Source organism: Urtica dioica, chromosome 5 (genome assembly GCF_054948205.1).
Source record: "Urtica dioica subsp. dioica isolate 48M chromosome 5, U.dioica_male_clone48M_v1_H2, whole genome shotgun sequence".
Taxonomy (NCBI): Eukaryota; Viridiplantae; Streptophyta; class Magnoliopsida; order Rosales; family Urticaceae; genus Urtica; species Urtica dioica.
In genome coordinates this window covers 40,401,597-40,545,775 of record NC_142760.1, presented here as the reverse complement: position 1 = coordinate 40,545,775, position 144,179 = coordinate 40,401,597, and the positions used below count along the sequence as shown (strand labels likewise).

Here is a 144,179-nt window from a genome sequence, read left to right as displayed (position 1 = left end):
GACATGAGCAGCGCCTACGACCGCATGGAATAGCGTTTCATGTGGAAAGTGCCAAGGGCATTTGGATTTTCAGAAAAAAATCATGTCCTTGGTCAATGAATCATGCCCGATCGAGACAATTGTCCCATCATGTGGCCTCCGTCAAGGAGACCCATTATCACCGTACCTCTTCATCCTCGCCGCCGAGGTACTCTCGAGACTCCTTCTCAAAGAGGAACGGGAAGGGCAACTACATGGAGTTCAAATAGGCCGAGGTGCAGCGGCGGCCATCTCGCACCTCATGTTTGCCGATGACACGGTGCTATTTTGTCCGGCGAAATCGGAAGAAGTCAAACCCATTCCAAGATGCTTAGACACTTACCAACGATGGTCCGGCCAAACCATTAACCCCCCTCAAGTCCGGAATTTTCTTCTCGAAGAATTGTGATACGACGGTTAGAGTCTCTCTTGGGCAGCTCCTAAGCATGCCCACTTGCACCGGAGATGCCATATACTTGGGGGAACCCTCTTTTCCTCGGGAGGAATAAATCCGGGGAAGCTTTCAACATATCAAGAAGCGACTTACCGATCGCTTAGAGGGATGGATGGCGAGATCTATGTCACCTATGGCAAGAACCACTCTTGCCAAGTCGGTGGCTCTTGGTATTCCGTCATGCGTGATGTCGGGACACATATTCTTTTTAGAGCTCTCTCGAAGCATGGACTCCATGATCAGCCGGTTGTGGTGGATCGGAGGTTGCAATCGGTGGCACTATCTTGCACTCATCGGGTGGGACCGGATTTCCAACCTGTTAGACATGGTGGGCTAGGATTACGGTGATTTGAATACATCAATCAAGCCTTCCTAAGCAAGTTGGGATGTGGACTAGAGGCAAAATCGTAGAAGTTGTGGGCTTGCTGTCTCACGACCAAGTATTGTCAACGAGAACCTTTCCTTCGGTGCGATCCGAAGCCACATCACTCCACAACATGGCGAGAAATCTTGGGGCGTAGAGACCTCATCAAGCAGGGAAGTTGCAACAGCCCGGGTGAGTCACTAATTCATGTCTTCTTCGTTTTCCCCTTGGCCCGAGGGTTGTGGTTCGCGACAACAGACGGGTTGAGCTGGCAGATAGGACCGTAGACTGGGATAACTGATCATCTCATCGGCAGCTTCCTAGAACCGACAGCGAGACCAAGGAAACCACAGAATTGGGCGCTCACGGCGGTGATCATCATGAAGACGATCTGGTGGAACCGTAACCAGCGGAATTTGGGCCTCTCCAGTCCCTCAATTCCACTCTGGAGGCTGAGATGAAAGGCGGGACAGAATTGGGTGGTAATCTGCGTGCCGAGCGGGTTATCTTCGAAGGTGACAACAAGCTTCTTATGGACTCCCTTAGCAAGGGACTAACGTGTCCACAATGGACTCTTTCTAGTGTTTTTTTTTCGTATCTTAGATGTTATTTTCAGTTTTAGTGAAGTTGTTTTTAGGTGGATCCCGCGTGAAAGGAACATTATAGCGGATCGTTTGTGTTCGTGGGCGAGTCAATCTCTGTGGTCGGGTTCGTTGTCCCTTGAGGAAGCTCCTCTCCCTTTGTGAGGAGCATTTTCGCCACTTCTGATGGCATTGCTTAATCAAAGTTCCTCCTTTAAAAAAAAATAATGTAAATGGTACTAGAACAAAAGTCCATAAATGGTTTTAAAAAAGAAAAAAAAAAATTAGTGGTACAAAAAATACGAGAAACAAGGTCCAGCAGAATTCAATATGGCTAGCACAATAGATCGGTTGATCATTGAATCCCTTGCATATAATTTATGCAGACTGTATGACCATCGAACATTCATTTGTACCATTTGCCCTAAATAGCCTAACAATCTTCCCCCGATTTTCCTAAAAAAAAATCTTCCCCCGACATATTGTGATTATTGTATACTATTAGCGTCGGAAATGAGCATCAGAGTTACAGCAACGACAGAGATATTGGCCAAGTTTTATTAATAGAATCTTTGTATTGATATTGTTTTTTTGAATTGGTGGAACGTAATTAATGAATGTTTTTTTTATTTAGTTAGGATACTGTTCTTGATCAAATTATGAAAATAAAATTATTGACAAGGCAGCATAAAAATAAAATTATAAATAAAAAATTCAGAAATAAAAGTAATAAAGCCATATTAAAGCTAATAATATACTCGTAACAAACATTTTTGTAATTGAATAAGACGACAAAAATATGTCTTCTTAAACAAAAGTCCTTGTCAGCATTTTTTTTAAGTCATGAAAAAAATGTCTTCATAAATGTGTCCACGTCACGAGTTTTTAGTCTACGTGGACAATTATTTGAAGCCGTTTTTTTTAGAGATTTGAAGTCTTTTTCCTTGAAGATACGGAGATGTTTTTTAAAAGACTTAAAAAATACGAACTTCTTAAATCACTCACATAGAAGTCGTTTTTTTAATAGAAAATTAAGAAAATAGTCAATTTAAACGTTTGACATTGCTAAATAGCCAACGCTTGATAAATATTAGGTAAATAATGACGTGACCTAATATATGAAGGTAACTATTTATCTAAGTTTTACGTCTGTAAGTACATGAAAATGGTTATTTATCGAAGATTTACCAAACGTTGACTATTGAGCAATGTCAAACATTTAAGTTGGCTATTTTCCTAATGGACCATTTTTTTAATGTCACGAAATATTTTTTTAAGTCACATTTGGGATGTCTTAAAATGTAATATTTGTAGTAGAGAGGCAACAGTGGAGCGTGGTGAGGCACCGATGCAATAGTTCGACGGGATAAGTCAGCAGCGGTTGTCGAGTGGATGATGGTGTTATATATGGCTTGGGTCATCAGCGGCGGTGCAGCGTTGCTCTCAGGCGATGGCGGTGCCTCACTCATTGGCGACGGGGCAGTACGACATGAATCATCGGCGACTGCGATGTGCTGTACGGTGGTGGTGTGACGTGATTCGTCCTCTTTGTTAGTGGAGATTTAAGATGACTTCGCATATATATATATATATATATATATATATATATATATATATATATATATATATATATGTGTGTGTGTGTGTGTGTGTGGGGGTTGGGTGAAGCCATTATGGATGCCGAAATCTCGTGGTCATCTTCCTCCTATAATATCGGTGGTGGTTTTCGTCGTTTTCTATCAAATTCAAACGGTGTGATTTGATTTTAAATTTGGTTTTTTTTTTTGGAGTGTTTCTTACATTTTATTTTATGACTGCGCGCGTTTTGTTTGGTTTGATTTGTTTTGGAGGCGGATTAGCTGTCGTCCACTATCCAGGTGTGAGTTTCCTGTCAAGTTTTTATCAATATAGGCCGAAGAGTCATTTTTTTCATGATTATCGAACCAAGGTTATATGGATCCATCAATGGATATTTTGAAAGACCAGCCTTATGTCTTGAATTTTATTGTGTTTGTTCTTCCTTTTGTCGAAAGCATGTACAAAACGTGTGATCACTTAAACTTGATGTTATAATCACTCTCATATGAGTATATGGTTGTTTCTTACTAAGATGTTATTTTCATGTATCTATGAGCGTTTTACCCTCTTTTTAATAAAATTTTTGAACATTTTCAAAAATAAAAATTTAAGAATACGTGTGGGAACTTTCATCGCTGTTATCTTTTAAGAAAATAAAAAACAAATCAAACTAAAGTAGTGCGGAACTTGATAGAAGTAATGTTATTCTTATGCTGTAATAAAGTTAAATGAGAAAGGTAAACCTAAATATAAATCTGGAAATTAAGTAATTTTACACAATCAAAACATAAGGGTACTGTCTAACATAATTTAGAAATGTCGAGTTTTAATTTTGCACAATCAAAAGATTAAAAGGCAAATGTATTATTTTGCAGTTCACCTTTTACATGATTTTCAATTTCAATAAGACAATTATCTCATATTATTTTTCATTCATTCCTATCTTCGATTGTTTGTCAATGATGGCTCGTTAGTGTTTATAAAAAAATCCAACCCTTGGTGTCGATGAATGGGCAATTTGTTTTACACTCTTAGACACAAAGCATAAAATGAAATTCTGTTTCTTATTTTTATTTTGACCTGACATAGAAGATAGATCTTGCCTCAAGGAGATTCCTAATCGCCGCGTAAATAATATCCTTACTAATATTATTATAAGGAAGACAAATGAAAATCTGCTTCTGTTCTTTATTAGTTATAAGTTATAACTTATAAGGTGACATACACATAATGGTTTCGTGTTAGATAGTTTAGGTTTTATTAAGATAAGTACATTATATTATATTGTTAGGACAAAAGCATGAATCACACTCACTATCTACAATTCAACTCATGATCAGAGCACATTTGGTGGTATGTCAAAAGAAAACCATCCCTTTTGCTTCACTTTTGATTTTCTTATTCCAGGCTCCGACTTGGATAAAAAAAAAAAAAAAAACAAAAATATCAGAGGATATTTATTAAAGAAAAAAAAAATTGGTTTGCAGATATATTTATTTAGAAAATAAAAGATTGGTCATTGGCTCTGAATATTTAGTAGGTATTCAACTCAACGTAACTTGAGAAATTACTCAATTTGCCACCAATTTCATAATATTTTCCAAATTTCCACTAAAAAACTAATTTGGTCTAAAATACCACAATTTATGTCAACAATGTTGAAATTTATTTTTACTCTTCACTATTAGATGTCAACATTGTTGACATATCGATGATATTTTGGGTCAAATTAATCTTTTGGTAGAAAGTGGGAAAATGTTATGTCATTGATGACAAATGGGACAATTGTGACTACAGATATTTATTAAAAAGAGTAGAAACATTTACGAGGGAGCTAATAGAAAACAATCTTATGTCACATACATATTGTTATTGCTATAGAGGAATTATTCATAACTCCAATAAAGACTAATCGGTAGACGATGCTTAGAATTAAAGGTACATGGCCGGTATTACTATTTCAATCCTCGTCACGAACACATATTTGTTAATATTTTAATGATCAACAATGGAAGGTGAAGTCAACTTTGATCACTTATTGATCGAATTCATAAAAATATAAATAAACCAATCTAAAACAAGAAAAGATACCGTATTTGTTGTTTACTTACACATGCTTGTGTGTCATCATGGTTCTTAATTAACCGTACACAAATATTATACGCTAGCCTTCGTATATTCATCATTATTTAACGGAAATTCATATAGGGATAAATTACAGTATTGCCCCCTCAACTCTATGGTGATTAACGATTGACCACCTGATAAATGAAAACGTACATCAGTGGACTTGAAATCCTACAATGTAACCATTAGCTCCTTCTGTTAACTCTTATCGACGGAAATCGTTACTTTTCTCGTGTTTTAAGCACGTGATGTGTGAATTTATTAGAATACCCTTATTCGAATGATTTATATAAAATTGGGGAAACAAAATTAGGGAAAGAACAGACAAAATAAATTCGCGTGCTAGGGTTCCCAAAATCAATCAAGAGGCGCGATTTCAATAGAGGAAAATGGATGGGAGTCAGTCTTGGAGCAGCGAAACGTTGAATCGTTCTCAGCCCGGTACAAACGATGAAGCTCAGTCCTCTGGCGAAGATCGTCGACGACCTAGTTGTCCGTGCGGACTGCCAAGCATCCAACGCACTTCGTGGACCGATGAGAATCCCGGGCGTCGATTTTTTGGGTGTTCTCGATATAAGGTATGTTATTTATGTTGAATGAATGTGTTGATCTTCTCTATTCATGGATTGGTTTGTGTTTATCTTCTCAATTCATGGAGTTTTAAATTTCGCAGAAATGGATATGTAATGGGTGTGGGTTTTTAGAGTGGATCGATCCTCGGATGTGTCAGAGATCAGTTCAAGTGATTCCCGGATTACTGAGGAAGAGAAACAAATTAGAGCAGGAACTCGGGAATGGGAAAGAATTTGATGTTGCTGATGGACTTAACAATGTGGGGGAATCAATGGCGAATTGGGGCAAAATAGAAGCCGAAATCAAGAAGATGAAAGTTATGTTACTCATCATAGTTGCACTACTGGTGTATGTCATTCTGTTTAAGTAAGGCTATGTTGCCCCTAGGAATTGTACAACTGTTTTATATTGTATGTTTTTTTTTTTGTTTTTGGTGCTGAATGAATCAGAAATGGAAATTTGAAGCAGATATGTTTACATACGTAATAGGTTTGTTTGTTGAAGTGTAATATACTGAAATGGCAAGTAAGATATCGGTCACTCAATTTGAAACGGGAAGTACAAGATCAAATTAGAGAAAACATTGACATTAAGTGTACCTAATTAAATCAACATAATAGCCTTTCACACATATTCAAAAGGTCTATTAAGTATCAAAATATACCATACATAAAATAGTCATCAAGACCACAAAATAGTCATCAAGACCACAAAATAGTCATCAAAACCACAAAATAGTCATCAAAAGTTTACTAGACCACAAAATCTGCACACCAAAACAGACTTTTAGAATAGGACTCTTGGCAGCACTCCTGATCCTTGTCTTGGCCCCATTGTCGTGCGAATTCTCGGGCTCCTCTGCACAAACATAATGTATACAAATCACCACATAATAACATGGTCCAGAAAAAGTTAATGTTAACTTACCCTAAGGGTTTGGGAGGGCTGACTCGATTGACTTGGAGCCTGTGTGGGTTGACCCTGACTTGAAGCCTGTGTGGGTTGACTCTGACTTTGGCTAGGGTGGTGTGGTTGACTCTGACTTTGGCTTGGGTTGTTTGATTGACTCTTTTGACGTCTCTGTGAAAACATGTAATAAACATTTGGATTAGGGACCATTTATTAAACAAGTTAAGGTATAAATCTCACCAGTTCTTCCTGTTTTCTTCTGAAACAAGTTAAGGTGTTATGCCCCCCCTTGCCGCACTGTGAACATGAAATCGTCACGTATTTTCTGGAAATTCTAGTTGCACCACGTGGGATAACCTCATCATGTTCCACACGCCTCAAATTTTTTGGCCTTCCTGGCTCGGCTCTGTCAGGTGGTCTTGACAAGGGTGTTTTACATGTCTTTGGCCATTGCTCTATTGGATTCATTGGAAATATTTGGTACTTGTAGGTGGCCAGAAATGTCTCCTTCTTGTAACATTCTGCGACATAGTCAACAGGGTCATCGTGCTTATGCCATATGCAAGCAATTGCATGGCTGCAAGGTATACCTGTATGACACAGTACACACATGAACAAAAACATTATCATATACGTGAAGTCTCAACAAGAACAAGTAAATGATCAAATACCTGATAGATCCCACCGTTTACAAGAACAAGTCTTGTTTCTCAAGTTAACCGCGTGCATCCCACCATACATGTTTTTAACTTGGTAGTCATGTCCACCGGACCATTGTGCAATGTATGAAGATGAATTCTCTTTATTTTTTTCCAATATTTTAGAAATTCTGGGACCTATACAACCATGCCAATTTGCCACAGCCAATCTTTGCTTTGTGAATCGTTGTAGGAGATACATTCTTATGATTTCAAGCATTGATAGTATTGGTTTTTGTCTTGCCATCAAAATAGCCCTAAATCACATAAATGTCAATCATTAACAGAGACTTGGTCAATCATTCTTATGTATTGGTAATAAATTCAAGGTATAAAATTCAACCTTACCTTGTCCCATTGAAGCATTCACACATGTTATTCAGTAACATGTCACATTTCAGTGTGGTTCTGAACCCGCTTCTGGCCCAGTGACTTGTACCTTTATCAACCAGCCACTCAAACGCCTTGACATCCTCGGCTTTTATGAACTCCATCTCGGCATTAAATCTGTCTACTGAGTAAGCCATAGCCGCTGCCATCATCTTTGTCTTCAAATACTGACCCTTGAACACCTATGACAAATAGAATATACAACCGGCATTTTAGTATCACATAATCACAATATAAAGTCTTTAAATCAGATGAAATTATTAAGTATACCTTGGTGAAGTTACTTTGGAGATGTCTGGCACAATGTCGATGTTCTGCCATTACTGAACCTTCTTCCCATATTCCAGTCAAAGCCTCTTTTAGACCTTTCTGCTTGTCGGTAATAAAAGTTCAGTGGTACCCATTTTCTATGCTCAGGTCAATCTGTAGCCACTTTAAAAACCAAGTCCATGTTGCCTTCCCTTCGGATTCCACAACTGCGAATGCAATTGGGAACATGCCATTATTAGCATCAACCCCTACTGCACTAAGTAGTTGGCCTGTATGATGCCCTTTGATGTGGCACCCATCCAGACCAATGATAGGTCTACACGATCTGAAACCAGCTTTGCACGCCTCATAGCATATATACAATCTCTTGAACAAGAATTTACCTTCAGAGTCAACTTCTGTCTCAAATTCAACTGTGGATCCGGGGTTTGACCTCTTAATCTCTGCACCATAATCCCACAAAACCGCGTATTGCTGCTCGTAAGTCCCTTGAATAGCTAGCTCAGCAGCTTTTCTTGTTCTATACGCCTTCATTCTCGAGCACTCCAATACAAAATCTTTTTGTACGCGACTCATGAAATTAGCGGCGGACCAAGTCTCATTATCTTGAAACTCTTGACAGTATGTCTTCGCCAACCAAGCCGATGTTGCAAACCTGTTCTTATTTGTCCGGGCACATGTATGCTCACCACAGTATGTCTTGATCATCCATGTTGATGACTTCCCTACCACAGATGCAAAACAGACCCACTTACATTTAGGGTCCCTACACTCTACACGTACTCTGTTAGGGTCATTCTTTTTGAAGAACACTTCTTTCCCACTCCTAATTGAGTACTCTTTAATTGATTCCTTAAATACCTTACCATTCGGGAACAATAAACCAAGCTTGAATTCTGGTTTTTGCATGTCAGTGTCGGGTCTGAATTCAGGAAATTTTGGCAACTTCTTCTTCACAAAGTCACGTGGCATCTTTTGTTCGTCGTCGTCACTTGATGAAACGTTACCCCCACCAAACTCGTCTTCATACTCACTGTCTTCATCGTCCCTAACTTCTTTAGCTTTCCCTTTATTCTGCTTCAATACATCAAGGCCAAGGTCAATAGCATCTACAACAACATCATCGTCACTCCGTTCGTATCCACTTTCTTGCTCACGGCCTTCATCATCATCAACCTGGTCTTCATCGTCTTCTTGAGAATCAATTTGCTCTTCATCAACCTGCTCTTCATCGTCTTCTTGAGCATTCACTTGCTCTTCACGATCTTCTTGAGCATGGGCCAGCTCTTCACGGGCTTCTTGAGCATGGGCCTGCTCTTCACGGGCTTCTTCAGCATGGGCCTGCTCTTCACGGGCTTCTTCAGCATGGGCATGCTCTTCACGGGCTTCTTCAGCATGGGCCGGCTCATTTTCTGTAGGTTTTGGTACCGGGTGCTCGCAGTAGAGGTCAATTACTCTTGTTGCCTCCATTAACACCCCAATACTTCTAAGCAAATCATCATCTGTGTCAACGTACTCCATCTTTTTTTCACCTTCTGCAGGTAAGAAATAAAATGCTCCAGCATCGTATCCTAAGTATTTCTTCAACATACCATTTATTATCACAATTGACATCCTATCCAAGTCACAGTATTCAAAGTACGAGACTTCCCCATCAACATATACCATCTCTTAATCCATAGTGCCACCGTGATGAACTTTAAAAGTAAATAGGGTCGACGAAGGATCTGAAAGACAAAGATTCCAAGAATCATTTAAGAACAACCATTTAATAGTCTCGAGAATAATAATTTAATGTTCCATTCAGAGATTGATTACGACCGGGGACCACTACCACCACAAAAAAAAAACCCTAACTCGGGACCACAACCACCACATAACCCAGACAAAACCCAGACAAAACCCAGACAAAACATAAAGTTTGGGACCACCAACAACTATTATAAAATACAAAATCGGCAAAAGCAATAACCATGGGACCACCATTACATATAAAACCTTACCATAATCGACTCTTCTCCTTTCATTCTCTTCAGTCGACGCGCTCTCCACTTTTTTCTTCACCGCCGTTTTAAGCTTCGTTTTTGCCTTGGATTTCGGGGCTCGGGTTTTCTTCTTCGCCGGGGATTTCATCTCCACGATTTGAATTTTTGTTCTGATAAAATGAAGAAGTTTTCGGGGGGTTTTTTTTTCATTCATTATTATATCCTTAATTACTCATTATTCAGTAAAATTACAAAACTACCCATGACATATTTTTCAAGAGACGAGTTCCGTCGATAAGAGTTACCAGAAGGAGCAAATGGTTACATTGTAGGATTTCAAGTCCACTGATGTACGTTTTCATTTATCAGGGGGCAAATCGTTAATCACCATAGAGTTGAGGGGGCAATACTGTAATTTATCCATCATATAGCTAAAATTCTTATAGCTGCTCTACAAGCTCTAATTCATTATCCACAGATTTGCGCGCAAAAAAAAAAAAAAAAGATCAGGTGAGAAGATTAGGAACTCAGTTATCCCATCCTTTTTTAGTATCTCATTTGGTCAATCAAAATAAATCATGTCACTATTTTATTTAATTATTAATTTATATTTATTTAAAAATAAATTAAAATAATAAAATTAAATTAACATTTTACTTTGAAAATTAGCGATAGCTAATATGTTCGAAGCACATAACATATTCCATTTCAGATACGAATATACTAATATATTAGTAAAAAGACCCAAAAAAAAAAAATTGTGGTTGGTGGGTCGGTTTTCTTTCCAAATTGGTTGCTATATCTATACCACCCTTAGGCCCCTCACCAACCCACAAAAATAAGAGATAAGACAAAAAAAATAAAGGCCGAATTACACAAATAAAACGGTAAAAAGAAAAAAAAAAACAAAAAACAAAAAACAAAGTAAAAACAAAACAATAAATAGTAAAAAAAAAAATCAAATAAAACTGTAGCAACAAGGAATATAAAGTAGTAATATATACGGAAAAAAAATAAATATACATATATATAGTTAACGATGCCAACTTTCCTAACCAAATGTCTCCAAACCAATACATATTGTTCGTTGAAATTAATCGTTAAGATAGCATTTTTGAAACATCTTTTGTGAAATCATTTTTTCAAGTTTTAAATATTCATTTATCTTGATGTACATTTTTTTTTTTCAATTTTGTTTATAGCTTCATTTATAAGAAAAATGATCCCAAATAAATTTATGTAATTTGAAAATACACTATTTTTGAAAGGAATTAAAACCGCTTTTGAAAATGTTGAACTTAAAACAACACTATTTCTGTAATTTTCCCATACGCATACACATGCATGTTAGATGGGTTATTCTGACAAGTTAATTCACTTTTAATACATATATATATATATATATATATATATATATATATATATACATTTAATGTTTAAAATTAAATCAGATTACAATGGCATGTCAAATTAATTATCTATAATATTGTATATCTTTATTTTTTTGGATAAATAAAATATTGTATATTTTTTGAATTGTACTTATTTTTCTTTAAAAAAAAAAATTGTACTTATTTATCTTAGAGCAAACTTATAAGATTGTCCTTATAAAACAACTTGTGTTGGTTTTCTTTTCTTGTGGAAAAGAATTTTCTGATCCATAAATACCGAAAAATTTCGTTCTAATTTTCGTGCCTTAAAAAAAAAAAACATAGAGCCTGCTAGTACTTATATACGTGAAACTACAATCGAATAAGAATGTTCTTTGTTTCTTTACGGCCAATTCATAGAATGCATACATTTCTGAGTTAAACACTTGTTTATATCCACTCTAAAGCCAAGATTCTGATGAAAAAAACGCAAAAGGGAAAGTAAACTTTGATCAACCAAAAATTGCAAAAATGGTAACACATCGAAGTATGATAGTAGTTCTCATAGTTCTTTCATTCTTAAATACTCACTTATTGCAAAGCAAAAAAAATAAACTATCTTAAATACCTATATAATAATAAAACTCATCTATTTTATTTCATTATCTACAAGTAGACAATAGAATTTTTTTTCTTCTTCTTTATTAACTCCAAGCGCGTCTCTCCCGTCTATAACTTTGCCTGTAGAATAAAAAAAAAAAGTAAAATCAGATCAATATATATTATAACAAAACCAATTACTAAACTTGAATGAAAAAAAAATGAGCTCTTGTTTCATTGTATTTGTTTTCACCTGAGAGTATATGAAAGTGCCTAGGATGGCAATGGCGGCTCCGAGAGCATTGACGGGCTGGATGGGCGTACGGAAGATAATAATGGACGAAACGATGACCGAGATTCGCTTCATCGTGTTTCCAACGCTGAACGTCAATGGTGAGATCTCATCGAGCGACATATACGATACCTGGTTGTACAGGTGATAAAACACGCTCTGCGCCGCAACCCACCTACACTCAAAACACAGTCATAAATATAAAAATATCATACAAACTCGATTCAATTAAATTAGAAAAATTGAATGTTAACTTAAATGTCACCGAGAATAGTAGTCTTAACATATATTTTTTTGGTAAATTGACAGCAATAATAATGTCACGAAATCAACCCAGTTTATGACTGATTTGGTACTAAATGTGTCAATATTTAGGTTTTGGTTGATTTTTGGTAAGTGATAAGCAATTGTATTATTATTGTCAATTTCCTATTTTTTCCTAACGTTTTTTTTAGCAAATGGTAATCAACTAGAAAATGAATTATATATAGCAATTTCGCAACTATATATATTTCAATGTAAACGAGACTGAGGCGAAGCGTAAAGCCTAAAAAAATAACACGAATTATAGATTGCAAAAATGATAGTTGTGTAGAAATAGTCTTTACCAGATCAATTGGGGTCCAATCTGAGAAATACCCTTTTCCCAACCAGCGATCCACAGCTTGGGTCCCTCGACGGCAATGGCAAACGGCGTGAGAATCGCGAGAGACAAAATCGAGAGACACGCGTAGTAGTTCATCCCGCTCACAGATGTTCCTTTCATTCCCTTCTTCGAGAATATGTTCCTGAAAACGAACGCCACGTTCGAAATCATCGCCCCCATAAACCCTGAAAACCCACCCATCAAAAAAAATCACAAAAACAACTCATATATAGTATTTATATATTAAAAAAAAAGTACGATCGCATGAATTGAGTCGAATTACCGATCATGTTGAAGTTGAGCTCAGTCAAGGCGGCGAGAGAGCAACCACCGATGATGGGGATGAGGGACAAGTAGACGGTGGACGGGAACGTTTCACCGAGCAAAAATCTCGAGACCAAAACGCTGAAAGCTGGCTCTCCGCTCTTTATGATGTGAGTGAACGAAACCGCCACCTTTGACATGCTCACCGTGGCCGCCACGTGTCCGATCGTGTGTGCCACCGCAACCTTCAATTGAAATCGACCACAATCAAAGTTTTAGAATTTAGACTCAAAACTTAGTGTTCTTGATCATAAGGAACTACGGTCTAAAACAATTGACACTTTGTATGACTGTAATTCATCCAACAATCTGCTACGTTTGAGCACAAAAATATAAATTGACTAGTTCTCCCAGGAAAAAAGAAAAACCCATGATATTTTTGTAAAACAATGACGGTGAGAAAACAACTCAGAATCTAAATTTAAATCAACCAAAAAGATCTAGACGTAATGGTTTTGGACTCCTTGATCATAAAAAAAAAAAAAAAAAATTGACATTCTGTGTCACAGGTTTTGTACACAAACTATCATTCTGAAATCCAAATTCTCAGACTTGTTGTAACAAAAAAAAATAAAGACTAGTCGTCTAAGATAAAAACCTAAATTGGATAGAGAGAACCAAAAAAAAAAAAAACCCTAACATCAATTAATAAAAAGAAAAGAAAAGAAAAGAAAAGAAAAACATAACAAGTCAAAAACTTCACTATCAATTGAATTTGTTTTTTTCTCTCAGGATTCAGGAACAAAACAAAAGCGGAGAAACTTACAGGGAACAGAGCCTTCCAAAAATCAAGATCCGTCTTCGGAGCCTCGGCGATCCTGAGAGTCCACGAGACGAGCATGATCAGAGAGCCACAAGCGAGCGACAGAGTCGAGGTCAGCCATGGAAACGGGTACGCGTTCAAGACCTTCTTGTTGTAGATGTTGAACACCACGTTCAGACCCCACCACATCGCGAAGTAGATTCCGATCTTCACCTTCTTCTTCGCCTCCGACGCCGGAGCTATCGCCTCCGGCGAGGATCCGATCGGCTCGGATCTCTCCGCCTCGTAGGCCTCGCATTTGAACGGCGAGCTCTTGGTGCTCTTGGAGACCAGGGACGAAGAGACATGCAAGGGCTTTCGGAGAGAGATTGAGGATGGTTTCTTGTGAGGTTTGAGGATCGGAAGAGAGCGGATTGGGGACGGAGAGAGTGGTCGGAGTTTTGGCCGGAGAGTTGAGATGTCGGCCGTGACGAACTGCTTGGCTGAGCAAATCATGGTGTGGTGTTTGTGACGAACAAAAAAATTGTTCTGAAAAAGCAGAAGAAAGAAAGTTGTGATTTTGTTTGGTGGGTTTTTTTCTCTGAGAGAGGCAATAAACCCAAAAAGTGAGTAGAGAGAGAGAGAGAGAGAGAGAGATCAAAGGTTTAATTAATCCGATTTTATAATTTTATTTTTTCAGAAGCAAAGGCGAAAAGTAGGATTTGAAAAATATATATATATTTTTTAAAGGAATTATAGCGAGTACCAAAGCAAATAATGAAATGAAAGAAGATTTGGTAGATTATGATCTAGGCGGTTCTGAGAGAAAAAAAAAAAAAAAAAAAGTTTGGCAGCGAATAAATAATATTTATTGAGATATTTGTACATAGGAAATTGAATGAACAAAAATAAATAAATAAAAATCAAAGTGAAAAGTTGGTGGCTTTGTTGTGGTGAGAGGACTTGCAAATGGAAATTTTCAAAGAGAGAGTGATTATGCAATGTGAATTTTTGGTAATTATTTGTTGCGTTTTGTTGTTTGTGGCTTTCTGAAATCTCAGCCCAGTACTACATGTGTCAACTGTCATGTTCACGACTCAGGAATCATGTGAGCTATGTTGCATAAATTTTGTATTTTATTTTATTTTATCTCATATTACATTACATTGTGTCAATTGATAGTAAAACGTAGTGTATTTGAAAATGGCCAATTATAATATTCTTAATGAGTTTGTCAAAAAATAAAATAAATTAATGGGTATGGCTCTTTAACTTAGTTTGGCTTTTTTTTTTTAAACATTTATTTTATCGAACCTTGGTTTGGCTCTTGGTTAGCGTTAGACGTGATGTATACTATGTACACATAATTCATCCATAATTTTATAAGAAAAATTAGTCATTGTAATCTAGCCAACGTTTCGTCCAAATTTTCACTCTATCCAAAAATAATGACATATCTTAATTATGTAAGATGTTAATTACTATAATATCCTCTACTAGAATTTGGCTTAAAAAACTTGTAACCCACGTTTGATCATTCAAAATTTTCGAAGTTAATACACGTGTATATATTTCGAATTTAAAAAAAAATCTATATTTGGCAAAGTTGGTTATTGAGCGTTTATTTCTTTAATGAACATTATAGCCGTGTAAGCAAATATAGTGTAAATGTTTGTAAATTTTTATTAATCTCCGCTGCTTTGTTAACTTCTGTTAATAATGGTAAATTTACATATGTGCAGGTAGAGCCGATTTCTTTTCTTTCCTTTAATACGCATTTAATACGGTCTTTTGTTTTCCAAATTTATTTTCAAATTTTGAACGGGTCGTGAGTAATTACGTGTATTCATTATCCTGTTTGACTTATTCAATCAATAAATATTTCATTTCCCTTTTAATTACATCACCGAATCTCCTATTATGAATTCAAAAATCTGAAATTAAATTGCTGTATACAATATAAATACGTGTATATATTTCGAATTTTAAAAAAAATTCTATATTTGGCAAAGTTGGTTATTGAGCTTTTATTTCTTTAATGAACATTATAGCCATGTAAGCAAATACAGTGTAAATGTTTGTAAATTTTTGTTAATCTCCGCTGCTTTGTTAATTTCTGTTAATTATGGTAAATTTACATATGTACAGGTAGAGCCAATTTCTTTCCTTTCCTTTAATACGCAGTTAATGCAGTCTTTTTGTTTTCCAAATTTATTTTCAAATTTTGAACGGATCATGAGTAATTACGTGTATTCATTATCCTGTTTGACTTATTCAATCAATAAATATTTCCTTTACCTTTTAATTACATCACCGAATCTCCTATTATGAATTCAAAAATCTGAAATTAAATTGCTGTATACAATATAAATCGGTCAAACGTGGGCTAGTGCTTTGATCACGTAAGTATAAGAAAAAGGGTAAATTAGGTATTTTATAGCCGTAAATTTCATTAAATGGCTAGATTGCAAAATTTACCAAACGTGGGTTAGATTTCAAAAACCATGTTTCAAAATGGTTACGTTGCTAGTTTGCCCAATTTATAATGCCAATCGGATTAATTGTATCCAATGATTGAAATTCTGCAAATTCTGGTTGAAAACCGGACAGGAAATCGTTTTTTTTAGAGTATCGATATTGGTATGTATAAAATCGGAATTTTTTTTGGATTTCGAGAAAACTATTCCTATTTTCGACGTTTTCGGCGGAATCCTTCCACTTTCCGGTTGTCTATAGGCAAATTCTAACACATTCTAACAGAAACTTACTGGTAAGTGATCAAATACATGCAATTCTTAAAATATGATGATATTTAGTATTCTTTACAAAATTTGTTGTTATTTTATGATGATTTAGTTTAAATTCTTAGTTTCTAACTTCATTATTGTGTTTAATTGGAGTTTGTATCCCATTTTTTTTTTCAATTTTTGTTACATCCGAAAATAGGGTTTAGATTTGAATGTGTTTTTTAGTTTTTATTTTTGTTAAATTAGTTGTAGAATATGAAATTTTATGTATAATTAGTTGTTTTAATATGAATATTATCATTATTTTGATTTTGTACTTTGTATTGAACTGTGTCATTAAGTTTGTGTTGGATTTTTGTTTAACTATTATTGTAGACTTTTTCCATTTTTATCTTATGTTATATATGATTTTTTTAGAAATAAATATTTATTAACTACATTTCTCTCGTTAAGTATACGGTATTTGATGGTATTCCTCAACAGTAGCGGTATTTTCAACGGTACAGTTTTCCTTTTCATTTTTCTGAATTTCATGATATTCATCTGGCTTACCTTCGGATACCAGTAAAATCTAAATCCCGAAACGGTAATGGTAACGGTAACAGTATTTCGATATCCAAGTGTTTTAAACAGATAAAAAAATATTTTATATTTATAATGCCAACCGGATTAATTTATAAGAACGGTTAAGGTAGAAGAAAAGTAAAAACACAATAAAATAAGATGAAATATGGATTAGCGTTATGAAAAACCTATATTACTGAACGGTTTGTATTCATGTTTTAGTTTTGTTTGCTGCTTTGCTTCTACGAAGTTTATTCTATATACATCCTTCCTTGAGTTTCTAGTACATTTCGATAAGAAGAACAACGTATTCACATCCCATCCTCGTATAAAAGCATATTTCGAATTTTGTGAATCCATGTGGCGTAAGAGAAGTTTGATTAGTTGATCTATTTTTCCATTATTAATTGATATTTTATATGTTTGATATTATTCTCTTTTTTATATAGCTTATTTAGGGTAATAATAATGTAATTCACCATATTCAATGGTTCAATTCATAAGCGCTTTAATCTTTAACTGTAACGACTCTATTTATTTAAGCAACTAAATTTGACTAGTTGTTAGCTTGATGATGATGATAATAATGGTAAAATATGGACCGCTTGCCACGTGATGAAATGTGTCATGACTAATTTAAAGTTGACCATCAAGAGCAGCCTAATATTAATCAAAGGTTAGAGAGAATTCAACAATAAAATGTCTCGAGGTCTCTTTTTACCTCGAGGGCTAGTCATAAATCATACACAAGTCGATGTTAATATTGACTTAATCAGGTCGACATTATAGATTGAACCAACTTTGGACAGTTCAAGACGTTCATACGTCCTAAATGCATGAAATTTAAGTGGATTAAATATGTATTGACTTGATGGTTGATATATGTTCGAATAGTTCGAATACTTAGCCGTCCTCGCCCAACCGCTATAAAAGACTTGATTAGGGTAATTTAGAATCAATATTTCTTACCACGCATGCATGTTTTGTATATAAAGTGGTATAGCTAAATAGTCAATTTAAAGTCATAAATTTGCAAAATAGTCAAAGTTTGTCTTAATTTAGTAAAATAACAAAAATGTGATATAATCTGGTTTCAAATTTTTTTTTACCCCAAGATTAATTTTTTTGAAAGTGAGAAATTGTTTAATAATAGCCAAGATTAATTTTTTTGAAAGTGAGAAATTGTTTAATAATAGTAAACAATTTTAATCTCGACAGTCAAATTTTTTTTTTTTAAAACGTAAATTTAACTACTTTGCTGAAAAGTTGAAACTTTGATTATTTTGCTAATCAATAAATTTTAACAGATTGTTTTGTACCATTTTTCCTTGTTGTTAATAGCCATTTCCAAATTTATGCCTAGGTCTCTCCATGTTTGATTTTACACTGCCCTTTTCCTTTTCCTATGCATGTCGTGATTGGTTGCGCTTTGGATTTTAGATCTCTCGTCTCGTGTGAGTACATATTGCCCGTGTTTGCGGAAGTCCCCGACAATGGAAAATGATGTCGTTGATCATGTATATTTAAGATTCCATTATATCTATGATTCAAATTTCCACCTTATTTACAACGGGAAAATGGTTCTTATAATGAAATTTATTTGATCTTTCTTGAAATAGGTTAGATAATGAGATAATGTTTACCTTAAATAAGGAATTATTTTCATTAAATATTACTAGTGACATGTAGATGAATCTATCACAAATGTTACTGGGACGATGCAAAATCAATAAAAAAAAAAAATTCAGACTGATCCAAAATCAAAATTTAGTGCTACACTACATAAAAAAAAAAGGTTTTGGTTAATCAATACAGTTTATATATCAAGCTAAATTGGTTATCGGTTTAGAATTTTTATAAAATCGGTTATCAATTATTCAACCATATGGTGCGACATGTCGTATCGAATATAATGGCGGGAAGATTATCCGGTGCGACAAATCACCTGTCAATTTCTTGTTTTGAGAGCAAAATAGATTGGACATGCATTAGGTGCGACATGTCGCACCGGATAGTGTCGCATCTAATATGGACACTTTTATGTGTGACTTTTGGGGCATTAGGTGCGACAATCGTCGCACCGGATGCCTCTATTTGTTCTAGTGCATGTTTACCGGTTAATTAACTCTCCATTAAATTAGTTATTAAATTTTTTTTTTGTATGTACTATAGTTAAACTAATAACATGACAAAAAGGGGGTTATAACCCATCAATAGTCATGGTGGCTTCACGGGATGGAACTTAACGGAAGGATGGAATTCCAGGTCATGCTTGTGCCTCATGGAATTCCGTGTTCCACGTGACTGACGGAAGTGGCAGGGGCGGAAGATTGCTTAATGGAAGTGGAATTTCAGTTAAGTTTAATGGAATTCCATATTTCCATTTACTTTCATTAAGTAATTAAAAATAAATAAATAATCAAATTTAAATGGTAAATGAAATGGACTAAACTGTTAAAAATTTAAAAAAAGGTACAAATATGTAAATTAATTTTTTCCTTTGCCATAAGTGAGGCCTATGAATAAAACCTCCATGGTAATGTCCACGTTTTAAAAAAAAAACTACTTTAATATGTTTTTATTTTGATATGAAATTTGATATGTAATGTTTTTATTTTGTTTGTAACAAATAAGTTATTAATAAACACGAAAAAACATTAGTTTATACAGTGACTAATGTAAGATTTTATAATTTATTTTGATATTTTAGTTTTTATTCACTTTTGATGTGAGATTTCTAATACATTAGGAGAAAAAACACTTTTAGAGAAGAAAAAAAAACATTTCTAATATACTATATATTTAAAAAGTTATTAATAAAGATGAAATTCAATTTACATATTAGTACATTCTTTTAAAATTTTAACAGTTTAGTCTCTTTCATTTACCAACTCTAAATTTGATTTTTTATTTTTTTTTAATTCTTTATTGGAAATTAATGGAAATATGGATTTCCATTAAGCTTAACGGAAATTCCATTTCCAATAAATAATTGAAGGCACCAAAATTGGAAATGGAAATACCATTTCCAATAAGCAATGGAAGGTAGCTTATTGGAAATAGAATTTCCATTTCCTTCCAATAGGCAGAATGAATCAATAGTCTGTTGTTAATTATTTTTGTATGACTTATGTTGTTATGTTTGTAATTGTTGTTATAAGTATTTATTTTCCTGGTTTGTGTGTGTTACCTTTGTGTCCTTTTTAACAATTGTATTTTTGTTGTAAGTAATAATATGCTATTTGATTTATTGTTAATCAATTGTACATTGTTTCTAAGAACTAATGTAAATTTTGGAGGTTGAGGACGATTTTTTAAAATTGGTTTTAAAATTGAATACAAATTTTAAATTTTGATTTTGAAAATTGAATACTGATTTTATATAAGCGGATAGCTGAACATTTGAATAATAGAGTTTTATTATAATTAGGCTAAATCAATTCCATCAGTGGTCTGAAATTTAAAAACTAAAAAAATAGATTAAGTAATTAAAAATAACTAAAGTCAAACCGTATATAACCAATCTTAGCCTAGGTGCTCCTACCACTGAACTATAAAAATTTTGTACAGGAAAAAATTCATTCATTAATCACCATGAGTAATAATGTGTAGCCTGAATATTAATCACAGGCGATATTCGTTCATTGCTTACATAATGTCACATGTTGATGATTGTTTGTGGAACCCAATTGAGTATCCTTTCTTCAACTTGCATTATATATTTGTACTATATTATATAATTACATAATTGTTATTTTTTTTTAATAAATAGCTGCTTAAAGATTGATAAAAGTCAAATGCTTAGATAACAAAATTAACGCAAAGAAAATTCAAAAACTTCTACAAGAAGAAGATGGAATGTGGATCACAAACAATCATAAATACAACAAATTAATATGTTAGTTATCCGTCTATGCAGGTAACCAATCATTATCAAATTATTACACGAAATAGAAACGTTGATATTTGCTTATTACAGATTGTGATTTTAGGAATTTTTCCGAGAGATCAATGCTCAAAGATGAAATTCATATCTTATATTTGTGATTCAGAACTGAAAAAAAATAATTTAAAACCATTTCTATCGAACAGTAAAAAAATCAAATCTTATAAGTTTGAATTATTAAAACATAATCAAAACAGAAAGTAAAACATAAAGAAAAAAAAATTATCTTTTATTAGGTGAAGAGTTCTCCATTGATCGAAATCATCAAAGTATTTTTACCTCAGAAAAAGAGGCTACGTTGAAGATTGAAAAACCTAAATTTTGATTTTTGGGAGAGAGATGACATAATTGTTATATATGGTGGGATCATCACATTATTCACAATAGGTGACTTAACGGTGTACCTTTAAAGAAGATACCCCACCCTTTATATTTAACACTTATATAGATATCCCAACAAATATACAAGGCACACGCTGACAAAAAGGGAAACTTTTTAACTTTACAAATTATCACTCACAAGAGCCACTTTATATATGATTGGCAAAACTTATGCCGACGGGTGTGAGAAAATATCCAAATAGCCACTCCAATAAAAAAACGACAATATACTTATAAAACGACATCAGATGCTAAGATTGACGCAGAATCAACTAAAAACGACATTAGTAGGAGACGAGATGGTTTTAGACAAAACACCCTATATTTTTATTTTTTTAGTGGCTGACATTTAGACCCAGTTTCAAGTTTACTTTCAAACTAATGTTGCTTTTTAATGTAATATTATTATAAATAAGAGAATTTATACATAAAATTATATGCCTATCCTTTTATACGTAGAAGAAACTAATACAATTTTTTTTTTCATTTTATATTGCGGACATACTTTAAATACAATATTTTGGTTTCTTTTTATAAGACTAGTTTCATCCATGCGCTAAGCGCGAGAGAGAATAAGAGTAAAAAAAAAAAAAATAGGTGCGACAAAGAAAAAAGAGAGAAAAAAAAGCTTAAAAAAAGTAAAAAAAAAAAAAAAGAAAACAAAAAAGATAAAGAGCCAAACAAGAAATGATATAAAATGGTATAAAAGCTGGAAAACTTTTTACTATTTACTATTTACTATTTATGTAATGGATGTGGAACATCCTCCTTTCTTCGGCAACAATTTATTTTTATTTCAAAATAGTAATATATATGCAACTATTGATTGGGAAGTCGTGCATATAGCATACCTGAATTTTCAACGTTAAAATTATAGTCTAACTAATTAAAAAATTAAGAAAATAGTCTAAATTAAAATATGAGGCATAAAGCATACTATTAAAATGTAGACATGAATATGATTAGTTCTTTAATTATTTAAATTATTTGGCTATCATTTTAATTGAGAGTATATATTTAGCTATTTCATACAGTTTCAGAGAATAAAAACAATGCCAAAAAGCCGTCTCTAAGTCAAAGTTTATGTTGTCATTATTCCAATATACAAATTTTTGCTGCCTACATAAATTTGGAGACATTTAAAGTGTCAATTTTGACAAATAATAATATTTCTGAATTTTTTGGGTTCTATATTGCAATTTTTTTAATTTAAGAGATTATTATTTATTTAGTATTATAGAAATTGATGGTCAACTATACAGCTCTTTCTAAAAAAAAATTATATACGGTTCCCTAAAAAATAAAAATGATTACAATAATAACTATAGATTAATTACTAAATTTATCATTACTATATCATAACTAAACATATATATCAAAAGGACAAATGGTTTTTTTTTTTTTTTTTTTTTTTCATTTTGGATACTTTATTACGTGGTTATGGATTTCTTGGTTTTATTTTAATGGGAGGCGGATAATCCCCTTTCTAGTTTGGGTTTCTTGTTTGATTTTAGTTTATACATACAAAAAAATTATCTTCTTCATAATAATCGGAGTTCGCGGTTGAGTAGATATTTTCACCAATCATTATGGGCATTTTGAAAGAGTCTTATATGTGCTCAAAGTCTAATACGCTTTTTGTTCTTCTTCTTGTCGGTAGCATGTACAAGACGATTTCTTATCTATATTAAGTATTGAATTCACTCAAACTTAAATTTATGGCGTGCGTTATAAGTTATTGCTCTCCAGTAATCAAGAGTATTTTATCATATATCTAATAGAAATTACGTAAAAAAATAGAAATAATTTCGTATCACGAAATTTTAAAAATTTTGACTTGTCGACTTTCCACAATATATTTTGCTTAAAATTTGGCTATCCACTGCTAGTTTCTCTAGATAATGGAACACATGTACATGTGGTTTTTTTGTTTGTTTTGTTTTGTTTTGTTGTGTTTGGAATTTTGCGTGCATTTAGGCTTTAATGTGAATTGTATGTGACAATGACATACTTGCCAATCTCTCCCAATAATATAGGCTGATAAACAATGAACAGTAATTATAAGAGAACCACTACTATAAACTGTGGATATATAACAGAGTTTTTACAACGGTACAAATAACCGTTGTAGAAAGTCGACTTATTCTATAACGGTATAGTTGTACCGTTGTAAAAAATGTCCAAAACCGAGTACCGTTGTACAATCTTGCTATAGCGATGAGTAAATCTTGCCGCAGCGAGATGAATATGTTTATTCCATAATTTTATACAATGGTACAACTGTCCCGTTATGTAAATTTGGACAATCTCGCTGCAACGAGGTCAAAATCTCGCTGCAGTGAGACTTCCACAATGGTACAATTGTACCGTTGCGAAAATATCATAAAATTAGGTCATGTATTTCTTTTCTATATTAATTCTCTCCGCTCTCTCTTTCTTACTGGTCACACATTATTCCCTCTCCGTACTCCTTCCGGTTCCAGCCACCTGCCCTTGCCGTCGCACCTCATCGACGTTGTTCGTTTTCATTATGTCTTCATCGCTCTACATCGACGGTGCTGTCCTTGTCCAGCCCTATCAAGGTTAGGGTTTTTTTTTTCGTTACATTTTTTAAAAAGGTTCTAACAAAACTTTTATGGCCACTTGACGGTTGTTTCTTGCCCTTTGCCGCCCTCTCCTGCAAAGGTAAGCCCTTATTCTCTCTCTCTCTCTCTCTCTCTCTCTCTCTCTCTCTCTCTCTCTCTCTCTCTTTGCCTCTGTCTCTCTTTCTCTTAGTCTATGTATATATATTTATCTACTTTCTCGGACTCTCCATTTTACTATCACAGTCTCCTCTCTTCCCTCCTCTTTTATTCTTACACCTTCAAATTTCACAAAGAAACTCTGGGGTTTAAAGTATTTTTTTGGGTTTTTTGTACTTAAGGTCTATTCGTGTATCAGTGGAATGGAAAATGGCTTAAATGTATGTGGTGTTCTTCTTCGTCTTGAGGTAACATCGAAATTTTTAGGTTTGAATTTCGTTCTATGTTGCTAGTTACGAAATTTCACTTTGTAGTTGAGGATTTTCAGGCTTAGAGTTCCAGAATTTCTGTCATTGATTATGTTTGAATTGCTTCAGAATATTATTGATATATTGTTGAGATTGCGTTGATGGTTTGAGCTTAAATTGAATATGACATTGTTTAGAGTTACAAGTTTTCCTAGAAAGATAGAGAAGCGCGCGTTGAGACCGCTTGTGAGAAATGAGCGATAAACACTATTGTTATGCCGTCTTTTTCTTATGGTAAAAACGACGCCTCAATTGCAAAAACGACGTTACAATATAAAAGGACAATTTAGTCAAATGCCAAAAATATGCATGACTAAAAACAAGCGAATTTTCAACAAGCCAAGCGCCAAGCACCAAGCACCAAGCGCCAACCAAGCGCCAACCAAGCATCAACCAAGCGCCAACCAAGCATCAACCAAGCGCCAATCAAGCATCAACCAAGCGCCAACCAAGTATCAACCAAGCATCAAGCACCGGTTTCTTTTCCTATAAATAGTTCACTCATTCTCAACTCAAAGGGACAACGGAAGAGAATCCTCCGAACTAAAAAAAAACTCTCTAAACCCCAGAGACTCTCAACCCCAGAATTCACTCAGCCAAATACTCTCCCAACTCAAGAGGACTCCGAACTCAGAACTCATTCCGAACTAAAGGAGAAAAAGGTCCCAGATTCACACCAAACTCAAAATACACTAAACCCCAAAAAATTCCACTCTCAACTCTGGAATAGAGTCTGAACCGAGAATCCCCTGAACTACGTCATGACCTGATCCCGCAAAGCGGGTACGTAGGCAGCTCACGAAGAGCACAGTCACGCCCCCCAGGCGAGCTCAACCTCCAGGTAGAGACGACCCCCAGGCGAGCTCGACCCCCCCCTGGCGAGCTCCCTCCAGGCAGGGGCGACCTCCAGGCGAGCTCGACCCCCCAGGCGAGCTCCCTCCAAGCAGGGCGACCTCCAGGCAAGCTCGACCTCCAGGCAGGGCGACCTCCAGGCGAGCTCGACCTCCAGGCCAGACTCGACCTCCAGGCCAGACTCGACCTCCAGGCGAGCTTGACCCCCCCAGGCGAGCTCCCTCCAGGCAGGGCGACCTCCAGGCGAGCTCGACCTCCAGGCAGGGCGACCTCCAGGCGAGCTCGACCTCCAGGCCAGACTCGACCTCCAGGCGAGCTCGACCCCCCAGGCGAGCTCAACCTCCAGGCAAGGGCGATCTTCAGGCGAACTCGACCCCCAGGCGAGCTCGACCTCCAGACGAGCTCGACCTCCAGACGAGCTCGACCACCAGGCGAGCTAGACCCCCGGGCGAGCTCGACCTCCAGGCGAGCTCGACCTCCAGATGAGCTCGACCTCCAGGCGAGCTCGACCACCAGGCGAGCTAGACCCCCAGACGAGCTCGACCTTCAGACGAGCTCGACCACCAGGCGAGCTAGACCCCCAGGCGAGCTCGACCTCCAGACGAGCTCGACCTCCAGGCGAGCTCGACCACCAGACGAGCTCGACCCCCAGGCGAGCTCGACCTCCGGGCGAGCTCAACCTCCCAGCGAGCTCGACCTCCAGACGAGCTCAACCTCCAGACGAGCTCCTTCCAGGCAGGGCGACCTCCAGACGAGCTCGACCTCCAGACGAGCTCGACCACCAGGCGAGCTAGACCCCCAGGCGAGCTCGACCTCTAGACGAGCTCGACCTCCAGGCGAGCTCGACCACCAGACGAGCTCGACCCCCAGGCGAGCTCGACCTCCGGGCGAGCTCAACCTCCCAGCGAGCTCGACCCCCCCATGCGAGCTCGACCCCCAGGCAAGCTCGACCCTCCAGTCGAGCTCAACCTCCAGACGAGCTCGACCCTCCAAGCGAGCTCGACCTCCAGCCAGGTTCGACCCTCTAGGCGAGCTCGACCTCCAGCCAGGTTCGACCCCCAGGCGAGCTCAACCTCCAGACGAGCTCGACCCCCCAGGCGAGCTCAACCTCCAGACGAGCTCGACCATCCAGGCGAGCTCGACCTCCAGGCCAGGAATCAAAGACGAAGAACGCATTCCCGACGAAGAAGAAGGCAAAGCATTGTTTCCCTCTTTACGATTCTAAGATCCTCTGAAGCTCCTGGACGCTTTGGGCTTTGCCCCGAACTTCCTTGAGCCCTTTGGACTCTCGAAAAGTAATTTGGGCCGATCCAATACTAGGCACGTGACTATTCCAGGCACGTCACGTGTCCTCAAATGTTAAATCCAAAAAACGGCTTAACAACTATGACCATCTCAACGACTCAATCGGCATCATTGATGTGAGATTGTATTTTTATGTTTTGATTTCTTGCCGTTTTAATCCGTGTTTATTCGTTTAAAGGAAATGTATCAGAGGGAGTTCCATTCGTACGACATTTTCGTTGAGGAGTTCAGGACCACCGCTCTTACCCAATCAGATCTGGTTGGGCTTGGCCTGTGAACCAGAGTTGGTGAGCCCGAAAGCATGGAGCGACGAGAGCGGTGTCGAGCAGAGCCTGTGGGGGATGAGCGGCGTGAAAGCTACTCAAATTTTGAGTATTTTTACAATGGTACTCGTAATGTTGTAGAATTTTTTACAATGGAGACTTATACAACTATACAAAACCGTTGTAGAAGCTTCCTACAACAGTTCTGTTCCGTTGTAAAGCCTAATTTTGTAATAGTGAATTACAACCTAGACCCAAGCTTAGCAAAACCAAGTACCCATAGATTATGTTTAAGATCCAAAATAAAAAAAGAAAATATTTTGAATCCATATTTTGAAAGTGAGCTACCTTAAAGATTATTAGTTAGTCCTCAAAGAAGAAGAATTGCCTTGCAAGTATAGTCTTCTCTCGAAAATCGAGGTTCTTCCTTTTCAAGAGCACGAGTCTTAATTCTAGGCAAACAATATTATGAAGAAATTTAGAATTTTTTTATTTCCGATAATTTTCATGGAACCATAATTGCGTTCAAATGGTTCACGCAGAACTTGAATTTTTGATACTCTCCAGTGCTACTTGTTGATGTTAGACTTTGGCCTTTATTAATATTGTACTAATGGGCCGAAGTATCAATTTAGTCCATTCCTAGAGAGTAATCTAAAAGCACGGATGAATGGCCCACGACAAAATCGTCGAGCTGAACCATTTGAGTCTTAACTTGGTACATGTAGACAATAGTTAGATCCAGCTTTTCTCTAATCAGCCTACCCCAACGCTCCTCGAGCTAAGTCAGTATTATATCGGTTCGATCTGACGAGTACTCCTTACACTGCTAGCTGACGGCGCAGATGCCGAAGACCATTCAAAGTACAATCTCCCCTACCGCTCCTCCAAGAACAGGTCAAACATACGACGTGACAAGCAAAAGGAAGACCGATTATGAAGCGCAACGTGTCTCTGAAGAATCAAAGCTCGTCGAACATCCGCAAGGGCTATAGTTACAAGATTCAAAGTCATAATTTGTCACTCACTTTTTTCTATGTGCACATACTTTCAACCCGATTATTTAAGAGTTATTTTCAGCTATTATTTACTTTTACATTATAAATCAATAAAAGGCTCCACACCAAATTTCTCTTATTTGTCTTCTATTTAATTATTCCATTTTGATTGTTTTCATATTTCAGAGTTGGTTTGATCTCGTTATAGTATCCGAGGCCCATTATCAAAATTCAAATCGATTGTTCTTTGTGAATTGAGACTGGTTTGAAGTGATTTCTCATGTCAACACTATTCATCAAAATATTTTATTTTATTTTTTAATATATTTTTGGATTAATTTTTATTTTATTATTATTTTAGTTATGTGATAACATCGAAAATTACCGGAAGGAGGTTTCATGCCGGTTTGGTCGTGATTCTTAATGATCGGAAACCTTCTTTCCTTTTAAGGTGGTTCACATATATTATTTCCTTTTTTTATTGATACCTTTTTTTATTGATACCTTTTTTTTTAATGGGCAAGGAATAGTCCTTTTTTATTAGGAATTAAGTACCAACTTCATGCAGGGGTATAGCTTCCTCTATAAATTTTCGGTTTATATTCAAAGAAACTTTATTTATTACTAGGTTCGGAGATATACCATTAGTGGCCGTATTTGTCTTGTTGTTATGTACATAGTCTAAATAATAACATTCATGCAAATAAACATAGAAATATACAGTTTTATTCAAAACATACATTGACATATTCAAAACTTTACTCTAGAATACGTTGACTTGTTTCTACTAGAAGATATAGTAACGTATGTTCAAATAAAAATCCTAACTAATATCCTAGGTGGCCATTTAATAAAAAGAAATATTCATACTTTTTTTTCCTTCCATAAATATATCGGCTAGCCTCTGATATTCATTTCTCTTTCAACAAACACATTGAAATTATCACCACCACGAAATAAATAAAATCTATAAAAACTCACTAGCTAACACAAGTTACTTTCACAAATCCTAAACACCAAAAGAAAATAAGGAAGGGAAAAATGGCTCAAGTTTACTTAGCCTTTTATGCTACACTACTAGTATACACCTTAATCTTCCAAAGGTTCCATTCATCTTATTCTAGTCCAATTGGGCTTTCCATGAAAATGATCATGATAGACTCCCCCGATTCGCCTTTGTACCCCGGAAATCTGACCCAAATACAAAGGCTAGAGAGAATGGTGGAATTCACTCAAGCTAGGGCACACTACTTGAAGATCTCAACGTCGTCAAGTAGTAATGTGACGTATGATAAAAGTGTAGTCATTGAGCCCCAAGATGCAGTAATGGCTTTGTTCCGTCAACGATACTTCTACGTGGCTCAATTACTGATTGGTAATCCACCTCTGGATGTGTATCTTGTGATGGACACTGGGGGTTCCCTAGTTTGGACTCAGTGCTTGCCTTGCATCGCGTGTTACAAACAAACCAGCCGTGTCTACGCTCCAAGTTATTCAACTACTTATCAGAAGCTTCCTTGTAGTCACCCATTGTGCAACGGTACGATAAACCCTAATTTTCTCTCTATTTTACTATCACTATGGATACTATTTTATTTTCTATTTTTAATTTTTTTTTATGTTATGTCTCTAATTTGTGCAATGAAATGTATGTATACAAAGGTAAGATGAGAGGTGGCATACGCCCCCTTAAAATTTTAAAATTAAAATTCGTATCTAGGGACGGACCCACGTTGGTCTTAGGGGGTGGCCAACTTGGGAAAATTCCATAAATATCTTGTAAATATTAGTAATTTTTTAAATGACTCAAATTTATAAAATTTCATAATTACCTAAATGGTTTTTATTTTCAAATATTTATGCATATATTTTATAAAACTGCAAACTAATAAAATTATAACATAAAGATAAAATTATAAATATTGTGCTATTTTCATAAAAAAAAAAAAGAAGCTATTTTGACAAACTAGGTAATCTCAAAAAACGTTTCACATTATAGTAGCTCGAGTAATTTCCACACTTTTAGATATGTAAATTTTTAGTGACATGTAATACTTATTTGTCAACAAGATGTGTGTAATTTTTTTTTTCTTTTCTTCATTCTTTTGCTTTACAATTTTTGTTCAACCAATTTTTTTTTTTTTGTCTACGTGCCTAATTTTCTTCTATTTTTTTTTCTTTCTACCAACTGTGTGTGTATGGGGTTTTAGAATCAGTTCCATAGAATTATTTTTGTCTCTTCTTTACCTCCATACGTCTTTTGTAATTTTTTTTTTATGAATCTAGTTTAAATATTTTTATAAAATATTTTATACAATTTTATTTATTTTCTGCCAACCCCGACTTCATTTCCCGCCCCTGTTCGTATCCATAATGTTTACCAATTTTACATACTTCGTTTAAAATTGTATGTCTTTTTTTTTTTAAATATGCCGCTTGAATAATTTTGTTTTCTTACACAACCCTAATTGCAAATCTTGGCTCCCCTATATATATATATATCTATATATATATCATATATATATATATAGATATATATATATATATATATATATATATATATATATAAAAATTATGGTTTGGGGAATTTCAACAATAGATTCAATTTCACAAAAAATTCCTTTCCAAGGATGTTATTCATTAACTCTCAATTTTTTCCATTCTTGCATTTGACTAGAATGTATCTTAATCTTATCCAAACTAGCTAGACATTTCACCAATGTTTTATTTTCTTCTAATTATATAACTATAACATGTGTACAAGGTCCTCAAGCACCATACACATGCGTCAACAACCAGTGTGTGTACAGCGTGACTTATGGCCGGGCAGAGTCCGGTCCCACGGAAGGCATTGCCTCCTTGGAGACCTTCCGGTTCATGCTCAACAATGGGGCCCACATGACCATCGACAATATAGTATTCGGCTGCTCGAAGAGAAACGTAAACTTCCCCTTCGCCGACACCCCGATATCCGGAATCATGGGCCTCAGTTGGGCCCCCGACTCACTCGCTACCCAATTGGCGCAGTACGTCCATGGACGCTTCTCTTACTGCCTCATCCCTTTCCACATGGATCCCATGACACCAAGTACCCTCACGTTCGGGGACGCTATCCCGGCCCCTAGGGGCGACATGCTTGCCACCCGGTTCGTCTCTCCTCCACCTGGATTCCATAGCCATAACTTCTATCTAAACCTGCTCGATATCAGCGTCGGCCAGGAAAGATTAGGGTTTCCACCCGGAACCTTTGGACACAGTCCGGATGGGAGACAAGGCGGTTTCTTCATCGATTCGGGGGCGGGTCTCTCTATCCTTACCAACACCGGGGTAAACCCTTACGAGCAAGTCCTCTCGGCCTTCGAGAGGTACTACGACGCAAAGGGCCTCAAGAAGACGACGATGGGTGCGCTTCGGCTATGCTACAAGTATCACGAGGGGTTCAACGAATTTGCAACGATGACGTACCATTTCGAAGGGGCTGACCATGTTGTTGATGGCATGTTTGTGGGTCTCTTTGGGAATATTGATGGGCTATTTTTCTGTGTGGCTTTGCTTCCGGGGAATGGGATGTCAGTCCTAGGGGCAGTACATCAACAAAATACTAGATTTATCTATGATAGTAGCGCTACTATGCTTAGATTTTATAGGGAAGTTTGCGCGTGATGCTTATTTATATTTTTGTTTATCATTAGTAGAAAATAATTACAATAATATATGTTATTTTTCGGGATGTTATGGGTAACATTTGAGACGAAAGGGCAGGGGCCCTTGAGATTATTTTTTTTTTTACATATACAAATTGCGAGTGTGGGGTGTTTAACCAAAGTAATGGCACTTGCTCCTAAGCGAGCAAAATGAAGATATGACAAAAACTTCTGATTGCAGCTTCATACAAGCATAATAGTATCGATTTATTGTGTTTGAATCGCAAAATTATGACATACACAAATATTTAATTATGGAATCTAAAATGCTTCGTTTTTCAAGTATGTATTTCCTTATAGTCTCCAATTCTTGAGTATATTGAGAAAATATCTCAAGAACATGATGACGAGTTCCAAAAATGATTAAAAAAAACCAAGGCTAAGCAAACAAGTGTAGAAAAGTCATTTGATTATGATTTTCTAACAAATGTGCTCGAGGATTACACCTTTTACGTATAAGGAGGCAGTTGGGTACCTATTGAAAGAAGTCATAGGAAATGAAATTGACTCTTTCATGCAAAATCACACGAAGGAGTTGGTTAATCTTCCTTCCGGAAGTAAAATACTTGGTTTGAAGTTTATCTTCACGAGAAAGATGAAAGTAGATGATAGAGAATTGATAAGTACAAGATGAGACTTGTTATTAAATGCATATTGATTACTTTGATACTTATTCTCATGTAACAAGAATAACATCTATTCGAATGATAATTTGATTTATTGCTACGTTATGCAATCTTGAAATTCCTCAAATGGATGTAAAAATTGATTTTTCTTAGTTGAGAATTTCAGGGACGAGATTTATATGGATCAATATGAGGGTTGGTTTTTTCAAAATCGAAGATAAGTTAGATGATAAATTGATACTCAAAGTATGTTGAAAAATACCAAAATAGTGTAAAGGAATATGGATGTGATGTGGTGGTTTGTGTACAAATTCTTACTACCAATTTTTTATTTTATTGTTTTATAAATAAAATAAAATCTTTGTATTAATTTGTGTTTAAACATGTAGTTGAATACTTGGGCTGAATATTTTTAAACAGTCCAAAGTGTGTAGCCGCATCTTCATGGCTTTGCAAAAACAGTTTTGAGCATTAGAATACTTGTAACATATGTGCAAAATGCACAGTACTATGTGGTCTAACGTTAATGCTTATTGTTTAAACCGTTGTTGGTCTTACCTATAAAAGTAGGTTTGAGTTCTATTCCAAACACACCCAAAACTATAAAGTTTCAAAGCTTTCTCTCCCACTCCGAAATTATTTGTTCGAGCTGTGTGGTGCAAAGTCCGTCTTGTCTATCGTTGTATCATGAAAAATGGTTTTTACCCATCACCCGTAAGAGAATAATATTACTTTGACTGTCTAACGGTCCTCAATGTATTTAATAGTATTTTATAATCTTTGTGTACTTTTATTTTGATTTAATAGTATTTTATATACAAATTATCTAATTGTTTTTCCGCACAAAATTATTTTGTAATATTTATTAAACAATGTGTACGAAATTTTGTCTAACGTTACTAAAAACATGACATATTTGGTAATTTCTCCTAACAAATAAGACTAATTCGTCTTAGTTGGGAGATATAGATACAAAATGTATTCTAACCCTTCTTACATACAGCATTCATGGCCGTAGTTGTCTTGTTATATATGTACAATGTATATGTACAAGTACAAATAGAGCTATACAGTTTTATAAATTACCATTCCTAAATAGTATGAAATAGGAAATATACTTATAGCTCAATAGAACTTAAGCTTTTGCAAAATAGTCATAGTTTGTCAACTATAAACAAACTAGCCCAAGTAAGATTAATCTAGGCTGGATTAAATTTAATCCCAACAAACTATAAAGACAGAATGTAAGCTTTATGAAGATTATATTAAAATTAATCGAGGCAGGATTAAATTTAATGAAAACCTATACTCTCAATTGACTATTTTGCTATACCTAATGAAACTACGGCTATTTTGCAAAAGTCATACTTTGAATTGGCCACTTCATACCATATTGATTTAGTCAAACGTCTAGAATGTCTTGTTTTAATTTTCTTAAGAGAATACATTGTGAAGGAATTGCACATTATGGCCATTTTTTTTATTCAAACCACAGTAACAGAACAGAACCTCAACTAGAGGCAGAAATATCAGCAGCAATACAATGAGAAAGCCACTGTGGACAATAAGACAACTCAACATCGTCAGTTAAGCCATCACGCCGGAACTTAGCCACCTCGTGAGCTGCAGTGTTACACTTCCGGGGGGTCCACAACAGCCCGTCCCGCAGAGGTAATCGCCTGAGTTCGGAGATAATGTCCGAGGGTCTGCTCGCCGCGGATTAACTGCGTCGCCCGGAGGCAGTCGGACTCGATCACCGAAACCCGCCAACCTCGCTTCCTTGCAAACCGGAGGCCTTCACAAATCGCGTAACATTCCGCGGACAGCGCGGAATCGACCCACTGAATCCCCTTAGCCACCACGCCCACCACACCTCCGCTGTGGTCACGGATCACCCCTCCAACCGTCGTGAGCACCACGCCATCCGACCACGCCGCGTCGACATTGAGCTTCAACTCGCCGCTACACGGTCTCGTCCACCCCTTAGCCTCGACCTCGGTTCTCCGCTCGGCCTGCTCCAGCGACGAAGAGCAGGTCTTGAAACTCTCGATCCAGCCAGCCACCTCGTTGACCCACGTCTCCGGCGTTTTCGTGGCGTTCTCAAAGAGACGCGAATTCCGGTCCGACCACGCTGCCCAGACCAACCCACAGAAGAGCTCAAAATGCTCTCCCGAGAGAGCCGAGGCTGCCCGGAAACAAATCTCCTTGAAGGAGAGATTCCCCGTCTTGCCGACCCACCTCCTCAACAACGAGGCCCGCCAAAGAGCTTGTGCCCGCTCGCAGCCCCACACGGCATGTAACGCGCTCTCCGAGCTCGCCCCACAATGCTCACAAAAAGGAAGACATTTGACCCCCCGCTTCCGCAAATTTCCCATGGACGGGATAGCTTCGAACCACACATGCCAAACAAATGCTTGATCTTCGGCGGAATCAGGGAGGCCCACAACTTAGTCCACCATTGAGCCTCCTCCCCACTAGAGCACGAGGCGTTCCCTTTGATCTCCGATCTTGCCAAACGATACCCGGAACGAACCGAGTAGGTGCCGTTATCCTCGAAATGCCACACCAACCTATCCGCTCCGCCTTCCCTACTAATGGGGATACGTCGAACTGCCGTCACATCAAAAGGGGAGAGAAAAGCCTCCAATAACCCATGATTCCAACCTTCCGGGGAGAAGAAATCCGCCACCCGCCAAGGATAGAGATCATCCGGCTCGGAGGAAGTGAGAGAAAGAGAGCCCCGGCTCTCGGAATCCATGGGCAACCGAAGGCCCTCAAATTTCCCTCGCCCACTTGCCATCTCAACCCCTTGCGGAGTAACTCCAATGCCCAACAAAGACTCTTCCCAAGGTGAGAGAAATGGCCCTTACTTCGAAGCTCGAGCACCGACGAATTCGGGAAGTATTTAGCCTTGAGGACCCGTGTCATCAAACACTCCGGGAAACGGATCATACGCCACACTTGACGGCCAACAAGCGCCCGACTAAAGTCACCGAGATCTTTGAAGCCCAGCCCGCCCTCACCCTTAGGCCTCGCAATGAGCTCCCATCGTTTCCAATGAATTTTCCGCTTGTCCTCCGACCCCCCCCCCCCCCCCCCCCCCTCCCCACCAAAACCGGGCAATGAGTCGATGGAGCTCATCGATGATGGTGATCGGAAGCTTGAAAAGACTCATCGAGTAGGCCGGAATTGCTTGAACCACCGCTTTGATAAGCACCTCTCGACCCCCCGCCGAAAAGACTTTCGCCCTCCAAGATTGGAGTTGCTTTTGGACCCGATTCATGATGTTGCTAAAAAGCAAGACTTTCCTTCTACCGACCCGAACCGGGAGTCCTAGGTAGCTCTCAAGCTCCGATGTGAGAGGAATACCGAGCCACCGAGAAACCATCTCCGCCTCTTCCTCTCCCACATTCCGAGAGATACAAAACGTAGACTTCTCAAGATTCACCGTTTGCCCCGACCCCCGCTCATACACTTCCAACACGTATCGCAAAGCCCGATAATTCTTTTCAGTTGCCTCACAAAAGAGGAGACTATCATCGGCAAACAGGAGGTGAGAAATCCGAGGAGCCCCCGAGCAACAAGCGAAACCTCTCAAAAGGCCCAACCTCTCTTGGCCTCGGATGAGGGCGGAGAACCCCTCCGCACACAAGAGAAAGAGATAGGGTGAGAGAGGGCACCCTTGGCGAAGCCCCCTTTTCGGAACAATTTTCCCTCCCACCCGACCATTAATGACCACCGAGAACGAGGGAGTAGAGATACACTCCATGACCACCGCAACAATTTTAGGCCCAAATCCCACTCTCTTCATCATAGCCTCAACAAAGCCCCACTCCACTCTATCATATGCCTTGCTCATGTCAAGTTTTATTGCCGCCACCCCACGTTTCCCGCTAGTTTTTCTCCTCAACGAGTGGAGAAGCTCAAAAGCGATCGCTACATTGTCCGAGATAAGCCGGTTGGGAACAAAGGCACTTTGGACCTCGGAAATAATCGTCGGGAGGGTCACCTTTTAAAGACAATTAATATTCATTTTTTTCTTTTATTATTTATACATTATTACCACTGCCATATATGCAACCTAAAAACCCTATAAAAACTCTCACTATCTAGGCTACTACTTCCAGCAAATCCTGAAACTCCTAAAAAAGTGAAGGGAAAAATCTCTAAAGCTTATCTAGCCTTTTTTGCTACATTATTATATACGTTAAGGTTCCATTCACCTTATTCTAGTCCCGTTGGGTTTTCCATGAAAATGATCATGGTAGGCTCTCCCGAATTGCCATTGTACCCAGGAAATATGACCCAAATGCAGAGGCTAGACAGAATGATAAAATTCACTCAAGCTAGGGCTCACTACTTGAAGATCATAACATCGTCAATTATTAATGTGACATCAAATAAAAGTGATGTAATTGAACCCCAAGATGCATTAAATGGCTTTGTTCCGACAAAGATACTCCTACTTGGCTCAATTACTGATAGGCAATCCGCCTTTGGAGGTGTATCTTGTGATGGACATGGGCGGTGCCCTAGTTTGGACTCAGTGCTTACCTTGCATCTCGTGTTACAAACACACCAACCATGTCTACGCTACAAGCCATTCGACTACTTACCTAAAGCTTCTTTGTAGTCACCCATTGTGTAACGGTACGATAAACCCTAATTCTCTCTCTATTTCTCTATGTATACTATTTTTCTATATTATATTTTATGTTATGCCACTTACAAATTTAGATTTGAAAAACAAAATCATATGAGCTCTGGAAGGTAAAACCAGAGGCCAGAGGGGCATTTGTCCCCTTGAACTTTTCAAAATTAAAATATATCCCTATAATTTTTCATATCAAGCGTACAACTATATGATTTTAGATTTTGTTTTCTCAAACACCTCTAATTTACAAGTAGTGTATATATATATATATATACAAAAAAATTAGAAAAATAGCCAACTTAAATGTTTGATATTGCTAAATAGCCAACGTTTGGTAAATCTTAGGTAAATAGTCATAAATGATGACGTGACTATATATGGCAGTGATTATTTACTTAAGATTTACGTTTGTAAATATATGAAATAGCAGACTATTTACCTAATATTTACCAAACGTTGGCTATTTAGCAATATCAAACGTTTAAGTTGACTATTTTCCTAATGAACCCATAAATATATATAATTCTCTCTCTATATATATAATTCTTATGTCATGTTTTTGTGATTAATATATAGATATATAAATACTAATCGGTGGATTGTGAAATTTAAACAAATATATTAATTTCATAAAAAAGTTCCTTCCCATGGATGTTATCATTAACTCTCTTTTTATTTCTTTCCTATTTTTGCATTTCACTCCAGTCTATCTACACATCTTATCCAAGCTAACTAGACATTTCTCCATTGGTCTTTTTTTTTTCCTTTCCCAATTTGTCTTTGAAACACATGTGTAAAAGGTCCTGGAGCTCCATACACATGCGTCAACCAATGCGTATACAGCATGCCATACGACGGGGGAGAGGGTCCAGGGAAGGCATTGCCTCCGTGGAGACCTTTCGGTTCATGCTCAAGAGCGGGGCTCACATGACCATCGGCAATAGTACTCGGTTCATGGGCCTCAGCTGGCCCCCCGGCTCACTAGCCACCTAGTTGGCACCGTATGTCCACATATGCTTCTCTTACTGCCTCGTCCCCTTCCACATGGATCCCATGACACCGAGTACCCTCACGTTTGGGGACACTATCCCGGCCCCCAGGGATGCCGTGCTTGCCACCCGGCATTTTCATAAAGCTAAGGGTACAAATCCGACATTTCTAAAAACCAAAGATATAAAATAATCATTTCAATTAAACCCTAGGAATATAAACATCATTTCCCTTTTTTAAATACAAGTCATGAGCATTCTCTACTCATTCTTTATTATCTAACTTGATGGTGTCTGGTCCTAGTGGCCTAGTGACTTAAGCTCACCCAGTCCTTGCTCGCTTGCGGACATAGTAGGTGACGTGGTTCTCTCATGAACATGAATAACTATGATAATACTCATAAAGAGAAAGAGAAGGGCGAAGCTTGTATTTTGAATCTTAGTATGAACATTACACAATCAAAGTATTTATATTTGCTGAATGATATGACTGAGTTTGTTAACACTCACCCAATCATGTGAGCGTGTGTAGTCAGAACTTACGTAAGCTACCCTAAGATACGTAGAGACTCTAATATAAGCCTTAACTTATATGTTTTTGAGCAATATAAAATAAAATTAGAAGTGGCCTTTTAGAAGCAACTTTTGTCGCTTTTAATTTTGCTTTGAAATGACTTCTAGAAGAGACCTTTGGGTAGTTAGAAGCAACTTTTGTCGCTTCAAAAGCCTGTTTTTTTTAGTGAAAAAAGAACACTTTGCCTAACAGCCCCCCTCAAGCTACGTTTGTGATAATCAAGGTTAGCTTGGAGCACAAGTCTTTAAATTTTGTAACAACGCCTTGGTAAACGCATCTGTTAGCTTGATATCCAAGGGAACATAGAGGATGTTAAGAGCCTTCAATAAAACCTTATCTCTGACAAAGTGCACATCTATTTTAATGTGTTTTGTTCTAGCATATGGTAAACTAGATTTGAAGCTAACGAAAAGGGGTTACCTTGTTATCACACAATGTCACCACCTTTTGATCATTCTTCAATTCTAGATCACTCATCAAACTATGTACTCGAGTTACTTCTTACGTAGGTTTAGACAACGCTATATATTCTTCTTCACAGCTTGAGCGAGCCACTACTTTTTTGCTTTATAGTGCACCAGCTCACCAAGCACCCACTAAAAAAAAAATTTCGATGTGGTTGACCTTCGATTCATCAGAGCTTGCCTAATCAACATAAGTGTATATATCAAAGTGTGTCAAACCTGCTAGAACTTTTTCTTGATGAGAAAGCAATGCCCTTATCTAGTGAGCCCATGAGATACCAGAGTACATGCTTGCATGCACTCCCGTGATCAGTTCTCGGTGCCTTCAAGATTTGACTTAGCTTGTACACTAGATAAGCTATGTCATGTCGAGATAAAGTAAGATACTGCAATGCTCCAACAATACTTATAAACAATTGTAGATTGTCATATATACTATATGCCTTCAGAAGATAGCTTCTTGTTTTGACACATTGGTACAACGCTTGAGTGAGCAGAAGCCATGGTTGTCTTGGATATCAGATCAAACATGTATCTTCTTAATGTGAGACAATACACCTAGGACCTTCACTCTTGAATGCCTCAAACCCAAGAAAGAAGCTCACTTGACCAAGGCCTTTGAGTGAAAATTGTAGATTTAGAGATTTGATGATCTGACAAAGATGAGCTTGATCACCGCATGTAATGAGTATATCATCCATATACACCAAAATGAGAACAAGGCTCGAGCCATGAAACTTTTAGACGAAAGAGTTGTCTAATGTGCTGCGATATTTGGAGCGAATCATAGTTTCTGAGTGAACTAATGGCTGACCCGCTATTGATACCTTGAGGTTAAAACCATGATAATACTCAGAGAGAGAGAGAGAGAGAGAGAGAGAGAGAGAGAGAGAGAGAGAGAGAGAGAGAGAGAGAGAGAGAGAGAGAGAGAGAGAGAGAGAGAGAGAGAGAGAGAGAGATTTTATTGTGAATCTTAGTCTGAACATCACACAAGGAGTATTTATATCTACTCAATGATACGATTGAGTTTGTTACATTAATCAGCCAATCATGTGAGTGTGTGCTGACTCATTACTTATTCCAATTCGAGTAACCAACACTAATACAATTAGATACTCTAATGCAACATTCATAAAAATACAACTTGGCCTAAAAAACTCAAGGAAGCTCTATCCCCTATCCCTTGTATTAACTTGGTAATTTCTTAAAGCTATAAATATTGAACTAAAAGTTGAACTTATTAAAAATAAACTACGAGCACAAAACTTGATATCCACGCGAAACTCTCCAAAAAGTAATTTTTGCGATAGTATTACGTCGTAATCAGGACACGTCATCAACAACTAGACTAAGTTAGCACTTTACCAACATGTAAGACTGTACTTTCATCAGTGACAAGCTCGTAACATTGAATAAGATCGACACTAAGATAAGTCCCGTAGATGTGTTTACAAAAGGTGGTTCTGCTCACCAAGTTTGAAGAATCAGATTAGATTGGTCAAGGAATTAAGACTTGCAAATAGGACTCGAGAACAAACGAAGAAGATGATCCACTGAATAATACTCTAAAACATCAAGAAGGTGATGACTTAGCAAGGCTTTGGCAACCGACGTTTGTGAAAGCTGTGCCTCATCGTCAACAACTAGACTAAGTTGGGTTAGAGTTTTTTTTTGCTAGGATTTGGTAACCGTGTATAGGTCTCTATAGAAACATATCATGGATTAGATATAGAGTGATCCAATCTGTAGACATGAAAGCATAAAAAGGGTGAAAGAGTAATCATGATTAATGTTGTGAGCGTTATCTCTCTTCTTGGTCTCCGAAAAACACCGAGAGAAAGATGGTTTGTGAGGTTTAGGAATCTGAGTTGAAGCTTGAAGCCAAATCCAAGATGATCTGATCTGATCGTTGTATTTATACTCTTATTGAAGACAGTGGATTATAAAAATAGGGCTCTCTCGATGTCTCTCTGACTTGGATTAGGGCTGTTTTAAGCTGAAACCAAAATTAAATTGCTTGTGTTCTGTTCATGGCGCCTAGTATTAGAAATAGCTTCATGCGCAAATTGTTTCTGGTTTGTGTTTTGGATTTTTTATTATTATTTGAATTCTTGTTAGTTCCAGTGGCCATATAATCATATGAAACATTAGAAATTTTCAAATAGATAACGTTTCATTAATTTTTTATAAATAATTACGTAAATCTATCTAAACTATCAAAATGATAAAAAAAGCAGAGTAAATTTCTAGTATATATGTGTAAATAACGTTGGCTAAGTCATATTTTATGCTATTTATGAATATTTTGGCTATTTACAAAAAAAATTACTAAATGTTGGCTAAAATGCAAACACTTATGTTTATGTGGTTTATACTGTTAAATACCTTGACATCGGTTAAGGGTTCCCTTAGATCAGTCGTTTAAACTGTGGCTCATAAAAATTCTATAGTTTTAGTTCATAAATACTGGTGATTATAGCTGTTAATGATCGGGCTAAACTCAAAACATGTACACCCAATAAAACCCCCAAAAGCCCAGGCTGAAAGTCAATTATCAATTTACCTTCATAATTATTAAACCCGTAAAAACCAAGGCCCAACATAAACCCAACGGAATGAGGTCCAGGCCGAATGACACTATTAAAAACATTATTTGGATATTTTTTTCCTTCTTCATAATTATCAATTTTATTACACTTTGTTAATTTTAACACCAAAGAAGGTACACCATTAATCCCCATGTGTAGCAGGATCAGACAGAAAATTGCAGACGTTATACATGTTTGTAAATAAGAGAAAAAAAAAAAAGTATACTTACGCTTTTTATTCTTGACACATAAAAATGATTCCTTTTCACATAGTTAATTACCTTCTTCTTAATTGAGTGGGTATAATTTCCTTTATTTATTTCTCGTCCAAAATCTGAATTTGAAATATAGTGCGTTAATGTTACTGAATAATCTGACTCATAAAAACGTGATTACGTGGCGTTACTCGGAGAAATAACAACTAACGTATCTAACTTTCCAACAACTCCTAAAATACATTAATGACCGTAGCTGTAATGTATAAAATTTACTTTCAACAATCAACCAAAATAAAAACAAATTTTTACGGTTATTCTAAAAAACCATACCCATTTTTAAAAATACCACAAAACACGTACACCAAAAACTCTATAAAAATAGACTAGCAAAGCTAGTAAATATGACAAGTCTTCTACTAAAGAATATAGAAAAAAAAAAATGTCTCAACTCGTAGCCAATTCTGCGATACTAGTATTCACATTACTCTTGCAAGCATTCCATTCCACATATTCTAACCCTACCGGATTTTCCATGAAAATGATAATGAGAGACTCTCCGGGATCGCCTTTGTACCCCGGAAATCTGACCGAATTGCAAAGAATAGAGAGACTGGTCGAATACTCAAAAGCTAGGGTTCGGTACTTGGAGGCTCTATCTACTTCTAATATTAGTGCCGTCGATCCTCAAAACGAGGCAGTCATGGCCTTATTTAGGATAGGATTCCTGTACTTTGTATCTTTTCTGATGGGGAATCCACCGAAGAACATATACCTCCTCATGGACACAGGCTCTTTCCCAACATGGACTCAGTGCTTGCCTTGCTCCGAGTGTTACCCACAAACCGTCCCTATCTACGATTCGAGCGCTTCGTCTACATTTGCAAAGCTTCCTTGTAGTTCTCCTTTCTGCAGCGGTAACGACACTAACCCTAACTCAAATTCCCTCTTTATTTCTCTACACCATATACACGTACGGGTTAAATTTAAAAAAAAAAAAAAAATACTAGTTCGGGGTTAAGAGATTCTAAATTTTTCCCTATATATTAGCCACCGATATTATTTTTTTCACATTAATAATTTGAATAAATTAGTTTTCATGCATCATATTAATTAGGACGTTATATATCGCCAACTAGTCAATTCTTTAAATTAGCCAAATCTCCGATAACAATAAATATTTTTTTTGACAATGTGAATTAATCCAGTGTCAATTGTTTCAAAGGAATATATTACTTGTGTGATTTTCGCTATTATTAGTTACTCATTTTCGCTATTAAAAAAAAAAAATTTCAAGGCCCCGGAGCGCCGTTTAAGTGCGTCGGAAACGAATGCAAGTTTGGCATAAGCTACGTGGGCGGGCAGTCCACCGAAGGCGACGTGGCAACGGAGACGATCCGATGCCTCCGCCGCGACGGAAGAGAGAACATCGCTCACGGCTTTGTCTTCGGCTGCGCAAGGAGGGCCGTGGGCTTCAAAGTATTTGAGAACTCGCCGGTAAGCGGAATAATGGGCGTGAGCTTTGCCCCGGAGTCGATTGTTTCCCAGCTCGACGGACTCGTGAACCGTCGCTTCTCGTACTGCCTCGGAATGTTTTCTGATCAGATCACCCTCAGCTTCGGAGACGCCGTCCCGACCCCGCCGGCCAATGCGTTGGTCACCCCGATTTTCCGCCATCCCGGCCCTAATATGAACTATATCTACCTAGACCTGCGTGACATCAGCGTGGAGTCGAGGAGACTCGGGTTTCCTCCGGGGACGTTCGGAATCTCCGGCCACTCGGACGGCTTCATCATTGACTCGGGGACAGCTGTCACCCTTCTAGCCGAGACCGGGATAAACCCGTTCCACCACGTGATCACGGCCTTCCGAGAGTTCTACGACTCGAAGGAGGGTCTCGTGCGGACCGAGGTCTCGGAGATGGGGCTGTGCTATAGTTACCCGGATGGGTTCGAAGAGTTGTTGTCAATGACGTACCATTTCGCCGGGGCTGATTTGTACGTCGACGGCGTGGATGTACATTTTCACGGGAATATGAATGGCAAGTATTTCTGTGTGGGTGTAATGGGTGGGGCGAAGAACTCTATCCTTGGGGCTGTGCATCAACAAAACACTAGGTTTATTTTTGATGGTCACGTGGATAGGCTTCAGTTTTATAGCGATGTTTGTAGTTAAATCCTTTTTTTAGTATTAAACTATTATGAAAGATTAATATGTTGTTTGTATTCATCTCTTTTTATTTATTTATTCTTTATTGCCACAACAGAATCACTCACGAATTGAATGTGTGCTTTTTGTATCATCATCACTTGGCTTTGACCATGGTTATACCGTGTTGTCAATGTTGATTGGCTAATTTGTGGTTTGAAAAAACTGTTCTAAGGTGTTCTGTATCATGTCCTACCATCTTGGGAAAACGTATTGGCTTGATAGTCACATTTTGCAAGATTTGATTTAGGATGTATTTTATGCAAGCGTTGTTTTGGAAGAGATTCCTTCCGAAATTATCTTCACCGAATGAACTAGTTGAGTTCCTTTTTAAAACCCTAGCAAAAGCATTGTGATATTTGGCTCCTATACTATACAATTGATATTTCTCACTTTGAGAGAACATATTAGAAATCACACATTAAAAAAAGATGAGAACTAACAAGATTTCATAAAAAAAACGTGAATTATTCTCTTTTATTATGGTCAATTGATTTTGAAATGAAACTCGTATACTTTCATACAATGAAAATCCACATAGATTAATACGTGAGTCAACGTTATAAGTTGCCACTGTATGTTGTGTCAAGATATTTTTTTCTTCTTCAAGATACTGATAATTTTATTATGCAAAATATCGATAATAGCTCCGTGCCTATAAAGTCAATTAGAGAAGAGATGATCAAAATATCATTCATTTAAAAAATTGGATTACGTTTTGTTGCGATTTTTCCGTACGCAAGTGCACGTAGTCGTTCAAGTAGTAAAGTTCGTAAGTACGAGTCGATCTCACGAGAAAAATGTTTAATTAAATTGACAAGATTACTAGCATGAATTGAACTCGATGATTTGAAGATTGTGATAGTTATTTAAAACAAACGAAAATTAAAAGCAATTAAAATACGATGGTTCACGATAATGAGAAAGCAAGAACTATAACTTCACAAGTTATTCCTATGGTTTGGATTCCGATTTTTAGCACAAAACATACGAAGACTTGGTCAAGGAATTAAGACTTGCAAATAGGACTAGAGAACATACGAAGAAGATGATCCACTAAATAATACTCTAAAGCATCAAGAAGGTGATGACTTAGCAAGGCTTTGGCAATCGACGTTTGTGAAAGCTGTGCCTCGTCGTCAACAACTAGACTAAGTTGGGTTAGAGTTTTTTTTTTTTTTGCTAGGATTTGGTAACCGTGTATAGGTCTCTATAGAAACACATCATGGATTAGATATAGAGTGATCCAATCTGTAGACATGAAAGCATAAAAAGGGGAAAACACCATTCCAGGGTGATTTTTTTTACCGTCGTGTAAACTTACAACGACGATCATTTTCTAATTAAAACTATTTTCTAATTAGCGAGCAATTATCGAACATAACACCCGTATAACTATGCTGGGTAACTATCGAATCAGGAAGGTGGTCAATGTGAGCTGACCCAATATTCCCAATATTTTACAAATAATATAAATCGGTGAGCCATGCTACCGCAAGGTAGAGTAATTATGATTGTTGTGAGCGTTATAGAGATCAAGAAGAGAGGGTATTGATCTCCGAAAAACAGCGAGAGAAAGATAGTTTGTGAGGTTTAGGAATCTGAGTTGAAGCTTGAAGCCAAATCCAAGATGATCTGATCATTGTATTTATACTCTTATTGAAGATAGTGGATTATAAAAATAGGACTCTCTCGATGTCTCTCTGACTTGGATTAGGGCTGTTTTAAGCTGAAACCAAAATTAAATTGCTTGTGTTCTGTTCATGGGGCTAGTATTAGAAATAGCTTCATGCGCAAATTGTTTCTGGTTTGTGTTTTGATTTTTTATTATTATTTGAATTCTTGTCAGTTCCAGTGGCCATATAACTATATGAAACGTTAGAAATTTTCAAATAGACGACGTTTCATTAGTTTTTGGTAAATAGTTACGTAAATCTATCTACGCTATCAAAATGATAAAAAAAGAGAGTAAATTTCTAGTATATATGTGTAAATAACGTTGGCTACGTCATATTTTATGCCATTTATGAATATTTTGGTTATTTACAAAAAAAATTACTAAACGTTGACTAAAACGCAAACACTTATGTTTATGTGGCTTATATTGCTAAATACCTTGGCATCGGTTAAGGGTTCCCTTAGATCAGTCGTTTATACTGTGGCTCATAAGAATCCTATAGTTTTAGTTCATAAATACTGGTGATTATAGCTGTTAATGATCGAACTAAACTCAAAACATGTACACCCAATAAAACCACTAAAAGCCCAGGCCGAAAGTCTGGGCCTGACCCAAAACCCGTAAAAACCAAGGCCCAACAGAAACCCAACTGGATGAGGTGGTATTTGCATCTTATGTCACAAATTGGCAATCCAATTGCAAATAAGTCACACCAAAAAATTTTGGAAAATTTTAGGGGAAGATGAAGTGATTTTTAATGAGGTATTGTAAAAATTCAGAAGACATGCAGTAACTAATAAAAAGATTAAATGATGAGAGAGAGTAATTTGAAATTTGCACATGTGACACAAATGTAAATACGTGACACAAATGCAATTTTGACAACTTTGTGACACAAATGCAAAAAACCGATGAATTTGTGATATTGACGCAAATTTCCCCTGAATGAGGTCCAGGCCGAATGACACTATATTAAAAACATTATTTGTATATTTTTTTCTTCTTCATAATTATCAATTTTATTACACTTTGTTAATTTGAACCCCAAAGAAGGTACACCATTAATCCCCATGTGTAGCAGGATCAGACAGAAAATTACAGACGTTATACAAGTTTGTTAATAAGAGAAAAAAAAAAGTATACTTACACCAAGATTTTTTGTTTTTTATTCTTGACACATAAAAATAATTCCTTTTCACGTAGTTAATTATCTTCTTCTTAATTGAGTGTATAATTTCCTTTATTTATTTCTCGTCCAAAATCTGAATTTGAAGTATAGTGCGTTAATGATACTGAATAATCTGACTCATAAAAACGAGATTACGTGGAAGTACTCGGAGAAATAACAACCAACGTATTTAACTTTCCAACTCCTCCTAAAATACATTAATGACCGTAGCTGTAGTGTATAAAATTTACTTTCAACAAATCAACCAAAATAAAAACAAATTTTTACGGTTATTCTAAAAAAACATACCCATTTTTAAGATTATAGTCATAATTAGTAAATATATGAAACAGCACCATAAATTTATTCCAATCCTAATATTAATGGGAAATTATATTAATGCATTAAGAAAAAAATATCAAAACCTTATTTTCCTTTTTAATTACTGTATTTCTACCACAAAACACGAACACCAAAAACTCTATAAATATAGACTAGCAAAGCTAGTCAATATCACAAATCTTCTACTAAAGAATATAGAAAAAAAAAAAAAATGTCTCAACTCCTATCCAATTCTGCGATACTAGTATTCACATTACTCTTGCAAGCATTCCACTCCAGTTGTTCTAACACTACCGGATTTTCCATGAAAATGATAATGAGAGACTCTCCGGGATCGCCTTTGTACCCCGGAAATCTGACCGAATTGCAAAGAATAGAGAGACTGGTCGAATTCTCAAAAGCTAGGGTTCGGTACTTGGAGGCTCTATCTACTTCTAATATTAGTGCCGTCGATCCTCAAAACGAGGAAGTCATGGCCTTATTTAGGTTAGGATTCCTGTACTTTGTATCTTTTCTGATGGGGAATCCACCGAAGAACATATACCTCCTCATGGACACAGGCTCTTTCCCAACATGGACTCAGTGCTTGCCTTGCTCCGAGTGTTACCCACAAACCGTCCCTATCTACGATTCGACCGCTTCGTCTACATTTGCAAAGCTTCCTTGTAGTTCCCCTCTCTGCAGCGGTAACGATACTAAACCCTAACTCGAATTCCCTCTTTATTTCTCTACACCATATACACGGGTTAAATTAAAAAAAAAAAAAAAAAAAAAAAAAAAACTAGTTCGGGGTCAAGAGATTGTAAATTTTTCAATTTTTTTTTTCTTCCTGTATATGTCATCTATTACCTCTTAGTTTTTCCCTATATATTAGCCACCAATATTATTTTTCACATTGATAATTTGAGTAATTAGTTTCCATGCATCATATTAATTAATTAGGACGTTATATATCGCCAACTAGTCAATTCTTTAAATTACCTCTTAGTTTTTCCCTATATATTAGCCACCAATATTATTTTTCACATTGATAATTTGAGTAATTTGTTTCCATGCATCATATTAATTAGGACGTTATATATCACCAACTAGTCAATTCTCTTTAAATTAGCCAAATCTCCAATAACAATAACCATATTTTAATAAATATTTTTTTTGACAATGTGATTATAAAATTTAATCCAGTGTCAATTGTTTCAAAGGAATATATATTAATTGTATGATTTTCGCTATTATTAGTTACTCATTTAAAAAAAAAAAAAAAAAAAAAAAACATGTTCAAGGCCCCGGAGCGCCGTTTAGGTGCGTCAGAAACGAATGCAAGTTCAGCATAATCTACGTGAGCGGGCAGTCCGCCGAAGGCGACGTGGCGACGGAGACGATACGATGCTTCGGCCGCGACGGAAGATCAGAGATCGTCGCTCCCGGCTTTGTCTTCGGCTGCGCGAGGAGGGCCGCGGGCTTCAACGTACTTGAGAACTCGCCGGTAAGCGGAATAATGGGCGTGAGCTTTGCCCCGGAGTCGATTGTTTCCCAGCTCGACGGACTCGCGAACCGTCGCTTCTCGTACTGCCTCTTCCCCTTAAGCCTCGGAATGCATGCTCAGAGCACCCTCAGCTTCGGAGACGCCGTCCCGACCCCGCCGGCCAACGCGTTTGTCACCCCGATTCTCCGCCATCCCGGCCCGCATATGAACTATATCTACCTAGACCTGCGTGACATCAGCGTGGGGTCGAGGAGACTCGGGTTTCCTCCGGGGACGTTCGGAATCTCCGGCGACTCGGACGGCTTCATCATTGACTCGGGGACAGCTGTCACCCTTCTAGCCGAGTCCGGGATAAACCCGTTCCACCACGTGATCACGGCCTTCCAAGATTTCTACGACTCGAAGAAGGGTCTCGTGCGGACCGAGGTCTCGGACATGGGGCTGTGCTATACTCACCCGGATGGGTTCGACGAGTTCTTGTCGATGACGTACCATTTCGCCGGGGCTGATTTGTACGTCGACGGCGAGGATGTGAATTTTCACGGGGATAGTAATGGCAAGTATTTCTGTGTGGCTGTAATGGGTGGGGGGAAGAACTCTCTCCTTGGGGCTATGCATCAACAAAACACTAGGTTTGTTTTTGATGGTCACATGAATAAGCTTCAGTTTTATATGGATGTTTGTATTTAAATCCTTTTTTAAGTATTAAACTGTTATGAAAGATTAATATGTTGTTTCAGTATTTATCTCTTTTTTATGTATTTATTCTTTATTGCCACAACAGAACCACATGTACACGAATGTGTGCTTTGTTTTGTATCACTTGGCTTTGACCATGGTTGTACCGTTGTCAATGTTGATTGGCTAATTTGTGGTTTGAAAAAACTGTTCTAAGGTGTTCTGTATCATGTCCTACCATCTTGGAAAAACATATTGGCTTGCTAGTCACATTTGGCAAGATTTGATTTAGGATGTATTTTATGCAAGCGTTGTTTTTGGAAGAGATTCCTTCCGAAATTATCTACACCGAATGAACTAGTTGAAATCTTTTTTAAAGCCCTAGCAAAAGCATTGTGATATTTCGCTCCTATAAAATTGATATTTCTCTCAGAGCCCGTTCCGGTCCAACCTTTAGAATTCAACCCAAAATTAGCGAGAACAGCATCTCGAAAGAGCATTGAAAAAAGATTGAGAACTAACCAGATTTCATAAAAATCGTGAATTAATCTCTTTTTATTGGACTTTGAAGTTTGAACTTATTATGGTAGTGTATTATGTGTGTTTGTAATTGAAACTTATTATCTATGTTTAGAAACTTGTACGTGTACGAAACTGATTTTTTATATTTGAAATTGTGCAACATTATTTTCATCGCAATTTTCGTGTTTTACCACAATTTTTGTCGGTTACTGCAATTTCCGTCAACATTATTCTTACAAATTTTCACATTATTTGCGCCGCAATTTTCATCAGGCACCATAATTTCCGTTATTTTTTGGACCATCAGCACAAAATCGACAACGGCATTTCAAACTTTGGTTTCAACAGAAACCCAATGGCACTGGCCCCGGAGGGATGACACTTAAATATTAAAAAAAAAACACACATTATTTGGGAATTGTTTTCATCAAATTATCAATTTGATTACAATTCTGTGAATTTTACCCCAAAGAAGGTACCCCATTAAAACCCCAAATGTAGCAGGATGAGACAGAAAATCTTAAGACTTTATAAGTTTGTATATAAGAAAAAAAATAACAGTACTTATGTCCAAGATTTTTTTTTTTTTTTGCTATACATTTCTTAGATTCACCGATGCGTGATTATTGTCGCATACCTAATCCGGGAGAAATACTACAAATATTTTTCAGATTTTCAATAATTTGTACATGTTCCGTTACTGGTCATAGGTGTAAAAACAGTCTAGCGTTATTTAAACAAACCAAAAACCAACAGATATATACGATTTTATATATAATTAAAAAAAAACCCTTCACTTTTGCATATGAAATTCCTTCAATTATTAAATACCTTAGACGGGCGCTATAGACATTCAAATCCCTAGAATATTGATTGGGATATGATATAATTAATGTCTTATGCGGTCATTAAAAAATAAAACCTCTTCTTATTTGTCTGGTCACATTTACATTATTACTACACACACACACAAAACAATAAAGCATTCCAAACACTCTATAAATATGCACTAATCATGTATACTAATACAAATATTCCAACAACAACAGACATTGAAAAAAAATGCCTCAATCTTTCCTGGCCAATTATGCTATACTCGTTTTCACGTTATTCTTCAAAGCATTCCAGTCCACTTATTCTAACCCTACCGGATTTTCCATGGAAATGATAATGAGAGACTCTCCTGGATCGCCTTTGTACCCCGGAAATCTAACCCAATTGCAAAAGATAGAGAGACTGGTCAAATTCTCCAAAGATAGGGCTCAGTACTTGGAGGCTTTGAGTTCTTCGAATATTAATGTCGTTGAGCCTCAAAACGAGGGAGTAATGGCTTTGGATCTGACAGGATTTTTGTACTTTGTATTTTTTATGATGGGGAATCCAATTACGAAAATGTACCTCGTCATGGACACTGGCTCTTCCGCCACGTGGACTCAATGCTTGCCTTGTTCTGAGTGTTACCCACAAACCGTCCCAATCTACAATTCGAGTGCCTCGTCTACTTTTGCGAAGCTTCCTTGTAGCTCCCCTTTTTGCAGTGGTAACGACAATAACCCTAACCCTCTCCAAATATTTTTTTATTATTTTTTCCTTGAAAAGATAGACACAACTTTATTCGTTCACCGGTTCATTTTTTTTTTCTTTCTTGGATTGGGAGAAATCAATATATAGACTGATACTGAATTTCAAAAAAAAGGTTCCTGTTTCCTGATTAAGTCGTCTTTACCGCATTCACCAATAAAAACGAAAATCTTTTTTTCTCTCTCCAAAATAAATCTTTTATTTGACGTGCACAATGTCTTATAGTGCCATTACGCTATACAAAAATGTTAATTTGAACGTTTTCTTAAGTGGACAAAGCTATACATGCATTGCTCAATTATACGGAGCTCATTGCTCAAGTACTTACTCGATCTAGGACATTCGCATAAATGCATCAAATTGATTACTGTTTTTTTTTTTTTTTTTTGACATGTCCAAGGCCCTGAAGCGCCGTTCGAGTGCGTCGAAAACGAATGCAAGTTCAGCATCAGCTACCAGAGTGGGCAGTCCACCGAGGGCGACGTGGCCACGGAGACGATCCGCTTCCTCTACAGAGACGACACAGTCAACGTTGTGAACGACTTTATCTTTGGCTGCGCGCGTGAGACCACGGGCTTCAGACTGCTCGAGGAAACCGCGGTAGGAGGTATAATGGGCTTAAGCTGGGACGCCGAGGGGATAATGTCCCAGCTCGGCTACCTCGCGAATCGTCGCTTCTCGTATTGCCTCTTCCCCGTAGACGGCGAACCCAACAGCAAGAGCACCCTCAGCTTCGGAGACGCCGTCCCGACCCCTCCGGGGAACGCGATGGTTACTCCGATTCTGCGCCATCCCGAACCGTTAATCTCTTACTATTTCCTAGACCTACGCGACATCAGCGTCGGGTCGAGGAGATTAGGGTTTCCGCCGGGGACGTTCGGAATCTCGGGTGACTCGGGCGGCTTCATCATCGACTCGGGGACCGCTCTCACCCACTTAGCCGAAATCCGGGGCAACCCTTACCTCCAGGTGACCTCGGCCTTCGCAGACTACTATAAAGGGAAGGGTTTCGAGAAAATCACGGTCTCGGGCATGGAGTTGTGCTACCTTAATCCGGATGGGTTCGCTGACTTCGCGTCAATGACGTACCATTTTGCTGCGGCTGATTTGTACGTCGACGGCCGTTCTGTGTGTGTTCACGGGGACATTGATGGCAAGTTTTTCTGCGTGGGTGTTCTTCCTGGTGGTAGTAGCTCCATTCTTGGGGCTTTGCATCAACAAAACACTAGGTTTACTTTTGATGGTCATAGTAATACTCTTCAATTTTATAGCGATGTATGTACTTAAATCAATGTTTTAAATTTGGTTTTTGTGATAATATTAAGCTGCCATTCATTGTTGAGTGCTATTCCCTAAAATTAAAATAAAATAGACTCTACGGATCTCAAACAAAGAAACTAACCGATCATAACAGGATCGAAATACCGTTACCGTAGGTTCAGAATAAACTGATAACCACTAGTATCCGAAAAGAATACCGTGAAAAACAAAAAAAGAAAAAAAAAACTATACCGTTGAGAATATCGTTATCGTCGAGGAATACCGTCAAATACCATGACCGTGAGAGCCCAATGAATGAAATTCTATCTTTCGTCTATATATATGATATATAATTTTTTTATTTTTTGATATCATTTTCCCAAGTCTCTTTTCATATATAAAAAGAAATCTTGATTCATATATTTTTTATTTATTTGTTGTGTTTGTTTAATTTGAATTTAAGTTTAGATTAATAAGAAAATATTTATTTTTAATTTATATTTTTAATATTTAATTGTTGAATGTTTTATCGACAACCGTAATTTTTGAGGTTTTTTTTCTTTCATATTATTTTCATCGCGATTTCTATTGACCACCGAAAAAGGGAATTAACAACATATTTTGTAGTCGTTGGTTTCTATAAGTAGTAGCATTTAACACTGATCATTAAAATTGGCAAGATAGTCAAACTGGAAAGTTATTATTTCCACAAAACAAATTTTTAGAATTGATTTTAACTACAAACGTCGTTATAAAACTGAAGCCTATTGGTGTGACCATCAAAGATAAACCTAGTGTTATGTTGATGCACAGCCCCAAGGATGGACTCGTTACCACCAGGCAGAATCCCCAAGCAGAAAAACCTGCCATCATCACTGTCTCCGTGCAAACTCACAGACCTTCCGTCGATAACCAAATCAGCCCCGGCGAAGTGGTAAGTCAACGACGCGAACTCGTTAAACCCGTTCGGGTAATCGTAACAACATTCCAAGCCCGAGACCGTGATCCTCACGAGACCCGGCTTCGCGTCGTAGTAGTCTTGGAACGCCGTGATGACTTGGAGGTAAGGGTTTCCCCGAATCTCGGCTAAATAGGTGAGAGCGGTCCCCGAGTCGATGATGAAGCCGCCCAACTCGCCCGACATTCGAAACGTCCCCGGCGGAAGCCCTAATCTCCTCGACCCGACGCTGATGTCACGCAGGTCTAGGTAAAAATACTGGTCGGTCTCAAAGTCGGGGTGGGTGAGGAACGGGGTGGTCAGCGCGTTCCTCGGTGGGGCCGGAACGGCGTCCCCGAAGCTGAGGGTGCTCTGCTTGTCTTCTCTGCTGTCGAAGGGGAAGAGGCAGTATGAGAAGCGGCGGTTCGCGATGTTGCCGAACTGAGTCACTATCGACTCGGGGCCGAAGCTCAGGCCCATTATGCCGCCCAAGGCCGTGTTCTCGAACAATCTGTGGCCCGTGGACCTACGAGAGCACCCGAAGATGACGCCGCTTGTGATCTGCGTTCCTTGGTCGCTGCCGTGGTAGCGGATCGTCTCTGTTGCCACGTCGCCCTCGGCGGACTGCCCGCCCTCGTATCTCACTTCGAACTTGCATTCGTTTTGGTCGCAGTGGAACGGAGCTCTGGGGCCTTGGACATGTTTATAACAAATGAGTAATTAAAATTGTCAATTAATTAGTTTCAAATGATTATTTCGTACAATTTTATTAATAAGTGATTTGGAGAACATAATGTCGACTATTTTGCTGAAAAAACTTAAAAATTTGACTAATGTTACTCATAATTTAGTTTCAAAAGACTAGTTTGTACAATTTTTTCTAATTAATATGATGAACGGAAAACATTTTTTATTATTTAAGCGGGGAAAATATTTATTTAAGTAATGTGATGCACGGAAAACAATCATTTTATTCAATTACGGAAAATGTTATTTTTAAAACAAATTATTAGGCGATTAGGGGACTTTTTAGTCACGTTAATAAAACGATTAATTAAGCTTTTTATACAGACTTTAAAAAAACAAATTAACATCGGCGTGTCTCTAACACATGGCACTCCAGGACATTTTATAAATGATTTATTAGGGAGAGAAAAAGTTTTGAAGAAGACATAGTCAGAAAAAAGGAATCTTTCTGGGGGAAATCCATATTCTATCTTGAAATCTCTTAATCTTCATCCCGCGTATGTTTTTTTGGAGAGAGAGAGAGAGAGAGAGAGAGAGAGAGAGAGAGAGAGAGAGAGAGAGAGAGAGATTTACATGTTGACATACATAAATAAATTTGGAATCAGGGTTAGGGTTAGTATTGTTACCGCTGCATAAAGGGGAACTACAAGGAAGCTTTGCAAATGTTGAGGAGGCACTTGAATTGTAGATTGGGACGGCTTGTTGGTAACACTCGGAACAAGGCAAGCACTGAGTCCACATTGAGGAAGAGCCAGTGTCCATGATGAGGTGAATTTCCGTCGGTGGGTTCCCCATAAGAAACGTTACGATGTACCCGAATTTGAAACGATAAAAATCCATCTCCGCCTCGTTTTGAGGATCAATAGAACTAGCATTTGAAGATGTTGAAGCCTCCAAGTACTGAGCCCTAGCTTTTGAGAATTTGACCAATCTCTCTATTCTTTGCAATTGGGTAAGATTTCCGGGGTACAAAGGCGATCCGGGAGAGTCTCTCATGATCATTTTCATGGAAAATCCGGTAGGGTTAGAATATGTGGAATGGAATGCTTGCAAGACGAACGTTAGTACTAGTATAGCTAAATTGGTTAGGAATTGAGACATTTTTTCCATTTTATTTAACAGAATATTTGTGATATTACTAACTTTGCTAGTGAATTTATATAGAGTTTTTGCTGAATTTGCGAAAGGAAGATATAAAATGGTTTTAATTTTGTTCTTAATTAAATGGCTGTATAATACATTAATTATTTTGGATAATATCCCAAAAAATATTCTCAAGGCTTTGAATAAATTTATGGCGCTCTTCAAGGTATTTACTAATTGATAAGACTATTATTTGAAGGTATATGATTTTTTTTTAAAACGGTACATTTTATTTTTATTTTTGTAAACTGTTAAGAGGTAGACTTTTACATTTCAGCTACGGTCATTAATGCAATATATAAGAGTTGTTGGAAATTTAAAGACGTTGGTTGTTAATTCTCCAGGATCAGTAATGCAATAATCACGTTTCTTTGAAGTCAATTTATTTAGTAACGTATATATGATCAGCATTTTCCTCTTCGTCTCGTTGTCGCTGATATATGGTTTCATTGATGATATATATTTATACAGCAATGACTCTATACATATTTTAATGTCTTATATTATGATAGGGATTTGTTGTGTATATAGTAAAGATAGGGATTTTACTTGCGTATGCAACATAACAGGAATTTCCCACGGAGAAGAGGCAGACAGAAAAACTTGCCATTATCGTCCCGTGAAGACTCACAGACCTTCCGTCGATTAATAGAGGGAAAATAACATATGTATACTCTGTGTTTTAATTAAATGTCAAGTTTAACTTTTGATTTTAAAAAATTTCGAGTTCATACTCTCTGTTTAAGTAAAATGACAAAATTAATTTCGAGAAAATCACGGTCTCAGGCATGGATTTGTGCTACCTTAACCCGGATGGGTTTACTGACTTCGTGTCAATGACATACCATTTTGCTGCGGCTGATTTGTACGTCGACGGCCGTTCTGTGTGTGTTCACGGGGACATTGATGGCAAGTTTTTCTGCGTGGGTGGGTGTTCTTCCTGGTGGTAGTAGCTCCATTCTTGGGGCTTTGCATCAACAAAACACTAGGTTTACTTTTGATGGTCATAGTGATACTCTTCAATTTTATAGCGATGTATGTACTTAAATCAAAGTTTAAAATTTGGATTTTGTGATAATATTAAGCTGCCATTCATTGTTGAGTGCTATTCCCTAAAATTAAAATAAAATAGACTCTAGGGATCTTAAACAAAGAAACTAACCGATCATGACACAAGAGCCAACCCTACCAAATTTTTATTTTGAAGTCATAAGTTGATGGTTAAAAACTTGTCAAAACATATACACATGACTACATAATAAATTATCATCTGAAACATGTGCTAGATGTTAGAGGTGTAGAGCCTAATCGGCACCGAGGTAACGAGCTGAATACTGAAGACCTTACGAGCATGATTTGCGGATCGTAGAGAGCAGAACTCACTGGGCGAAAATTATATTGTAAGAGTTATTAGTCAGGGATATTTTAATAATTTAAGGTCTGTCTATTAGCTCGAACATTTTCCCTATAAATACCATATGCGCCGATGTTCTTTGTAGAGCGCAAAAGAGTTGTAAATACATTTTCTCATGAATTTGAGTGTACTGAGAATCTGCAGCGGTAAAGTGGATGTAACTTTCGCATTGAAAGTGAATCACTATAAATCTGTGTGTGTTATATTTGATCTTTGCGATTATTCTGTTTTGTTTATTTTAGGTCGAATTTGTGTGTCGAATACTAACACTAGATGATTAACGTCGATAAGAATCGAACAAAATATTCTGTTCATCGTAACCGAAATTTTTTATGTTTCGAAGAATGGACACAAAATCAACCATACATATTTATATCAATTGATGTCACTACAAAAAAATAAGGGGAATCAACAACATCTTTTGTAGTCGTTGGTTCCGATAATTGTAGTAGCCTTTAACACGAATCATTAAAATTGGCAAAATAGTCAAACTGGAAAGTTATTATTTCCACAAAAACAAATTTTTAGAATTGATTTTAACTACAAACATCATTATAAAACTGAAGCCTATTGTTGTGACCATCGAAGATAAACCTAATGTTATGTTGATGCACAGCCCCAAGGATGGAGTCGTCACCCCCAGGCAGAATCCCCACGCAGAAAAACTTGCCATCATTAGTGTCTCCGTGCAAACTCACAGACCTTCCGTCGATAACCAAATCAGCTCCGGCGAAATGGTAAGTCATCGACGCGAACTCGCTAAACCCGTCCGGGTAATCGTAACAACACTCCATGCCCGAGACCGTGACCCTCACGAGACCGTGCTTCGCGTCGTAGTAGTCTTGGAACGCCGTGATGACTTGGAGGTAAGGGTTTCCCCAGATCTCGGCTAAATGGGTGAGAGCGGTCCCCGAGTCGATGATGAAGCCGCCCAACTCGCCCGACATTCCAAACGTCCCCGGCGGAAGCCCTAATCTCCTCGACCCGACGCCTGATGTCACGCAGGTCTAGGTAAAAATACTGGTCGTTCTCAAAGTCGGGGTGGGTGAGGAACGGGGTGGCCAGCGCGTTCCTCGGCGGGGCCGGAACGGCGTCCCCGAAGCTGAGGGTGCTCTGCTCGTCTTCTCCGCTGTCGAAGGGGAAGAGGCAGTACGAGAAGCGACGGTTCGCGAGGTCTCCGAGCTGGGACACGATTGACTCCGGGCCGAAGCTCACGCCCATTATGCCGCCCACGGCCGTGTTCTCGAACAATCTGTGGCCCGTGGACCTACGAGAGCAGCCGAAGGCGACGCCGTACGCGATCTGGATTCCTCGGTTGCCGCCGTGGTAGTGGATCATCTCCGTTGCCACGTCGCCCTCGGCGGATTGCCCGCTCTCGTAGTTCTCGACGAACTTGCATTCGTTTCTGTCGCAGTGGAACGGCGCTCTGGGGCCTTGGACATGTTCATAAAAATTGTCAACTAATTAGTTTCGAATAATTATTTTGTACAATTTTATTAATGAGTGTATTGGAGAACATAATCCGACTATTTTGCTGAAAACTTCAAAAATTTGATAATGTTACTAATAATTTAGTTTCAAAAGACTAATTTGTACAATTTTTCCTAATTAACATGATGAACGGAAAACAATCTTTTTAGTCAATTATGGAAAATGTTATTTTTAATGCAAATTATAACGCGATTAGGGGAGTTTTTAGTCACGTTAATGAAATGATTAATTAAGCTGTTTATACAGACTTCAAAAAAAACAAATTAACATCGGCGTGTCTCTAACACATGGCACTCCTGGACATTTTATAAATGATATATTAAGGAGAGAAAAAGTTTTAAAGACATAGTCAGAAAAAGAAAGGAATCTTTTTTGGGAAATTCATATTCTATCTTGAAATCTCTTAAAGAGAGAGAGAGAGAGAGAGAGAGAGAGAGAGAGAGAGATATTTACATGTTGACATAGGTAAATAAATTAAGAATCAGGGTTATGGTTAGTATTGTTACCGCTGCATAAAGGGGAACTACAAGGAAGCTTAGCAAATGTTGAGGAGGCACTTGAATTGTAGATTGGGACGGCTTGTTGGTAACACTCGGAACAAGGCAAGCACTGAGTCCACATTGAGGAAGAGCCAGTGTCCATGATGAGGTGAATTTCCGTCGGTGGGTTCCCCATAAGAAACGTTACGAGGTACGCGGTTTTGAAACGATAAAAATCCATCTCCGCTTCGTTTTGAGGATCAACGGAACTAGTATTCGAAGATGTTGAAGCCTCCAAGGACCGAGCCCTAGCTTTTGAGAGTTTGACCAATCTCTCTATTCTTTGCAATTTGGTCAGATTTCCGGGGTACAAAGGCGATCCCGGAGAGTCTCTCATGATCATTTTCATGGAAAATCCGGTAGGGTTAGAATATGTGGAATGGAATGCTTGCAAGACGAGCGTTAGTACTAGTATAGCTAAATTGGCTAGGAATTGAGACATTTTTTCCATTTTATTTAGTAGAATATTTGTGATAATACTAACTTTGCTAGTGAATTTATATAGAGTTTTTGGTGTGAGTGTTTTGTGGTGTAAATAATATTATATGTGTTTGTTGAATTTGCGAAAGGAAGATATAAAATGGTTTTAATTTTGTTCTTAATTAAATGGCTGTATAATACATTAATTATTTTGGATAATATTCCAACAAATATTTTGAATAAATTTATGGCGCTCTTCAAGGTATTTACTAATTGATAAGACTATTATTTGAAGGTATATGATTTTTTTAAAACGGTACATTTTATTTTTATTTTTGTAAACTGTTAAGAGCTAGACTTTTACATTTCAGCTACGGTCACTAATGCAATATATAAGAGTTGTTGGAAATTTAAAGACATTGGTTGTTAATTCTCCAGGATCAGTAATGCAATAATCACGTTTCTTTGAAGTCAATTTATTTAGTAACGTATATATGATCAGCATTTTCCTCTTCGTCTCGTTGCCTCTGATATGGTTTCATTGATGACATATATTTATATAGCAATGGCTCTATACATATTTTAATGTCTTATATTACGATAGGGATTTGTTGTGTATATAATATAGATAGGGATTTTAATTGCGTATGCCATATTACAGAACAAAAATTTCCCAAGGCCGAACTGTTCGACTATTTAGGGACTCGAACTGTTTGATAGTTGCGTATGCCAATTGATCGCGTTCGAGTCTGTCTCTAACCAAGAATCGTCCTTCACGTTCCTCGAGGTCATCTGAAAGTAAGAGAAAAACGAAGAACTATAAAAGGGAAACATGAGCCCCATGAGGAAAATCATACATATTTACTTTGGTATAAAGAATTCAATTCGTCACTGTACATCAAGAGCACTTTCCACACGTACAATTAGCCCTAAAGCTGTCGAGCTCTACCCGAATAGCCTCAGTTTAGTATAGTAAACGCCTAGAGATTTCTATTCATGTAGCTTCAGTTTAGTATAGTAAACGCCTAAACCTAGTGTTTTGTTGATTCACAGCCCCAAGGACGGAGCTCCTACTCTCACGGAGAAGAGCCCGACAGAATGTGAAAGTATCATGGGGTTTCATCTCAAAACCAATTGGTAATGAGAGGAGTAATCCATAACCTTTATAAACTCTTGTTAGTTCCCATTCACTTTCAATGTGGGATTCCTAACACGCCCCCTCAAGATGGCGGCTCTTTGCGTTCGCTCATCTTGGGCCGAATCCCAACGATTGGATCGGATACCCGTTTGGGCTTAATGAGCTCTGATACCATGTGAAAGTATCATGGAGTTCCATCTCAAAACCAATTTGTGAAAGTATCATGGGGTTCCATCTCAAAACCAATTGGTAATGAAAGGAGTAACCCATGACCTTTATAACCTCTTGTTAGTTCTCATTCACTTTCAATGTGGGATTCCTAACACGCCCCCTCAAGATGGCGGCTCTTTGCGTTCGTTCATCTTGGGCCGAATCCCAACGATTGGATCGGATACCCGTTTGGGCTTAATGGGCTCTGATACCATGTGAAAGTATCATAGGGTTCCATCTCAAAACCAATTGGTAATGAGAGGAGTAACCCATGACCTTTATAAACTCTTGTTAGTTCCCATTCACTTTCAATGTGGGATTCCTAACACGCCCCCTCAAGATGGCGGCTCTTTGCGTTCGCTCATCTTGGGCCGAATCCCAACGATTGGATCGGATACCTGTTTGAGCTTAATGGGCTCTGATACCATGTGAAAGTATCATGGGGTTCCATCTCAAAACCAATTGGTTTTGAGATGGAACCCCATGATACTTTCACACAGAAAAAACTTGCCATTATGGTCCCCGTACGTGAAGACTCACAGACCTTCCATCGATTAATAAATCAGCCCCAGCGAAATGGAAAGTCATTGACGCGAACTCGTCAAAACTATTTGGGTAATGGTAGCACGAATCCATTGCCGAGACCTCGATCTTCACGAGACATTTCGAGTCATAGTGGCTTCTCACTACAACAAAAACTGGCAACAGCCGCGACAAAAGTCGTGGCTGTTGCTATGAAAGTCGTGGCTGTTGGTGCTACAGCCGCGACAACAGCCACGACAAAAGTCGTGGCTGTTGCCCCGTTGCTGTTGACCAATAGCCACGACTTGTCGTGGCTAAAATTAGTGTCTTAAGGCCGCCATCACATGGTTGTAGGGGATTTCGGCTAGTTTTTCATGGTGAGAGCGGTCCCCGAGTCGATGATGAAACCGCCCGAGTTCCCGGTCGCCACATCATATTAATCACTCATTGTCTACCTTACGCTGATACCGAACCCACCGTGCACAGCCACATCGCCCTCGATAGTCTGCCCACAGATGTACCTCGTGCCAAACTTACATTCATTTCCGACGCAATTGAACGGGGCTCCCGGGCCTTGGACATGTTTATAGAAAGAAAATGAGTGATTAATATGATGCATGGATAAAAATTTGATGTGACTCGAATGTATATTATTATGTGATTTGGGGACGTTTCTTCGTTCTTACATTCGTACAATATAGTAATAAAGTACAATTGATTACATTAAGTAAAAATTATGAATAAATCCTTTAATATTAAGGTATTGAACTCACACCATGACACACCTCACTTAAAAGAGATAGTGCCATCCAAACTAGGTTCTTAAGGTATAGAGTTATGCCGAACAAAAAAGAAAAGAGAGGGAAAAGCTAACAGGATAAGATGACAGAGTATGAAAAAAATGTATCACTCGGGAAATTCATAATCTATCTTTGTGTAGCGGTAATAACCCTAATCCGACTTCTCTATTAATTTGTCTATGTGTCAACATCTCTCTCTCTCTCTCTCTCTCTCTCTCTCTCTCTCTCTCTCTCTCTCTCTCTCTTTTATAGTATTTAGACTTTAGACACAAACTTTTTTTTTTCTTCATAAAATTAAGAGAATAGCGTTTTATATTGCTAAATAGATCACTACTACAAATTTAATTTTCTGATCCGGAAGGGTAGGTGCGACATATCGCATCTAAAAGTCACACCTAAGCTCATATTAGGTACGACATATCGCACTAAATACCCATCCAGATATCGTTTGATAAATTTTAGGTAAATAGTCACTTTCAGACGTAAATCTTAGGTAAATAACAAATTTGATATATAAAAGTGGCTATTTACCTAAGATTTACATCTGAAAGTGGCTATTTGCCTAAGATTTACCACACGTTGTCTATTTAGTAATGACAAACTTTAAGTTGGCTATTTTTCTAATGGATCACTTTTTTTTGGCTTGGAATTTTGACACAAACTTTATTTGTTCAACAATTATTGAATTCGGATTAGGGTTATTAACCGTTAACCCAGTCCGTTATAAATTTTTTAATTTTTTTTTTAAATTAGATACTTTTCTATTGCTGAATTGTTTGTTTTGTAACTATGAATTTTAACTTGCTTTAGTGTTCCACTTTAATTTATATTTTGACTCTAAATCGTAGTTTATAATTTATATATAGATTTATTTAGTGGTTGATTTTTTATTTGTTATTTATTTTTATTTGTGAACCGCTTTGTAGATAGCAACGGATTGTGGGTGTCACTCAGAACAAGGCAAGCATTGAGTCCACATAATGGAAGAGTCGGTGTCCATGATCACATTTTCGTCGGTATTCCATGAAAGAAATGAATATGTGGTGCTTGTTGAATTTGTGACAGGGAATGAAGATGATAGTAAATGATTTCCTTCATTAGATTGCAATGAACAATTACCTTGTGTATTTATAGAGATCCGACAATCCTAACTAACTCTAACTAACTTTAGCTTCCTTAGCTTGCACGCAAGGTGCTGGTTGAGTTGTCTTGATTTTGCTGAGCTGGCAGTGTAGCTCCAATACCCCCCCTTCAAACTCAACGTGCTTGCATCAAAAACTTTGAGTCTGGATCGCATTAACTCGAATGCATTGCTTGAGATGGCCTTTGTTAAGATGTCAGTTGTTTGATCAGCAGATGGAATGTGTTGGACCTTTATCTGCTTGGCTTGAACTTTTTTACGCACGAAGTACAAATTAAGTTCCAGGTGCTTTGTTCTTGCATGAAGGACTGGATTTGCTGCCAAGTGAACTGCACTGAGATTGTCGCACCATAGAACTGGCTCTCTTGAAGACTACTTGACTTGAAGTTCAGACTTGAGATGTTGAGTCCATGTAACTTCAAAGACAAGTGATGCCAAACTTCTATATTCAACTTCAGCAGATGAACGAGAGACTATGCTTTGTTTCTTGGGCTGCCAAGAGATTGGAGAGTCCTCCAAGAAATTAACAGAATCCTGATATTGATCGCCTATTTATGACATCAGAGGCCCAGCCTGCGTCACAAAATCCAGTGAGATTTAGTGGTCCTTTGTTGAGCTGGCGAGATAGATGAGTGCCACAGTTGACTGTACCACTTAGGTACCTCGGAATCCTCTTCACTGCTTTCCAATGATCTTCAAGCGGCTCATGCATGAATTGACAGACTTTGTTGACACTAAAATCCAGTTCTGGCCTTGTTATTGTCAGATATTGTAGTGCACCAACTATGCTTCTGTACTGTTGAGGATCTTCAAAGGGCTGATTTCCATAGTTGAGAAACTTCTGACCAGTTGTAAGTGGAGCTCGTGTTGATCTGGCATTTTGCATCTGTGCTTTGCAGAGAAAATCTTTGTTGTACTTAGATTGGCTGAGGAAGAGACTGTTGGAATTGATCTAGGGTTTAAGAAAAAGTTTAACGCTTCAGTAAGCGGCGGAATTTTAAAAAATTTATTTTTCAAGTAAAACAGTTTTTACTAACCTAGACAAAGAGCAAACACATGTAAATAAAACTAATATGAGCATAATAAATTTACTAACCTCTTTAGAAGCTTGAACGTTGATGAGCCTTCGGAAGGTTGAAAACGTTCATCTCCCTCGTTGCACGTCTCTCTTCCTTTCCTCGCTAACTCGAGTAACCACGAAAGTTTCTATCACTAAATCACTCAAGATAAAAAGGAATTAGTGTGTGGGCACTTTTAAACACTACGACTTAAGAACGAGTCTTGAAGTCGAAGAGCTAAACACTAGGTCAAATGAGGACCTAGGTGCCAAAACTATAAAACGAAATTGAATAGAGAGAGAGAAGAGGGGCGGCCAAGTCTAGAGAGAGAAGCTCTCAATCTCTAAAACTTTGGATGAATGAAATGTGTGGAATGAGGCTCCTATTTATAGGAGAGGCCTCACCTTCAATAAGGCAGTTTCCTCTTCTATAGAATATCACATATTCATGAGCCAATTTTCCCTTTTCCTTCATGAGGTACACGGCCAAGACTTGCCAAGCAAGTCATTGGATTTGTTTCCACTTTTATTTGCTTCTCCCTTGACTCCTCTTGGGCGCCCACATTGATTTCCTCTTAGGGGAAATTTGTTTCCTCTTTTTCTTTTGGAAAAATATTCTAGAAGGCGCCCACATTCATGCACAAAATATTCTCTCTTTCTTTGGGTATGTTGGGCGCCTATTTCAATTCTAGAAGGGGCTTCTAGAAGCTCCTTCATTTGTTCATGACAACATGAAAAAGGCCCATTAAGAATTTTCAATAAAATTCTTATGAAATGAAATTAATCCACAAGGCCCAATAAGACTAATATTGACCGAGTGAAACATGTCATTAAATGAGCTTGTCAAAAAATTTATTGACATTCATTTCATCCTACGTCTAAAAAGACAAAAATGCCCTTTTGACAATTTTCGTAAAACTTGTCTCGTTTTTGTTTTGACTTAGCTTCTAGTTTAATTATTACTACTTGATGTGATTCGTGACAGTGACCTCATGGATCCAAATGAACAAAGCTTGAGCTAAACACTTGGACTCAAAAGTTCACAAACCTTTTCCAAGTTTAACTTAATGTCAACTGACTCCACTAAAGAGTTGACACTGAAAATCTCTCGGTTCAAATGAATTTATTTTCTACTCAAGAATTCAACCTAATTATAATGAGTGGATCCACATAATATTATCAGTGTTTACCCTTCAAGAATATCATTAGCTAGTCGGGATTTACAAAATTACCATTTTACCCTTCTAGCTGTTATTTCCTCAACTCCTTTGTCGCTTGTGAATAAGTTAGAAACAATGTATTGACGAGGAGCTAACAAGTCACATTGTTTCATCCAAAAGAGTCAAGACTCAATTTGGACACTGGCCAGTTCATTTATTCACATTCCAAGGAACAAAGCATGAGGTGATATGCATTGCATTTCAGCAATCTTGTACATGAATTCCATATCTATGAGAACTTCACAAAGTCACTCATGACATCTTCATAACTTAGTACTTCACCAATAGGTCCTGTTCGGAATCACATAGTGAGTCCGAACTCTGATTTTCTTAAATGAGAATACGTAAGCTATGAAATAGCATGTCTCATTTCAGGATTAAGGTAAGCACGATGCAATTCATACGTAGTGACTTCGAGACATAAGAGGTTAAATGGTTTGTTCTTATCTTGTCTCTAGAAGTGCACTGGTCAATTCAGTACCTTCGGAAGATACCTAGAAGAACTATAGAGTCTCTAACTCTCAATGCCTCATAACCAGACATCATAGATTCTTCTAACAATCATACTGAGGTCAATAGTCCTTTGACCCTTAGATTGCGAATGTATCGTTTTAAGCAAACTACGAAGAGTTTGTTCATGCAAATCTACATTTGTCTCTTCGTAAGTTGTTAAGTTTGTTTATGGACTAAAGACTAATGTTTTATCATAAAGCTTCAAACAGACAAGGAGGAATGAATGAACGTTTCAACTTTTTATTAATGAATAAGCAATTACAAGCAAGAGTCTTCATGAGACTTTATTACATCAAATGTACAAAATAAAGACTACAACTCTTCTTGTGGGCACCATTGACAACAGAGACATGTTTCAGTCTTTTTGACTTCAATCCCAAGGAAGTAGTTGACTTCTCCCAAGTCTTTAAGAGAGAATTTTGCATCAAGCTGCTCTATTAGTCGTTGGGCTTCTTTTTCATCATTACCTGTTATCAGAATATCATCTACATAGACTAAGACCAGAATAGTCAATGAAGTTGTATTCAGGATAAACAGGGAAGTATATGACTTTGAGGGACTGAAATCGAGTGATTGGAGAGCTGTTTGTAGCTTTTCAAACTAGGCTCTTGGAGCTCGTTTTAGTCAATAGAGTGACTTGATTAGTCTGCACATTTCCTTTGGTTTTGTGCTGTCTTCAAACCCATACGGCTGTGCCATGTAGACCTCTTCATGTAAGTCTCCATTAAGGAAGGCATTGTTTACATCAACTTGATGCACTAGCCACTTCATGTTGACATCATGATTGTAGAACGCTTTGCTACAGGACTGACAATCTCACTCTAATCAAATCCAACAACTTGATTAAAGCCTTTTGCCACAAGTCTGGCTTTGTGTTTGAGTATTGAGCCATCAGGATTCTCTTTTAGTCTGAAAACCCATTTGCAGCCGATTGGCTTTATGTTGCCAGTGAGTTCCACTAGTTTCTAGGTATAGTTTGGCATCGGTGCTTTATATTCTTGGACAATAGCAGCATTCCACTCTGACTATTGTAGAGCATCTTTTGCAGTGTCTGGCTCTCTTGTGCTGATGAATGCTCTAGGTTTGAATACTATATTCTTTGATCTTGTGACCATCTCATGCCTGTTTGTTGTTGTTTGTAGAGCTGGACTGGAAGGTAAGGCTTGATCACTGTCATTGATGTTGACATTTTCAAAGGGTAGTGTGATCTCTGTCCTCCCAGACTGTATTGAGTTGTTGTCTGCTGAAGGTTGTGCATCAGGTTTATTGTTGTCTGATGATGCTTGAGGTGGAATGACTGCTTGAAACCTGTACTTCAACAACTTCAGGAGAGGGATTAGCTTCACGTTGGTTACTTGTTTCAGTCTCATTTTTTCTTGTATTTTGAATCAGATTCAGGCTAGGTTGGATGACTTTGAGAGCTTGGCTAGACTGGACAAGGTGAAGTGATTGGGTGGATTTTGGTTTGTGTTTGGAAAAGGAAAATTGGGATTCATCAAAAATAACATTTCTGCTTATGTAAACTCTTCCACACTTACTTAGACACTTGTAACCTTTGTGGCTTAGACTGTAACCAATGAAAGTACATGGTCTAGATTTGAAATCAAATTTGTGGGTGTTATAGGGTCTCATATCAGGATAGCACAAACAGCCAAAGGTTTTGAGATTCAAGTATTGAGGATTTCTTTTGAATAGGACTGTTAAAGGGACTTGAAACTGATTTGTGGAACAAGGTAGTCTGTTTGTTATGAACATTGCAGTTCTAATTGCCTCATCCCAGAAGTTAAAGGGCATGGATGCACTAGCTAATAGAGCAAGACCTGTTTCAACTATATGTATGTGTTTTCTTTCAGCCAATCTATTTTGCTCATGGACATGAGGACAAGAAATTCTGTGAATGATTCCTAGGGAGCTGAGTGTTTTAGTAAAGGCTTTGAATTCTCCCCCCATCACTTTGAATGGTCTTGATTTTGTGTCCTAGCTATAGTTCTACTTGTGTTTTGAGATGATTGTAGGACTGTAGGGCTTCTGATTTGACTCTTAGAAGACATATCCAGGTATATTAAGAGTATGCATCTGTAAAATGAATATAGTATTTATACCCATTTGTTGAGAGTGTGAGAGAGGAGCCCCAAATATTTGTATAGATGAGTTCTAGTGGTTCAGTGAAAATAGTTGTGGAATTTGGAAAATGGGCTTTGTGCAGTTTGTCAAGACAACAAGAGGAACATACAAAATTTGTAGTTTTATTGCAGACATTTGAATTACAAGATCTTAGTACAAGTTTGATGACCTTCTCTGAGGCATGGCCAAGTCTGTTGTGCCATATACTAAAATCTGGTTTAGTTGAAGCTACATTACAACTAGGATAGAAATTGGTGTAGTACTTTGACACTTTACTGATTTGAGGGGCTCTTTGTGGTTGCTGGGCTTGACTTGACTCTGACTTTGTGTGTTGATTGAGACTTGACTTTTTATGAAGACATATAACCCTCCCTTGAGTTGATCTCTCATCAGAACAATGTTATTGATTATATCTTTCACATAACAAGTGTATAGCCTGAACTCAAAGAAAAGATTATTGTCACCAGCAAATTTTGACAGGCTAAGCAGATTTTTGGTTATTTTGGGCACATGAAGCAGATTATTCAGGGACAAAGACCTATTAGGATAAAATTGAGACTGAAAAGTAGAATTGCCAATATGAGCTGTAGAGAGTCCCTTACCATCTCCCATATGGACCTGGTCCGTGCCATAGAATTCTGACCCTGCCATTAGATTCCCCTTCTATGACATGATGTGATTTGTTGCTCCTGAGTCTGGAAACCATTCTGTGTTGTCAGAGGATTGAAACCATGTAGGATCGTTGATGTTGTCTGTTGTGGCTGTCATGGAGTAGAGGCCTTAGCTTGATGTCCATTGTCTGATCTGGTGTGGCTTGGAGATGAGCCACATTGCCATGGATTTGAGCCCCAGATTGGGGTTGACTTGGGCCTGTGAACGTCTGATCAAATCTGTAGTAGCATTGAGTGACTATGTGTCCAAGTTTTCCACAGAGTTGACACTAGACCTTGTTGTTGCTGTGCCAAGAACCTCGGCCATTGATGACTCCACGTCCGCATCCTCGTGCTTGTGGATGACCTCTTCCACTGCTATGCCCTCGACTGAAGGAATTTGTGACATGATTGTTGGAGTAGCCTTGACGTTGATGTTGCTGTGAGAATTGTTGAGGCCCGTAGTTGTTGAAAGGACGATGAAAGCTTGATCTTGCATAGTTGGCCATGATCTGATTTGAGCTTTGATCAAACTCATTAGTCTTTTTCTCCATCAATACTTCATGGGACAGCAGCAAGGCTTCAAGATCTGTGACTGTGTATGGCTCTACTCTCAGATTAATCGAAGTTACAAGCATCTCATAATATGAGGGCAAACCATTCAAGATTGCATCAATGTGTTCTTTTTCCTCGACTTTGTGACCAACCAGAGTGAGAAGATCTACACAATTACGAATCTTTAGCAGAAATTCGTTAATTGATAGATCACCTTTCTTTGTGTGTTGTAGAGATCGTTTTGTATCGCGAGAATAAATAGAGAGAATTTCATAAACTAGTATAAATAGAGATATAATCCAATATTTTTCAATAAAGCAATATAAAAAGTTCTCTTTTCTACGAAGAAATTATATCTCTCTACTTTATACCTAAACCTCCAAACTTTCAAATATTTTCTCTAAACACCAAAAATATTTAAATACTTTCTCTACCTACCCAAAACTTCCTTCCAACATTGGCTAGGAATTGAGACATTTTTTTTCTAGTTTATCTAGCAGAATATTTGTCATTTTTGTAGCCTTAATTGGTAGTGAATTTTTTTAGACTTTTTTTAGAGCATGTTTTGTGGTGGAAATAATAAATATGCGATTTTTAAATTTACAAATGAAAATAAAAAGGTTTGAAATATTTTTTCTTAATGAAGTTACTTCGTAATACATTAATTATATTATACTTATTCCCATCAATATTCGAAGGATTTAGAAATATTTATGGCGCTGTTTAAGGTATTTACTAAATGATAAGACTATGATTTGAAGGTAATGTTTTTTAAAACGGTAGATTTTACTTTTATTTTAGTTAACTTTTAAAAGGTAGACTTTATACAATACACAGCTATGGTCATTAATGCAATATTTAAGAGCTGTTGTAAATTCAAAGACATTGGTTTTTATTTCTCCACGATCAGTAATGCCTTCGAAGTCAATATATTTAGTGATGTATATGTACTACATACAATCAGCATTTTCCCTCTTCGCTTTGCAGTTCTGGTGTAATCTCGTTTTCGCTGATATGGTTTCAGTGATGATATATATAGCAATGACTCTATCATTGCAAACATTTTCATGTCTTATACTATGATTTGTTGTGTTAATAGTATAAATAGCGATTTTATTCGAGAAGTGGGCAGAGTAAGTAAGTATCCGTAATTGTGATATACAAAGTCCAGCTTTTAAGAGTCAAACCAAACACCAATAAATACGTAGACGTAAATTTTAAAATCCTATTCCTTTCGATTGTTTAGATACCTTATACAGCACTATAACTAATCCCTAGAATATCGATTGGGAAATGATATAATTAATGTCTGATTATTTGGAAGAATAAAAAAATGAAACCTTTTTATTTTTTTTCCTTTTAACACCCAACGAACGGATTTACATTAGTACCACATAAAAATGAGAATACAAAGAACTCTATAAATGTTCACTAGCAAAGCTAGAACATTTTACAAAATCTTCCAACATCAAATATTGGAAAAAATGCGTCAATTTTTCCTAGCCAATTATGTTATACTATTATTCATGGTAATCTTTCAATCATTCGATTCCTCATATTCTGACCCTACCGGATTTTCACTAAAAATGATCATGAGAGACTCTCCTGAATCGCCTCTATACCCCGGAAATATGACCGAATTGCAAGGTCTAGAGAGACTAGTTGAATATACTCAAGCAAGGTTAGAGTACTTGGCGATCTCAAGTTCTTTTAATAACAGTGTCGTCGAACCTCAAAATGACGCAATGATGAACTTATTACGTCAACAGTTCCTTTTCCTTGTCAAATTTGCGATCGGGAATCCGGGGAAGGTGGTGTACCTAGGTATGGACACCGGCGGATCACTAGTATGGACTCAGTGCCAGCCTTGTACTCGGTGTTACCCACAATCCGTCCCTATCTATAATTCGAGTGCTTCATCAACTTATAGGAAGCTTCCTTGTGATCACTCTTTTTGTTCCGGTAACAATACTAACCCTGGTTATCTTTTTTTTCTTCTCCCTATTCTATACTAGTATTCACGTTGTACATGAAACTGAAATAGAAAATAAAAAAATGGATAACATTAATTAATCATTTCTTTAAAAGGTTTGTAGAAGCAATACTCCTACATGGCTCTGCCATTGTATACAAGTCTTCAAGTGGCTTTCGGAAGATAAAATATAGTTAATGTAACCCTAATTTTTTTGAGAAATTGCCTCAAATACAGAAGTTTTTTTTTTTTTTTTTTCAATTTCCCACCATAACGTTATTAATTTGACCAAAATTACTAGTAAACTACTTATAAAAATATAGTTTTACCCTCAGCATGATATCAACAATTAACATATATTATTGACATTTGTGAGTTTGGGTTCTCTGTTTGTTGATATAGATGTCAACAATCGACATATATTGTGGATATCTAAGTCAACAATTGATATAAATTGTTGACGTCAATTATTGAGGGTAAAATTGTATGTATACAAGTTGCTTAGTAGTATTTTCGGCCAAATTAAATTTTTGGTAAAAAAATTAGAAAAAAACTTATTAAATGTGGTAGTTAAGGCAATTTCTCAATTTTTTTTTTTCTTCTGAGCATCACATTTACCATTAATTTTTTTTTCAAAAATGTAGAAATTCCTGGAGCGCCATTCAGATGCATCAACAACGAATGTGTGTACAAGACTGGATACCTCAGCGGGGAGGGCACGGAGGGTGTTGGCTCGATGGACACCATATGGTATCGCCTCCCAAACGACAAAGTCGGAAGCCTCCCCGACTTTGTCTTTGGCTGCTCGAAGAGCTCCACGGGCTTCAAGTTCGCCAACACCATGGTAGGCGGCATCATGGGCTTGAGCTGGGCCCCACAGTCGTTGGCGTCCCAGATCGCGAGGACAGTCATCCGCTTCTCCTACTGCCTCGTTCCCTTCCACCTCCCACTCACGACCTCGACCACCCTAACGTTCGGGGACACTGTCCCGACCCCGCCGGGCAACGCGTTGGCCACGCCGTTCGTGTCCCGGCACAAACCGGGAGACAACTACTTCTTCCCAACGGACGTGTACTTTTACCTAAACCTAATTGACATCAGCGTGGGGTCGGAAAGGCTAGGGCTTCCGCCGGGGACGTTCGGTTTCTCGGGGCTAGCCGATGGAGGCTTTTTCATCGACTCGGGCGCGGGCTTTACGGTCCTCTCCCGGGCCGGTGAGAACCCTTACGGAAGAGTAATTGATGCCTTTGAGAGACGCTACGTAGCGATCGGCCTGAGGAAGGTTAAGCTCAGCGGCCAGCTTGAGATGTGCTATGAGATCCCTGATGGGTTCGACATGTTTGTGCCGATGACTTACCATTTCGAAGGGGCGGATTATGTTGTTGATGGTAGGTTGACGGGGTTTGTCACGGAAGCTAAATATTTTTGTGTTGCTGTGATTCCGGGGTCCTCCATGTCCATCCTGGGCGCTGTGCATCAGCAAAACACTAGGTTTATTTATGATGGTAACGCTGCTATGCTTAAATTTTATAGCGAACAATGTAGTTAAACAATTTTAAATATTTCATAATAATTCCGTTTCTTGAGCTTGTTAAAATATTGCGGTGAAAGATACATACAGCAATTGGTTTATGTTATCTCTCTTTTTTTTTCTTTTTCTTTTTTTTTATACATGGGATGATGTAAAACATTTTGAGAATTATTGGTTTTCTTAACATGGCAAAGTACCTACACTTAGAATAATATGTGAAACTATTCGGGTTAATACATGGAGATTTGAGATAATATATTTCCACAAATAATATATAGACTTCGTGACTTCGTATTTTGTATAGGGTCAAGCGGCTATATAGCCAAATAGAACTTAAATTTTTGTAAAATAGTCATAGTTTGTCAACTATAAGCAAACTAGTCGAAGTGAGATTAATCTAAGTTGGATTAAATTTAATCCCACGAACTATAAAGACAGAATGTAAGCTTTATGAAGGCTGGATTAAAATTAATCGAGGCAGGATTAAAAGTCGTAGTACTCTCAATTGGCTATTTTGCTATACCTAATGAAATTATGGCTATTTTGCAAAAGTTATAGTTTAAATTGGCTATTTCATAACATTTTTCCTTTTGTATATACCATTTACGAAAATAAAAAAATTTGAGAGAGGAACAATTTTACTACAGTTCGGACCAAACATTCTCATACGTGCTGTTTAGAGAGTAATTTCATTAATAAAATTCAATAAACAAAAAATTATAAAACTTACAAGCAGCCACACTTTTTCCGTTCTTTGTTGGATTTTTCTTTCAGAAAATTAGGAAAATAGCCAAGTTAAACTTTTGACATTGCTAAATAGCCAACGATTGGTAAATTTTAGGCAAATAACCATAAATAATGATGTGACCTAATATATGGAGGTGACTATTTATCTAATATTTACGTCTGTAAATACACGAAAATGACTATTTACCAAACGTTGACTATTGAGAAATATCAAACGTTTAAGTTGACTATTTTCCTAATGGACCATTTTTTTTTTTTATATTTCTAGCTTTTTTTTTTTTCCATTTTCATGCAGCGAAATTTAAAGTGAGACGAAACTGGACTACGATTGTCGATGCGATGCACGAATACCCAATCGAAGAACTTTCTTCCACCTATTGATTCTCTCATGAATATTAGATCTTGGGCATTAACTCGGTCCTCAGAAAAACAATCAAATTTGGGAAAAACTCTCAAGTTTCAATTTTTTTCATTCTCTCTAATCTGATAATGAGACATACAAGTTGTGCTTATATAGTGCATCAACAAAATCCCTAATACAAAAAAAAAAAAAAAAAAAAAAAGGAAACTAACCCACTCACACTTTCGAAATTACTGTTTAGTCAACCTTCAGAAAAAATTAAAATTAGGTAAATAGCTACAAACTTGACATATTTACACGTATTTACACATTTTTAATATTTTTTGTTGTTGTAGTTAAGCTTTTTGAACGTGTAGATAATGACTTATGATTATTTATCAAAAACTTACTAAAGATTGGCTAAATAACAAATCAAATATATAATAAGGCTATATATTTAATGGACTCATAAAAAAGTACATCTATTTTTTCCTAAATTAAAAGACAACAAAATAAACAAAACGAAAAGGAATATAAAAACAAATAAAAACAACAAAAACGAAGAACAACACTTAATCCGTTGAAATTGGGTCCATCAGTCACCTCCACTCCCCATTCCGCTGCAGGCCCGGCCGAAGGGGGGGGGGGGGGGGGGGGGGGGTTGCGAGTGGGGCATAGGCCCAAGGCCCCCTCCAGAAAAAGGCCCCAATCTCAGTGATTTTTTTTTTTTTTTTTATGTTGCTAAATTAAATGGGCTGTGATGTTTCCAACTAATAAAGCCCGTAACATTTTTTTGGTTTGTGTAGTCTTGGCCAATAAAGTCCAACCCAAATTTCAAGACACAAAATAGCATTAAACATGCTATTATAACGTCATTATAACATCTGAAAACCCAAAAGAATGTCTTTTTTTATTTATTTTTGATTATTGACTGTTGAAACTGTATTTTGCTTCCTTATTTATACGGTTATACACTTATACTCACTTAATTCAATTGATTTATAGAAAGTCCACAAAAAACTGATTATAATTATAAAAAAAAAAAAAAAAAAAAACCGTCAACATAATTCATAGAAAAAAAAGTTAGTACATACGCATCATGAACAAACTATTTTCATGTGTTACCTTTCTTCATTTTTTTTTAATTTGTTTTGTTATTTTATTTTATAAGTCATCATTAGTGTGATTCATTTTTTCAATTCTTAGCAATAATAAACTAATTAGCCTTAAATATCTCGACTAGGAAATATATATTGGGATATAAATTTTAAAATACAATATAGTTAGAAAGCTTTGAAAATCACAAAAATTTCAAATAAAATAGAAATAGGAATCAAAATTATTAAAAGGCCCATTTTTACCTATCGCCCAAGGCCCCCAAATTCATTGAGCCGCCTCTGTTCCGCTGGCAAGAATATAAGATACATCGAAGGAATGCGTTGAATGATCGCCAAGAATTTCATCCGCTTCTCATACTGCCTCGTTCCCTTCCACCTCCCACTCACGGCCTCGACCACCCTAACGTTCGGGGACTCTGTCCCGACCCCGCCGGACAACTTACTCTTCCCTACGAACAACTATATTTACCTAAAACCTAACCGACATCAGCGTGGGGTCGGAAAAGGCTAGGGCTTCCGCCGGGGACGTTCAGTTTCTCGGGGCAAGCCGATGGAGGCTTTTTGCATCGACTCGGGCGCGGGCTACACCGTCCTCTCCCGGGCCGGTGAGAACCCTTACGCGAGAGTACTCGATGCCTTTGAGAGACGCTATGCAGCGATTGGCGGCCTGAGGAAGTTTAGGGTCAAACAGCTTACCATTTCGAGATCCCCGATGGGTTCGACAAGTTTGTGCCGATGACTTACCATTTCGAAGGGGCTGATTATGTTATTGATGGTAGGTTGATGGGGTTTGTCACGGAAGCTAAATAGTACGCATCAGCAAAACACTAGGTTTATTTATGATGGTAATGCTGATATGCTTAAATTTTATAGCCAACAATGTAGTTAAACAATTTTGAATATTTCATAATAATTCCGTGTTAAAATGGGATGATGTAAAACATTTTGAGAATTATTTGTTTTCTTAACGTGGCTAAGTACCTATACACTTAGAATAATATGTGAAACGATTCGGGTTATAAATACATGCAGATTCTAGATAATATATTACCACAAATAATATATAGACTTCGTGACTTCATATTTTGTATAGACCATTTACGAAAATAAAAAAAAATTGAGAGAAGCAATTTTACTACATTTCGGACCAAACATTGTCATACCCACGTGCTGTTTAGAGATTAATATCATTAATAAAATTCAATAAAAAAAAAATTACAAAACTTACAAGCAACCACACTTTTTCCGTTCTCTGGCTAAATGACAATACGTAAATATAAATATAGCTTTATATCTAATGGACCCTTATTAATAAAGGCGACGCATTAGAGTAAATATACTCTTGCCACAGAAGCAAGTACACGTAAGTAAAACAACAGTGAAAGGTAAAAGAGAAATAAATGTAATAAAATGACAAGTCAGATATATTCATAACGTCTACATAATTTCTATCAAGCTGTAAAATCCTGTTTTCTGGGACTTCTCTCAGAAAAGGGAAAAGTTTGCGAAAACGGAAAATGAATACATATAGATGAAAAAGCTATTTTTAAAAGAATTCGCCCAATGCAGTGGGATCAGGCAATAAATCGCATATTTTAATTGTTTTATTCTTATAACAGAATGAAATCGTATATTTTAATTGTATACATCTGCTTCAAATTACGTATATGACCGAAATAGAGATCTTCTTATAAAATTTATTTGGAAATGTCCGAAACAAATAAAAAAAGATTTTATCCAACGTTTTTTTTAAATATATTGTTTGAATTGTTTGAAATTTCCCAATAGATTAGCCTCGTTTTCATATTTTTTACGAATAAAGATTATTCATGTTTTTTTTCTTTCTTTTCTGGAGTTACCTATTTAATGCACGGAGTTTAGTATCCTATATATATGTAACGTCTCTGAGTTGCAAATATAGTAGTTACAATATAAATTAACTTAAATTCACAGGAGCGTGGTTATCGCATGACTAAAAATGTATTTTAATTTTCAATAACTTTTACTTATTCCATTAGTGACCGTAGTTGTGATGTAGCTTTTCAACGTCAAGCCAAACACGGAAACATCAATAAGAATACACATTTGCAAATCATATTCAATACCTTATGCAGCGCAGTAAATTATTTTCAAATCCCTAGATTATCGATTGGGCAATTATATAATTAATATCTTATGCGGTTATTTTAAAAAAAAAAAAATCAGAATTTTTTTTTTCTCCTTTAACATCCAACGAACGCAATTACAATATTACCGCATAAAAAAAGCATTCCAAAAACTCTATAAATCTTCACTAGCGAAGCTAGCTAGCACATTTTTATTCCAACAAAAAATGTTAAAAATGTTTCATTCTTTCCTAGCCAATTATGCTATACTAGTATTCACGTTATTCTTCCAATCATTCCATCCCACATATTCTGACCCTACCCGATTTTCACTAAAAATGATAATGAGAGACTCCCCTGAATCACCTTTATACCCCGGAAATCTGACCGAATTGCAAAGTCTAGAAAAACTGGTTGAATATACTCAAGAAAGGTTAGAGTACCTGGAGATCTCAAATTCTATTAATAACAGTGTCGTTAAACCCCAAAACGACGCAATTATGTACTTATTACGTCGAAGATTCCTTTACATTGTCGAAATCGGGCTCGGGAATCCGCCGAAATTGGTGTACCTAGGTATGGACACCGGCGGATCACTATTTTGGACTCAATGCCAGCCTTGTACTCTGTGTTACCCACAATCCGTCCCTCTCTATGATTCGAGCACTTCATCAACTTATAGGAAGCTTCCTTGTGATCACCCTTTTTGTTCCGGTAACAATACTAATCCTAACCCTAGTTATATCTTTATTTAACTATATGCTATACTAATATTCACGTTTTACTTCACACCCTTCTTCTCTCTCTCACACACGGTTATTTCTTATGTCACTTTGGTTAAACGAGCGCACATAAGCTTTTTTTTTTTCCCCAGCAATAAATTAGTCAAACTATGATAGACACAGGAAGGGAATTACTAGAAAGAGCATTCGTTCCATGATTTGGTGAATTACAGAAAGATGTAAGGAAATTGATTTACCAAATTACCGAGTTTCCCTCTTTTTCCCTACTGTCATATATTTACCTCTTAAGGTTTTAATCTTAAATTTCTATTTTATCCCAACCATTTTTTTTTTTTTCAATTCTTCCCAAAATTAAGAGAGATCAGCTCATTGGAATGGGAGAATTAGTAAAATAGATCACATTGATTAGTTAAAAACAATGTCAGAGCGAGAATTTGAACTATAAAAGGGGGGCGTATTTTATAAAAATATAATTTTTAAAAAATTCAGGGCGTAAAAATTTCTTTCTCAAGTGGAAATACAAAAGACCATACATTTCTATGCTATAAAACAAATAAAAACAATACACACACACACACACACACACACACACACACACACACACACACGGTCTCTACCAGACTCCGTCAGCGTATACAAGGTCTTCAATTGCCTGCCCAAAAATAAAACATAGTTTGATGTTAACCAAGTTGTCGTTTTTTTGCTCATCACATTAATTACTCTTCTTTTTTTTTTTTTTTTTTTAACTTGTACAAGCTGCCGGAGCCCCATTCCAATGCGTCAACAACCAATGTGTGTACACCGTTGCATACCTCAGCGGGGAACGCACGGCGGGCGTGGCCTCGATTGAGACCATATGGCATCACGGTCGAACCAAGCAACTCGAAAGCACGCCTGGCATTATCTTTGGGTGCTCGAGGAGCTCTACGGGCTTCAAGTTCGCGAACAGCATGATAGGCGGAATCATGGGCTTGAGTTGGGCCGCGCACTCGTTGGCGTCCCAGATCTCCACGATTAATTTCATCCGCTTCTCATACTGCCTCGTTCCCTTCCATCTCCCGGTCACGGAATCGACCACCCTAACATTCGGGGACTCCGTCCCGACCCCGCCGGGCAACGCGTTGGCTACCCCGTTCGTGCCCCGGCACAACCCGGGAGACAACTTATTCTTCCCTAAGAACAACTACTTTTACCTCAACCTGGTTGACATCACCGTGGGGTCGGAAAGGCTAGGGCTTCCGCCGTGGACGTTCTGGTTCTCGGGACAGACCGATGGAGGCTTCATGATCGACTCGGGGGCGGCTTTCACCGTCCTTTCCCAGGCTGGTGCGAACCCTTACGCGAAATTACGTGATGCCTTTGAGAGACGCTATGCAGCGCTTGGCCTGAAGAAGGTTAGGCTCACCAACCAGCTTGAGATGTGCTACGAGATCCCTAATGGGTTCAACATGTTTGTGCCGATGACGTACCATTTCGAACGGGCTAATTATGTTATTGATGGTAAGTTGACGGGGTTTGCCGTGGAAGATAAATATTTTTGTGTCGCTGTGATTGCGGGGTCTTCCAAGTCCATCCTGGGGGCTGTGCATCAGCAAAACACTAGGTTTATTTATGACGGTAACGCTGCTATGCTTAAATTTTATAGCGAACAATGTAGTTAAATCACTTTAATTATTTCATAATAATGCCGGTTCTTAAGCTTTTTAAAATATTGTGGTGAAAGATAAATATGTCATTTCCTTTATATTTTTATTAATTATATTTCGTTTAATCACGCATTTGAAATGGGATAATGTAAAACGTTTTGAGATACCCCCAAGCATTTGGATTGGGTAACACTATCTTTTTCTTCCTCCTGCGTGATGAGGATTCCACGGAATGAACTAAAGAAAAATTGCGCTTATACACTCTTAAGATTGTACAAACTAGGGTTATTGGTGTATGAAATTACTTAACGTAATTAAGATGCTAATTCAACTAGTGGGTGTAAATACTTGTTAAATTGATTATTTTTTTAGCATTTTTAATCAAGGTGATAAACAAGAGAATTGGTAACCCTATTCAGCTATAAACAACCTACTCAGGGGGGATTGAGACGTCCGGGTGAAAACAATCCACTATATCAATCAATCAAACGAATAATAATATTAAGTTTGATGACTCCCTCACAAACACCTCCGTCTTTGACTCTATACAACGGATGAAAATTTGAGCTCCCCTCAGATTCGAGACTCCGTCTCTATGTTTCACCAAATCTTCTCCCGAAAATTATCAAGCACGTCAATGCAAACACACACTTATAAATTCAGATCAAGGCAGTGATCATATATTTGTGAGCACCAATAACTAGTTTTTGATGAAGATCTTCAAGGCAGAGAGACTAGCTAGCTTAAGGTTTAAGGCAGCGTGAATTTACTTAACAAAGAGTGAATGACCTAATTTGACTCAAAAGAGTAGATCAATCCACAAAATCTCTCCCGAATCTCACAGAATCGGAAACAAAATATCCGATATATTCTTAACTGAAAACTGGGAAGTGTCCAGTTATATTTGCGCGGGAGGACAATGCAGCACAAGTAACCCTAGTATTGAACATCTTTTTGCAATTTCGCTCGAACAACTTTAACAAAATTGCTTTGGCCAATGAGATGCAATCTGATAAAAATTGATTTTCCCAATATCTTTTCTCTTTTGACCAATGGCATACAAAATTCGACCCATAAATCTGCTCACTGCCCTATATGAATAGTTGTGAGCCAATTTTTATGGCAATGCTATAGACCAGAGAAAATTTGGTGGTCATATCTGTAGAGGTCAAGTTCTGATCTACCCAACCAGTCATCTCTTTTCTGATCACAACAAGAACAATGTTATCAAAGTCTTGTTCCCCTGAAAATCTTTCACTGGATCTATCCCGTAGAAGGCATTGATATATCAGCAAAGAAGGACATTTATATTTTTAGCAGATACGCCCACTTGAAATTCAAATTCTGGCGGTGCCCATGATCATGCTAATATCTTTTTTCAATTATTTAGACGTGTAATAGGAGCAGTCTTAATAACAATAAAAAAAAGTTCTATTAAATCACAACATTATTTATTAAAAAATATGAACACTAACGATTGAATCATAAATATTTAATTATAAGTTACGGTCCACTAATTACATAACCATATTTTAGCAAACTATTCTTTAAATAGTTATAAAATTAAAGTCACTAAAAATTGAAACCATCTGTTGTTGGTCAGTATTACCCTCGTCAGAAACAAAAACAAATGTATACATATATAGATAAATAAGGGAAAGATTAATTAAATATTATATATTATGTATGTTTTACATTAAGATGCTCTTTGCTTCTATTCTATTCATATTAAATTCGGAATTAAGATCTGTATAATTCATACATCTACGTACAAATCTCTAAACACAATATGTTAGTTCGAGTTTTAGGGAGAAATAATTGAATAGAAAGTATAAGAATCAAAATTCCAAATTCCAAAAAAAATGTCCAGTAATAATCAAAATCCAATTATTACAAATAGTTGATGTAGTGGTGTTAGGATGAAGAAGAAGAAGAAAAGCAATATGATAAACAACGTTATCATACTAATAGATCCCAAAGAACAGGATGATATAGTTTACCAGTACAAGATGAAAATGCAAGAGTAGATAACAATACAAAATAAGAGAACATGATCATATCTTATTTAGGTCATAAAGCATATAGAGTTGGTGATACAAAAGGTGATGTTCCAAAGGTACCCTAACTCTCTGACCATATGATACTTTGAATGAACTCTCTTCACACACGAAAAAGACAAACACAGGAAGTGGGTCCCATCCCCTCCCACATATATTATGATTACGATAACATAAGAGGATGGGATTACATAGGTAACATTTGTTGAGCAATGTGGTTTGGTAGCGTACACCTTCCGTAACCGTCGTTAGAAGAGCACATAGCGGGGTAGCAACATGCAGGAGTCAAGAGGTTGCAGCCATGGCCTGGTGGGTAACAGTCCGTTTGGCGCTGACACGTGCCACCAATTCCAGAGCCAGAGCAATACAGCCCTTCGCAGCATATCTTGAGCTGCGTCAAGGTGCAGTACTCATTCAGGATCCTGCACCGGTTCGGAGTCGGAGTAGTGAACTTGTAGCCGCGCTCACAACTCGCCGATCCCATTACCATTGCCACTATAACCGCAGCTCTTATTATCATCATCATCATCTTCATTTTCTTTTTCCTTTTTCTAAAATGTTTACTTTCTTGTTTGTACGTTTTTCTTCTCGTTCATGCATCTCTATATATAGGAGAATTATTATTTCCATACCTACTCACATTTCGCATTGTTGTATAGCTAACGTTTCGTAAATCTGAAATAAATAGCTACGTTCAGGCACGAAGCCAGATGTATATGAGGAGGGGCTATATCCCCTTTCAATTTTTTTTTTTGCACTTTTTACCCACTTTTTATTTTATTTTTACAATTTTTTACCCTTAAAATTTATAAATTAACCATCCTGAATTTTTTTTTTACAAATTAGCCCCCCCTAAAGTGAAATCCTGACTTCGTTCTTGGTTACGTCATCGTTATGACTATTTACCTAAGATTTAAGAAACATTGGACATATAATAATTCCAAATATTTTGATTTGATAGTTATCTAATTTTTTGAAATAATAATAATTTATGCACCGCATACCATTATTGCAGGCCTTTAGAGCACGTCAAACAAAACTTTTGAAGGCCATTGCCTTTATATTATTTTATGCAAATCATGTTACATGCTTGTTCTTTCATCAATTATTGCATCTATTATGCTCTCTCTCTCTCTCTCTCTCTCTCTCTCTCTCTCTCTCTCTCTCTCTCTCTCTCTCTCTCTCTCTCTCTCTCTCTCTCTCCGATAAGCCATAGGCTCTCTCTCTGAAAAGGCCAAGGGTTAAAATCTCGCGCGAGATGGGGGTATCTCGCGCGAGATCTCGCAAAAATGAAAGTTGCGAGAAGGGTATGAGTTTATCTCGCGAGTTGTTGCATTTCTCGCGAAATCTCGCGCTATTTTTCGCATCTCTCTCAATCTCGCGAGATATCTTCATTTTTCGTCCGTCATATGTTCATTTTTGCTCAAATCTCGCCATTTTCCGCAATTTTTCGCGGGATAAGTGTTCGGGTGTTATTTTAATGTTTTTTAGTTGATTTTTGAATGGATTTTCCACCCGATTTAGACTTTAGATGTTGATTTTTGAATGGTTTTTAATGAAATTATGATGTACGAAGAAGAAGACATAGATTTGATCTTTGAGTATTAGTTCACTTGATTTTATATGGATTTTTTTATAATCCGAATTTAGGTAGTTATTTGAATAATTACATGATATTGTTAATGTTGATGTTGTTTTAAAATGAGTTTTTTTTATCCGAAATTTAATTATATATTTTGTTGATTTAGATGTAATTTGTAATTAATTTGATCTAAATGTGTATTGATTTGTACTCTATTAAAATTGTATATGTGAAATGTTGAAAATTTTATTTTAAAATTTAATTTTTTGTGTATCCTAAATTTAAATAAAATTTAATTAAAAAATTGTTGAAATACCCCGCGAGATACTCTTTTTTAGACGGTATATCCCGCGGAATGTAGTTTATCACACGGTACGAGATATCCCGAACGTTCATCAAATATCACGGAATACCACGGTACGAGACGAGATACCCCAAAATTAAAAGTGCGATACGACCGCGAGATGCGAGATTTTAATCCATGGAAAAGGCAGACGTTCCTACTCTCTTACCCAGGTCTCCATTCTCCGTACAATACGAATAAAAAAATGGGCTGGTGGAATTAGCCTTATTAATTTAGCGGTACGTAAAAGATTATAAAGTTCGTGAGGGACCTCGAAGATAGAATGAAGAATTATACAACACTAGTCCTAGTCAACTAAAGCTTGCTATATATAATACTACATTGACGCTCACTATTTTAGCGTGGTAAATAAAAAAATATTTAATGTGTACGCAATAGAATTAGCTTCATATTACTTTTCTCCTATTATTTTTATTCTGTCTCTCTCTCTCTCTCTATCATTTTATAAATATTTCCAGTCCATATATACTCAATACTCCATATTTGGAATCAGTTTGATATGAAATGAGATTTATTAGTATCTAACCCCTATTAAGAGGGGAGATTAAAATAGTAACCAAATTATCAATTTATTTTAAAAGATAGTCAACATTGATTAAAGTATCAAAAATACCTTTCTCTCTCACACCCAAACACCCAAACATTACACCGAAACACCACATCCACACCCAAACACCACACCACAATCTTCCTCTGCGATCTACCGGATCTTCGCCGGAGACTCGCCGTCGCCGGCGCCAAAGAAGGAGCTCTGGACTCGATCGCCACCGTCTCGTGTCCCATCTGGAGAAGCTCGCACCGGTTCTCCTTACCGGTGGTTCCAAGGTTGATTCCGACGTGGTTAGCGCTCGGGTCGTCGAATTCGCAGTTAAATCGCGTGTCAAACTCAAAGGCGGCGGAGACGGGGCCAGCGCACGCGGCGGTGGAGGTTCGATTTCAGATTCTAGAGTTTTCCATTTGACAGCTAATCTGATTAACTGCCACAGTTAATCTGATTAACTGTGACAAACTTCTTTCAAAAACGATTTCGAACATCTGCGAGTCTCGCGATTGCGCCGATCCGGCCGTTCGAAGGTCGTAAGTTCAGTTATGCATATTAACTGTGATAGTTAATCATATTTACTGGAAATGTTAATTCGATTAACTGTGACGATCCTCCTGTGGAAACAATCTCGAACATCAGCGAGTCCTGCGGCTACACAGATCCGACCGTTTGAAGGTAAGGTTGAGATTTCGCCGTTTGAAACTTTGATGAAAACTCGGATTCTGGCGCCAGAGACGGTGGAGATGAAAGTTAATAAGATTTACTATTTTTCTTGTTACCGTTAATATTATTTACTCTGACAATTAATAATAACAATTCTTAAGGGTATTATTGGAATATTGGAATGTTATTATAACAATTGGTTACTTTCCTAAATATGTTAATAGTTGAGCTATAATTTTAAAATAAGGGAGCTATTTGAGCTAGATACCTAACACGCCCATATGAAATCACACTATTTTCGTGGATTTTGGGAACCAGAATTCTTTGTTTTTATACTCAAATCATGACATAAAATTTCACACTAAAAATTCCTTAAAAAACAAAAATTCACACTATAAAAATAGTATTCTCTATCATTATATTATTAACATTAATTCATATATGTATCAATCTATGTTTCAATAAATCATTATAATTTTTAAATATCAATTTATTGGTTAGAAATTTTATATTTCTTGTATGACAATATTTAAAAAAATTAAAATGTAAAAAATTGAAAAATCATAAAATTCTGAAATAAATATTACAATACCTAAAAAAATATATTACATAAATATAATTCTAAAAAATATGTATTGTAGATATAGATTACATTATACTATTCATTGCACGAGTGCTCGATGAATGGATCACGCGCTTTGTAATATATGTTTAACTTTTTATTATTTTAATTGAAGTTTGTTTTAATGTGTTCATTTAGTCAATTCATATGTTAGTTATGATTTTTTTTATGACAAATTATATTGTTAAATAACTCTCTTTCACTTTTATATCTAGATTAAATATCTACATGCAAATTGATAAATAGATTGCGTGACCATACTACGCCATCTAAAAAACTATACATATATTTAACTATTAGGAGTACTCATCTGTGTTGGAGATTGTTACCAATACTCATATTTATCAAATAAATTCAAATCAGAATCTGTATAAGTTACAAAATTCAATGAACAATATTTTAATACTAGTTTGATTTAGAAAGAAATTAATAGGTGAGGCAAATGTAAGAAAGTATGAAACTCAAAATTACATATTAAAATAACTTTCATAATATATCATAATAATACATTTCATAATATAAAAATAATATATCACATTTTTTTACTGCTTGAGTACTATTTAGTAGATTCTTTATATAATACCGCCCTTAATTATATATTTATAAAATGAAATAAAGTTGCATAGATGCTATCTTTCTCTTCTATTATTATCTATATGATTATTGCCACTCTGGATACAATTCTATATATAATTAATTAATAAATAAATTGAGACGCTGTCTTGGAGCTTCTGCAACTTGTATGATTGTATCTCAATAATTGCTTGAGCACCAACTACACTGATTGAGTGTACAGGCGCTTATTATTTTATTTTTTTTCTTTTCTTTTTCTTTTTTTTTTTTGAATCGGTCCTCATCTTATTGCTGATTATATATTTAGGCCCCGTTTGGTTATGTTTTCTATCTCTGTTTTCTGATTCTAAATTCTAGAAAATAATTTTAGAAAAACTGTTTGATTATAAATTCAGAAAACAGATTTAGAATCATGTTTCTGTTTTCTTTGAAATTTGTTTAGAAAATAGAAAACAATGAAAAATTGTTTTCTATTTTATCTCTATACAATTGAATGGAAAACATAACCAAACAACATTTAAAATATTCTGAAACGTAATTCTAAATCTGTTTTTAAAATTTAAAAATTAGAATCAGAAAACAGAATTTAAAAACAGAAAACAAGTTTAGAAAACTAAATCAAACGGCCCCTTATCCTTTTAGGAATTATTGCTTATTATATATTTATTCTTTTAGGAATTATTGCTGATTATATTTATTATACTCGTTAATGTATTGGGTATAAATTTGCATTTTTAACTGTTATATCTTTGTCTGATATTATTATCTTTATAGTGATATTTATACCAATAATATTATTTGTGAGTCAATTATCAAAAATCAACTCAAAAGAAATTCTGATAAATCTATTACTAAATGAGTGTAAAAGAATGCAATACCATTAAGGAAATTTCTATGAGAATTTCATGATCAATCAATCCCGAAATTCAATATTTCGTAACCAATCGATCATGAAATTCTAAGATTTTGTGATCCAGTCACAAAATTTCAAGATCTTGTCATTAATCGGTCATGATATTTCAAAATTTCATGATTGATTGATTACGAAATTGGAGAAATATTTTTAAAAAATTTATATTTTGGTAGTAACTTTGCAACACTGCGTATAATTGCGTTTGTATATTTAGATTAATTGACCTGGTTATAAGGTTGTTCTCTCCCTAGAAATATCTATCATGTATACCATACACATAATAGACGTTATTAATAGAGGGACACTGTTGGTCAAAGATGTGCGTTGGTGTATGCTTTATCTACGTGTCTTAGTGCGGCTGATGTGTACGCTTTATGTGTCTGAGTCATCACTAGTACTTGTCATTGGCTGAGTTAATTCTAAGATTTTGTGATCCAGTCACAAAATTTCAAGATCTTGTCATTAATCGGTCATGATATTTCAAAATTTCATGATTGATTGATTACGAAATTGGAGAAATATTTTTAAAAAATTTATATTTTGGTAGTAACTTTGCAACACTGCGTATAATTGCGTTTGTATATTTAGATTAATTGACCTGGTTATAAGGTTGTTCTCTCCCTAGAAATATCTATCATGTATACCATACACATAGTTGACGATATTAATAGAGGGACACTGTTGGTCAAAGATGTGCGTTGGTGTATGCTTTATCTACGTGTCTTAGTGCGGCTGATGTGTACGCTTTATGTGTCTGAGTCATCACTAGTACTTGTCATTGGCTGAGTTTGAATTCTCAGTCACATCATAAGGGTAGCAATACAATCTTCACCGTTTTCTCTCTAGTTATCGAGTATTAGCATGGTATCAGAGCTCTAGGACTCAGTCTCAGAGTTTCAATGGCGGCTCAGCTAGCAATTCACGGGGGCGCGATGTTTTTTCAAGCCGCACCAAACTTCGTACCATATCACAATCCACTTCCGATGCATCTTGATCGGATCAATTATGTTCTATGGCACTCACAAGTACTTCCGACAGTCAGAGCTCACGGACTCGATTCGGTTCTTGAAGGCAAAGCGCACATTCCAGTTCAGTTCATCGAAGTTCAACTTGACTTGAATCAACCTCCGATTCGATGTCCAAATCCAGAGTTTCGCCGTGATGAAATCATGGAGACGATGACCTTGATTGTAACGAGAACTTGCTTGCGCCAAGAGACAAAGTTGTTATGATCAAGCTTCGACGCGATCGGATGAGAAAAGGAGACAGGTGAGCGCGGTTGATCGTTGTGGTCATGGTTTGATTTGCCGACGCCACTGGAACGAGCTCCGATGCTAGAATTCATTCTCTGATACAATGTGAAAATATCATGTGGTTTCATCTCAAAACCAATTGGCAATGAGAACAGTAACACATGACCTTTATAAATCTTGTTAGTTCTCATTCTCTTTTCCATGTGAGATTCCTAACAATACGCTACTACATTTATAAAAAAAAAAAAAAAAAAAAAAAAAAAAAATTATAGTGTTAGAAATTTACCTGATTGCATGTATTTTAGTCTCTATCTTTGTAGGAAGATTGCTACCCGATGGTGTAATGTACAGCTTTGTAACTCTATTACTCGATATTCTCAGTGGAAACCATATTCCTCCGAGCCAAGTTTAGACATAACTAAGCATAACACATTTATATAATAAACGGAACGGTGTTGGCTACATGCTTTAGCTATAAATTCAGATCCTAACAAAATCTTCCTTCGAAGGACCAATTTTTGGGTAATGACATAATATTGCTGGTATCTTTGGCTTAACGCTTTTCGTCTCGAAGTTTTTAGTGTTTGTCGTTCGATTCGATGTCAGGTGTCTTCCATCTGTGAACAATTTTGTTGGATTTTGTTTATTGTTTCAATCTTGATAATGTGCCTGTATGCGCTAGCTTTCGTGTGCTTGTGAGGCTTTCTATTCATCTTTAGATGTGACTCAAAGCTCGGGAGAATCGTAATGCAATGATTTCAAGGGATCGTGGACACCATAAGGCTATTCAGAAAGAAGTTTGAGGTATGTAATATTATTACGTAAACAAAAATTTCATAGGAATTTTTGAACCGTTTGAATGGTTATCGATGAAAGGCTTGATTTACTACGACTTTTTATCGTTATATTTTTTTATTTATAGGTCCTCATGATCCTCGTTGATCATCACATATTTAGTAAGATTATGAAACAATAAATTTTCCTCTTAGTAATTTTCACCAACTACACATTGGATATCGGATTATGGGCTCGTTAAGATTGGCTCTCAGGGGTTAAATGTCTCGGTTTATTGAGGAACCAAATGGTTCTTCTAATATGAAAAGTGGTAACAATTGAAGTCTATTGTTCTAGCTTCTTTTTTTTATATATATAATTCTTTATTTCATTATATTGTTTTTTTGGAAAAATATCTAACAATGACAGTGCGCACAAAACTTGTCTTGAGATATTTGAGTTTTTTTTTTTTTTGCAGTTACCAAAGTTTGAATATTGCGACTTGGAACACCGACCAAGATTGATCAGTGAAAAGTCTTCCTATAAAACTTGATATCGTGTCAAAGTTTAGGTTAAAGTATTTTTTTTCATTCTATATATTGATTTTGCATATTGTTTAGATTGAAGACGCGATAATCTAATACATAAGTTTATGGCAAGAATGTAGAATCAAACACTCCATAGTTGAAGAACGTTTCCGGCTCAATCACGACGAGAGGTCAAGGCAAACAATGTGTAAAAGCTTTTGGTGTCATTTGAATAAAACAATTATCCTCACGAATTTGGCATGCTTATTTTACAAGACATTCTAACAAAATGAAAACTCTTTATTTTATATCTTTCTCTATCTTTTTCACTCGATTAACACTCGACTGATTTATAAGACTGATTTATTAGTGACACTTGTTTTTTACTAATGGTTGGAATTTTTTTTTTTTGGGATTATTCCTAAAGTATGATCTCCCCATTAATTTTGGACCAAAATTCATTAAGTCCAAATTAATCCAAATCTATGACCCCATAAATTGGGCAATTACATTTTTAACCTTCTTTCTCTCTTTACCCAAAAAAAAAAAAAAAAATCAAATCAACAGAGGAATACCACCTCCAGGACGAGCGTCGTTCTGTGACTCATCGGCGTCGGATCCAAACATCTCAATCCACGACCCAATCGTCCTCTCCACCGCTTTGAAGATCCCCCGACGCTCGAGAATTTTGAAAACTACCTTCATTACTCGCTGGAGACTTCCCTCTCGGCCACGCTACATCGCCGGAGTTCAGACGACGCTGAGAGTTCCGGCAGAAGACCTCAACGTCGAGGCCAATGTCAATAAATCTTCAAAGGAATTTTCCAGAATTATTGAAGATTTATTGACATTGATGTCAATAAAAATTCATATTTATTGACATCAATGTAAATAAATCTTCAACGAAAACCCATATATTTCTTGATAAATATCTGGATTTTCGTTGAAGATTTATTGACATTGATGTCAATAAATATGCATTTTTATTGACATTAATGTCAATAAATCTTCAATGATTCTGGAAAATTCCTTTGAAGATGTATTGACATTGGCCTCGGCGTCGAGGTCTTCCGCTGGAACTCTCAGCGTCGTCTGAACTCCGATGATGCAGCGCGACCGAGAGGGAAGTCTCCGGCGAGTAATGAAGGTGGTTTCAAAATTCTCTAGCGTCGGAGGATCTTCAGAGCGGCGGAGAGGACGATTGGGTCGTGGATTGAGATGCTTGGATCCGACACCGATGAGTCACAGAACGACGCTCTTCCTGGAGGTGGTATTCCTCTGTTGATTTTGGTTTTTTTTTCGTTGATTTGGGTAAAGAGAGAAAAAAAGGGTTAAAAATGTAATTGTCCAATTTATGGGGTCATAGATTTGGATTAATTTGAACTTAATGGATTTTGGTCCAAAATTAATGGGGAGATCGTATTTTAGGAATAATCCCTTTTTTTTTTTTGACAAATAAAGTTTCTATGTAAAGTGGACCTCGCCAACACATTTTTATTGAAGCTACTCTTACCCCATAATGAGTAGCGTTTAAAAAAAACTTGACTGATTATAAGACTGGCATGTCGACGTGTTTATGAAACAATCTTTGTTTGGAATGTGTTACTGACTCATAGATATCATATAGATAGAGCACTTTATAGACGATTGCTCTAGCGGGAGTTCAGTTTCAAGGAGTTAAAGTGTAGAAGTTATAATATATTCTATATATAATATAAACTTATAGTGACATTTTTATGCAAACAAAAATTTAAATTATGTAATCTTAATAACACTTTATAACATGATTTTTCCTAGTATATAACCATGCATATAGTTGACGATATTAACAGAGTGACACAATACAAAGTACTAATTATGTGATAAAATATGTCACGCTACTTATTATTAAAGTCTTTCGGAGCTCCTAAAATGTTACAACGAATCAAGACGTGCATGCGAGCTTTGCATGTGATGTGAAAGCCTTTTTTTGTCCCAGTGACGTCACTCATAAATTGTTCTTGAACAATTGTCACTATTCGAGAACGCTGGTTTCACTTTATGTCTGCCAGCCTTGGAAAAATGTCATGTCCTTCATTTTTTATCAATGGTTGGGTGCGTTACAAATCTACCCCGCGTGCCAATCATAAATTGTTGGAGACTCGGTGCACTGCCACTTTTCGATCAATGGTTGCCTAATACACTTTACTGTACGGGCTGACCTTCATGTGCTTATAACCAACCCTGTGAGACTCGGATCACTGCTTTTTTTCGATCAGTGATTGGCTAGTACACTGACACAACCTACGATGTTTGACATTTGTTTATTTTTTGTTTTATTTAATCAAACAAGCAATCACACAAAACAAAAGTAATAAAAAAAAACACAAAATTGATAATTATGTTAGGAGATAAAACGCCTACTCGGGATGACTGATACGTCTAGTTGTGATATGCAATTTCATAATACTCAATCAAAGGTATTTCACAATTTCATAATAGTCATCAAAGGTACAAAGACTTAGGTTCGCACACTTTCTCTCAAATTCATTTATTCTATTATCCTCGAATTAGAGATTCCCACACAATATCATCTCCCGAAGATTGACTAAACAAATCAATGCAACACGCACTCACAAATTATGTACAATTAATAAAGTACACAGTTGCATGCAATTCCGTGAACCAGTTGTCGAGGACGATCTCCAAGGCGGAGAGATTGGTTCAAGAATAAGCATAAAAGTGAAAAGTGAAAGACTTAATTTCAACCCTCTAGAAGAGTTTTATTAGGTCTGCACTAAATTTTTTGAGAATCTGTAAAATCGGAAACAAGATATCTGATCTTAACTATCAAAAAATCTCAAAATTAAAAAAGCAATAATTTTAGTTCCATTCGCGCGAGAAGATATGTGATTTAAGTAATCCGAGACCTTGAACAATTTGTTGCAAACAATTTTGAATACACTGACTCGACTGCGGTTTAAGAAGCCCTTAGCTAGATGAGAAGACAGTGGCATCGAGTTGGGAGTAGTTTGGTAGTACTTCAAGCTCTCCAAAGCGATATCAAAATTCGTTCTTTACTTGGTCATGTTATCGGGTGTAAAATACTTCTCGCTCATTTTAGTCAAGTGTCTACCTTTTTATTAAGTGTAAATCGAATAGAGTTGCCAATTGTATCACAGGGTGCTCTTGGTCCTCACCAGTAAGCATTTCTTCACAGCACTATATTCCTGTTGACGTTGAAGCTGCCATTACAGCAGATCTTTTAAATAAAAAAAAATAAAAAAATCAAAGCTTTCATTAGTAGTGTGCCTATTTTAAGTTAGAATATAATATAGTGTAATTAACGCAATAATCAATATACCCCCTTGAACGATAATTTATAAAACGTATGTAATAAAAAATATTACTTGAATTTATCTTCTGCATTTACATATGGTCAAACATAATAAAGTAATGATCTAATTCAATAAAGCTATAATCTTTCCTCAAATACAGCAAGTATATTATACAGGTTAATTCTCCGGAGTAACATGAGAATTTTGTCAAAGCAATAATCGTAACCAGAGATTCGCTTATGATTTTTTTTTTTTTGGTAATAAAAAATAAAAATAAAAATATTAATTTAAACTTTTCGAAAAATGGCAGCTTATTATCATCATCACAAAACAAATTTTTAAAAATTGATTTAAGTACAAACGTCGCTATAAAACTGAAGCGTATTCCTGTGACCATCAAAAGTAAACCTAGTGTTTTGTTGATGCACAGCCCCAAGGATAGAGCTCCGACCCCCACGGTTAATAGCCACACAGAAAAACTTGCCATTATTTTCCCCGTGAAAACTCACAGATCTTCCGTCGATGAATAAATCAGCCCCGGCAAAATGGAACGTCATCGACGCGAACTCATCGAACCCATCCGCGTAACGGTAGCACAAATCCATCGTCGAGACAACAGTCCTCACGAGAAGCTTCGAGTCGTAGTACTTCTCGAAGGCCGCCATAACTTCGTTGTAGGGGATTTCGGCCAGCCGCGTGACAGCTGTCCCCGAGTCTACGACGAAGCCGCCCGAGTTCTCGGAGATTCCAAACGTCCCCGGCGGAAACCCTAATCTGTTCGACCCCACGGTGATGTCACGCAGGTCAACGTAAAAATAGTAGTTCTCCCGATTGGGATGGCGGAGAAGCGGTGTCACGAGAGCGTTCCCCGGCGGGTTCGGGACGGCGTCTCCGAAGCTGAGGAAGCTCTGAGCGTTTTCTCCGGAGCTTATGGGGAAGAGGCAGTAGGAGAAGCGACGGTTCTCGAGGTCGCCGACGAGATGGGACAAAATCGATTCCGGGGCAAAGCTCACGCCCATTATACCTCCCACGGCCGTGTTCTCGAACACTTGGAAGCCCGCGGTGACACGCGCGCAGCCGAAGACAACGCCTCTGACCCTGTTGATTGTTCGGTCCCTGCGGATGCAGCGGACCGTTTCTGTGGCCACTTCGCCCTCGGTGCTCTGCCCGCTGAGGTACCTCGAGCCAAACTTGCATTCGTTATCGATGCACTTGAATGGTGCCCCGGGGCCTTGGACATGTTTACAAAAAAAGATGAGTGATTAATAGGACGCATGGAAAATAATTTAGTGTGAATCGAATACGAAATTATTACGCTATTTCGGGACTTTGTTCACGTTAATAATAAAATGATTAACATCTACACTTTTTCTTTTAAATATTTTTCATTCTAACGTTCATAGGACAAGTGATTATATTGAATATTTAAGTCCAAGGATATTCTTTAAATTTTAATGATAAAGATATTTTGTTATTTTTTGGGATTGAACTCATGCTCTCACGCTGACATCAATGGTGGAAGAAGGTATAGTATCGCACAAACTAGGTCCTTAGGGTACAGACTTTAAAAAATTGGGGGCGTTACTCTCAAAATTGGCACTCTAGGACAATTGCAAAAGAGTTGAATTAATGATATAATAATACCGGACTCTAGGAAATCAAATTCAATGCAGAAAAAGAAAAGAGAGAAAAGCTTTGAGGTAAAGATGATATTTAGTTTGAAATCTCTCAAACCCGTTATATTTTTAGTTCATCCCGGTAATGTTGTAGATAGATGGACTTATTAAAGAGTTAGTGAACAAATAAAATATTTGTCAAAACAAAAAGAAGTGTTTGTCTAGAGACATGTAGATATATAGACAACTTAATAGAAAAATAGGTTTAGGGTTATTATCATTACCGCTACACAAAGGGGAACTACAAGGAAGCTTCGCAAAGGTAGACGAGGCACTCGAATTGTAGATAGCTACGGATTGTTGGTAACACTCAATACAAGGCAAGCACTGAGTCCAAGTTGTTGAAGAGCCGGTGTCCATGATGAGGTACACCCGCGTCGGTGGATTCCCGATCAGAAAATATACCAAGTATATGGATATCATCCGATGTAAGGCCATAATTGCGTCGTTTTGAGGTTCAACGACACCAATATTCGAAGAAGTTAAAGCCTCCAAGTACTGAGCCCTAGCTTCGGAGAATTCGACCAGTCTCTCTATCCTTTGCAATTGGGTCAGATTTCCGGGGTACAAAGGCGATCCAGGAGAGTCTCTCATAATCATTTTCATTGAAAATCCGGTAGGGTTAGAATAAGTGGAATGGGATGCTGGCAAGACTAACATGAATACAAGTATAGCCGAATTGGCTAGGAATTGAGACATTTTTTCCATTTACTTAACAGAATATTTGTGAAATCTCTTGCTTTGGAAGTGATTTTTTATAGAGTTTTTTTGTGTGCGTGTTTTGTGGTGGAAATAATATATATATATATATATATATATATATATATATATATATATATATATATATATATATGCAGGAAAAGTTATACTAAGCCACATCAAACATTAACATTAGAAATTAGGTTTGAATTTTTTTTTCTTAATTTGTGGGCGCTTGATACATTAATTATATTATATTTTATCCCAGCCATATTCTACGGATTTGAATAGATTTATGACGCTGTTTAAGTTATTTATTAATTGATAAGACTATGATTTGAAGGTATGGTTTTTAAAACGGTAGATTTAACAGTTAATGATATATTTAAGATTTTTGGAAATTTAAAGTCATTGTTGGTTGTTATTCTCCACGGTCATTAATGCAATGATCACGTTTCTATGAAGTCAATTACTATTTAGTATTGTACTAATCAACTACTATACAATCAGCATTTTCCCTCTTCGTTTTGCAGATCTGCGGTAATCTCGTTTTCGCTGATATGGGTTCAGTGATGATAAACGTAGGCTATAGCAATGACTCTATCGTTGCAAACATTTTCATGTCTTATACTATGGTTTGATGTCGTAAAGACAGGGATTTTATTTGAGTATGCCATATTACTAGTAGACAAAAGTTTCGCCAGATTCTTGAATCTTGATCCATTTCTTTTTTTCATGTATTTTTTTAAGGCAACTTTGCTCTTTGGTAGAGATTGAACCACGGCCTTCACTTTGGAAGTGTGTGGAATTACCAACTAGACTAACCTGCATTTTAACATACATGATTACATTCATTTAATAAATACTTTATGCAGAGCTATAAATATATACATATTTTTTTGCTGGAAGCGCTATAAATATACCCCTAGAACATATTGGGATATGATATAACTAATGTCTTATCTGTTATTTAAAAAATAAAGAAAAATAGTATGAAGTAGCCAATTCAAACTATGACTTTTGCAAAATAGTCATAGTTTCATTAGGTATAGCAAAATAGCCAAATGAGAGTACTATGACTTTTAATTCTGTCTCGATTAATTTTAATCCAACTTACATAAAGCTTATATTCTGTCTTTATAGTTCGTTGAGATTAAATTTAAGCTAGCCTAGATTAATCTTACTTAGGCTAGTTTGCTTATAGTTGACAAACTATGACTATTTTGCAAAAGTTTAAGTTCTATTGGGCTATATAGTCGCTTGACCCAAAAAATAATTAGAAAAATTCAAACCCTTTTTCTTTCCTTTAAAATCCAACAACCGATTACATTATTACGACATAAAAAAAATAATAAAAAAAGAGCATACCAAACACTCAATAAATCTTCACTAGCATTTGTTCAAAAAAAAAAAAAAAAAAATCTTCACTGTCAAAGCTAGGTAGCACATTTTACAAATATTCCAAAAATTTCAAAAATGTCTCAGATATCATTCCTAGGTGATTATTCTACTAGTATTCACGTTAATCTTCCAATGATTCCAATCCACATATTCTTTTAAGAGAATCTTTTATTACGGTGACACTTCTTCTACATTGTCAATATTGCCCTCGGGAATCCTGAAGTGGGTGTACCTTGGTCTGGACACTGGCTGATCGCTAGCTCGGACTCATTTCCAGCCTTGTAGTCAATGCCATCCATCCATATTTACGATTCGAGCACTTCATCAACTTATAGGAAGCTTCCTTGTGATCTACTAATAGGCACATGTGTGAAAGGCTGGTAATTCGGTGATCAGTCGACTATCCCCGGAGGACAAAGCGAGATGGTCAAAATCGATAATACACTAGTTAAAACTTAATGTCTTCGCTGTTTTTGCAAGTGCTTGTCATTATGGTGTGGGCTACACGTACGTGGCTAAAGTTGACAAAGGAAATATGTGTGTAGAGTCTTAGGGTGTAAAAAATTCTAAAATAATCTTGGGTTTCCTATAGAGATGTAAATAGTTGTATCTACTTTAGATTGATATAAATAGAGAAGTAATCAATAATGGAGAGAGAATTGATAATCCACAAGCAACAAGAGAGCGTGGAAGAGGCAATTCATGGTCAAGGTATGACAAATCTCATATCATGTACTACAGTTGCAATAAATTTGGTCATTAAGCATCCAAGTGTAGATTCTCAAAGAAGGTTGAACAAAAAGTTAATTTCGTAAAAGAAAGAGGCGGAGCAGAATAAACATTGTTATTTGCATGCAAAGACAAAGTTGAAAAGCAAGAAAATAAATGTACCTTGACATTGTCGGAAAAGATCATATATGTGGAAATCGAAGCATAGTTGTAGAGTTAATTAAAAAAGAGATGACAAGATCGCATTTGGAGATGACGTAGAGATACCAATAACCACCATCCATCCACGGCGAGTTTATAAAAGTTAGTAAATAAGAGAAAATGATGCATGGCAAATTGGATTATCGTTTTCGGAAATTTGAGATTGACGTATTAGAAAGGATGTAAAATTAGTGTTTTTTTTTATTGGAAACAGTATAATAAAGATGACTGAGTACTTTGCATAAGGGTCGAGTGATTCAAGCCACATTCGGATATTTAGGCCCTCAAACCAACCGTTTTGTGTTATGTCTGTTTTTTTTTTGTTAATGTGTTAAGTAATTTTATATTTAATTTTGTCAGTTTCAGGTTATGAAATATCTCAAGATGTACTATAAATCTTGGTGACTTGTTTGGTATTTGACAGTGAATTGAAAATAAAAAAAATAAACCTTGGTTGTTTCTCCCATTTTTCCTATTTTTGGTAGGATTTTGTTAACTAGCGAATTCAAGATGGAGTAAATCTGCTTTCTTAATCTAATGAGTCAACATATTTGGAAGAATCGCCGATTGGTATTCGTCATCAAATCAATAGTCGTGATTGTTAATCATTTCCGCCACTTTCCGCTAAATCAGTTGGTATCAGAGCCGAAGTCGATCATGAATCATGTTTCTCATCGCTGATCCCACCATTGTTAATCTACTACCACTATTACATGTGTTTAACTTTGATGAAAACAAAACGAATTTTTTTTGAGCCGTTTGGTGATGCAATTTACAATGAGAGTGATGATAAAGTGGAAATCATTTTTGAGTCATGGAATAGTCCAATATATGATGAATCCGACGAGGAAGAAGAAGACTTGCACGAAGCTACACCAGTGATCAATGAAATGTATGACGGCCCGAAGGGCGTTGTTGATGTATATATTTCATTGAACGCTGAGTATCATTACCTAGAGTTCACCAAGAAATCATCCTCCTTCCACACTATTCGAAGATGCATCAAATTCCAGGACTTATTTTGTAAAACACGAGGAGAATGTCACGACCCGCGAACGTCATCAGCTCGCTCACGAGTCGCGACCGAATAATCCGAATAATCAAACGACTCGCGAACGTCATCAACTCGCTCACGAGCCAAAGGCCAACCCCGCAATATAAATATAAACAACGCGAAAGCTTTAATATACAATAAGTAATATATTACATAATTTAAAATGCGAAAATATTAAATATATAACATTTTAGTGGTTATACAAAAACCTCGGAAAATTTTTCGCGTTTAAAGTTTAGGACTTAAGAGTCTTATAACGACTCTTATTTATACACAAGCTCCCGATTTTAAGTATATATACAAGCGATAGTTTGGGGAGCGTAGTTAATCAGAGTTTTACAAAATACTAATATATAGTAATTTGATCCCGAGTGAGTTCCCAGTAGCCCATAGGTCAAGAGATATACGTCTGGTTTCGATCTTCGTTTCCGTTGCTCACATCGCCGCTTTACCCTTATCTACATTACCAAGGGACATAAAGCTATGAGTCGATTGACCCAGTAAGCAGAAGTCTAACCTATGAAAGGAAAACATCTAATGCAGAGCCATGTGACGTGCAAACAATCACAGAAGAATGCAGGATGCAAATGCCGCTAATTCTATAGCATGCATAATGCGTGATCACATCCTAGCTAACACTTCTCACTCCGCAAGGTTATACATCTCTCTGTCATAGAGAATGATGCATGGCAAATTGGATTATTGTTTTCGAAAACTTTGGATTGCCTTAATTAAAATTCTGGTTAGTTAGAGACAAGATATCGCACACAGTGTAAAGTCAATGTATGTGACAATCTGTTACGATGCAATAGATGGATAAATAAAAAGCAATGCGTAAAAGTAAATGACACAAAGATGGGTAACCCATTACGGTGCAATGTCACCTACTTTGGAGGGCAGTGTGCCCAGTGGAAAGAAAATTCACTAATCAATAAGTAGTCAATAGTACAACAATGAACTTATGTGAACTACCCCTGCTTCAAGACCCTTTTCTTATTACTACCCGCCAATTCCTTATCAGCTTCCCCCTTAATCTGAGCTCCCTCAATTCCACTCTCAAACACTCTCCAAGTGTTTAGTAATCTTCGATGTCAACTCTCGTGAATCTTCAATCACAAAACCACAAAATTCAAAAGAAACTCTAACGCTTAATAAGAAGAGAATAGCGTTCAAAATATTACACCACAACCACCATACAATTAGTTTTCCAGTCCACCGGTCTTGCACGTCTAGGAACCTTAATTGTGTAAATGAATGCGTCAAAAGATCACTAAAGACAAAAAATTTCTTTTATAGTGGTCTACGTCGAAGGTCAAAAATAGGGTTTTATAAAAAAATAAAAAAAAAACTAAAAAAATATGTATATATAAATATAATCCATGTGCATCGAACCGCATTTCTTTTTTGTCATTACTTTTACCAATTAGGATTATTCTTTCTGGAACCCACTGATTAATGAAGGGAGAATAGTTTCCTTTATTTAAATATCGTCTCTAAATTTGAAATGTAATACGTTACAAAACAAATTTACTTATATTCACAGATGCGTGATTATTATCGCATACCTATCTGGGAGAAATACTATAAATATTTTTCAGTTTTTCAATGATTTCTACATGTTCCGTTAGTGGCCATAGGTGTAAAAAACATAGCCTAGCGTTATCTAACAGTCAAACCAAATACCAATAGATATCTACGATTTTATTTATAATTAAAATAAAAAATTAAAAAAAAAAAAAAAAAAAACTTCACTTTCGCAAATCAAATTCCTTTCAATAATTAAATACTTTATACGGCGCTATAGAATTATGAGATCTCTAGAACTATCCAAATCCCTTATTCAAACCCTATAATATTTATTGGGATATGATATAATTAATGTCTTATCCGGTCATTGAAAAAAAAAAAAAAAAAAAGGAAAACCTATTCTTATTTTTCCTGGTCACATTTACATTATTACCCCACACATACACACACGAACATACCAAACACTCTATAAATATTAACTAGCAAATCATGTACAAATATTCCGAGAACTACAGACATTAAAAAAAAAATGCCTCAATCTTTCCTAGCCAATTATGGTATATTAGTCTTCACGGTATTCTTCAAAGCATTCCAGTCCACTTATTCTAACCCTACCGGATTTTCCATGAAAATGATAATGAGAGATTCTCCTGAATCGCCTTTGTACCCAGGAAATCTAACCCAATTGCAAAAAATAGAGAGACTGGTCAAGTTCTCCAAAGATAGGGCTCAGTACTTGGAGGCTTCGAGTTCTTCGAATTTTAGTGTCGCCGAGCCTCAAAGCGAGGGAGTCATGGTTTTGCGTCGGGTGGGATTTTTTTACATTGCATTTTTTCTGATAGGAACTCCAATGAAGCGAATATACCTCGTCATGGACACTGGGTCTTCCATAACGTGGACTCAGTGCTTGCCTTGTTCTGAGTGTTACCCACAAACCATTCCAATCTACAATTCGACTGCCTCATCTACTTTTATGAAGCTTCCTTGTAATTCCCCTTACTGCAGCGGTAACAATAATAACCCTAACCCTCTCTCTCTCTCTCTCTCTCTCTCAAGTAGAGTTTAGACTTGAGACAAAAACTATTTTTCTTTTCTTTTTTTTTAGCTTGAAATTTAGGCACAATTAACTTTATTGGGTACATTTTATTCTACTTGGATTGGGAGAAATCAATATATAAATCGATACTGAGTAAATAAATAAAATTTCGGATGAGAGAAAAAAAAATCCATATATGAACTTTTATGTTTATCCACACTGGCCACCAATCTTTTTTTCCTCCCCAAGAAAATATCTTTTACGTTAACAGTGTCTTGTGCCTTTACGCCCAGCTTTTTTTTTTTTAATTAAAAAATCTATACAAAAATTTTAGTTAACAATTGACAATTAAAGCAATAGGCCTAGCTCACCCTCAAAATTTGGCTGAATTGTAGAGAAATGTCAATCTGGGACATTTACAATAAATTTTATCCATCCATCATATTAATTACCATATATTAACTTTTATGTTTATCCACACTGGCCACCAATTCTTTTTTTCTTCCCCAAGAAAAAAAACTTGTATTTGACGTGAACAGTGTTTTATTGTGCCTCTTACGCCCAGCTTTTTTTTAAAATTAAATAATCTATACAAAAACTTTAATTACCGATTGACAAAGCTAGGCCTAGCTCACTCTCGAAAAGTCAGCTGAATTGTAGAGAAATGTCACACATTTATTTATAAGGAACATATCGACATTTACAATAAATTTTATCCATCCATCATGTTAATTACTTTTTTTTTGTTTTTTTTTTTATAAACATATCCAAGGCCCCGGAGCGCCGTTCAAATGCGTCGAAAACGAATGTAGGTTCGAAATCGGCTACCAAAGTGGACAGGCCACCGAAGGCATCGTGGCCACAGAGACGATCCGCTTCCTCCGCAGAGACGGAACAGTCAACACCGTGAACGACATCATCTTCGGCTGCGCACGCAGGACCGCGGGACTCCAAGCGTTCGAGAACACGGCGATCGGAGGTATAATGGGCCTGAGCTGGGCCCTCGAGGGGATAGTGACTCAGCTCGGAGAACACGCGCGAAATCGCTTCTCGTATTGCCTCTTCCCCTTAGACAGCCGAGAGAACGAAAAGAGCACCCTCAGCTTCGGAGACGCCGTCCCGACCCCTCCGGGGAACGCGATGGTGACCCGGATTCTCCGCCAACCCGACCCGTATAACTCTTTTAATTTCCTAGACCTACGCGACATCAGCGTCGGGTCGAGGAGATTAGGGTTTCCGCCGGGGACGTTCGGAATCTCGGGTGACTCGGGCGGCTTCATCATCGACTCGGGGAGCGCTCTCACCCACTTGGCCGAAATATGGAACAACCCTTACTCCCACGTGATCTCGGCCTTCGAAGAATACTACGACGACAAGGGTCTCGAGAAAACGACGGTCTCGGGGATGGATTTGTGCTACCGTTATTGGGATGGGTTCGCCGATTTCCTGTCGATGACGTACCATTTCGCTGGGGCGGATTTGCACGTCGATGCTCGTTCTGTGAGTATTTTTGCGGACATGAATGGAAAGTTTTTCTGTGTGGGTATTGTCCGTGGTGATCGTAAGTCCATTCTCGGGGCTGTGCATCAACAAAACACTAGGTTTATCTTTGATGGTTTCAGGGAGACGCTTCAATTTTATGGCGATGTTTGTACTTAAATTAATTTTTAATTTTTAATTTTTAATTTTTTTTTTTTTTTTGTGAATGATAATAAGCTGTCTTTTTTCGAGCAATTTAAATTATTATTAAAGATAAATATGCTATTTCGCTGATTTGGTTAGTAATTTTATTTCTATCAGGATATATAAATGGAAATACAAACAAAAAAGGATTAAAAATGGGTAAAGAACATCTCTGGAAGGAAAATTCGATTTTTGAAATTAGAAATTCCGCTAACCATTGGAAACGCAAACGGGAAAAAAAATGTTAGGTTACCCATATATAAATGTAGTGGGATGAGACGGATAATTGTACATTGTACATTATAATCGAGATCTTCATATACATTGTGGAATGTCCTAAAAACAAAATTAGATAAATATGGTTTGTTACAAGGTTTTTTTTTTTGTTGTTGGTTGTTTTTAATTTCTTTTTTCTTATTAGGACTTAGTAGGACTATTCTTTCTGGAGCCTACGAAGTCAATGGAGAGAGTATAGTTTCCTTTATTTATATATCGTCTCCGAATTTGAAATGTAGTACGTTACGAGATAAATCTACTTAAATTCACAGAAGTATGATTATTGCAAAAACAATCTGGGAGAAATACTACAAATGTTTTTCAATTTTCAATTATTCGTACATATTCCATTTGTGACCGTAGGCGTAAAAAGCATAGTCCGGCTATAGCTAACAATCAAGCGAAATACCATCAGAAATCTACGATTTTAAACTAAAAAAAAAAAAAAAAAACTTCCCTTTGCAAATCATATTTCTTTCAATTATTAGATACCTTTACAGCGTTATAGATAATTCAAATCCGTTGAATACTGAATTGGGATATGCTATAACTAATGTTTTATGCAGTCATTAAATTCATTCATAAATTGAACGATCACATTCATATTCTTACTATACACACACACACACCAAAAATAAAAAATAAAAAATAAAAATTAAAGCATACCAAAAACTCTATAAATATTCACCGGCAAAGATAGTACTGTTACATATATTCCAACAGCACAGCCATCAGATAAAATGCCTCAATCTTTCCTAGCCAATTACACTATACTAGTATTCATGTTAATCTTACAATCATTCAGTTCCACATATTCCGGCCCTACCGGATTTTCACTCAAAATGATCATGAGAGACTCCCGGAATCACCTTTATACCCTGGAAATCTGACTGAATTGCAAAGCCTAGAGAGACTGATTGAATATTCTAAAGCTAGGATAGAGTATTTAACGATATCCACTTCTAAAAATAAGAGTGTTATTGAAGCTCAAAATGACCCATTCATGTATTTATTCCGATGACAATTCCTCTTCTTAGTCAATTTCGCGCTCGGGCATCCGCCGAAGCTGTTGTACTTAATCATGGGCACTGGCGGATTTCTAATTTGGACTCAATGCCTGCCTTGTCCTCAGTGTTACCCACAATCCGTCCCTCTGTACGATTCGACCATTTCATCAACGCATGCGAAGCTTCCTTGTAGTCACTCTTTTTGTGCCGATGACAATTATAACCTAATCCCATTTCTCTTTTTGTGCTGGTACCAAACATGTAAAATATCTATCTATATATATCACTTATGAAACGCTGGCTATATAATAATTCCAAACGTTTTAATTTGCTATATATATATATATATATATATATATATATATATGCTCGTGATTTTGAATGTTTAATCAAACGGTTTAAAAAACATACATTGATCTAGTAATTATGGTTTGAATGAAATCAAGACTAGATTAGTTCCACAATATTGGAATCGTCTCAAGAGAGAAAAGATTCTAGAACAAGAAAGGAATGAAAGAAATGACTGATTTGATTCATTAACAAAGAGGATTCGAAATCCTTAAATACAGAGTTCAGCTAATAACAACGACAAGTAATTTTAGCACAAGAACTTAAAAGAAAAATAAATGACAACTCTAAAACAGATAACTTGTTTTATAAGTAACCCTCCGGAAACTTAAAATGTAATATACGAACTTTTGTAACGCTCGAGTTAAGAATTTGAATAAAATAAACGAGTTTATTTTGAATCAAATTCTTGTTGCGCATGAGGCGTCCTTAATTTTTAAATATCTTGAAAGAAAAATAATAATAATAAATATATTTAAGGATGATGGAATTTCGGAATAAGGATATTCGAGTAAACTCGATATTATTTTCCGAATAAAATTATTCGGAACACAGTCGGAGATTTGAAATCTCAAGAGTGAAAATAAATTCCGAAGTCCCTTAAATATATTTAAGATGACGAGAATTAATAAGAAATTCTCGGTTATTTTTCAAGATTTATTTTTAAGGACGAGTTTGAGAGGATTTAATTGGAAAGGACTTAAGTGCAACAAAGTGAAGGACGAGAGTGAAAGAAAAAGATTTAAGAGGGGTTATTTCAGGAGATAGGTGGCCCAATGGAGTGCTGCCACGTGACGATCTTATCCTCTTCTTTTCTCCTCTCCCATTCGGCCACGTACCCCCTTTTTTTCTCTTTCTTCTTTCCTTTTTCTTTTGCGTTCTTCTCTTCTTCTTCTCCAAGTCTCGCGCGAGCCACCTGCAAAGAGTAACAAAGAAAAAAAAATTACAAGCAACAAAAGCTTGCTCGGCCATCATCACCGATGCTCTTCACTTGCACCCGACCTCAACCTCTTCTTCCTTTCTCCTCGTCGAGCGTCATCATCCTCCAGCCGAGCTCTCCTCCGCGCGCGCCACCTGAGAAGAAAGACGAAGTCGCCGAGAGCCACGGTGACGCCGGAGCAAGGGAAAACAACGGGGAAGGCGTGGTCGCTCACCGGGGAAGCTAATATCACGGCTTGAGGTGAGGATTTCATCTCCTTGGTTTGATTTGATTCTAGGGTTCATAGAGTCAAATATTGGGGGTTTTTTATCCGAGATGAAATCTGAGTTTTTGGTTGTTTTTGATTGTTCATTGAGCTTGTTTGGTGACGATTATGAGATGAATTTGGTGATTGAAAACGAATTTCTTGGATTGGTTTGATTTTGAAGTTGTTGGTTTTTACTGCTTTGCACAGCCTGTAGAAACGGACGTGGACAGTCCAATGTGTTCTGAGATTATTTTTGTTGATATTTTTCTTGAATAGTAGACGTTATGAGCTTTCTAAAATGACCAAGAACGTAATAATCCGTGGAGTATTGAAAGAGTTATGAATTTTTGAAATCTGGTATTCAAAGCTGTGAACTGCTGAATTCCAGAACAGCGACCCAATATTGCGGGCTGTTTTTGAGATAGCTATTCTGGTCATATGTAGGCTTATAATATATCGTTAGAAAGGTACGGAAGTTAGTTACGTTCTGAAACTGGAATCGTTGGATTTCGAGCTGTATAGCTCGAGTTATGATGCAATTTTTAGTCGATGTTCAAACCAGTCCGATTATGTGCAAATTTTGATTATGGGTTTGAATCGGGGACTTGAGTCGAGATTGTGCAATTGTTTGTGTATGTTTGGTATCGATGAGAATATGTCGTGCCTTGTGTTTGAATATGGATACGAGTGTTTGTGCTCGTTTGGTTGTAGGATTGCTCGTTGTGTCTCCGGAATTTGTTTGGTTTGTTTGATTTGAGAATCGACTTGTTTTTGTTAGCTCGGATTGAATACAGAAATGGTTTTGTTGGCCCGAGATGGGTTTATGGGCATGTTGGCTCGTTTTTATTGACATGTTTGAATTTGTGACAAGTTATGTTTGGATTTGAGATTCGTGTTGGGTTGCTTGATTTGTTTGGTTTTTTGGGTCGAGATGTCGGGTTTTGATTTCGGAAATTTATGTGAGCTTGGAATCATGAAATTTACTAGTTATCGGATTGCGCGAAAGAGATTACAGAATTAGACGGACGAGCGGGAACCAACAGAGTCAAAGGCAACGAAGCAGGAATTTGAAGTTTTGAGGGAAGTGTTATCGATGTTAAAACTCGATTAACTCTTCCTTTGATGTTTCGACAAGTGTCAAGTATTCCGGAGAACGTGAAAAGCAAGACATCGCTGAAAGTTGTCGAACTTTCTGTCGAGCTGTTCCAGGTAAGCGTGGAGACATAAGTCAACTACTTACCAAGGGAATAATCCTGTTTACGTGCATTTACGTGTTAATAATAATAAAGAGTATGAAAAGCCTTAAAAGACACAAACAATGAAGATTAAGGCTTCGGCCACTCTTTATGGAAAATTTTAGTCGGGTTTTTACCCATAGGTTCAAACGCTAACTTGAACCAGCTACATTGCTACTTTGTTGTAGTTAGATCCCTCTGCTAACCATAGGCTTTGGCTAGATCTGAGGTGACAGGAGAGCAGGTTGGACTCTCGGATTCGAGCCGAGGGTAGAAGTACCAGGAGTCACGTCCTGAGTCTTCAACCTAAAACACTTAACGAGCATGAAAGGGAAACAATAATTCTTTCGGGATTTAACCCGAGACGCTCTCCTGTATATGCTTAGTTGTGTACTCTATACGCTAGAGTACCCAAAGATTAAAAACGTTGTCAGTGGTACCTACAAGTCACTGACTTGTATGAAGCGGATTTAAAAATCCGTGCGCAGAGTACTCTTTACGCAATGGGTGAAGGTCGCGATTCGCGAGCTCATTGCGGGACTGGAGACTCGACGGTAGCTGATGCAGGCACCGTACGGCGGAATGGGTGAAGGTCGCGATTCGCGAGCTCATTGTCGTCAAGAGCCCAGTGCGCTGACGTCATAATGAAAAGGAAATGGTACCACTAGTGGATCCCAGACAAAACGAAAACTCTAGGCCAGCGGAAGGCGGCTGCTCGAAGCCTGAAGTTGGTCTCTTGCCATTCCGGAGGTTAGAACAAAGAAATGTATGACCTTGCGGAGTGACAAGTGTTAGCTAGGATGTGATCACACATTATGCATGCTATAGAATTAGCGGCATTGGCATCCTGCATTCTTATGTGATTATTTGCACGTCACATGGCTCTGCATTAGATGTTTTCTTTCATAGGTTAGACTCCCGCTTACTGAGTCAATCGACTCATAGCTTTATGACCCTTGGTAATGTAGATAAGGGAAAAGCTTGTAAGCAGAAATCGAGATCGAAGACCGAGACCGAGCGCGTATTGCCTTGACCTATGGGCTATGGGGTTTCTTAACCGGGGGTTAGTATCTTTTGTTAAAACATTCCGGAATGTATTTGTATAGGAGTCGCTATAAGACTTTAAGTTATAAAAGCGAAAAATTTCCACGGATTTTCGCAAACTATTTTAATATATATAAAAGTATTATGATCTATTGTTTAATATGTATGATATTGGAGTTGATCGGTCGCGGCTCGTGGGCGAGCTGAAGCTCGCGGGTCGTGACAGATTTTGTGGTATCAGAGCCCCAGGTTTAGTCGTTTCTGTAGACTTGGGATACGTGTTCTCGGTATAGGTCACGAGTATGCCATGTGATAGTGTTTTGCTTAGAGTCGACCTGTCTAGAGATAGGTTTGACATGATGCAGGATGAGTTGCTATGAGTTAGATCTCTCCTCCCCGATGAGATTCATATGTATGACGATGCGGTCACGCAAATTGCTCCGACTGCAAGTACGTTCAGTGTTGTGAGAGGCACCACCACTTAGGGGCCGGTGGATCGGTTTGACTTGTGAGTGGATGAGTGTCGTCTCGACGCTTCACTGCTTTCGTACGAGTATCGCGATGATCCCTCCTTATTGGCCCAACGTTGAGTCGATGAACTTGTTTCACCGCTGACGACAATGTCAGCCGATATTGGAAGATGTTCCAAAAGGTGATATAATGCACGTTCGAGGCCATGGGAGATGGACGGATGGGAGGAGCAAGCTCACGGATTCTACCAGCTCGGTTTGAATCGATTGTCCGATATGGAAATCGATTTGTCCAAGAGATTGTGGACCGGTGCCCGATGTGCTCGAGTATAGACTCCAGCGAGGTATCGAGTATTGGGAGCTGTATGTAAAGCTCCAATATCTGACGCTGGAATCTGATTGTCCCTCGTATGTTGTCTTGCAATTGCAGACTGAGTTCCTCGTCATGAAGCGATGTGGTATATGAGTACCATACCCCCGATGATTATTTTTCCGGTGGTTGTTCCGCATGATGACGAGAGGGTTGAATTTGACGAGGGAGATTTCGAGGAGGATCCCGTTGAGCCTTTGGGTGACCCAGCTGCGTAGACGTTTGCTTGTCAACCACGAGAGTGGTTGCTTTGTGTGTGTAACGAGAGAACTAGCGTTTTGTGTTTAAGTCTCTCGTTGGACTAGGCCTTGAGAGGCTAGTTCGTCTTGGTTATGCATTCTCGTTATGGTTGATTATGATGCTCAACCATGCCCATCCTCTTATATGTGAGAATAAGAAGGAAGTGACGAGGTACGTCTAATACCGAGAATGTTTCAGCTGCGGATCTCACAGAGATTAGACGCATCCTTAAAAGTTGAGTTGACGCTACTCGATGAGACGAGCATAAAGAGCGTCAAACTCAAGATCTGCTCAACGGATAGAGCAGCATAACCGCACGATTGCGGATGTCTTGACGAGATTGAATGCGACACCCCAGCCAAATCCTGAACCTCCAGCTTAGGACGAATGACGCGAGAAGCTACCACAAGTGCATGTGGATCCTCTGGAATAATTGAACTTCCAAATACCAGACGTCGTTCGTCCGATAGGTGAGCCGGTGTACGAGAAGTTTCGAAAGTAGAAGCCTCCGACCTTTGATGGCAACGTCGATCCGGCTGCAGCTGAGAAGTGGCTTAAGAAGATCCAACAGATCTGTAGCTAATGCAATTGACGGAAACTGAGAAAGTGGCGTGTGTCGTGAATCAGCTGGAGGATGAGGCCAGGATTTGGTGGGAGATAGTGGCGTCATACGAGGATGTTCAAAGAATGACGTGGGTACACTTCCTTAGTCTGTTTCAGGCAAAGTACTTAAGCGAAACCAATTTATCGAACAAGGCACGTGAGTTCATGACCTTGAGCCAAGGTTCGATGTTTGTTGCGGAGTACACTGCGAAGTTTGATTCGTTGGTAAGGTTGGCTCCTTCTCTGGTACCCACAGATCAGGCTCGTAAGATGAAGTATATGCACGAGCTTAATGTGAATGTTGTGAATCACGTGGATAGTGGAGATGTTGGGCCCCGCACTTATGCAAACGCCGTGCAAAGTGCTTTGCGCGTCGCGGGTTAGAATGGCAATGAGCATGCCCCTGTCCCGAAATCAGCTGCCACAACACCTTCGGAGTCTGCTGATGCGAGTCAGGGTAGTTCGCGGAAAAAGAGTGAAATTTCAGCAGAGGTGGCAGGATCGGCAACAGCAAGGAAGTGGAACGAGGTCCCAACAAAGCTCCAGTAATCGGTTCCAAGCGAGTTCGGGGAACCGTTCACGTTCGGTGAACCAGGAAATGAACTATGGGAACAACAAACGTTCAGGGTCATCTTCGAAGAAGACCCAATCTGCTGGTGGATCACAATTGTCCCAATGCGGTAGATGCGGGGTAACACACGTAGGTGAATGTTTTGCCCGTAATCTGGTGTGCTACCGTTGCGGAAAAGAGGGTCACCTGTCGCGGGTATGCAAAACTCCGGAAGAAAGGATCCCCGCCTCGAAAGAGCAATCGAAGGCTAATGCGAGGGTGTTCTCTATACGTTAAGATGAAGTTCGAGCAGGATCGTCGAATACGGTCGCATGTTAGATTTTCGTAGACTCCTTATCTGCATATGCATTGATAGATTCAGGAGCTACGCATTAGGAAGTCTGATCAGCTAGGTGGAAATAGGAAGAAGTTTTTGTATCCGTTCTTGATGGCTACACCTTCCGGAGATAGATATCAGTCGACGTACTGGTATGAGAATATGCCGATTCAGGTCCAGGATCGGATACTAAAGGCGAACTTGATCGAACTGGAAATGGTAGACTATGACGTAATCCTCGGAATGGATTGGTTGGACAAACATTATGCGTTTATTGATTGTCGAAAGAAGTCTGTTTCATTTCAGAAACCGGGACTTAAACCATTCCAGTTTCAAGGCTCATCTCGAAAATCGAGTCTTCCGGTCATATCGGTGTTGAGAGCGCTGAAGTTGATACATCAAAGGTGCGCTGGATATCTTGCGAGTGTGATAGATATCACGAAGGCAGCCAAAAGCCGCAAGACATCCCTGTCGTGAGAGACTTCATCGATGTCTTTCCAGAAGACCTGTCAGGTCTACCTCCTGATTGCGAGGTTGAGTTCAATATCGAGCTCATTCCAGGCACAGCTCCGATATCGAAAGCTCCATATCGTATGGCTCCAGCAGAATTGAAAGAACTCAAGACGCAGCTACAAGAGTTGCTTGACAAAGGGTTCATACGACCAAGCCATTCGCCTTGGGGAGCGCTAGTCTTGTTCGTTAAGAAAGCAGATGGTTCTCTACGGCTCTGTATTGACTACCGTGGATTGAACCAAGTGACGATCAAGGACAAGTATCCGTTGATGCGGATCGACGATCTTTTTGATCAACTGTCAAGGGCGACAGTGTTCTCGAATATTGACTTGCGTTCGGGATACCATCAGCTGAAGGTTCGAGATGAAGACATCCCGAAAACTGCTTTTCGTACTCGATATGGTCATTATGAGTTCTTAGTTATGTCGTTTGGATTGACTAACGCGCCGGCAGCGTTCATGAACCTGATGAACCGAGTATTTGAGGACTTTCTGGATAAGTTCGTGATCGTGTTCATCGACGACATTCTAATCTACTCGAAAACTAACGAAGAGCATGAGCAGCATCTGGAACTAGCGCTAAGCGGGCTGAGGGAAAAGCAACTATACGCCAAGTTTTCGAAGTGTGAATTTTAGCTGCAGCATGTTGTTTTTCTCGGCCACGTGGTCAGTAGCGCAGGAATCATGGTAGATCCGGCCAAAGTGGAAGCTGTGAAGCAATGGAGTCAGCCGAAAACGATGACTGAAATAAGAAGTTTCTTGGGCCTAGCGGGCTACTATAGAAAGTTCGTGGAAGGATTTTCTAAATTAGCCATGCCATTGACCCAATTGACTCGCAAAGGACATAAGTTTATCTGGTCGGAAACATGTGAGAAAAGTTTCCAAGAATTGAAAACTCGGCTGACAACGACGCCAGTGCTCACAATTCCACAGGGAGAAGATGGATTCTCCATCTATTGTGATGCGTCTAAACAAGGTTTGGGTGCAGTACTGATGCAACATGGGAAAGTCATCGCATACGCTTCTCGACAGTTGAAAGATTACGAAACTCGGTACCCTACACACGATTTAGAGCTTACAGCTGTCGTTTTTGCTCTGAAAATTTGGAGACACTATCTGTATGGAGTGCATTGCGACATCTATACGGATCATAAGACGCTGAAATATCTCTTTACTCAGAAAAAGCTTAACATGCGACAAGGACGTTGGATGGAACTTCTGAATGACTATGACTTTGATTTGCATTATCATCCTTGCAAGGCAAATAAAGTTGCAGATGCGCTTAGCCGCAAATCTGTAGCGTCCTTAGCAAGTTTGGTTGAAACGTCTCTTCAACTAAAAGACGATGTTCAGCAGCTAGAACTTCAGCGGATCACTGGGAGATTAGCTGCTCTTAGCGTACGTCCGATGTTGCTGGAACAGATCAAGGATGGTCAGTACGCAGATGAATATCTTCTTGGGAAGATGTTTGAGGCTCAAAATGGTAACGAGGGTGATTTCAAGTTAGATGAGAACGATGTTTTAAGATGAAATGGAAGAGTTTGTGTGCCATCTAACGAGGAAGTTAGAAAGCAATTGATGGTTGAAGCTCACGGGACACCATATTCGGTACATCCAGGTGTGACAAAGATGTATCAAGACTTGAAAAAGGTATATTGGTGGCCACGAATGAAGAAAGATGTAGCTGAGTTTGTTCAAAAGTGCCTAACTTGTCAACAAGTTAAGACAGAGCATCAAAAGCCAGCTGGACTGCTGCAACCACTTGAGATTCCACAGTGGAAGTGAGAGCAGATAACGATGGATTTCGTGTCAGGTTTGCCAAAAACCACAGCTGGTCATGACTCAGTCTGGGTCATTGTCGACAGATTGACCAAATCAGCTCATTTTATGCCCATCAAGACCACTCACACTGTGGATAAGCTCGCTGAATTCTACAGAAAAGAGATTGTTCGTCTACATGGAGTTCCTAGCTCAATCGTCTGTGACCGTGATGCTCGTTTTACGTCCAAATTTTGGAAGAGTGTACAACAGAATTTGGGGACGCGACTGAAATTCAGCACTGCATTTCATCCCCAAACTGACGGTCAGAGTGAACGCACGATCCAAGTGTTAGAAGATATGCTCCGAGCGTGTGTTTTGGAATTCCACAGCTCGTGGAGTCGTTATCTTCCCTTGGTCGAGTTCTCGTACAATAACAGTTATCAAGCGACGATTGTGATGGCACCCTATGAAGCTCTTTATGGGCGAAAGTGTCGCTCTCTAGTTCATTGGGATGAAGCTGGTGAGAGCGAGTTCATCGGCCCTGAATTGCTCGAGCGGACCACCGAAGCGATCAAGAAAATTCAAGCCCGGATGAAGACCGCACAAAGTCGTCAGAAGAGCTACGCAGATAAGCGTAGAAGACCTCTAGAGTTTGAGGCATGAGAGAAAGTCTTTTTGAAAGTCTCTCCGATGCGTGGTGTCATGAGATTCGGGAAGAGAGGAAAGCTCAGCCCGAGATTTGTTGGACCTTTTGAGATTCTGGAGCGAGTAGGCAAGGCAGCGTATCGCCTAGCCCTACCGCCGTCTATGTCAAATCTTCATGATGTGTTTCACGTATCGATGTTGCGGAAATACTTGTCTGATCCTTCACATGTACTACAAGATCAAGAGGTTGAGATTTCTCCTAACATCAGATATGAAGAACCAGCTGTTACAATCCTAGATCGCAAGGAGAAAGTCTTAAGGATAAGACTATACCTCTAGTCAAAGTACTATGGAAGAAACACTCCGCAGAAGAAGCTACTTGGGAGCTTGAGAGCGAATTGCAAAAGAAATACCCTGCCTTGTTCTAAGTTTCGGGGACGAAACTCTTCTAAGGGGGTAGGGATTGTAATATACGAACTTTTGTAACGCTCGAGTTAAGAATTTGAATAAAATAAACGAGTTTATTTTGAATCAAATTCTTGTTGCGCATGAGGCGTCCTTAATTTTTAAATATCTTGAAAGAAAAATAATAATAATAAATATATTTAAGGATGATGGAATTTCGGAATAAGGATATTCGAGTAAACTCGATATTATTTTCCGAATAAAATTATTCGGAACACAGTCGGAGATTTGAAATCTCAAGAGTGAAAATAAATTCCGAAGTCCCTTAAATATATTTAAGATGACGAGAATTAATAAGAAATTCTCGGTTATTTTTCAAGATTTATTTTTAAGGACGAGTTTGAGAGGATTTAATTGGAAAGGACTTAAGTGCAACAAAGTGAAGGACGAGAGTGAAAGAAAAAGATTTAAGAGGGGTTATTTCAGGAGATAGGTGGCCCAATGGAGTGCTGCCACGTGACGATCTTATCCTCTTCTTTTCTCCTCTCCCATTCGGCCACGTACCCCCTTTTTTTCTCTTTCTTCTTTCCTTTTTCTTTTGCGTTCTTCTCTTCTTCTTCTCCAAGTCTCGCGCGAGCCACCTGCAAAGAGTAACAAAGAAAAAAAAATTACAAGCAACAAAAGCTTGCTCGGCCATCATCACCGATGCTCTTCACTTGCACCCGACCTCAACCTCTTCTTCCTTTCTCCTCGTCGAGCGTCATCATCCTCCAGCCGAGCTCTCCTCCGCGCGCGCCACCTGAGAAGAAAGACGAAGTCGCCGAGAGCCACGGTGACGCCGGAGCAAGGGAAAACAACGGGGAAGGCGTGGTCGCTCACCGGGGAAGCTAATATCACGGCTTGAGGTGAGGATTTCATCTCCTTGGTTTGATTTGATTCTAGGGTTCATAGAGTCAAATATTGGGGGTTTTTTATCCGAGATGAAATCTGAGTTTTTGGTTGTTTTTGATTGTTCATTGAGCTTGTTTGGTGACGATTATGAGATGAATTTGGTGATTGAAAACGAATTTCTTGGATTGGTTTGATTTTGAAGTTGTTGGTTTTTACTGCTTTGCACAGCCTGTAGAAACGGACGTGGACAGTCCAATGTGTTCTGAGATTATTTTTGTTGATATTTTTCTTGAATAGTAGACGTTATGAGCTTTCTAAAATGACCAAGAACGTAATAATCCGTGGAGTATTGAAAGAGTTATGAATTTTTGAAATCTGGTATTCAAAGCTGTGAACTGCTGAATTCCAGAACAGCGACCCAATATTGCGGGCTGTTTTTGAGATAGCTATTCTGGTCATATGTAGGCTTATAATATATCGTTAGAAAGGTACGGAAGTTAGTTACGTTCTGAAACTGGAATCGTTGGATTTCGAGCTGTATAGCTCGAGTTATGATGCAATTTTTAGTCGATGTTCAAACCAGTCCGATTATGTGCAAATTTTGATTATGGGTTTGAATCGGGGACTTGAGTCGAGATTGTGCAATTGTTTGTGTATGTTTGGTATCGATGAGAATATGTCGTGCCTTGTGTTTGAATATGGATACGAGTGTTTGTGCTCGTTTGGTTGTAGGATTGCTCGTTGTGTCTCCGGAATTTGTTTGGTTTGTTTGATTTGAGAATCGACTTGTTTTTGTTAGCTCGGATTGAATACAGAAATGGTTTTGTTGGCCCGAGATGGGTTTATGGGCATGTTGGCTCGTTTTTATTGACATGTTTGAATTTGTGACAAGTTATGTTTGGATTTGAGATTCGTGTTGGGTTGCTTGATTTGTTTGGTTTTTTGGGTCGAGATGTCGGGTTTTGATTTCGGAAATTTATGTGAGCTTGGAATCATGAAATTTACTAGTTATCGGATTGCGCGAAAGAGATTACAGAATTAGACGGACGAGCGGGAACCAACAGAGTCAAAGGCAACGAAGCAGGAATTTGAAGTTTTGAGGGAAGTGTTATCGATGTTAAAACTCGATTAACTCTTCCTTTGATGTTTCGACAAGTGTCAAGTATTCCGGAGAACGTGAAAAGCAAGACATCGCTGAAAGTTGTCGAACTTTCTGTCGAGCTGTTCCAGGTAAGCGTGGAGACATAAGTCAACTACTTACCAAGGGAATAATCCTGTTTACGTGCATTTACGTGTTAATAATAATAAAGAGTATGAAAAGCCTTAAAAGACACAAACAATGAAGATTAAGGCTTCGGCCACTCTTTATGGAAAATTTTAGTCGGGTTTTTACCCATAGGTTCAAACGCTAACTTGAACCAGCTACATTGCTACTTTGTTGTAGTTAGATCCCTCTGCTAACCATAGGCTTTGGCTAGATCTGAGGTGACAGGAGAGCAGGTTGGACTCTCGGATTCGAGCCGAGGGTAGAAGTACCAGGAGTCACGTCCTGAGTCTTCAACCTAAAACACTTAACGAGCATGAAAGGGAAACAATAATTCTTTCGGGATTTAACCCGAGACGCTCTCCTGTATATGCTTAGTTGTGTACTCTATACGCTAGAGTACCCAAAGATTAAAAACGTTGTCAGTGGTACCTACAAGTCACTGACTTGTATGAAGCGGATTTAAAAATCCGTGCGCAGAGTACTCTTTACGCAATGGGTGAAGGTCGCGATTCGCGAGCTCATTGCGGGACTGGAGACTCGACGGTAGCTGATGCAGGCACCGTACGGCGGAATGGGTGAAGGTCGCGATTCGCGAGCTCATTGTCGTCAAGAGCCCAGTGCGCTGACGTCATAATGAAAAGGAAATGGTACCACTAGTGGATCCCAGACAAAACGAAAACTCTAGGCCAGCGGAAGGCGGCTGCTCGAAGCCTGAAGTTGGTCTCTTGCCATTCCGGAGGTTAGAACAAAGAAATGTATGACCTTGCGGAGTGACAAGTGTTAGCTAGGATGTGATCACACATTATGCATGCTATAGAATTAGCGGCATTGGCATCCTGCATTCTTATGTGATTATTTGCACGTCACATGGCTCTGCATTAGATGTTTTCTTTCATAGGTTAGACTCCCGCTTACTGAGTCAATCGACTCATAGCTTTATGACCCTTGGTAATGTAGATAAGGGAAAAGCTTGTAAGCAGAAATCGAGATCGAAGACCGAGACCGAGCGCGTATTGCCTTGACCTATGGGCTATGGGGTTTCTTAACCGGGGGTTAGTATCTTTTGTTAAAACATTCCGGAATGTATTTGTATAGGAGTCGCTATAAGACTTTAAGTTATAAAAGCGAAAAATTTCCACGGATTTTCGCAAACTATTTTAATATATATAAAAGTATTATGATCTATTGTTTAATATGTATGATATTGGAGTTGATCGGTCGCGGCTCGTGGGCGAGCTGAAGCTCGCGGGTCGTGACATAAAACTACCAAAGAACCATCTCCAATACACAATTTTAGAGTTAATAGCTTAGCTTGGTTGATTGTCGTTTTTATTTGGGTTTAATGAAGTATGTAAACGACTTGTCGTCGTTTCTTATGTCAGCTATAACAGTTTAATTGCTGTTGTATTTAAACCTTTTTGTACCTTCTTTTCATTTGATTCATTCAATAATATTCAGTCTTTTTCTTCTTGAAGTTCTTCGTCCAAGAAGCTCTCTGCTTCTTCTTCTCTTTTCTTTTCGTTCTTCTTTCAAAGTTCATCGTTCTCAGATCTGAAAAGTTAATATGGTATCAGAGCAGTGTGTCCGCATCTTCTGAGAACCTTTCAAACCTGCAGCTATGACGGAGATGGAATCTTCATCGACGGAGAATCGTGATACCGGAGTCACCGGAGTTCCACGACCTAGATCGAACATTGAAGATCAACTATCTCCCTTCTATCTTCATCATTCGGACTCATCTGGAGGAAGCCTTGTCTCCAATGTCCTCACCGGTACGAATTACATGCCGTGGAGTCGTGCAATGCTCATCGTTCTTGAAGCCAAGAACAAGCTAGGGTTTATCGATGGAAGCATTGAGAAACCTTCATCAGAAAAACCAGATCTTCTTCGGCTATGGAGTCGCAACAACAGCACCATCATCGCCTGGATTATGAACTCCGTTAGCAAGGAGATCGCCTCCAGCCTTCTTCTTGGAGGCACCGCGAGGGAGATCTGGAATGACCTGAAAGATCGCTTCAAGCAGAGCAACGGTCCGAGGATTTTTCAATTAAGGCGTGAATTTGTCAATCTTTCACAGGATCAGCAATCAATTGGCGTTTTCTTCACCAAATTGAAGTCGGTGTATCAAGATTTGTGCGAATTCAAACCAGAATGCACGTACGCCTGTACCTGTGGGGGAAAAGCCAAATTGAATGCCTTCGCTGAGTCTGAGTACGTTATGCAGTTTCTCATGGGCCTCAATGAGTCTTATACTCATGCTCGCGGTCAAGTCCTCCTCATGGATCCTATTCCACCAATCAGCAAGGTCTACGCCATGGTGACTCAAGAAGAGACTCAACGATCTGTTGGCCTGGATTCTCTTTCCTCTAATGATCAGTCCAACTCTCTTGCGATGGCTGTTCGAGATGATCCAAAGAAGTTCAAAGGAAAAGAAAGGCCTCTTTGCACGCATTGCAAGATGCTTGGACATACCATTGATAAATGCTACAAGATACATGGATATCCCCCTGGTTACAAGTTCAAGACCACCAAGAATCAAGCCAACACGGTTGAAGGTTCAAGCAATGGCTCAGGATTTGATACTTCAGTCCCAGTGCATGCTACAACCACTCTCTCCTCTGAGCAAATTCACCAGCTGATCAGTCACCTCTCCAATCAACTCTCGACTTCAGCGTCAAACGCCTCTGGTGAAGTCAACCTGGCTTCATTCCAAACAGGTCTATATGGTTTGGTTAACTTCACTCAATCCTCTAGACTAGTCAATGAATCTTGGATAATGGACTCAGGTGCATCTAGGCATATTTGTGCTTTTAAGCCTATGTTCATTGATTTGAAACCCTTGCATAACTCAACCGTTACTCTACCTGATCGAACTATAATACCTGTTAGATCTGTTGGTAGTGTTAGGTTGAGTGCTGATATTATCCTCTACAATGTTCTTTACATCCCTTCTTTTAAGTTCAATTTGATTTCAGTTGGTGTGTTGACTAAAGAATCACAAGTGACTGTATCTTTTTCATGTGACTCTTTTGTTATTCAGGATGCCAAATCCTTGAGGACGATTGGCAGGGGTAACTGCTACAATGATCTCTACTACTTAACCAAGAACAACATTGTTTCATCCATTACTCATGTGAATAATGTCTCGGCCAATGTTTGGCATCAACGACTAGGACATATGTCTTTTAAGCGTCTCATTTCTCTTAAACATCTGCTAGATTTTCAGTCTAAGGATATAGATAATATGCCTTGTTGTATTTGCCCTTTGACCAAGCAAAAAAAAACTGCCTTTTATCTCTGCAAATAATCTTTCTAGTTCTGTTTTTGATCTCATACATTGTGATGTTTGGGGTCCATATAAGACTCCCTCAAGAGCAGGACATCGTTATTTTTTTACTCTTGTAGATGATAGCAGCCGTTTTTGCTGGATTTTTCTTATGAAATCAAAATCTGATGTTCACATGGTTATACCTCGTTTTTGTTCTTATGTTACAAATCATTTCTCAACCAATATTAAAATGTTTCGTTCTGACAATGCTCATGAGTTAGTGTTTGCAGATTTTTTTTCAAAACATGGTATTATACATCAGTTTTCTTGTGTTGAAACTCCACAACAAAATTCAGTTGTGGAGAGAAAACACCAACACTTGCTCAATGTTGCTCGTGCTCTTTTGTTCCAATCTAAAGTTCCAATCCATTTTTGGACTGATTGTGTTCTCACGGCTACTTACATCATTAATAGGATTCCATCACCTATTTTAATGAATAAGAGCCCTTATGAACTCCTATATCAAAAGGAGGTTAATTACAGCCATATGAGAGTCTTTGGTTGTTTATGTTTTGCCTCTACTCTTCAAAGGCACAAAACAAAATTTGATCCTCGTGCAAGAAAGTGTGTTCTTCTGGGATATCCACAAGGAGTCAAAGGTTACAAACTCTTGGACTTAGACTCCAAAGAAATTTTCTTGTCTAGGGATGTTGTCTTTCACGAGAAAGTTTTTCCTTTTCATTCTACTACTTATAAGCATATGATCATTGATCCTTTTGAAACTGTTCCTATTCCTATTGTTACTGCAAATGCTGACCCTGTTCCAGATTTAGTTGCACCCACTCTGGATTCGCATGAAGGGAGTGGTGACAAAGTAACATCTGCGACTGAGACACAACAGAGTATTTCTGAGCCAATCATTCCTGATGTTCAACCAGCTGATAGCTCAACTCATCCATCTACTCAACCAGAGATCGTTACAAGAAAATCTGCAAGGAGACATACACCACCGGCATACTTGAAGGAATATCATTGTCACCTTGCTCAAACAGGTTCATGTTATTCTTCCAAGCATCCTATTGATACTGCCATGAACTATGAAAATTTATCTAGTTCCTTCAGAAACTTTGTTTTATCTGTTTCAGTGAATGCTCCTCCACAATTTTATCACATAGCTGTTCAGAGTCCTGTTTAGTATTGCTTCATCTCAGAAATGGTTTTTGTCTCAACTGGATATTAGTAATGCCTTTCTTAATGGGGATCTTTATGAAGAAGTCTACATGGATCTCCCTATGGGTTATATACCACAGGGGGTGATTCAGGTTAAAGGCACTAAGTTGGTTTGTAAGCTCCATAAATCCATATATGGTCTTAAGCAGGCTTCTCGGCAATGGAACTTAAAGTTCACAGAGGCTGTCACTAATGCTGGGTTTGTCCAATCGAAATCTGACTATTCCATGTACACAAGAGGTTCTGGTATTACTTTCGTTGTCCTCTTACTCTATGTTGATGATATCATCGTTTCTAGCCCAACTAAGCATATTATTACTGATGTGAAAATTTTTTTGAGCTCAGTCTTCAGACTAAAGGATTTAGGTGACTTGAAGTTTTTTCTTGGTTTGGAAGTTGCCAGATCGCACAGTGGTATTGCTATCTCACAAAGGCAATATGCACTGCAAATTCTGGAAGATGCAGGTTTTATTGATGCTAAACCTGTTAAAACACCAATGAATCCTAAGTTACAATTATCCTTGACTGATGGAGATTTATTGACTGACTCTACTCTGTATAGACGTTTGATTGGAAGGTTATTGTATTTAACCATCACACGTCCTGATATAACCTTTGCAGTACACACTCTTAGTCAATTTGTGCAGGCACCAAGGACAATCCACTTGCAAGCTGTTCATCATCTTTTGAGATATATCAAATCTGGTCCAGGATTAGGACTCTTCTATCCCTCAAATTCGTCTACTCAAATTCGTGCTTTTTCTGATGCTGACTGGGCAACTTGCTCAGATTCTAGACGTTCAGTTACTGGTTATTGTGTTTTTGTAGGTAATTCTCTGGTGGCTTGGAAATCCAAAAAGCAAAGCACTGTGTCCCGGAGCTCTGCTGAAGCTGAGTATAGGTCGTTAGCCTCCTTGATGAGCGAAGTGATCTGGTTGCAGCAGCTGGCTAAAGATTTCCAGATCAAGACGGAGTTGCCCCCAGTGTTATACTGTGATAATCAGGCTGCGATTCACATCGCTTCTAATCCCACTTACCACGAACGCACCAAGCATATCGAAATTGATTTGCACTTCGTGCGGGATCATTTGCAGCGTGGCGCAGTGAAGTTGCTTCCCATTTGTACCCAACACCAGATCGCCGACGTGTTCACCAAGCCATTGGCTTCCCCGGCTCTTACTCATCTCATTTCCAAGATGAACTTGATTAACATCTATAGTTCATCTTGAGGGGGTGTTTTAGAGTTAATAGCTTAGCTTGGTTGATTGTCGTTTTTATTTGGGTTTAATGAAGTATGTAAACGACTTGTCGTCGTTTCTTATGTCAGCTATAACAGTTTAATTGTTGTTGTATTTAAACCTTTTTGTACCTTCTTTTCATTTGATTCATTCAATAATATTCAGTCTTTTTCTTCTTGAAGTTCTTCGTCCAAGAAGCTCTCTGCTTCTTCTTCTCTTTTCTTTTCGTTCTTCTTTCAAAGTTCATCGTTCTCAGATCTGAAAAGTTAATACACAACCATGGATAAATCCTGACTACATATACCTCTTAAATTTTTCATCTTAAACTTTTAAGTGAAACAAAAATAAATTTCATAAATGAATCAATTTTCAAAAGAGGTCCTCAAGCAGCCTACCCCCAAATCAAATAACGAGGTGTGACCTTGTCACCAGACTAATTTTTATGCACGTGAGATTAATTATTCATCTTTTAACCTTTACAAGGAGGCGGAGAGCGCCGTGGCCTTGATCGACGCGATGGTGATGCAAGTCAAACACGGCGGATCAAGCCAATTCCCCGGAATTATCTTCGGCTGCTCGAAAAGCTCAACGGGTTTCAAGTTCTCAAACACCATGATAAGCGGAATCATGGGCTTGAGCTTCGCGCCTTACTCGTTGACGGCCCAGCTCCTCATCCTCCGATTCTCCTACTGCCTCAACCCATCCCAAACCCGACGGGGAATGTTTTTGCCACCCCTCTCGTCCACTCGCCCGACATCACAAACCATTACTTTTACCTAAACCTAATCGACATCGGCGTCGGGTCGGAGAGATTATGGTTTCCGCCGGGGACGTTTGGGTTCTCGGGTCAGGACGACGGAGGCCTCTTCATCGACTCCGGGACGGCTTTCACCGTCCTCGCTCAGGCCGGCGTGAACCCTTACAAGAGAGTGATCGACGCCTTTCAGAGATACTATGCCATTTTGAAGAGGGCTACGATCAGCAGCCAGCTCGAGCTGTGCTACGAGTTCCATCTCAAAACCAATTGGTAATGAGAGGAATAACCCATGACTTTTATAAGCTCTTGTTAGTTCTCATTCACTTTCATTGTGGGATTCCTAACACTGATGGCTTCAATTTTTTCGCGCCGACGACGTACAATTTCCAAGGGGTGGATTATGTCGTTGATGGCAGGTTGACGGGGATTGTGGGAAACCATAAGTATTTCTGTGTGGCCGTGATTCCTGGACATACATTTTCCATCCTAGGGGCTGTGCAGCAAAACACAAGGTTTATATACGATAATAATGCTAGGATGCTTAGATTTTATCGCGAACAATGTAGTTAATTTTTTAAATCTGGTGATGTTTAAAAATTATGGTGAAACATATGTGTTATTTCATATATTGTCGTGCTCCTATTAAAAAGTAAGTTGTTTGAAAAATTATAAAGGAAGAGACTTGGAACACAGAGGGAGGTCGAGCAATACCACCGGTGTCACGACCCATGACCTTGAGGTCGGCTAAAGACCAAACAACAATGTCCAGCGAGCTTGGGACTACCAGTTTAAAATAAAACTTATCCTAAAAAAAATTAATGAAAATATGTACATACGTGTGCAAGTAAAACTAAGAAAATTGGCTAACGAAAAGCTGTGAGGAGAAAAGAGTGGGTTTGTGCAAAAGAGAAGCACGAAGAAGCCATGTCCTGATAAGAGTTGGGACAAAATGATGAAAGAGGCAAAAGGAATAGAGATGGGGTGTGTCCATAATTATATTCGGATGAACGAATTGTTTAAATATTTTGATTTTTGGAAAGATCAGATCAAATACAAATAAATGTGTTTTAGCGATGTCTCATCTTAAATACCTTAAACAACAACAACAACAACAAAAAACAAAAAAACAAAAAAAAACACCATATAGTACTATAAATCTTATCTTTTATATTTTATTTTTAATTCGCCAGTTTCATGTTGTGAAAGGTTTCAAAATGTATTATAAATCTTCGTGACTTGCTTGGTATTTCGCAGTGAATTAAAAATCAAAAATAAACTTTGTTGGTTTCTCCCATTTTCTTTGTTTACGGTATTTTTTGTGAATTAATGAATTCGAGATGCCCTAAATTTTGTATTCCTAGTCTAACAAATTAAGAGATTTTTGAAGGATCGTTGACTAGTATTCGTGAGCAAATGAGCAGTCACGGATGGTGGTGTATCATTTCAACCACCTCCCGCTACATCACAAAACAAAATAGTATGGAACTAATTACACAAGTTAACAGAGACAACAACTACAAATGTAGTCGCGATTACATACTAATGTAGTCGCGGTAGACCAACAACAACTATATACCGGTGACTACTTTTGTAGACGGGATGAAATTCAGTTTTCGAAAGAAATTCCAAAAGCCAATGGAAACATGAACAAAATAAAATTAAGAAATCTACGGATAGAGCCTGACTATATATTTCGGGGGTTAATATGTTGGAATAAGTGTCTTATTTGTGATAAAAGAGCATTTAATATTGTGATAATGACTCATTTGCAAAAAATATTCGAGTGTGGTCCACTTATCACAAATATAATTATGTTTTAACGGATTATTATTACTCGTTGCGAGAGGTATAAAATCGATTATTCATTTTCATAATCAGAATTAAGATAAATGAGAAATTGATGCTCAAAGTGTGTTGAAAAAATATTAAATATTTCGAACAAAAAAATATGTGTGTCGTGAATGAGTATAAACATACAAAAGTCCCACATGAATATGTTATGTGGAATTTGTTGTGCTTGTATATAAAAAATTGGGTAAGTCTTTGGACTCCCAAGGGTGACTCGGTTTTGTAAAAAGTTTGGGACGCAGACACACCAAGTTCACCACACACGCCGCGCCATTGTCCGACCTGTCATGGGCGAAGCCGAGCTGGGCTGGGTTGGTTGGCCTGGGCCTATGTCTAATATTTTTCCTTCCAGTTTGTTTTGTATTAATTTAATATTTGTATTTTATTATTTACTACGGATTTGATGTTGTGAAACGTTCAAACAACGGTCTAACTTATTTTATGACTATAGCGGGCATTAAAATGTCATCATGATGCATTGGTTTTAGGTCCAAAAACCGTTATGCATATGTGTCAATCCGTGATTATTATCGCATACCTATTCCGGGAGAAATACTACGAATGTTTTTTCAGTTTTTCAATAGTTTGTACATGTTCCGTTAGTGATAGGCGTAAAAAGCAAAGTCTAGCGTTATCTAACCAAATACCAACAGATATCTACGATATTATATTTAATTTTAAAAATAAAAAAATAAAAACCCTTCACTTTTGCAAATCAAATTCCTATCAATTATTAAATACCTTATAGGGCGCTATATATAGACTTATTCAAATGTCCGTAGAATATTGACTGGGATATGTATTATGCGGTCATTAAAAAAATTAAACCTCGTCCTTTTATTTTTTCTTTCATAAAACCAACAGTCACATGTACATTATTACCCCACACACACACACACACACAAAACAATACAACATACCAAACACTCTATAAATATTAACTATCAAACCATGTACTAATACAGATATTCCAACAACAACAGGTAGATGAAAAAAAATGCCTCAATCTTTCCTAGCCAATTATGCTATACTAGTATTCACGGTATTTTTCCATGCATTCCAGTCCACTTATTCAAACCCTACCGGATTTTCCATGAAAATGATAATGAGAGACTCTCCTGGATCGCCTTTGTACCCCGGAAATCTAACCCAATCGCAAAGAATAGAGAGACTAGTTAAATTCTCCAAAGATAGGGCTCGGTACTTAGAGGCTTCAAGTTCTTCTAATATTAGTGTCGTTGAGCCTCAAAGCGAGGGAGTCATGGCTATATATCATACAGGATTTGTGTACTTTGTATATTTTCTGATGGGGAATCCAATGATGAAAATGTACCTGATCATGGACACCGGGTCTTCCACAACTTGGACTCAGTGCTTGCCTTGTTCTGAGTGTTACCCACAAACCGTCCCAATCTACAATTCGACTGCCTCGTCTACTTTTGCAAAGCTTCCTTGTAGTTCCCCCTTGTGCAGCGGTAATGATAATAACCTTAACCTCTCTCTCTCTCTCTCTCTCTCTCTCTCTCTCTCTCTCTCTCTCTCTCTCTCTCTCTCTCTCTCTCTCTCTCTCTCTCTCTCTCTCAAGTAGAGTTTAGACTTAAGATGAAAACTTTTTTCATCTTTTTTTCATCTTGAAATTTAGACGCAAATTTATTCTTACCCTGGTTCATTTTTTTCCTTTCTTGGATTGGGAGAAATCAATATACAGATAGATACTGAATTTCAAAAAGGTTTTCCTTATTTTCCACCGCGTTAACCTAAAAAAGAAAAAGAAGTCCTAAAAAAAAATTTTGAATAAATAAACTTTCCGATGAGAGAAAAAAAAAGGATATATGAATTTCTTTTATGTTTATCAACAATGGCAACCAACGTGGACAAGTTATTAGACGTGTAAGCCTACTTCCCCGTCAAAAGCCACACATTTATAAGGAGATAATTAGTTAAATACCTTATCAATCTGGGACATTTGCGACATAATTTCCATTATAATATTCAATGCATCATATTAATTACTGTTTTTTTTTTTAAACATGTCCAAAGGCCCCGGAGCGCCGTTCAAGTGCGTTGAAAATGAATGTAAGTTCGTTATCAGCTACAACAGCGGAGGGTTCACCGAGGGCGATGTGGCCACAGAGACGATCCGCTTCCTCCGCAGCGACGGAACAGTCAACACCGTGAACGGCTTTGCCTTTGGCTGTGCGAGGAGGGTCACGGGCTTCAAAGTGGTCGAGAACACGGTGGTAGGAGGAATATTGGGCGTGAGCTGGGACTCCGAGGGGATAGTTTCCCAGCTCGGCGACCTCGCGAATAGTCGCTTCTCGTATTGCCTCTACCCTTTTGAAAGCGGAGTCTACGAAAAGAGCACCCTCAGCTTCGGAGACGCCGTCCCAACCCCGCCGGGGAACGCGTTGGTTACCCCGATTCTCCGCCATCCTGACCCGTTTAACTCTTATTTTTACCTAGACCTACGCGACATCAGCGTGGGGTCGAAAAGATTAGGGTTTCCACCGGGGACTTTTGGAGTCTTGGGTGACTCGGGCGGCTTCATCATCGACTCGGGGACCGCTCTCACACACATAGCCGAAATATGGGGCAATCCTTACCTCCACGTCGTCTCGGCCTTCGAAGACTACTACAACAAGAAGGGTCTTGTTAAGATCAAGGTCTCGGACATGGAATTGTGCTACCGTTATCCGGTTGGGTTCACCGATTTCTTGTCGATGACGTACCATTTTGCTGGGGCTGATTTATACATCGACGGTGATTCTGTGAGTATTCACGGGGATCTTGATGGAAAATTTTTCTGTGTGGGTGTTCTCCGTGGTGGTAGTAACTCCATTCTTGGGGCTGTGCATCAACATAACACTAGGTTTACTTTTGATGGTCACAGGAGTACTCTTCAGTTTTACAGCGATGTTTGTAGTTGAATCAACTTATAAAATTTGTTTGTACCGCGCACGGAGACTAAGTTGATGATTCTTGAAATTACTGAACCTGCGCAGCTGTTGCAAAAAGGGTTGTAACAGACAATGCAACAGTTACTGAAATTTAGAGAAACACGAGATAAACGATATGAGTGCGGAATAATAAAGAGACACCAGAGTTGGTAACCCAGTTCGGCAATTCGTGCCTACGTCTGGAAGGCCTTTGCCCGGTGGAAAGCAGTTTACTATGATAACGTGGTACAATAAGGATTTACACTCAACGACTCCCTCGCTAGCTACCCAACCTACGTCTATCCTCTTCAACAGCAACTTAGGCTCCCCCTAAGTACGAGATCCCCTCGATTCCCACAGAAAATCTCTCCCGAGACTTCTAAACGTGTTTCCCAACAAAAACAATTGAAAACCCTAACCTCTAGCTTCTAATACAATCACCCGTATATAGGCAACAAAGCAGAGGTAAAAGACACCTTAAAAGCTTGAACACAGGTCGTTCTAAGCTCAGCTAAACACTCAAATAAATCTCTCAAAAGGCGTGAGTGTAGATGGTGAGGTGATGACCTATTTATATGAGAAAACTAGGTCAACACGAATCTTGAAGTCGGATTAGGAACACCAGCCCATTATCTCATTAATCCACGCTGGAATCCTTCTTCAAGTCGGAGTAGTGAAGCCCAAAAGTCAATGGGCCGAGACTGTTATACAGGACTGTTACAACACAAACTGCGACACTTGTGACCGAAAATTGTAACAAAGCCCAACGCTATCCGATAATATATTCCACGATTCTATATTATTTTGCCAACATTAAATCGCCAATTAATGTAACAACAATCTCCCCCTTTGGCGTTTAAAGGCAAAACAGAATCGTACCTGTGACACTTGTGACGATGACGACGATGACGAAGCTTCAACACCATTATAGCAGAGTCACCAAGAGTCACATAATCTCCCCCTTTTTGCCATAAACATACCTCCAAATTTGAACAACCACCAATCAACAGTTTACTCCCCCTGAATATGATGCATCATCGTAGATCTCGTTTCATGTCGAAAAGAAGATATCACGGCGTCGGAGAAAACACGACCCAAGCTCAATACAAAAGCTTCTAGCTCAATGAGTGTATAAAAGAGGCGCTCATGGTGGTGTAAATCTACTCCGGAGGTGGAGAAAAACGTTGATTCATCGGAGAAGAAACCAAAAATTTCGGAATAAATCGCAACTACTCTGACCAGCGTCGCCAAACACGAGTTTCTGAATTCGTTAACCGTTGGATCGTCACGAAATTTGTACACCATGGTCGTAACACATAAAGGTACATTCTGAACGGTGGAGATTGGATTCTGACACTCCGAAGTCTGTCTGCCGAGTGAAAAACCAGAACAGTAAAATCTGGAAATCTGCAACTTTTTTTTTTTTTTTTCGAATTTCGACTTTTTTTTTTTTTTTTTTTAATTTCGACTTTTGACCTTTTTTTCGAACTTTGACTTTTTTTTTCGAACTTTGACCTTTTTTTTTTTTTTTTCGAAATCTGACTCTTTTTTTTTGTCTTTCTTTTTTTTTTTTTTTTTTTTTTTTTTTTTTAACGAAAAACACAAAGACAACTCCTCGGACGAACACTAAAAATCCGAATTAACATGACAACTTGCACTTGAGGTAAAAAATATCGTACCTCAATAAAAGTGTATTCGAGCATTAATTTTCCATATTTATACTCGAATACACGTCGATGATAGATCACGAATCAGTCACACAAAGACCCACGACAGGCCTAAGTGATCCGAACTTTGAATCGTATTTCGTGAAAATATCTGCAAGTTGTTGTTTCGGAGCAACATCCTTTTTTTATGGAGTTACCGCATATGATAGATTGCTTGTCTTTGGTCGGGACTTTCAGAGGAGTACACACACCGCGATTTTGTGGATCTTTGACTTTCCAAACTTTTTTCATGGCACGAGGGTTTAATCTTGAACGTCTTTGCTTCTTCAGATCTTTCAGGAGCTTGTAACACCAGGGTTTAATATGACCCTTCTTCGCACAGTAATGACAAACCCAAGATTTTTGGCTTGCCTTTGCAGGTGTTGCAGAAACTGTTGTAACAGTTCTTGAACCAGTAGCTTCATTCTGGGAATTTATGCTTGGGACGAATATAGTCTTAGAGCTGGATGCTCCTCCTCTCTGATAGCCTAGATCATGATGATCGCCACTGATTTTTCCTATACATAAAATTTCATCAAGTTTTGACGTTCCAGAATTGAGCATTCTAATATTTTTCTTCAAGAGAGTTATTTCAGAAAGAAACTTATCTTGTTGAGATCTTTCAGATTTCAATTCTTCATTTAAGGAGGCAACAGAGGCAAGGAGTTCATCCTTTTCTTTTGAAGCGGTGGCAATCTTCTCATAAAGCCTTTGATTAAGAATAACAACCTCATTCCACTTGCTGTAGAGAAGTCCATAAGCCTTGGTAACAGACTCAAGTGTTAATTCTTCTTCATCTTCTTCGTTGCTACTAACTTCAGAGTCGCTGTTGTAGAAAACGTCACTAACACAACCTGCGACAGTGTTGCATGGCTTCAAATTGTCTTGAGAATCACGGGCAGTAAAAGCAAGGAAGTTGTCAATAATGTCTTCCTCTTCTGAATCTTCATCACTCCAAGTACGGGTGTTGTAGCTTTTGTTTCGCTTCTTGAGGGTGTTGGCACATTCTGCTTGGATATGACCGAATCCATGACATTCTCGACATTGAATCCCCTTAGCTTTGACATTCAGATCTGTGGAAATTTCGTTGGCGTTGGATCTGTTTTGGGAACTGTCAGAGACAGTTTCTGAAACACTTCTGCAAGTGTTGTTGTTCATCCTCTTCATGAATTTGCCAAAGTTCTTAGCCAGAAGAGAGATAGTCCTAGCCAAATCTTCATCTTCAGTAAGGCCGTGGTTCTTGTCGAGGTTAGCTTTCAATGCAATTCCATGAGTCTTCGGCTCGGGATTGTGGTGCTCATCGTTCATCTCAAAGGTTCTGAGGGAACCCATTAACTCTTCCAGCTTCATCGTGGATATGTCTTTAGCCTCTTCAATGGCAGTGACTTTGTAGATGAACCGCTTCGGAAGCGACCGTAGAACTTTTCTGACAAGTTTTTCCTCAGACATTTTTTCACCAAGGGCAAACGATTCATTAGACAAGTCACAAAGTCTAGAATTGAATTCACTAATCGTTTCATCTTCTGTCATTCTTAAGTTCTCAAATTTAGTAGTCAAAAGCTGGAGACGAGACATTCGTACCGTATCAGTTCCTTCATGAGTGACTTGAAGGATATTCCATGCGTCTTTGGCCACTTCACATGTAGAAATCAGCTTGAATGTGTTGGGGTCGACGGCAGCCATGATCGCATTAAGAGCTTTAGAGTTACCGCTTGCCAGTTTATCTTCATTCACAGACCAATCAACTTCAGGTTTCAAAACAGTCTCTCCGGCATCATCGGTGGTGGTGGGGTGCTTCCAGCCAGTGAGGACGGCTCTCCAAGCTTTCTCGTCTAGTGCTTTTAAGAAGGCTTTCATCCGAGCTTTCCAATATGAGTAGTTTCCACCGTCGAGGAGGGGCGGACGGCCAATAGATGCACCTTCTCTCATGAACTCCATCTCTAAATAAACAGATCAGTAACACTACGGATCACACTCAACAGGACTGAGTGAACCGCTCTGATACCAATTGAAATTACTGAACCTGCGCAGCTGTTGCAAAAAGGGTTGTAACAGACAATGCAACAGTTACTGAAATTTAGAGAAACACGAGATAAACGATATGAGTGCGGAATAATAAAGAGACACCAGAGTTGGTAACCCAGTTCGGCAATTCGTGCCTACGTCTGGAAGGCCTTTGCCCGGTGGAAAGCAGTTTACTATGATAACGTGGTACAATAAGGATTTACACTCAACGACTCCCTCGCTAGCTACCCAACCTACGTCTATCATCTTCAACAGCAACTTAGGCTCCCCCTAAGTACGAGATCCCCTCGATTCCCACAGAAAATCTCTCCCGAGACTTCTAAACGTGTTTCCCAACAAAAACAATTGAAAACCCTAACCTCTAGCTTCTAATACAATCACCCGTATATAGGCAACAAAGCAGAGGTAAAAGACACCTTAAAAGCTTGAACACAGGTCGTTCTAAGCTCAGCTAAACACTCAAATAAATCTCTCAAAAGGCGTGAGTGTAGATGGTGAGGTGATGACCTATTTATATGAGAAAACTAGGTCAACACGAATCTTGAAGTCGGATTAGGAACACCAGCCCATTATCTCATTAATCCACGCTGGAATCCTTCTTCAAGTCGGAGTAGTGAAGCCCAAAAGTCAATGGGCCGAGACTGTTATACAGGACTGTTACAACACAAACTGCGACACTTGTGACCGAAAATTGTAACAAAGCCCAACGCTATCCGATAATATATTCCACGATTCTATATTATTTTGCCAACATTAAATCGCCAATTAATGTAACAACAATTCTTTTAAAGCTTGGTTATTCAATATATTATGATTACCCGCTCTCAATGGCATCTAAAGCGCAACTCAAATTGAATATTGAATTATAAAAATAAGTTTTTAAAATATGGAATGACTTACAACCGAAAAATAAAACCCTAAGGGAAACAATAAATAACTAAAAATATGACTAGAAAACTTCAACCCGGCCTAAAGTGCTATACTAGTATCCGTGTTAATCTTCCAATAATTCGATTCCACATATTCCGGCCCTACCGGATTTTCACTCAAAATGATCATGAGAGACTCTCCGGAATCACCTTTATACCCTGGAAATCTGACTGAATTGCAAAGCCTAGCTAGAGAGACTGATTGAATATACACAAACTAGGATATAGTACTTAACGATCTCAACGTCTTCAAATAAGAGTGTTATTGAACCCCAAAATGACCCATTCATGTATTTATTCCGACGACAATAACTCTTCTTAGTCAATTTCGCGCTTGGGCATCCGCCGAAGATGTTGTACTTAATCATGGACACCGGCGGATTTCTAATTTGGACTCAGTGCCAGCCTTGTTCTCGGTGTTACCCACAATCCGTCCCTCTGTACGATTCGAGCATTTCATCAACGCATGGCTTCCTTGTAGTCACTCTTTTTGTGCCGGTAACAATTAAGATAAGAGTAGAGAGAATCAATCTAGGTTTTGTGTTAGAGAGAAAATCTTCTCTAACTGAATTTCATTGATTGAATTGATTGATCAGTTCGTTACACCATATATCTTAAATACATTACATATGCAATAACAGAATTCTGTTATTGCGCAAGTGGATAACTTCCTGGACACGTCATCCCGCTTCTCTTCTATTTACTTCTTCGTGTGACGTGGCTGTTGACTCATCAGTGACTCTAACAGCCCCTCTCAAGCGAAAGGAAGATTCTTCTAACATGCAGCTTGCTCTTCATTCTGAGGAATCTGGATACTGACAGACCTTTGGTCAGAACATCAGCAGTCTGCTCATCAGTGGGAACATACCTGATTTCCAACTTCCTGTCTATCACCATATCCCTGACAAAGTGTATGTCCAACTCTATGTGTTTAGTTCTGGCATGTAACACAGGATTGGCTGCCATAGCTGCGGCTCCTAAGTTATCACACCACACCACAGGTATGTGACATAGCTGCACTTTGAGTTCACTCACACTAGTACAAAAAACAGCATTGGGTGCGACTTTTTTCGCACCTAAAGGTCGAAAGTCGCACCCAATGATACCTTTAGGTGCGACTTTAGGTGCGACAAAGTCGCACCCGAAAGTTCGCACCTAAAGGTCATGGGTGCGACTAGTCGCACCCGAAAGTTCGCACCTAAAGGTCATGGGTGCGACTAGTCGCACCCGATGGTCATGACTTTTAGGTGCGACTTTTAGGTGCGGATTTTCGCACCCATATTCGCACCCATAAGTCAGAAAAGATGTGCGAAAAAGTCCGCGGGAAGGCCATTAGGTGCGACTAGTCGCACCCGTTGGTCTACCCGCCAAGTTTTTGGGTGCGACTAGTCGCACCCAATGACCTTCGCGCCAAGTCTTTGGGTGCGACTAGTCGCACCCAATGGCCTTCGCGCCAGGTCTTTGGGTGCGACTAGTCGCACCCAATAATTTTTTTAAGACTTTTTTTTTTTTTTTTTTTTTTTTTTTTTTTTTTTTTTATTCATATGAATTCTATAATTGTAAACAAATAACTAAATAGTTTATTTTTTAAGACTTTTTTTTTATTCATATGAATTCTATGATTGGAAACCGACTCTCGGTTTATCTCTAACCAACAACTCGAAGCTAACCCTAGACACTCGACGTGAATCCCGAAACTACACAACTTGTTTAACTTTGTACAATTACATTTTTTTTTCAACTAATTATACATGATTATAGTTAGACTCTAGCTAACGGTCCTATCCTCGAGGACTCGCTGCCTCAAGTCTACGCCACGCAAAGAGACGACAATTATTGAACTCACGGTATCGGGACAATTCTTCGCGCCCTTCTTCACCAGAGCCTCCCATCTCGGCCCAGAAAACTTCTTCTGGTAAAGCTTGTACGCCAACGCCGCTTGTGCCACCGCTGCCTAATTCCATTGCAAACCAAACCAATCAGCTTCCATCCCACTAGTTTCATTATATATAAAAAAAAAAAAAGCATATAGTACACTACCTTTCCTCGGAGGTTGAGGGCCTCCGGGGTTCCGATCTTCTCGAGCAGGCTGTCGATGAGAGTGTCTACGCGGCTCACAAAGAAGGAAGCCACGCTGGTGACTCTCGAGAGGTCGTCGAGGCCGGAAGCCTCGAGGCCGTCCAAGTACGCGTCTATCACCTCTTCGTGGTTAAACACACACACACACACACACATACATACATACATACATATATTTGACGTTCAAGTATGAGGTTGTAGCTTACAGTGACGTTGACGCTTATTCCGAGGGAAATGACTCTCTGAATGGAGGGGATGCACGGAGCCGTGGCCGGAATCTTGATGTAGACGTTGGGGCGGTCCACCACTTTGTGAAGCCATTTGGCAGCCTCGACAGTGCCGTCCGTCTCATCCGCCATACACATAAACACACATACACGGTCAGGCATACACATAAACACACATACACGGACACACACACGCAGAAATTCCAAAAGCCCCAAAACCAACCCAAGTTCATGAGATTTTCGGCCAAAACACTACCAAACCAAGGAAATTCGAGTTCAATCCACAAATTCGAGCTATAAACATCAACAATCGAGTCCAAACAACATATAATACTAACCAATTTCACTGAATTCAACTAGGATTCAAAACCCCCAAAAATTAAAACCAAGAACCCTAGATCTCAAAATCCATTTCGGGTTTGATTTTCTTACCGAGATTCTCGTGAATTTTGGACTCCTCGGCGTGTTATCTCTCCTTCCCGGCGTCTCTTTCTCGGGCGGTGGTCACGGCGAGCTCGCGGAGGTGTTGCTTCCTCGACTGGAGCGCACGCGATGGTGGAGGGGCTCGGCCAACAGCTCGCGAGGTAGAAGAGAGGAAGAAGGAGGAGATAAGAGTGTGGCGGTCGGAGTGGTGGCGGCGACGGGGGTGGGAGCAAATGCAGGAGAGAAATCGGAGAGAGAAATCGCAGGAGTTTTTTTTTTGTCTTTGGCGAGAGAATGAAGCTGCTGCTTAATTTATACAGATTTTTGAATTTGGGTGCGACTTTGTCGCACCCAATGACACCTTTGGGTGCGACTTTGTCGCACCCAATGACCTGTGTTAGTGATTTCGGGTGCGACGTTGTCGCACCCAATGACATTTGTAAAAAAAAAGGGGGAAGTTTTGGCCGCTGAAATTTTTTGGGCATTTAGGTGCGACTAAGTCGCACCTATTACTCTGGAGAAAGTATTGGGTGCGACTAGTCGCACCCAATAGTCTTAACACACTTTTGGGTGCGACTAGTCGCACCCAAATTCAAAAAAATTCGCGAAAATTTTCCAGCGCTTAATTGAGTTTTGGGTCCGACTAGTCGCACCTAAAAGTCTTTTTGGTGCGACTTTTAGGTGCGAATAGTCGCACCCAAAAGTGATCCGCACCGGAAAACTGTATTTGTAGTAGTGTCAGTAGAGACTTTATCCACAGAATTTCAGCAGAAGCATGTGCGAGAGCTCTGTACTCAGCTTCTGTACTTGACCTGGCTACAACTCCTTGCTTTCTTGAGCTCCACGAAACCAAACAACCAGCTAGGAACACACAATACGCACTGGTGGATCTTCTATCATCTGGACAACTTGCCCAATCTGCATCCGCAAAGCTTGTCAAGGTTAGCTGTGTTGAAGGCTTAAATGTAACTACATGTGTGACTGTACCCTTGAGGTATCTGAGCACTCTTTTGCACGCAAGCCAGTGCACTTCTGTGGGAGCTTGTAAGAACTGGCTAAGCTTGTTCACTATATAGGAGATGTCAGGTCTTGTAACTGTCACATATTGCAGAGCTCCAATGACACTTCTGTACAAGAATGCATCTTCCAATGGCTCCCCCTCAGTCTTGGCCAAAGTGGAATTTGGAGCGGCTGGACTAGTACAAGGTTTGACCCCTGCCATATTCAGCTTCTGAAGAAGATCAACTATGTACTTGGACTGGGATAGATACAAGCCTGTCTTATCTCTGTAAGCTTCCACACCAAGAAAGTAATGAAGTGAGCCTAGTTTTTTTAGAGCAAAACTGGAATTTAGGTCATCAGTGAGCTTGTCAATGATAGCAGCGTTGTTGCCAGTCACCAGGATGTCATCAACATACACCAAGAGCAGTATATAAACCTGGTCTTTAGTGTAGATGAATAATGACGTATCAGCCTTTGAGCTAATGAACCCCCAACCAAGTAATGCTAACCTGAGTCTGTCAAACCAAGCCCTAGGTGCTTGTTTTAAACCGTAGATGGCTTTATGGAGTTTACATACGTAATCTGGCTTGGTACTATGCACATAGCCAACTGGTTGACGCATGTAGACATCTTCAGTGAGCACTCCATTCAGAAAAGCATTGTTTACATCCAACTGCTTCACATCCCAACCATGATAAACAGCCAATGTGATGACTACCCTGACAGTTGCAGGCTTGATAACAGGACTGAACGTCTCAGAGAAATCAACTCCAGGTGTTTGTGAAAAGCCTTGTGCAACAAGCCTTGCCTTGTGCCTTTGTAGTGAACCATCTGAGTTGAACTTCAGTTTGTAGACCCACTTATTTCCAACAACATTGTGAACCCCATTGTTTGGAACTAGTGACCATGTACCATTGTCAAGCAGGGCTCTCATTTCCCTATCCATGGCAGCTTTCCAGTCTGGATTGGTGATGGCATGTAATATACAATCTTTTGTAACGCTCGACTTGTGGATATGAATAAAATAAACGAGCTTCCGTTTGTTACAATTATGTTTTGAGTGAATGCTGGACGTATAAGTTTATCGAGTTAATTTAAAATATATTAAGGTAAGGAGAAATCTCGGAATGAATAAAGGAATAATCGAGTTTATCTCGACTAATAAATTATTTCCGAGGAAATATTCCGGAAATTAATTTAAGAAATAAATTCTCAAGAACGAGAATTAATTCCGAGAAACCTTAAATATATTTTAATTAATTTAGAGCGAACGAGAAAATTCTCGGTTCGAATCATATAATTATAATCCATTCGGTTATGGGTTTAATTAAATAATTATATGAAGAGGACTTGGTTGTAATGATTTTTAAGGGACCCATTTGAAAGAAAACAAAGAAAATGGGTTAATTTTGTAGATAAGAGGATAAGTATTAGGTTGCCACATCATCAAGGATTCCTTATCTTCTTCACGTCTATATCTTCTCTTCTCCATCTTCTTCACTCGCGCAAGCCACCTGCAAAGAGTAACAAAGAAAAAAAAATATTCAAGCAACAAAAGCTTTCTCGGCCATCTTCAAGCCTCACCGAGCTTTACCGTCACCGCCCTCTTCTCTCTCTCTCTCTCTTCTCCTTCCTTTCTCCTCTTCGCGCGCTGTCGGCCGAGCTCTCCATCACCGCGCGCTCCAGCTGAGGAAGGACGAGGTCGCGGTGAGTTGTGTGGACACCGGAGCGAGCGTGACCACCGGAGAAGGGTTGAGTGAGGACTGGAGAAGCCTATTTCGTGATTGGAAGTAAGGAATTTCTTCTCCTTGGTATGATTGATTCTAGGGTTCATGAGTATGATTTGATTTGGGGCTTTTTGATCCGAGCTAAAATCAGTGGAATTGATGGGTTTCTTTTGGTTTTTGTGCTTGATTAATGATGTTCCTAGCTCGGATTTGTGTTTTTGAGTCGATTTTTGAATGATTTGAGAATTTTGAGCTCGCTGTGGACAGCCTCTGTAAATTGACGTGGACAGTTCGATACCGATTTAATTTGGATTTGTTGATATTTTTCTTGGATAATAGACGTCATGAGGTTTCTAAAATGACTAAGAACGTGTAAATCCGTTGAGAATTGAGTGAGTTATGAATTTTTCAAAACAGGGTATTGAAGCTGGAATTATGAACGTGAGTTTGAAATATTTTTGGCCATGTGTGTGCCTTTGGCCGTGAGCATTCTTTTGTTTGGCCGTGAGACTTGTTTGGCTAGGTAATTTGCTTTGGTTGTTTTGTGATGTTGAGATATTCTAGTTTGTTAGGGATTTTGAGACGTGAGAATTGAATTTGAAATGTGGATTTAATGACAAGTCTAAGAATTTTGTGACTAGTTAGTTGGATTCGTGTTTGGTCGTGTGACTTGTTTGGGTTCGGGTTTTTGAGTCGAGATGTCGGATTTGGAATTTTGGAAATTGATAAGAGTTCAGATTTAAGGAAGTAACTCGTTATCGAATTCCGAACCGACTCAAATCTAATCCCGACACTGGACCCTATATTTTTCAAGTAATTTTGAATCCAATAACTAACGGACTTTCAACCTCGGATGCTAGTTCTTTAGACGTTTCGACAAGCGTCAAGTGTCTCATAGAACGTGAAAAGCAAGACATCGCCGGAGGTCGTCGAGCTTCTGTCACAGTATTCCAGGTAAGTGTGGAGACGTAAGTCAACTACTTACCAAGGGAATAATCCTGTTTACGTGCATTTACGTGTTAATAATAAAAAGAGTAGGAAAAGCCTTAAAAGACACAAACATCAAAGATTAAGGCTTCGGCCACTCTTTTTGGAAAATTTAGTTGGGTTTATACCCATAGGTTCAAATGCTAACTTGAACCAGCCACGTTGCTATTTTTGTTGTAGTTAGATCCCTCTGCTAACCATAGAGTTTAGCTAGATCTGAGGTGACAGGAGAGCATGTTGGACTCTCGGATTCGAGCCGAGGGTAGAAGTACCGGGAGTCATATTCCGAGTCTTCAACTTAAAACACTAACGAGCATAAAAGTGAAATGATAATTCTTTCGGGATTTAACCCGAGTCGCTCTCCTGTAAGTAGCATAGGTGTGTACTCTGAGTGCTGCAGAGTACCCGAACCCTAAAGAAATGATGTGTCGATGGTACCAAAAAGGAATTGAACCCTGACGGGCTATGAGGGCCTGGGGGATGGCGCTGAGTACTCATATTTCGGGGAGTCGACCAAGAGTCGTACCCGACTTTGTTGCCAGGCTATGAAGGCCTGAAGAGCGGGGAGTCGACCAAGAGTCGTACCCGACTTTGTTGCCAGGCTATGAAGGCCTGAAGACCTTGACGGGCTATGAGGGCCTGGGGGTGGCGCCGACGTCGAATGAAGTGGTACCATTAGTGGATCCCAGACAGATGTTAAAACTCTTAGGCCGCCGGACGACTGCTGCTCGAAGTCTAAGGCTGGTCTCTTGTCGTTCTAGAGGTTATAGCGGGGGATGTGTGTAACCTTAAAGACGACAAGTACTAGTTAGAGTGTGTACACACGAGTCATGCTCTAGAACTTGTTAGATTTGCATCCATGCATTCTTATGTGCCTGTTTGCACGTCACATGTTATCACATGGCATTAGTCGCTTTTATTTTCTAGGTTAGACTCCCACTTACTGAGTCAATCGACTCATAGTTTTATGACCCTTGGTAATGTAGAGAAGGGCAAGGCGCCGATGTGAATAAGGAAGTCGTAGATGAAGACCAGACGTGTATCTCTTGACCTTTGGGCTAATGGGAACTCACCCGGGTTCAAATCCTTCTATAATAATATCTATATTTTGTTGAACCCCTTTCGTAAACTATGATCCCCAAACTATCCCTTGTATATATACTTAAAATTAGGGAGCTTGTGTATAAATAAGAGTCGCTATAAGGCTCTAATTCCTAAAGTCAAACAGCGAAAAATTTACCCAGGTTTTCGTATAACCACTTATAGTACTTATATATGATCGTGTTATGTTTAATATAAGTATTATGGTTATTATGTTGATTTGATTCTGTTTCCGCTGATATGAGATATATTGTTATATATTGATGTTGAAATCTGAGACGTAACCCCACCGTCTCGGCCCGTGAGCCGCCGACGAGAGGTCGCGGGTCGTGACAGGTTTTGTGGTATCAGAGCCCAGGTTTAGTCTTTTCTGTAGACTTGAGATACACGTTCCGGTACGGATTGTTGGATCATACTGAGCTTAATGTTGCCTTGTTGTTGATAGGACGCTGATGGTTAGTAAGCAGTGTCAGGATTACCCTTTTTGAAACTCGTCTGGCTAAGCCTCGGAGAAGGCTAGTCTCGTTTTGGGAGTCTAGATTTGTATAGATAGCGTTAGTTGCCATGTGACGTGTAAAGAGTAAATGCATGAATGCATGTTGCATATATCTTTTTGACTTGATGTAGATATGAGAAATGTTTGTGAAATGTCGTTTTGAGTTAGGATCGTGTGTTGATATGGTTTCTTTTCTCGCATTCTCGATGTTGTGACTTGGATTTAAACCGTGCCCTCTTCCATGAGTAGAATTGAGCAGGCATGGGCCCTAGACGAAACCCGTCTAATGTCGAGAATGCTACAGCGGCGGATCTCACGGAGATTAGACGCGCGCTGGAGAGACAAGCTGCCGACGCGACCCAGAGAGATGAGATGAATCAGAGGTTCGCGCAGCAGCTAGAGGAACAGAACCGCACGATCGCAGAACTCTTAACGAGGCTGAATGCGCCGCCTCAACAGCACCCAGCGCCTCCAGTTCCAGGAGAACGACTAGGTAATCCACCGCCAGTGCCTGTGGATCCTCCTGAGGAGCTTAACTTCCATATTCCTGACGTCGTTCCTCCTGTGAGCGAGCCGGTATACGAGAGGTTTCGTAAGCAGAAGCCTCCGACGTTTGATGGCCATGTTGATCCAGCTGCAGCTGAGAATTGGGTAAAGAAGATGCAGCAGATCTTTATTTACATGCAGCTGTCTGATAGCGAGAGAGTGGCTTGCGCTGTGAATCAACTGGAGGATGAGGCTAGGGGCTGGTGGGAAGTGGTGGCGTCATCTGAGGATGTCCACTCAATGACGTGGGTCCATTTCCTCAATTTGTTCCATGGGAAGTACCTGAGTGAAGCTAACATGTCGAACAAGGTGCGCGAGTTTATGAGCCTTCAACAAGGTTCAATGTCAGTATCAGAATATACGACAAAGTTCGACACGTTAGCAAGGTTCGCTCCTTCCCTAGTCGCTACTGATCAGGCTAGGAAGATGAAGTACATGCATGGGCTCGACGTGGATATCGTGAGCCAAGTTGATAGTGGCGATGATGGACCTCGCTCTTACGCCAACGCCGTGCAAAGAGCTTTACGGATTGCTGGTTGGCGCGAGCGTGATCGAACTCCTGCACCGAAACCAATTGTTGCAACACCTTCTGAAGCTGCTGGCCCAAAGCAGAGTGAATCAAGGAAAAGATTCAAATCCCAGTCGGGATGGGAGAGTCGGCCGCAGCGAGGAGACGGAATGAGGTCCCAGCAAGGCTCGAGTTATCGACCTCAGGGAAGTTCTGGAAACCGATCACAGTCGGTGAACCGGTACAGAGGCCGTGAAGATAGCGGAAGGTCAGGGCCGCCTAGTAAAAAGCCTAGGACCTCTGGAAGCAATCAGTCGCCCGTGTGCCGAAGGTGTGGCAGATCGCACGAGGGAGAGTGTTATGCTCGTGCGCTGGTATGTTTCAAATGCGGGAAAGAGGGTCATCTGTCTCGGGTATGTGAGAATCCAGAAGTAAAGACCCCTGCACCCAAAGAGCAGCCGAGAGCCAATGCCAGGGTCTTCTCCATCCGTGAAGATGATGTGCGAGCAGGGTCATCCACCGCTGTCACAGGTCAGATTTTCGTGGATTCCTTCTCTGCATATACATTGATAGATTCAGGAGCCACGCATTCATTCATCGCATCTAGGAAGTCTGGTCAGTTAGCTGAGTATCAGAAGGAATTCTCGTACCCGTTCGTCACGGCTACGCCTTCTGGGGAAAAGTACCAGTCATTATACTGGTATAGAGATGTGTCAATCCGAGTTCATGATCGGATAATGAAAGCAGACTTGATAGAATTGGAAATTGTGGACTATGACGTAATCCTTGGAATGGATTGGTTAAGTACCCACCATGCAATCATAGATTGCGAAAAGAAGTCGGTTCTATTCCAGAACCTAGGACTTGGACCGCTGCAGTTCCAAGGTTCCTCTCGGAAACCGAGTTTTCCGATTGTATCGGCACTGAAGGCCATGAAGATGATGCATCAGGGATGCGCTGGTTACCTTGCAAGCGTGGTAGACGTCACGAAGACGGTCAAGCCGCAGCTACAGGAGATTCCAGTTGCTAGAGATTTCCCTGATATTTTTCCAGAAGATCTTCCAGGGCCACCTCCTGATCGAGAAGTTGAGTTCAACATAGAACTCATTCCAGGCACAGCTCCGATATCGAAAGCTCCATATCGTATGGCTCCAGCGGAATTGAAAGAACTGAAGACGCAGCTACAAGAGTTGCTTAACAAAGGGTTCATACGACCAAGCCATTCGCCTTGGGGAGCACCAGTCTTGTTCGTTAAGAAAGCAGATGGTTCTCTACGGCTCTGTATTGACTACCGTGGATTGAACCAAGTAACGATCAAGAACAAGTATCCGTTGCCGCGGATCGACGATCTTTTTGATCAACTGTCAGGGGCGACAGTGTTCTCGAAGATTGACTTGCGTTCGGGATACCATCAGCTGAAGGTTCGAGATGAAGACATCCCGAAAACTGCTTTTCGTACTCGATATGGTCATTACGAGTTCTTAGTTATGTCGTTTGGATTGACTAACGCGCCGGCAGCGTTCATGAACCTGATGAACCGAGTATTTGAGGACTTTCTGGATAAGTTCGTGATCGTGTTCATCGACGACATTCTAATCTACTCGAAAACTAACGAAGAGCATGAGCAGCATATGGAGCTAGCGCTAAGAAGGCTGAGGGAAAAGCAACTATACGCCAAGTTCTCGAAGTGTGAATTTTGGCTAGAGCGTGTAGTATTCCTTGGTCATGTTGTCAGTAGCGCTGGTATCATGGTAGATCCTGCTAAAGTGGAAGCCGTGAGGCAGTGGAGTCAGCCAAAGACAGTCACTGAAATAAGGAGTTTCTTGGGTCTTGCTGGCTACTATAGGAAGTTTGTGGAAGGATTCTCTAAGTTGGCCATGCCCCTAACCCAACTAACCCGTAAAGGACAGAAGTTCCTTTGGACCGAGACCTGTGAGAAGAGCTTCCAAGAGCTCAAGAACAGGCTGACAACCGCTCCAGTGCTCACCATTCCACAAGGAGTCGATGGATTCGCTATTTACTGCGACGCGTCTAAGCAAGGTTTGGGCGCTGTTTTGATGCAACATGGAAAGGTCATCGCGTATGCCTCGCGACAGCTGAAAGATTACGAGACCAGGTATCCTACCCATGATCTAGAGCTTGCTGCTGTAGTGTTTGCACTCAAGATATGGCGACACTACCTGTACGGAGTCCATTGTGACATCTATACAGACCACAAAACGTTAAAGTATCTCTTCACTCAGAAGGAGTTGAATATGCGCCAAGGACGTTGGATGGAACTCCTGAATGATTATGACTTTGATTTACATTATCATCCTGGTAAGGCAAATAAAGTCGCAGATGCGCTTAGCCGGAAATCTGTAGCGTCCTTAGCAAGTTTGGTTGAAACCTCTCTTCAACTAAAGGACGATGTTCAGCAGCTAGAACTTCAGTTGATCACTGGGAGATTAGCTGCTCTCAGCGTACGTCCGATGTTGCTGGAACAGATCAAAGATGGTCAGTACGCAGACGAATATCTTCTTGGGAAGATGTTTGAGGCTCAAAATGGTAAAGAAGGTGACTTCAAGTTGGATGAGAACGAGGTTCTAAGGTGCAATGGAAGAGTTTGTGTACCATCCAATGAGGAAGTCAGAAAGCAATTGATGGTAGAAGCTCACGGGACACCCTATTCGGTACATCCAGGTGTGACAAAGATGTATCAAGACTTGAAAAAGGTATATTGGTGGCCAGGAATGAAGAAAGATGTAGCTGAGTTTGTTCAGAAGTGCCTAACTTGTCAACAAGTTAAGGCAGAGCATCAAAAACCAGCTGGACTTCTGCAACCACTTGAGATTCCACAGTGGAAATGGGAGCAGATAACGATGGATTTCGTGTCAGGTTTGCCAAAAACCACAGCTGGTCACGACTCAGTCTGGGTCATTGTCGACAGATTGACCAAATCAGCTCATTTTCTTCCTATAAAGACCACTCACACCATGGATAAACTCGCCGAACTCTACATCAAAGAGATTGTTCGTCTACATGGAGTTCCTAGCTCAATCGTCTCTGACCGTGATGGTCGTTTTACGTCCAAATTTTGGAAGAGTGTACAACAACATTTAGGGACGCGATTGAAATTCAGCACTGCATTTCATCCTCAAACCGACGGCCAAAGTGAACGCACGATCCAAGTGTTAGAAGATATGCTCCGAGCGTGTGTTTTGGAATTCCACGGCTC

At 38.4% G+C, this 144,179-nt stretch overlaps 11 protein-coding genes and 2 long non-coding RNA genes across 13 annotated transcripts; 8 read left to right on the top strand and 5 right to left on the bottom strand.

Annotated features, from left to right (window-relative positions):
- Positions 1-6,365: 6,365 nt before the first annotated feature.
- LOC149398502 (uncharacterized) lies at positions 6,366-6,981 on the bottom strand. Its single transcript, XR_016297303.1, has 3 exons — positions 6,845-6,981; positions 6,623-6,775; positions 6,366-6,553 (listed from the first exon to the last, which is right to left on the bottom strand). It is a non-coding gene; the product is annotated as an uncharacterized LOC149398502 (long non-coding RNA).
- Positions 6,982-11,796: 4,815 nt separating this feature from the next.
- On the bottom strand, positions 11,797-14,626 carry GPT1 (glucose 6-phosphate/phosphate translocator 1). The gene is made up of 5 exons (XM_089615370.1): positions 13,946-14,626; positions 13,139-13,364; positions 12,818-13,040; positions 12,171-12,384; positions 11,797-12,058 (listed from the first exon to the last, which is right to left on the bottom strand). Exons 1-5 carry the CDS (start codon positions 14,435-14,437, stop codon positions 12,047-12,049), a joined length of 1,167 nt encoding a protein of 388 aa, XP_089471496.1. The 5' UTR covers positions 14,438-14,626; the 3' UTR covers positions 11,797-12,046.
- A 14,441-nt stretch (positions 14,627-29,067) lies between these two features.
- Positions 29,068-31,689, top strand: LOC149398500 (aspartic proteinase nepenthesin-1-like). Its single transcript, XM_089614608.1, has 2 exons — positions 29,068-29,566; positions 30,791-31,689. The coding sequence occupies exons 1-2, from the start codon at positions 29,068-29,070 to the stop codon at positions 31,687-31,689; spliced, it is 1,398 nt and encodes a 465-aa protein (XP_089470734.1).
- Positions 31,690-42,381: 10,692 nt separating this feature from the next.
- LOC149398499 (aspartic proteinase CDR1-like) lies at positions 42,382-44,015 on the top strand. Its single transcript, XM_089614606.1, has 2 exons — positions 42,382-42,757; positions 43,138-44,015. The coding sequence occupies exons 1-2, from the start codon at positions 42,382-42,384 to the stop codon at positions 44,013-44,015; spliced, it is 1,254 nt and encodes a 417-aa protein (XP_089470732.1).
- A 3,531-nt stretch (positions 44,016-47,546) lies between these two features.
- LOC149398498 (aspartic proteinase nepenthesin-1-like) lies at positions 47,547-49,590 on the top strand. Its single transcript, XM_089614605.1, has 3 exons — positions 47,547-47,922; positions 48,520-49,400; positions 49,507-49,590. The coding sequence occupies exons 1-3, from the start codon at positions 47,547-47,549 to the stop codon at positions 49,588-49,590; spliced, it is 1,341 nt and encodes a 446-aa protein (XP_089470731.1).
- Positions 49,591-50,984: 1,394 nt separating this feature from the next.
- On the top strand, positions 50,985-52,790 carry LOC149398497 (aspartic proteinase nepenthesin-2-like). Its single transcript, XM_089614604.1, has 2 exons — positions 50,985-51,462; positions 51,904-52,790. The coding sequence occupies exons 1-2, from the start codon at positions 50,985-50,987 to the stop codon at positions 52,788-52,790; spliced, it is 1,365 nt and encodes a 454-aa protein (XP_089470730.1).
- A 706-nt stretch (positions 52,791-53,496) lies between these two features.
- Positions 53,497-55,548, bottom strand: LOC149398496 (aspartic proteinase CDR1-like). Its single transcript, XM_089614603.1, has 2 exons — positions 55,074-55,548; positions 53,497-54,392 (listed from the first exon to the last, which is right to left on the bottom strand). The coding sequence occupies exons 1-2, from the start codon at positions 55,546-55,548 to the stop codon at positions 53,497-53,499; spliced, it is 1,371 nt and encodes a 456-aa protein (XP_089470729.1).
- Positions 55,549-57,412: 1,864 nt separating this feature from the next.
- LOC149398495 (aspartic proteinase nepenthesin-1-like) lies at positions 57,413-59,476 on the bottom strand. The gene is made up of 4 exons (XM_089614602.1): positions 59,002-59,476; positions 58,026-58,437; positions 57,553-57,982; positions 57,413-57,457 (listed from the first exon to the last, which is right to left on the bottom strand). The coding sequence occupies exons 1-4, from the start codon at positions 59,474-59,476 to the stop codon at positions 57,413-57,415; spliced, it is 1,362 nt and encodes a 453-aa protein (XP_089470728.1).
- Positions 59,477-70,970: 11,494 nt separating this feature from the next.
- LOC149398494 (aspartic proteinase nepenthesin-2-like) lies at positions 70,971-74,015 on the top strand. The gene is made up of 3 exons (XM_089614601.1): positions 70,971-71,208; positions 72,001-72,861; positions 73,930-74,015. The coding sequence occupies exons 1-3, from the start codon at positions 70,971-70,973 to the stop codon at positions 74,013-74,015; spliced, it is 1,185 nt and encodes a 394-aa protein (XP_089470727.1).
- A 3,520-nt stretch (positions 74,016-77,535) lies between these two features.
- On the top strand, positions 77,536-80,833 carry LOC149398493 (aspartic proteinase CDR1-like). Its single transcript, XM_089614600.1, has 3 exons — positions 77,536-77,773; positions 78,697-79,440; positions 80,721-80,833. The coding sequence occupies exons 1-3, from the start codon at positions 77,536-77,538 to the stop codon at positions 80,831-80,833; spliced, it is 1,095 nt and encodes a 364-aa protein (XP_089470726.1).
- Positions 80,834-90,086: 9,253 nt separating this feature from the next.
- Positions 90,087-97,041, bottom strand: LOC149398492 (aspartic proteinase nepenthesin-1-like). The gene is made up of 5 exons (XM_089614599.1): positions 97,008-97,041; positions 94,676-95,062; positions 93,138-94,006; positions 92,618-92,682; positions 90,087-90,267 (listed from the first exon to the last, which is right to left on the bottom strand). The coding sequence occupies exons 1-5, from the start codon at positions 97,039-97,041 to the stop codon at positions 90,087-90,089; spliced, it is 1,536 nt and encodes a 511-aa protein (XP_089470725.1).
- A 157-nt stretch (positions 97,042-97,198) lies between these two features.
- Positions 97,199-102,757, top strand: LOC149398491 (aspartic proteinase nepenthesin-2-like). The gene is made up of 3 exons (XM_089614598.1): positions 97,199-97,262; positions 100,734-101,069; positions 101,871-102,757. The coding sequence occupies exons 1-3, from the start codon at positions 97,199-97,201 to the stop codon at positions 102,755-102,757; spliced, it is 1,287 nt and encodes a 428-aa protein (XP_089470724.1).
- Positions 102,758-136,751: 33,994 nt separating this feature from the next.
- LOC149398490 (uncharacterized) lies at positions 136,752-139,870 on the top strand. Its single transcript, XR_016297059.1, has 3 exons — positions 136,752-137,387; positions 138,185-138,278; positions 139,298-139,870. It is a non-coding gene; the product is annotated as an uncharacterized LOC149398490 (long non-coding RNA).
- Positions 139,871-144,179: the final 4,309 nt, after the last annotated feature.

Coding starts and splice junctions, on each gene's coding strand:
- LOC149398492 (XM_089614599.1), bottom strand. CDS start 97,041: ATGACAAGCACTTGCAAAAACAGCGAAGACATTA. Junction 94,007..94,675: donor TAGTTCCCCTTTGTGTAGCG/GTAATGATAATA, acceptor AACATGTCCAAG/GCCCCGGGGCACCATTCAAG. Junction 90,268..92,617: donor GTGAGGACCAAGAGCACCCT/GTGATACAATTG, acceptor ATTCCTTTGAAG/ATTTATTGACATTGGCCTCG.
- LOC149398498 (XM_089614605.1), top strand. CDS start 47,547: ATGATAATGAGAGACTCTCCGGGATCGCCTTTGTACCCCGGAAATCTG. Junction 47,923..48,519: donor TAGTTCCCCTCTCTGCAGCG/GTAACGATACTA, acceptor AACATGTTCAAG/GCCCCGGAGCGCCGTTTAGG. Junction 49,401..49,506: donor AGCTTCAGTTTTATATGGAT/GTTTGTATTTAA, acceptor TTGCCACAACAG/AACCACATGTACACGAATGT.
- LOC149398500 (XM_089614608.1), top strand. CDS start 29,068: ATGGCTCAAGTTTACTTAGCCTTTTATGCTACACTACTAGTATACACC. Junction 29,567..30,790: donor TAGTCACCCATTGTGCAACG/GTACGATAAACC, acceptor CATGTGTACAAG/GTCCTCAAGCACCATACACA.
- LOC149398494 (XM_089614601.1), top strand. CDS start 70,971: ATGATCATGAGAGACTCTCCTGAATCGCCTCTATACCCCGGAAATATG. Junction 71,209..72,000: donor GGGGAAGGTGGTGTACCTAG/GTATGGACACCG, acceptor TCAAAAATGTAG/AAATTCCTGGAGCGCCATTC. Junction 72,862..73,929: donor CACTAGGTTTATTTATGATG/GTAACGCTGCTA, acceptor ATTTTCATGCAG/CGAAATTTAAAGTGAGACGA.
- LOC149398499 (XM_089614606.1), top strand. CDS start 42,382: ATGATAATGAGAGACTCTCCGGGATCGCCTTTGTACCCCGGAAATCTG. Junction 42,758..43,137: donor TAGTTCTCCTTTCTGCAGCG/GTAACGACACTA, acceptor AAAAATTTCAAG/GCCCCGGAGCGCCGTTTAAG.
- LOC149398496 (XM_089614603.1), bottom strand. CDS start 55,548: ATGTCTCAATTCCTAACCAATTTAGCTATACTAGTACTAACGTTCGTC. Junction 54,393..55,073: donor TAGTTCCCCTTTATGCAGCG/GTAACAATACTA, acceptor AACATGTCCAAG/GCCCCAGAGCTCCGTTCCAC.
- LOC149398493 (XM_089614600.1), top strand. CDS start 77,536: ATGATAATGAGAGACTCCCCTGAATCACCTTTATACCCCGGAAATCTG. Junction 77,774..78,696: donor GCCGAAATTGGTGTACCTAG/GTATGGACACCG, acceptor AACTTGTACAAG/CTGCCGGAGCCCCATTCCAA. Junction 79,441..80,720: donor GGCTAATTATGTTATTGATG/GTAAGTTGACGG, acceptor GCAATGCTATAG/ACCAGAGAAAATTTGGTGGT.
- GPT1 (XM_089615370.1), bottom strand. CDS start 14,437: ATGATTTGCTCAGCCAAGCAGTTCGTCACGGCCGACATCTCAACTCTC. Junction 13,041..13,138: donor GCTCAACTTCAACATGATCG/GTAATTCGACTC, acceptor GTGGGTTTTCAG/GGTTTATGGGGGCGATGATT. Junction 12,385..12,817: donor ATTGGACCCCAATTGATCTG/GTAAAGACTATT, acceptor TTTTGAGTGTAG/GTGGGTTGCGGCGCAGAGCG.
- LOC149398497 (XM_089614604.1), top strand. CDS start 50,985: ATGCCTCAATCTTTCCTGGCCAATTATGCTATACTCGTTTTCACGTTA. Junction 51,463..51,903: donor TAGCTCCCCTTTTTGCAGTG/GTAACGACAATA, acceptor GACATGTCCAAG/GCCCTGAAGCGCCGTTCGAG.
- LOC149398491 (XM_089614598.1), top strand. CDS start 97,199: ATGGAGAGAGAATTGATAATCCACAAGCAACAAGAGAGCGTGGAAGAG. Junction 97,263..100,733: donor AGAGGCAATTCATGGTCAAG/GTATGACAAATC, acceptor CTTTGTACCCAG/GAAATCTAACCCAATTGCAA. Junction 101,070..101,870: donor TAATTCCCCTTACTGCAGCG/GTAACAATAATA, acceptor AACATATCCAAG/GCCCCGGAGCGCCGTTCAAA.
- LOC149398495 (XM_089614602.1), bottom strand. CDS start 59,476: ATGTCTCAATTCCTAGCCAATTTAGCTATACTAGTACTAACGCTCGTC. Junction 57,983..58,025: donor CCCGACTTTGAGAACGACCA/GTATTTTTACCT, acceptor CGTCGGGTCGAG/GAGATTAGGGCTTCCGCCGG. Junction 57,458..57,552: donor GGCTTCAGTTTTATAATGAT/GTTTGTAGTTAA, acceptor TTCGTGTTAAAG/GCTACTACAATTATCGGAAC.